The following is a 144,179-nucleotide window of genomic DNA, read 5'->3' as shown; positions in this document are numbered from 1 at the left end:
AACCTCCTGCTTCCAGCTGTTGTTGCAGCATGGGAAGGGGCGGTGTCCTGTACGGCTCGGCCCTTTGGGACAGAGTGTCCCTCTCCCATCTCTGCCTGCCTCCTTCCTGTCTGGAGCACTAGACTATGCCCTTATATGACACACTCTCACCCAGCAAATAAACCTTCCACCTCACGCCTCAAATCCTCCATGATCTCTCCATTTATCCATCCATCCCATCACTCCATCCATCCACTTCATTCATCCATTCATTCATTAACTGAGCTTAATCTATGTCTACTATCTTCCTCTCTCCTTCTCTCCCCAAATCGACCTCCATCCTGTCCAATTCCCTTCCTGTATCCGCCCTACATTTGCAATCGTATCCTGTCTGTGTGGGAGATTGAGAGTTTTTCTTTTTTAATGATGTAATGGTGTATAAACGCTGGGTAATCTCATTTTTCTCAGAGGGCCTAATCCCAACCAACCAAAGTCCACTCAGTCCCAGCTGTTGAGAGAGAAGTACTGCCCTGTCCCTTAGGAGGAAAAGAAAGGCCCCTACCTGCGACCCCTTGTGATTAGCAGGAGTGTTTCCTAAATGGCACCCTATTCCCTATAGAGCAAACTACTTTTGACCAGAGCCCTGGTTAAAAGTACTGAACTACTGCACTACTACAAGGGGAATAGGGTGTCATTTGGGCCAAATACTAGCATACTAACCAGCAATGATGGGTTGCAGACCACACATGGTTCAGGTCAACACTGAGCTCCATAGGGCCAGTGGTAAATCTCATGATGTTAGGCTACACAGGTATTTACTAGCTGCACAAGGTGACTACAACTCCCTGTAGCAGTAGTGGTACACCCTGTAACACATATCCACTGTGCTTTTGCATTAAATCATGGGTTGTTTCCACTTGTGGGCCTATTCATAACAATGGTGATGTTACTGTAGCATATCAAATTCAAGTTTTATTACACCCACATACTGAAATCCATGAGCAGACAAATTACATAGGCCTAAGATTAGGGCCTAATGAATTTATTTCAATTGACTGATTTCCTTTGAAATTGTTGCATGTTGCGCCATGGGTGGAACTGGGAGGGCATGGGCCCACCCACTTGGGAGCCAGGCCCAGCCAATCCCCCCACCCCACCATCCCCTCCTCAGACGATCCAGCAGGTGAAGAAGCCAGATGTGGAAGTCCTGGGCTGGCGTTGTTACACTTGGTCTGCGGGTTGTGAGGACGGTTGAATGTATGGCCAAATTCTCTAAAATGAATTTGGAGGTAGCTTATGGTAGAGAAATGAAGATGGTATTCTCTGGCAAAAGCTCTGGTGGACATTCCTGCAGTCAGCATGCCAATTGCACGCTCCCTCAAAACTTGAGACATCTGTGGCATTGTGTTGTGTGACTAAACTTATCGAGTGGCCTTTTATTGTCCCCAGCACAAGGTGCACCTGTGTATTCAAGAATCTATTTAATCACACCTAATATGTCACACCTGTCAGGTGGATACTGTATATTATATTGGCAAAGGAGAAATGGTCATTAACAGTGATGTTAACAAATTGGTGCACAAAATTTGAGAGAAATAAGCTTTTGTGATTTCAGCTCATGAAACATGGGACCAACACTTTACAAGTTGTGTTTATATTTTTGTTCAGTATATATGTGTACATGGTCAAGTGGTAAAATAAGGGAATGGGATAGAAAGTACATGGCATCCAATAACCATTTCCTTCCATTAGTGATGCAGTGAATTGTAATTTAGGAGGACTGTACGTACTGTATGTTCCTAACGGAATGGAAACAAAGGTTAAGGAAGTGGCTCTGTGTCTGCAAGGGCCATGTCTTGTTACATAACACAATACACTCAGTCTCTCTCATGGGATATGAGCATAATTCCACTCATGTGGTTCAAAACAGTTAAACAGTAAGAACATAAAGGAATGTGGAATGTGCTCGTTGAGTCGGTCACATGATAAGGGGTGTGTCTGCTTGTGCTTGTGGGGAAGTGGGGGTTGTGTGTATCTCTACCCTTTTGAGCGCATGCGTGTGGTGGGTGTGTTTGAGGGAGTGTGTGTGCGCCAGAGAGAGGGAGGATGAAGGAGAAATTAAGGAATGCTGGTGTGTGGAAAAAGGACATAACTTTACATGACAGAGCTCCTCACATGACAGGTCTGCGTTCCTGACTCTGAGCCCCAAATGGCACCTCATTCCCTACATATTGAACTACTTTTGACCAGGGCCCCATATGGCTCTGGTCAAAAGTAGTACACTATGTATGGGATAGTGTGCCATTTGGGCTGCGGTCAGAGATTAGGCAGCAGTGTGCCCGGTGTGCACTACTGATCTGATCAACCTCTAGTTCCCATGGTTCAGCTCACTGGATACCAGTGCTTTTATGATCACCACCTTGTAATGAGATTCCATAACACCATGTAGAGCTTAAAGCTAGTTCCTTAAGTTTTTAAATAGTTACATTTTCTGTACTACCACATGCACCATCATCATATTGGTACATTTAGAATCTATTTGAGCTAGGATTGGCTATAATAATGTGGTATGATATATGTATTTTCAGACTTGCAGACAGATAATGTCAACAACGTGAAAATGAGATGTCTTATCTCAAAGGTTTTACCTTCTAACAAACCACAACCTTTTTTTTATTTAACCTTTATTTAACTAAGTCAGTTAAGAACAAATTCTTATTTACAATGATGGCCTACCCCGACCAAACCCTCCCCTAACCTAGACAACGCTGAGCCAATTGTGTGTCGCCCTATGGGACTCCCAATCACGGCCGGTAGCGATATAGCCCGGGATCGAACCCGGGTCTGTAGTGCCACCTCTAGCACTGAAATACAGTACCTTAGCCCACTGAGCCACTCGGTTTGCTGGGCCACTCGGCATACGGTCAACCAATCCAAGCACTAGTGTAACCCACACCAGAACAGAACAACTCCAGCCAACAACATCCCACTCTGAAGCAGAGAGGCCTGTCGTCCTGGCAACTTCACCCACCCCACCAGACGAGAGGAGGAGGAGGAGAAAAAATGTCTCTGTCCTGACATGTTCACATAGATGTAGAATAAAGACTTTTTACCATGAACAGGACAGGCTCTTCAGATAACAATAAGACAGTCCTATAGGCCCTGAAGCCGCCTTCAAAATGACTAATATGACAGAGCAACAGGAGGTGACAACCCAGCTAACAACAAACGTTTCCACTCCGTTAGAGAATTTCCCCTTAAGAGTGTCATTAGGTCATCACCGAATGCTTTCATAAGAATATTCCAGTGGATTGTTTCCAAGAGACAATTCCCTTTAATGTCAAACAGAACTTACCAAGAACGTGTTCTCAGAATATCTTACAGTGGCAAGAAAAATTACCTGGATCTACGTCACAACAATAGACAAACATAGTGTGCTTAAACTAAAAACACACAAATGATTGTATTTTTCTTTTCTATATTGAATACATCATTTAAACATTTACAGTGTAGGTTGGAAAAGTATGTGAACCCCTAAGGTAATGACTTCTCCCAAAGCTAATTGGAGTCAGAAGTCAGCTAACCTGGAGTCCAATCAATGAGACAAGATTGAAGATATTGGTTAGAGATGCCTTGTTGTCTATAAATGTAGAAAGTTCAGCACTGTTGCTACAGGAGTCGCCGTTCTGCAAAGATGACAGCAAGAGCACAGCACAGAATGCTCAATGAGGTGTCAGCTAAAGACTTACAGAAATCTCTGGAACATGCTAACATCTCTGTTGATGAGTCTACGATACGTGAAACACTAAACAAGAATGGTGTTCATGGGAGGACACCACGGAAGAAGCCACTGCTGTCCAAAAAAAACAGCGCTACTGGCAAAATATTCTGTGGACAGATGAAACTACAGTTGAGTTGTTTGGAAGGAACACACAACACTATGTGTGGAGAAAAAGGGCACAGCACACCAACATCAAAACCTCATCCCAACTGTAAAGTATGGTGGAGGGAGCGTCATGGTTTGGGGCTGCTTTGCTGCCTCAGGGCCTGGACAGCTTGCTATCATCGACGGAAAAATGAATTGGGCTATCTGACCGCCAATTGAAGCTCAACAGAAGGTGGGTGATGCAACAGGACAACGACCCAAAACACAGAAGTAAATCAAAAGCAGAATGGCTTCAACAGAAGAAAATATGCCTTCTGGAGTGGCCCAGTCAGAGTCGTGACCTCAACCTGATTGAGATGCTGTGGCATGACCTCAAGAGAGCACTTCACACCAGACATCCCAAGAATATTGCTGAACTGAAACAGTTTTGTAAAGAGAAGTGGTCCAAAATTCCTCCTGACCGTTGTGCAGGTCTGATCCGCAACTACAGAAAACTCTTGGTTGAGGTTATTGCTGCCAAAGGAGGGTCAACCAGTTATTAAATCCAAGGGTTCACATATATAACCACCCTACACTGTGAATGTTTACACGGTGTGTTCAATAAAACATGAAAACGTGTAATTGTTTGTGTGTTATTAGTTTAAGCAGACTGTGTTTGTCTATTGCTGTGACCTAGATGAAGATCAGATCACATTTTATGACCAATTTATGCAGAAATCCAGGTATTTACAAAGGGTTCACATACTTTTTCTTGCCATTGTATATGAATGTTCTAGACATGTTTCATTGGAATGTTGCAATAATTCTCCGTTTTCTGACTGTTAGGAGAGTATTCCATCAACGTCACACCAAACATACACAGTACATGGTTGCCATGTTCTCAAAATATAAGATATTAATGTTTTGAACACGTTTAATGGGAAACGTGTATAGAACATTAATATTGGATATTCTGAGAACTGGTAACCACATTACCAGATAATAAATCAGTAACATAATTACTGCAATTTAATTGTCTACAATGGGAAATCATAGTAGTCACAAACCACAGTTGGGTCACCTGCTACTGTCCTCCCTTCCACTGTCATACTGTTATGTTCAGCTGTTCTCTTTCTGTTGTCTGTTGGTCAAAGCAAGTGTGAAAACAGTGTGGACAACCCCTCCCTCCACCTCTCTCCCTCTCTCCCTCCATCTCTCTCTCCATCTCTCTCTATTCTCACTCTGTCTCCAGTTAATATCATCTCTCCTGGCTCTTACTGACACCCCCCCTTACTGTCTCCTCATGAGACTGAAAAGATTTGGCATGGGTCCCAGATCCTCAAAGTTCTACAGCTGCACCATCGAGAGCATCCTGACCGGTTGTAGCACCGTCTGGTATGGAAACTGCTCGGCATCCGACCGTACCCCGCACATAACCTGTACCCCTCACATTGACTCGGTACCGGTACCCCCTGTATATAGCATCATTACTGGTATTTTATTTGTTACTTTCTATTTAATTTTTTACTTTAGTTTATTTAGTAAATATTTTCTTAACTCTATTTCTTGAGCTACATTGTTGGATAAGGGCTTGAAAGTACGCATTTCACGGTAAGGTCTACACTCGTTGTATTCGGTGCATATGACAAATAACATTTGATTTGATTTGAAGTGTATGTTCCCTCTGGCTCTGCACGTTGGTCAGAGATCAAAGAGCTGCTACAGGGTTCTGTTTCTATACTGGATAATGTCCCAGACCACAACAGGGTTCTGTTTCTACACTGGGTAATCTAATTGGTAGATAGAGATACAGACGCTTTGGATAAAAGAGTATCTTTCTGTTGTGGTCGTTGCTGTGTTACTAAAATATTTACTTTGTTTATGCCTCCTATAGCTGCCAAAAGTAGTTCCACTGCCTAGTATCCACCCCGGCCTGGCAGGACTCCCTGGCATCAACCTGACACCTTGGGAGAATTGGGCCTTTGGGCCTAGCGTGTGAAAGCAGAGGAGGTGTTGATGGTCTGATGTAACTGCCCTACATCCAAGGGTACTCTACAGACAGTCGGCTTTCAGGGGTTAGTATTAGCCTGGTTCCAGATCTGTTTCTGCTCTCTTGTCAAACCTTATGGAATTGTCATGCCATGTTTGGCATGACAATGACAATGGAGTAGGCAAAAGCAGAAACAGATCTGGGACCAGGCTAAGCTAGTATAGTAAAGTAGTGTTTCAGCGACAGATGATGGTGATGAATATCATAATATCCTCACGGTTGACAGTAAGCTGTAGTCCACTTTGTTCTGATTAGTGTACATGTATTGGATTGTTGTGATGTCAAGATAATATTACAGAACACCTACTGTATGAGACTGATAGCAGCAACTTAATCAGTAACGCAAAACAATCACCCAATTAAGGAACAAAACTGCACCCCTCTATGACAATACATTGCTGATCAAATCAGGTTCTGCCCTCTTATCTAAAATGTAGGCTATATTTCTGTTCCAGGGTCTTTTTTTCAGTAGCTGGTGAAACGTCACATAGCACAAAAGATGCCCTCAACACTTTCCCTTTCTCCGCTCCAATAACACGTCTCACTCCGAACATCAGACAGATGGGTGAGGCAGGAGATGCGTCAAACTAACAGCACTATGCTATTTATACAAACATAGGCTGGACTATTATCCCTGTTATTTGGAGTGGAGTGGAATGAGTTGTCATCATAAGCATGGTATGTTAATTTAGTATCCTCTCCTTTTTTTCAATTTTCGCCTAAAAAGACATACCCAAATCTAACTGGCTGTATCTCTGGTAATGAGGCAAGGATATGCATATTCTTGATACCATTTGAAAGGAAACACTTTGACGTTTGTGGAAATGTGAAATGAATGTAGGAGAATATAACACATTAGATATGGTCAAAGAAAATACAAAGAATTTCTTTTTTTGTACCATCATCTTTGAAATGCAAGAGAAAGGCCATAATGTATTTTTCCAGCCCAGGCACAATTTATATTTTGGCCACTAGATAGCAGCAGTGTATGTGCAAAGTTTTAGACTGATCCAATGACCCATTGCATTTCTGTTCAAAATGTTGTATCAAGACTGCCTAAATGTGCCTAATTGGTTTATTAATAACTTTTCAAGTTCATAATTGTGCACTCTCCTCAAACAATAGCATGGTATTCTTTCACTGTAATAGCTACTGTAAATTGGACAGTGCAGTTAGATTAACAAGAATTTAATCTTTCTGCCAATATCAGATATGTCTATGTCCTGGGAAATGTTCTTGTTATTTACAACCTCATGCTAATCCCATTAGCCTACGTTAGCTCAACCGTCCCATGGGGGACCCACCGATTCTGAAGAAGTTTGCTACCATGGTATTTTTATCCTATGTGTGTGTGTGTGTATGAACCGGTCCATCATGTGTCTGACAGCAGTGTTATGTAAAAGACAATAGGACAAGTCAGTATATAGAATAGCATTGTCACGCATACTGTGTCAATGTCAATAACGAGTTGACACTCATAAGATACTATATTTAGACAAACTCAATGCATCATCTCTCCATCTCCTCCCTTAAATTCATACTAGTTAGTTGATGGAAATGTTTTATTTTATCATTGTAGGTCATTAAGATGCAATACACAAATAATATTCCAGGCGCCATGCAATCTTTTTTATTTAATCTCTAAATCATCCCTGGATCTAATTGTATCAATACTCGCAAGTGTTATGTCTTACTTCATATAATAATAACAAGATGCAATATTAATATCACATCCAGTTGTATCAATACTTGGAATGAAAACAAAGTCCCATGCACTGAATTGACCCAGGTTCACCTGTAAAACAACAAGCCTGAGCCCGCTGGCTGTTCTCCCCAGGGAGAACACGAAGTGGAAAATTCCTCCTTGGGTACGTGGCCAAACAAACAGCGTGGTCCGGTCAGCTGAAGACTAAGACTATGTCTCAAATGACACCCTATTCTCTACATAGTCCTCTACTTTTGACCAGAGCCCTGTGGGACCCGGGTCAAAAGTACTGCACTATTTGGGAATAGGGTGGCATTTAGGACACAACCTAACGCTGGACAAACTGGGCATTGTTCTGAATAATAACCTCCTTATCTGTGGAATCCCTGGGCTGGATGATAGGGAAACGGGGAGTTGGTTGGGAAAGGAGCAGTGCTCAGCACAAAAACATTGGCATTCCAGAGAGCGAGAGAGAGGGGGTTGAGGAGAGATGGAGATAAATGGTGAGAGAGAGAGAGAGAGAGAGGCAAGAGAGAGAAAGGGAGAGCGCAAAAGAAAGATGGAGTGAGAGAGAGAAAGAGATGGAGGGAGAGAGAAAGAAAGAAAAAGGAGAGATATACCAAGCCCTGAATTGAGTCCCTGCTATCTCATTAGACCCAGTCAATGGACTGGAGAATGTGAAACTAGAGTGAAGGGCTTAGCCTACTGTACTGGAGTTGATGTCAATGGTGTAGAGACTCTAAAGTAAACGGTCAAATATAGGACCTTTATCTTACAAGGAAATAGTCCTAATTTACTTTATTTAATAAGTTACTGTTTTCCCAAATCATGAACATAGTCTACATTATGTTATAACACCACAAGTGTCAGTCCCAAGCTTGATTGTTGCAGAGTAAACACAGACGTCGATTTTTATCATATGATTTTTTTATTTCACAAGGATATTTTCTTAATTTAATAATTGACTGTTGACCCAAATCAGGAACATAGTCTACGTTATATTACTACCATGGTCGCGGGAAGTAGGGGTGCTGAAGCACCTCTGGATAACCTCCGTTGGCAGCACCCCCACCCAAAAACATATTCCCGCGGCCATGGTTACGACACCCAAACACTCACTTTGTACCACGTGTGCCCCTTCAGTTTAAGTGCATTTCATTTCTAGTAACTCTGGCACTGTCCATCCTTACCATGCCAACGTGTGAAGGAACATGGCATTAAACATTAGGTTGAGATTACTAGACCTCACACACAGTTGTACACATGGCCTGAAGCGTGGGTTTATATGGGTACATTTGTAATGATGGGGCGACGAGTCTGAAGCAGGTGAAACGTTTTAAGAAAACAACAAAACCAAGAACACGACACTAACATAAGGCGGTACACCGACGCACAAGAACAATATCAACTGGTGAGTGAACCTGGGAAAGTGACATATAAAGGGGAGGAAATGATGAAGGTAATGGAGTCCAGGTGTGAATCATAATGATTCAGGTGTGCGTAATGATGAGTGCCAGGTGAAAGTAATGAGGAATCCCAGGACCGGTGGTTAGTACTCTGGCGACATTGTACGCTGGAGGGGAGGAGAAGAAGCAGACGTGACAGTACCCCCCCCTTCTAACGTGCGGCTCCAGCCGCAGGACGACGCCAACCAGGGGGACGACCGCGAGGAGCGGGTTGGTCCGGGCGGCGAAGGTGGAAATCACGGATGATGTTGGGGTCCAGAATGTACTCCACCAGAACCCAACACCGTGCCTCTGGGCCATACCCATCCCAGTCCACCAGATACTGGAGCCGACCCCCACAACATCGGGAGTCCAGGAGGGATCTGACAGCATACGCTGGGCTCCTCTCGATGTTCAGGGGTGTGGAGGTGTGTCGTGGGGGACAGCATCAGCTAGGGGACCAGGAACCACCGGCCTTTGAGGAGACATGAAGAGGGTGAGATACGGTAGTGACTGGGTATTTGTAACCTGTATGTCACCTCATTGGTTCTCCGGAGAACCTTGAACGGCCCCAAAAACCGGGGGCTCAGTTTATTGCAGGGCAGGCGAAGTGGGAGGTTCCTGGTAGAGAGCCAGATGCGATCCCCAGGATGGAACACAGGGGTCTCACTGCGATGACGGTCTGCCTGCTCCCTCTGACGGTGGACGGTGTGCTGGAGTCTCACGTGCGCATTGTTCCACACCTCCTCCGCATGCCGGACCACTCATCTACCGCAGGAGCCACGGTCTGACCCAGGGTTCATGGGGTCAGGGCCAGCTGGAAACCCAACACACACACACACAGGGATCAAACCAGTGGAAGAGTGATGTAAAATGTAAAATGTTCTGGCTATACTCTGCCCAAGGAAGGAAAAGTGCCCACTCCCCCGCCGGTTCTGACAGTGACTCCTCAGGAACTTCCCGAGCTCCTGATTCATCCTCTCCACCTGCCCGTTAGACTGAGGCCGATACCCGGATGTGAGGCTAACCGTGACCTCGAGCTTCTCCAAGAAGACCCTCCATACTCGGGATGTGAATTGGGGGCCACGGTCTGAGACGATGTCCTCCAGAAGGCCGTAATGCCGTAAGACCTGCTGGAAGAGTGCCTCAGCGACCTGGAGAGCAGTGGGAAGACCAGGAAGAGGGATTAATCGACATGACTTGGATAATCTATCCTCTACCGCCAGAATGGTGGTGAAGCCATCAGAAGGGGGAAGCTCAGTAACAAAGTCAATGGATAGATGAAACCAAGGTCACTGAGGCACGGGAAGCGGCAGGAGCTTCCCTGCTGGAGCATTCCGGGGGGACTTGGTTTGAGCACACACGGAACAGGAGTTGACATATCATGTAACATCCTGCACCAAGGTGGGCCACCAGTATTTCTCAGTGATGGAATGGATGGTGCAAGAAATACCTGGATGTCCAGCGACAACAGCTATGTGTGCCCAGGTCAGCAGCCAATCCCTTATCTGTGTGGGAACGTAGATGCACGTGGGAGGACAATCCCGGGGTGCGGGCTCCCTCTCTAGAGCCTGACGGATGTCCACATCTACATACCAAACCACTGGACCCACGGCTCAGGAGGATGGGATTATGGTTGCCCTCTGGACAGGAGCCTCTCCCAAATCGTAGATACGGGACAGGGCATCGGCCTTGATGTTCTTAGAACCTGGGCGATAGGTCAGCGTGAAGTCGAACCTGGTGAAGAAGAGGGCCCACTTGGCGTATGCAGTCTCCTCGCTGTCCGTATGCTCTCAAGGTTCCGATGGTCAGTGAGGATGACGAATGGTTCCTTGGCACCCTCCAGCTAGTGTTTCCACTCCTCTAATGCCAACTTCACCGCCAAGAGCTCCCGATCGCCGACGTCGTAATTCCTCTCTGCGGTGGACAGTTTCTTGGAGAAGAAAGCACAAGGATACAATTTTAGAGGGTCTGTCATGACTTCCGCCGAAGTCGGTCCCTCTCCTTGTTCGGGCGGCGTTCGGCGGTCGACGTCACCGGCCTTCTAGCCACCGCCGATCCACTTTTCCTTTTCCTTTTGTTTTGTCTATGTCTTACACACCTGGTTTCCCTCACCCAATTACCTGTTTATTGTTTAACCCTTTGTCCCCCAGGTTGTGAGTGATTGTTTGTTGTATTGTGGTCCGTATTTGTGGGCTTGGTAATTCTCTTGTATTATGATGACTTTGAGTAAAGTTACTTTTATTTACTCATCTCTGTTGTCCTGCGCCTGACTCCTCTGCACCAGCTACACATAGATCCTTACAGGGTCCCTCTGTCTTTGTGACAAAACTGCCCCCACACCCACCTCCGATGCATCTACCTCAACCTCCCACACTACAAAAGGTAGTGTGGGATCTGGGTGTTTTAGCAAGGGGGTGGAGGTGAAACACCCCTTGCCAGGTGTAAGTAATGATGAATCCCAGGACCTTTGGTTAGTACTCTGGCGATGTCGTACGCCGGAGAGGTGGAGCAGGAGCAGACAGGACAAAATTAGAGTGCTCTTTGACTTAATTACTGTAAACAAACTGCCTCCCATCCCAAAATGCAAGGATCTCTTTCATCCCTTTTTGAGAATAAAATTATGCAATAGGAAATTATTTATTACTAATTTAATTTAATCACGTTATTGCTTGATTGAATGGATATGTTATGATGTCTTATTATTATACTTTTGTTTATATGTTTCAACTGTGACCAACCAAAATGGACTTTTAAAAAATAACATAACTTGTATTATTTCTTTGGTAAGGAGAAAGCAGCTACCTACACAGCAGGTGTCAGCAGGTCAGGGATCAGGGGAGTAGTGATGTGGTTTCCTGAGGTGGCATCGGGCTGGCATGGTAGGCAAGGTGGGAGGGGTTAGATGAATGACGGTGTGAGGTGGCATCAGCCTGGTCCTGGGATAGGGCCAGAACAGGGCAGAGCCCCGGTTGCCAGAGGAACAGATGTTCCCTGTTTCATAACACATCGCCTGTTCTGTTCTCAATCCCTACGCCCAAGGCAGGCTTCACCATCTCTGACCCATGCCAGTGTTGCCCCCCCCCCCCCCCCCCCCCCCCCCCCTCTCTCTCTCTCTCTCTCTCCCCACACTAGCCAGCAGGAGTCAAACAGACATTGTGGCAGACAGCCGTTATTAAACTCATCCTCCTAGTGATGTAATCTTTCTTTAATCAAAACAAAAAACACTCTTCCTCTCTCTGTTGTGGTACCTGACCTAGCAGGGAGAGATGGCACATCTCAATCACACAGCTTAATATGTCTGTTGATGGGACAACCATAGGTCAAGAGAGTTTTAGTTTATATAAAAGGAAGGGCCTGATTCAATCAAAACAGGAAATGAGGAAAAACTCACCTAGCAAGAGCTACAGTAAGTTTGAGTAATGTTCTTATTTGTTAACAATGTAAATTTTGAGTGAGGTCATGAATCCAAATGTGCATTCTTGCAGGACAAGAACTCACGGAATATAGGTCATTATGCCTATGAGATTTGAGTTATGTACAAAACTATAGGACTATAAAGTAAACTAGTGATGGGCACTGAACCAGTTTAGTAGTAGTAGTAAACTAGTGGTGGGGGCTTACCGAGGGCTTGGTGACACATTTATTTTCCAGTATTTGGATAGAGCTTGTGATGTCCCTGTTCCAGTAGTAAGACATGTTGATGTTCCTGTCTCCAGTTCTCACCTCAACCCTGCTGCAAGCATCACAACTCCCTGTGGAAGTGACTCCGATCTGGGAATTAGACCACATAGTCGTGGTGTGTGCGTGTGCATGCCTGCGTGGTGCGTGCGTGACTGTGTGCGTGCAGGTGTCGGGTGTGTGTATGCACATTCCTGTTTGTGTTTGGGTTTGAGAAGGGCACATCTTTTTTAAAAGTGGACATTTGGTGTTAAGTTGTACTTGGGCTGACAACCCTGGCAGCCAGGAGCATGGACATACTTGACTGACTTTGGGAGACTGCCCAAGTGACAGTAACCACAGGATGTTGTGTTCCGGTGCAGCAGAGCAGCAGTCATGCATGACATTCTCAGACTGGCTGTCCTGACCTCTCTGGTTGCATCCTAACTGGCACCCTATTCCCTTTATAGTGCACTACTTTTGACCAGGGCACTTTATTGGGACTAGGGTGCCATTTGGGACATAGCCTCTGAATGACGACGTGTTCCAGGTCGGGTGTCACTGTTCCTTCATGGTCTTTATTTTGATGCTCTACTTGAGACTGTTTTCTGTCACATCAGAAGAACGCTTCCTCTAGCTAATGGTCCTTTGAACACTTACATCACACCAACTGTGAACAAACGCTTAACTATTACATTTACATTTAAGTCATTTAGCAGACGCTCTTATCCAGAGCGACTTACAAATTGGTGCATTCACCTTATAATATCCAGTGGAACAACCACTTTACAATAGTGCATCTAAATCTTTTAAGGGGGGGGTTAGAAGGATTACTTTATCCTATCCCAGGTATTCCTTGAAGAGGTGGGGTTTCAGGTGTCTCCGGAAGGTGGTGATTGACTCCGCTGTCCTGGCGTCGTGAGGGAGCTTGTTCCACCATTGGGGTGCCAGAGCAGCGAACAGTTTTGACTGGGCTGAGCGGGAACTGTGCTTCCTCAGAGGTAGGGAGGCGAGCAGGCCAGAGGTGGATGAACGGAGTGCCCTTGTTTGGGTGTAGGGCCTGATCAGAGCCTGAAGGTACGGAGGTGCCGTTCCCCTCACAGCTCCGTAGGCAAGCACCATGGTCTTGTAGCGGATGCGAGCTTCGACTGGAAGCCAGTGGAGAGAGCGGAGGAGCGGGGTGATGTGAGAGAACTTGGGAAGGTTGAACACCAGACGGGCTGCGGCGTTCTGGATGAGTTGTAGGGGTTTAATGGCACAGGCAGGGAGCCCAGCCAGCAGCGAGTTGCAATAATCCAGACGGGAGATGACAAGTGCCTGGATTAGGACCTGCGCCGCTTCCTGTGTGAGGCAGGGTCGTACTCTGCGAATGTTGTAGAGCATGAACCTACAGGATCGGGTCACCGCCTTGATGTTAGTGGAGAACGACAGGGTGTTGTCCAGGGTCACGCCAAGGCTCTTAGCACTCTGGGAGGAGGACACAAGGGAGTTGTCAACCGTGATGGCGAGATCATGGAACGGGCAGTCCTTCCCCGGGAGGAAGAGCAGCTCCGTCTTGCCGAGGTTCAGCTTGAGGTGGTATTAGCCAGCATTTACACACATCAGATGAATGCTGCCATACAGTGCCTTCAGAAAATATTCACACCCCTTGACTTTTTCCACATTTTGATGTAAGCACAGCCTAAATTTAATATTTATTAAATTGAGATTTAGAATTATGTTTTCCAATGCCTCGCATAGAAGGGCACCTATTGGTATATAGGTAAAGGTAAAAATAAAAAAGCAGACATTGAATATCCATTTGATCGTGGTGAAGTTATTAATTAAACTTTGGATAGTGTATCAATAAACCCAGTCACTACAAAGATACAGGCGTCCTTCGGAGAGGAATGAAACCACTCAGGGATTTCAACATGAGGCCAATGGTGACCTTAAAACAGTTACAGAGTTTAATGGCTGTGATTGGAGAAAACTGAGAATGGATCAACAACGTTGTAGTTGCTCCACAATACTAACCTAAATGACAGAGTGAAAAGAAGGAATCCTGTACAGCACATGTCAAACTCATTCCACGGAGGGCCGAGTGTCTGCTGGTTTTTGCTCCTCCCTTGTACTTGATTATTGAATTAGGGTAACTAATTAGTAATGAATTGCCCACACCTGGTTGTCTAGGGCTTCATTGAAAGGAAAACCAAAAACCTGCAGACACTAGGAATGAGTTTGACACTCCTGCTATACAGAATTAAATATCCCAAAACATGCATCCTGTTTGCAATAAGGCACTAAAGTAAAAATGCAAAAAATGTCGCAAAGAAATGTATAACTTTATGTCCTGAATACAAAGCATTATGTTTGGGGCAAATCCTACACAACACATCACTGAGTACCACTCTTCATATTTTCAAACATGGTGTTGGCTGCATCATGTTATAGGTATGCTTGTCATCAGCAAGGACTAGAGTTATTAAAAATAAAAATAAACAGAATAGAGACAAGCACAGGCAAAATCCTAGGGGGAAACCTGGTTCAGTCTGCTTTCCAACAGACATTGGGAGACAAATTCTCCTTTCAGCAGGACAATAACGTAAAACATTAGGCCAAATATACACTGGAGTTGCTTACCATGAAGATATTCAATGTTTCTGAGTGGCTTAGTTTCCCGTTTTGACTTAAATCTTGAAAAACATTGTCTAGCAATGATCAACAACCAGTGGTGGAAAAAGTACAAAATGCTCATACTTGAGTAAAAGTAAAGATACCTTAATAGAAAATGACTCAAGTGGAAGTCACCTAGTAAAAGTCTAAAAGTATTTGGTCTTAAATATACTCAAGTATCAAAAGTAAATGTAGTTGCTAAAATATACTTAAGTATCAAAAGTAAAAGTATGATTAATGTAGAATTCCTTATATTAAGCAAATCGTCATTTTTTATTTATTTACGGATAGCCAGGGTCACACTCCAACACTCAGACATCATTTAAAAACAAAGCGTTTGTGTTTAGTGAGTCCGCCAGATCAGAGGCAGTAGGGATGACCAGGGAGGTTCTCTTGATAAGCGTGCGAATTGGCACATTTTCTGTCCTGCTAAGCATTCAAAATGTAACGAGTACTTTTGGGTGTCAGAGAAAATGTATGGAGCAAAAAGTACATAATTTTCCTTAGGAATGTAGTGAGTAAAAGTAATAGTTGTAAAAAATCTGAAATAGTAAAGTAACATACAGATACCCAGAAACACTACTTAAGTAGTACTTTAAAGTATTTTTCATAAGTACTTTACGTCACTGTCAACAACCAACTTGTAGAGCATGAAGAATTTGTCAAATAATAATATGCAAATATTGTACAATCCAGGTGTGCAAAGCTCTTAGACTTACCCAGAAACACTCACAGATTTATTCACTGTGAGGTTTTTCTAACGTATTGACTCAAGGGTGTGAATACTGTAAAGGATATATTTCTGTATTTAATTTTCAATAAATGTGCAAACATTTTGTCACAACCTTATCTGTTTCACCTGTTTTTGTGATTGTCTCCACATCTTCCCCATGTGTATTTCCCTGTGTATTTATACCTGTGTTCTCTGTTGGTCTGTTGCCAGTTCGTCTTGTTTGTCCAGACAACCAGCATTTTTGTGTCTCAGCTCCTGCTTTTCCCAGTCTCTCTTTTTCTCACCCTCCTGGTTTTGACCCTTGCCTGTCCTGACTCTGAGCCCACCTGCCTGACCACTCTGCCTGACCCTGTGCCTGCCTGCCGTCTGGTACCGTTGCCCCACCTCTGGTTTACTGATCCCTGCCTGCCTTGACCTGTCTATAGCCTGGCCCCTGTTGGATTATTAAACCATTGTTCATTTGACATTGTCTGCATCTGGGTCTTACCTTCATACCTGACACATTTCTAAAAACATGTTTTCAATTTGTCGTTATGAGATATTGTGTGTAGATGGGTGAGAGAAAAATCTATTTAATCAATTTTGAATTCAGGCTGTAACACAACAAAATGTGGAATAAATCAAGGGGTATGAATACTTTCTCAAGGCGCTGTATGTGAAAAAGAGTGGCATCAATTGCAACACTTCTAACAATACAATTCAATTGTTATTTTGTTATGTTGTGTAATCTACTGAAGAATTTACACACATCAGATGAATGCTGCCATAAGTGTCTTTTAGACACAAACTCTTTAAAGGATTCTACAAAGAATTACATCACTTGCAACACTTCTAACAATACAATTGTCTGTTACGGTATGTTTTGTAACCTACTGAAATAATGACAATTATATAATAATAATAATAATAATAATAATAGTCATAATAATGTATTCAACTTTTATGGTGCTGTTCATTAAATAATCTCAAAGAGCTTGAAAGCAACAAAAAAATCCATGCAATTTCGAAAAAACAACATCATTACATTTACATTTACATTTAAGTCATTTAGCAGACGCTCTTATCCAGAGCGACTTACAAATTGGTGCATTCACCTTATAATATCCAGTGGAACAACCACTTTACAATAGTGCATCTAAATCTTTAAGGGGGGGGGGTTAGAAGGATTACTTTATCCTATCCCAGGTATTCCTTGAAGAGGTGGGGTTTCAGGTGTCTCCGGAAGGTGGTGATTGACTCCGCTGTCCTGGCGTCGTGAGGGAGCTTGTTCCACCATTGGGGTGCCAGAGCAGCGAACAGTTTTGACTGGGCTGAGCGGGAACTGTGCTTCCTCAGAGGTAGGGAGGCGAGCAGGCCAGAGGTGGATGAACGGAGTGCCCTTGTTTGGGTGTAGGGCCTGATCAGAGCCTGACGGTACGGAGGTGCCGTTCCCCTCACAGCTCCGTAGGCAAGCACCATGGTCTTGTAGCGGATGCGAGCTTCGACTGGAAGCCAGTGGAGAGAGCGGAGGAGCGGGGTGACGTGAGAGAACTTGGGAAGGTTGAACACCAGACGGGCTGCGGCGTTCTGGATGAGTTGTAGGGGTTTAATGGCACAGGCAGGGAGCCCAGCCAACAGCGAGTTGCAATAATCCAGACGGGAGATGACAAGTGCCTGGATTAGGACCTGCGCCGCTTCCTGTGTGAGGCAGGGTCGTACTCTGCGAATGTTGTAGAGCATGAACCTACAGGATCGGGTCACCGCCTTGATGTTGGTGGAGAACGACAGGGTGTTGTCCAGGGTCACGCCAAGGCTCTTAGCACTCTGGGAGGAGGACACAAGGGAGTTGTCAACCGTGATGGCGAGATCATGGAACGGGCAGTCCTTCCCCGGGAGGAAGAGCAGCTCCGTCTTGCCGAGGTTCAGCTTGAGGTGGTGATCCGTCATCCACACTGATATGTCTGCCAGACATGCAGAGATGCGATTCATCACACAGCATCATGAGATGGACAGTCATTAGAAAAGGAATGGCTTGAGTGGTCATATGGACAAGAATGTGTCGATGATAGTCTAATACCATATGTTAGCTAAGTGCATGAATTCATCAAGCCTATCTACAGAGTCTATTCAGTTATTTTGCATCCTGTCACTTGACCTAGGTGGCTTTAGTGGTTTGTTTTCTAATCTGGATGAATATGCACAAAATAAAAGTCAAGATCCTACATTATCTATTGGACATTCTTTGGCACTAATCTCCCTGTCCAAAATAGCTCTAAAAAGGGTTTGTGTAGTGAAGAGAGAAGTATAGGTCTTTGCATTTCTGTGTTAAATAATGTACATACTGTACATTTCTGTGTACAGTATACGGTCATGTACATTACTTGGAAATGCACGAGACCCAATTGGCCTCGATCAAGCTGAAATGTATGTGATATTCTCGAGCCACTATGAGTATAATTTATAACTGCCATGTCTAAAAACACCAGTGGTGTGTATTAAACTGTGTGAGCTCAGCTGTGAATGGTCCTGGCACACCAAAAAAAAAGGAAAGAGAAGCCAGTTTGAATTTGGCGTCACACCTATCACATCACATTGAGAGCATACGTCATTGACAGAAAAGACTTGAATTGTTTCACCTTGTTGTGTCATTGTCCTCAAGTGGCTAGCTAGCTAAAATGGTCCCTTTCCTAAATTAGCCATGGATGGAGATAGGGATTTGGACTTGTGGTTATACTTAATTATCCGTACTGGCCAATAATTATAACGCCGATTCTGATCCAACCATTAATTCATAAATTGTGCCCCTGGCCTGAGAGGATGAAAGTTCAATATGTAGCTAGATGTAGAAGGCTAATGTTAACTAGCTAATGTTGCCCATGAATGGAAGTTAGGCTAGCGAGCAAGCATTTTAGCCAGGTAGCCTAAAACAACAAAAAATGTAAGCGTGTACTGTATGACAGAGTGAAAGACCGTTTTGTCAACAATAAAAGAGAGGATGGCATTGGCGTTTCTCTACAAGTATGGGTGGGTCAACATGTTTTTTCTACTTGCACGAACAAGCACGCACACACACACACACACACACACACACACACACACACACACACACACACACACACACACACACACACACACACACACACACTCACAGAAATCAGTACTATGGACAGCCACATCATATTTAGTTTACTTTGATTGGACTAAATTGTTTTTGGTATATTTTAGTTGTCACTGTATTAGACTAAGCATAGCTGATTCAATTATGTTGAGATGTTGGAGTTGAAATGGTGCTGGAATAGTGGAGGCAGCTCCTGTTTTCTTTGCGACTTGGTGGTTCTAAATCAATAGTTGTTTAGTGGTCCGAAAATGTCGGAAACATTAACTTGCTTGACCATACTGTAGGTCATGTAACTGTTTGTTACATGCAATATACTTTGTGGACTTCACCGGACAGAGGTTGATCACCAGTTTTGTGATGAAACAAAGGTGTGGTTGAATTTATTCTGCCACTGTGTCTTCTTATTGTCTCGACCTTGGGCCTATATATGACGGTGACAAGGCATATGAACTAAGAGGTTATAGAGCCAACAGCGCAATTATCACAACACAGGTTGTAATATGGCTTTTTTTTACCCACTCACCGCTACTGAAAAACACCACTGCTACTGTTACTAATACTGCTACTACTACTACTACTTGTATTACTACAACAAAATCAGCATATATCACAGTACACTACTAAATACAGAACTGACAATCAATGTAATATATAATAAGCTCTGAGAACTACGCCATTACCCATTGATGGGTCTGGTTATATTTTCCATTGCCGTGCCAGTGCTACTAGTTTCTGTTGTTCTTTTACTAGGTCTGTGTTATGTGGTCGACCTTGACACTCCCCATTGAGAGGGTTGGTTGGTACATCATGCGCCTCTGGCTGGCTCTACTCTGTAACCGTGCCAACAGAGCATTGTCACCTATGCATCAACAATCCTCTGCAATTGGCTATTTTGGGATATTCTCCAATACCGGTAAGAGCAGTAGTAATGGGACACACAGTGTTGACTTAGCCCCCAATCTGATTGATTACTTTGATTACTATAAAACATCCTGTCTGTGTCCCAAATGGCACTATGTTCACTATATAGTGCACTACTTTTGACTGGGCTCTGGTCAGGCTGTAAAGTCACCCAAATAGGGCCAGAGCACAAAACAATTCTCATGTCTACTGGGTTGGGGATTGGGTTTAGTGTGTGTGTGTGTTTTGGATTGATGATATGGACTGAATTGATGGCTGCGTGCTTGCGTGCGTGAGTGTCTGGGTGTGTCACCATTTGTGTGTCGCAATTTAATGGAGTTCTTCCCACTTACTGTGTGGTTGCAGTTTCCTAGCCACAGGCACAAGTTCCTCTTTGTTATCGCCATGGATTCAAGCCCTTCATGACATTCATTCACTGCGTCTCATTTATGTGTGTCTCTTACTATGATGCTTTCAATTTCCTTGTGGCTCTTCCATGAGGACGATTCAACCCCCTTTGGGACAAAAGAGATGTTGTTGTCTGTCTCTCACTGTGGGAAGATGTTGTAACATCCAATGGAGAAATGCAATGGATGGTGAATTCTCTTTCCTGAATACTATAATATTTTGGTCTTCGGTCATACTTTTTGTTGAGCTGTTTTGGGGAAACTTGACCTGGGAAGTATTTATAAATGTGATAGCTATGTATTTGTACTTGTTTCACCAGTATTCTTCCTTCCATTTAGCATATAGTGCCTTCAAATAGTTTTTACAAATTCATTCAAAATGAAAAGCTGAAATGTCTTCAGTCAATAAGTATTCAAAATCTGTGTTATGGCAAGTGTAAATAAGCTTAACAAGTCACCTAATAAGTTGCATGGATGCACTCTGTGTGAAATAATCATGTTTAACATGATTTTTGAATGACTACCTCATCTCAGTACCCCACACAATTATCTTTCAGGTCCCTCAGCCAAGTAGTCAATTTCAAACACAGATTCAACCACAAAGACCAGGGGGGTTTCCAATGCCTCGCAAAGAAGTGCACCTATAGGTACAGTAGATGGGTAAAAATGTAAAAAGCAGATATTGAATATCCCTTTGAGCATGGTGAAGTTATTAATTACACTTTAGATGGGGTATCAATACTCCCAGTCACTACAAAGATACTGGTTTCCTTCCTAACTGAGTTGCCAGAGAGGAAGGAAACCACTCAGGGATTTCACCATGAGGCCAAAGGTGACTTTAAAACAGTTACAGAGTTTAATGGACGTGATAGGAGAAAACTGAGGATGAATCAACAACATTGTAGTTACTCCACAATACTAACCTAATTGACAGAGTGAAAAGAAGGAATACAAATATTCCAAAACATGCATCCTGTTTGCATCAAGGCACTAAAGTAATACTGCAAAAAATGTGGCAAAGCAATAAACTTTTTGTTGTGAATACAAATAGTTATGTTTGGGGCAAATCCAATATAACACATTACTGAGTATAACTCTTCATATTTTCAAGCATAGTGGTGGCTGCATCATGTTATGGGTATGCTTGTAATCATTAAGGACTGAGGAGTTTTTCAGGGGGGAAAAGAAATGGAATGGCGCTAAGCACAGGCAAAATCCTAGAGGAAAAGCTGGTTCAGTCTGCTTTCCACAAGACACTGGGAGATGAATCAATCTTTCAGTAGGACAATAATTAAAACACAGGGTCAAATATACCCTGGAGTTGCTTAGCAAGAAGACAGTGAATTCCTGAGTGGCTGAGTTACAGTTTTGACTTAAATCTGCTTGAAAATCTATGGCAATAGATGAAAATTGTTGTCAAACATTCAGAGATCAACAAACAATTTGACAGAGCTTGAAGAATTTTGAAAATAATAATGAGCAAATGTTGCACAACCCAGGTGTGGAAAGCTCTTAGAGACTTAACCAGAAAGACATACAGCTGTAATTGCTGCCAAAAGGTGATTCTAACATGTATTGACTCAGGTGGTTGAATACCTACAGTTGAAGTTGGAAGTTTTACATACAGTTAGGTTGGAGTCATTAAAACTCGTTTTGAACCACTCCACAAATTTCTTGTTAACAAACTATAGTTTTGGCAAGTCGGTTAGGACATCTACTTTGTGCATGACACAAGTAATTTTTCCAACAATTGTTTACAGACAAATTTCACTTATAATTCACTGTATCACAATTCCAGTGGGTCAGAGGTGTACATACACTAAGTTGACTGTGCCTTTAAACAGCTTGGAAAAGTCCAGAAAATGATGTCATGGCTTTAGAAGCTTCTGATAGGCTAATTGACATAATTTGAGTCAATTGGAGGTGTACCTGTGGATGTATTTCAAGGTCTACCTTCAAACTCAGTGCCTCTTTGCTTGACATCATGGGAAAATCAAAAGAAATCAGCCAACACCAGTCTGGTTCATCCTTGGGAGCAATTTCCAAACGCCTGAAGGTACCACGTTCATCTGTACAAACAATAGTACGCAAGTATAAACACCATGAGACCACGCAGCCGTCGTACCGCTCAGGAAGGAGACGCGTTTTGTCTCCTAGAGATGAACGTACTTTGGTGCGGGAAGTACAAATCAATCCCAGAACAACAGCAAAGGACCTTGTGAAGATGCTGGAGGAAACAGGTACAAAATTATCTATATCCACAGTAAAACGAGTCCTATATTGACATTACCTGAAAGGCTGCTCAGCAAGGAAGAAGCCACTGCTCCAAAACCACCATATGGGGACAAAGATCGTACTTTTGGGAGAAATGTCCTCTAGCCTGATGAAAGAAAAATGTAAGTGTTTGGCTGTAATGACCATCGTTATGTTTGGAGGAAGAAGGGGGAGGCTTGCAAGCCAAAGAACACCATCCCAACCGTGAAGCACGGGGGTGGCAGCATCATGTTGTGGGGGTGCTTTGCTGCAGGAGGGACTGGTGCACTTCACAAAATAGATGGCATCATGAGGATGGAAAATTATGCGGATATATTGAAGCAACATTTCAAGACATCAGTCAGGAAGTTAAAGCTTGGTCGCAAATGGGTCTTCCAAATGGACAATGACCCCAAACATACTTCCAAAGTTGTGGCAAAATGGCTTAAGGACAACAAAGTCAACCCTATAGAAAATGTGTGGGCAGAACTGAAAAGGTGTGCGCGAGCAAGGAGGCCTACAAACTGACTCACTTACACCAGCTCTGTCAGGAGGAATGGGCCAAAATTCACCCAACTTATTGTGGCAAGCTTGTGGAAGGCTGCCCAAAACGTTTGACCCAAGTTAAACCATTTAAAGGCAATGCTACCAAATACTAATTGAGTGTATGTAAACTTCTGACCCACTGGGAATGTGATGAAAGAAATAAAAGCTGAAATAAATCATTCTCTCTACTATTATTCTGACATTTCACATTCTTAAAATAAAGTGGTGATCCTAACTGATCTAAGACAGGGAATTTTTACAAGGATTAAATGTCAGGAATTGTGAAAAACTGAGTTTAAAGGTGTATGTAAACTTCTGACTTCAACTGTATTTGGCTAAGGTGTATGTAAACTTCCGACTTCAACTGTATCTAATCAAGATATATTGGTGTTTAACTTTTTATAATTTGTTTTTACAAACATTCAAATTTTCTGGCCACTTTTACATTACAGAATATTTTGTGTAGATCGTTGACAAAAAAAGTACCATTAAATCCATTTTAATCCCACATTGTAAAACAAAATGTGGAAAAAGTAGAGGGGTGTGAATACTTTCTTAAGGCACTGTACATATTTTAGCGTTCTTTCTTTTTTGATTGCAGTCAGGGCTTTGTCCTCCCCTCCCACCTAAACCAAGTCAACGTCCCAAATGGCACCCTTTTCCCTATATAATGCACTACTTTTGACCAGAGCCCTATGGGTACTGGTCAGAAGAATTTAATTGCATAGGAAATAGGGTCTCCATTTTGGGACACACCCCAGGGCGCAGCTGTGCCCACTATGCTGTTTTAAACCCCCTACCAAGCCACAGCATTAACCTAGATATAGAGTACAGCAAACCAGGGGACATTTGGCAGAAAAAGCTAGCTCAGCAACTTACGCAATCCGCTCTGAATAGGACAGGGTCACCCCAGGGCCCACCCTACAAGGGTCAAAGACAGAAAATAGTGAGAGACTAAAAGACGAGTGAAAGACAATGAAAGAGAATACATCAATCACAAAGAAAAAAAGGCCAAGACTGCAGGGAATGAGGATCTAAGAGCGAAGGAGAAGCAAAGGCTTTTCAATGGTCATATTGCTGTCACAGTTAGTGCACGCAAATGTCTGAGGTTTTGCGCATGCATCCATACTTGAGTGGCATGGAAAGAGGCTAAAAGGCTTTTTCCCCCTTCTTTCATAATTCTTTGTGTTTTTCCGCGTCAGCCCCAAGGTTTACATGTAAGAGCAAGAGTTGCGATCAGGCAAAAAGACATCAGCGGCTGGGGAGGATTAGAAGTGAATTAAACAACATTCAGATTCAGAAAATGTTAATGTCCTCAAGAGGCAACTCATTTTGCTGCAGTCAAGATTACATTTCAAAATGTAAAACACAACAACAACAGAAAAAAGAAACATATATTTACAGAACAATTACAAAAAGTCAGCAGGATAGTTTAAAGGTCTTAAAATGTCTGAGTATGTGTGCCATTCAGCTGAGGGTAAAATGGGGTGCCACTCAATATTAGGAAGGTATTCCTAATGTTTTGTTCACTCAGTGTAGATCTACCTGGACCTACACTGAGTATACCAAACATTAAGAACACCTTCCTAATATTGAGTTGGTGCATGGACTCTACAAGGTGTCGAAATGCTGACCCATGTTGACTCCAAATCTATCATGGACCCGTTTTGGGACATCTACCTACCATCTCCTTATCCCTACTATATTCCCTCTTTCCCTCCCCTATGTGACCTCTACCTTGTTCCCTCCCACTCTATTCCTCCCTCTCTCCCTCTATCCATCCATCCATTATGTCATAATGGTATTAAACCTCATGTAGGCTAATATTCTCTGCTGTGCTTCTCTCCTGGAACAACTTTCCATGTATTCAAATGTCTCTGTCTCTTTCCAGGTTAGTGGAGGTGAATCATCCTAGTATGTACCTGTTTTGCATGCTACAGATGTGGGATCTTAATTTGAGCCAGTTTGAGCCAGTTACAGCAGGAAAAGAATCCTGCAGCAATAGGAAATGTGAATTATTATGTGGATTATAATTAATGGACTTTTTTGTTGGGGATAATAAAGTTTTCGTTAGAGAAAATCAAGTCTGAAATTTCAAAGTGGAAATTATAAACTTCAGAAGCCTTTTTAAACCTCAAATACACTACAAGTTTTAAATGTCCACAGGGTGATCAAATTAAGATCCTAAATCTGTACGCCTGCTTGTGCTTATGTCAACATGGCACACACTGCTTGAATCAACGTTGTTTCCGCGTCATTTCAATAAAATTAAGTTGAACCAAAGTGGAATAGACATTGAATTGACGTCTGTGCCCAGTGGTAACGCCACTACAGCCACGTCTTGTTGAAGTCACCCTCTCCCTCTCACCAGGGCTGATAGCAGCATGAGAACTTATCAGCATTGGCATTTTTCCATAATTTCTAATGATTTGCTTAATCTCTCCTGAGAGAGAAGGGATACTTCAACAGCTGGGAATGGACCCTCTTGGGAAAGGAGAAGGGAATAAACATTCCTTTGTGCATCTTGAAGTGCATTTCCATGTCTTTCGGTCCCTCAGGGAATGGCTGTCTTTGTGTGTCCTGAGTCCTGAGAGGAGAGGCCCTTGGTCTGTTTTCTTAAACCGGTGACTCCTGTATCCTGTCATGGTATTCAAATGATGAAACAAAACACCCATTCTCCTGCCCGGTTTAGGACAGCAAGTGTACGAAGTAGAAAGTATGTACAGTATAACTCCTTCCACACTCAGCCTATGCCAATCAACATTCTGCTTTCTATACGATGACCAATTCCCCGAACCCAACCTTTATTCATGCGTAGCATAACAGATAGGTATGGAATAGAAGGTATGTGGTCCACTGTACAACTCCGCAGAGCCACAGGCAATAGAATTCACAATGCCGCTTTCCCTATGATGACAAATTCCCCAAACCAAACTTTTACACCATGTGAGAGTGTGAGGTTTAACCCTAACTCAGGAGACGATAGAGGAAGATAACAAGTAAACAAAGTGTGTTTGTGTTTGTGAAAGGTCAATATAGAGGGAGAGAAAGTGGGATGGAAAGAGAGAGAGAGACAGAGAAAGAGAGAGAGATAATGATAGATAGCGAGATACTGTGATACTCATAGAGTTAGATCCAAGCTGGTTCGCATATCACTGTACAGTTGTTCCCTTGTGAATAATGAAGAGGTGCTCATGTCTAGCTGATCTTGTCAGATTGCTCTGACTCATTGTAAGTCCTCCTTCTCCTTCAGGTATCCTAGTGGCTTGAGGGTTGGGCCAGTAACCGAAAGGTTGCTAGCTCGAATCCCTGTGCCAGCAAGGTAAACAAATATATCAATGTGCTTTTGAGCAAGGCACTTAACCCTGAGTTAAACTCCAGGGTCACTGCTGATAATGGCTGAACCTGGCTGTGACCCCACTCTCCAAGGCTGTGACCCCACTCTCCAAGGCTGTGACCCCACTCTCCAAGGCTGTGACACCACTCTCCAAAGGTATCTCAAGGGGAGTTGGGATATGCAAAAAACACATATCCATTTCACACATGCATATAAAACACACTTGTGCGTGTGTGAAACAGCACAAATATAAGCACCTACCAAATTATTATTATTATTATTATTATTATTATTATTATTACAGCTGTGGGGTTTTCCCCAGTAGATAATGCAAATTAAGAGACATCACAGAGATTCTCTGTAATTTCCACAAACGTAGCAAGGATTACATTATATTCATCGTGATTCAAACCCACTTGCATTTCAGGCACTCAAACCCACTCATTCAGTTGTTAATATAGCACTTGAAACCTGTTTAAACCGACAACATTGTCTGTGTAATGTCAAGCACAAACACTGTCTTTTCTCTCTTTGATCCTCTTTCCAACAGGGGGAAGGATGTCACTGCTTAAACTCATCATGAGAAGATCCAGGCCAGACTTTCTCTTTGAATAGGACCGGATTGAGTTGGTCTCAGTCGGTTTGTGACTCGGCTCCCTGCTTTTCCCAGCAGCATGTTTTTTGATGTACATTGGGGGTGGGTGTGTATCCCAAATGTCACCATATTCCCTATAAACTGCAGAGCCCTCTTGTCAACAGTAGTACAGTATATAGGGAATAGGGTGCTATTTGGGATGCAACCATGGAGTCAACAGCAACTCCAAAAACAGGGCCACCCCCTGCTGTTATGGCACCTGCAGGCCAGACCTTCAGACCCCTCTCCCCCGTTGTGTTCTTTCTTTGGAGCTTCTCCTCTTGGGATATTGCATAACGACCCTGGGGAACGGGAGAGGGAAGAGCCAATCCACACACACAGGATTCACCCCCTCCCATCCCCTCCCATGTACTCCTTCCTCCCCTCCATCCCCATTGGAAGTGTTCTTTGCATGTTGATTTGCCTAGTGTCACAGAGCCAGCTATAGGATCCAATACAGACACAACACAGAGGAATCTGAGAAATAGAAAAGACAATCCAACCTCCCTTAAAGATGCAGACCAGGATCTTAAGCACAACAAATGTGTAACATATTGCACAAATTGGATTCCTAGCATATCACACAAATTACAAAATGTGTATGATACTGTATCATACAAATGGCAAACATTTGTAACATATTACACAAAATGAATGACATGGTACACATTTGGATGACGTAGTACACAAAAAACGCGGACCACTTTGGCTTGTGAGCACCACTTTCAAAACTACTGGCTGAAATTATACAAAAGTTTGAGAATGCATCTTTAATGATTCATGGATCAGCTATGAGCCAGGGTCAGGGTAAAAGAGAGGAAGCTTTTTGTCACCGTGGGCTGTAATATACAGTAGGTTGTGTCCCAAATGGCACCCTATTCCCCATGTAGTGCACTACTTTTGACCAGGGACTATATACACTATATTGGAAATAGTGTGCCATATGGGATGAAGCCATAGCCCTCTCTTGGCCATCAGACATAATTACATAATATTGAAGACATAATACCCAAAGCCAAGAAACAAGACCACTGCAGTGCACTGCACCAGCCTTTTTCAAAGAGACTCGAAATCTTTGACAAGACAATGCATTTTGGAGGGTGGAGCTATAATGAGGAATTAGATCTAGCAGGGTAGGAGAATCTACTGAAGGCTTTGCAGAGCTATTTAAAAGAGACCTTGGTTTTCTGTAAGTCAGTTTGATGACAATCTCTTTAAGAGACCTTGGTTTTCTGTTAGTCAGTTGGATGAAGATCTCTTTAGGAGGCCTGGATTTTCTGTTTGTTAGTTGGAGAAAGATCTCTTTAAGAGGCCTGGGTTTTCTGTTAGTCAGTTGGTTGAAGATCAAAAGTAAGAGGGGAGTGGATGAAAAGATCAAGAGGATGTCCCTGAAAGACTGACTGTGTCCCAAATGGCACCCTATTCCCTATGTCGTGACCTACTTTCGATCAGAGCCCTATAGGCCCTGGAAAAAGTAGCACTTAAAGGGAGTAGGTGTCACGACACCGACGGATGGTGGCGCCCCTCCTCGGCCGGGCGGAGCTCGGCGGTCGTCGTCGCCGGCCTACTAGCTGCCATCGATCCTTTTTTGTTTCACTTTCTGTTGGTTAGGTCTAGGTAGGCACGCACCTGTTTTGGGTTAGTTATTAGTAGGGGGGGTTATTTAGGTTAGCGTAGGATGTCTGTGTTTGTGCGTGATTATGTTTCTTGTCCGTTTTGTGTGCTTGAGGAACGTGTGCTGGTTTTCCTCTGCCTGTGGTTGGTTTCTTTGTGTTCACCACCACGGAAGTATTTAAGGGCTGCGTCCCTATTTTTTGGCGACCATATCTACTTTCTGGAATAAAGAAGTGTGGTCAAGAAATCTCTGTCTCCTGCGCCTGACTCTACCTCTCCTGCTTTCTTGAGCCAGCCCGTGACAGTAGGGTTCCATTTGGGACACATCCCGTGTCTGCAGCACAAACTTATTTAGACCTGCAAGGAAGTGAATGTTCTCCCTCTCTCTCGTTCTCTCTCTCTCTCATTATAAAGTCATTAGACATCCTATTGAGTTACATAACTCTGTCCTCCCTCTTTATAACTTCCTCTCTCTCCCTCTGTTGGTCTCTCCGTCTCTCTCTCTGACACACATGCACAGTACATCTAACACACACATGCACCTGCACACACACATCTCTCTTTAGGGAGATATGAATCAATCTATCATCTGTAACAGACGTGCTAGACCTGGCCCTGCACCTGCGACCAACACCTTTTATTCTCTCCAAGGTATCAAATTTGATCCCTAAAGATGGATCCTGTTTTTCAGCCCAATGCAGTCACATCATTTGGTCATTTCTCCGTATCCCTCCATCAGCCATCAATAAGAGGATTATAGCAGTAATGTAATCTACTTTATCAACTCTCACTCAAACAGATAATGATGATGATGTAATCTAAAATGCTAAAATGATGTAATCTAATCCCCTGCTGCCCTGTACTATAGGGTAGCGTCCTACATGGCACCCTATTCCCTATGTAGTGCACTAGGGTCCATAGGGCTCTGGTAAAAAGTAGTGCATTATGTAGCAAATAGGGTGCCATTTGGGATGCACACTAGGATCTAGATTCCACCAGATCAAGCGTTAAACAGCGATAGAAGACAGCCGCATAGCGGTTTTGGTGGTGTTGGAGGTGGAACTACGTTGGAACCGTCAAATCGGTGAGATTTGTGACAGCTGCTCTTGCGATCATTGTCACGAAGCCACACCCGCCCCACTCGGGTTAGAAGTGCAGAACAAGAAAGTGTAGGCTTTGTAGAAATAATTACTCTCAAATTTAAACTCATTAAACTAAATAATGAGGGTTTCTATCATCATAATGGAGGTGTAGATTACATCTCACATTCCAACTTGTAAACAAGGCTGCATGGGGTTTCTGTTCATGCGACTCCGTGCAGCCAATGGTAATGTGGTCCCACTCTCACTCCCACTTCTCTTAACCACTGGTACTTGGCATAGTTCCCTTTTCTTTGTTGAACGTTTGTTGAACATCATTCAAACTAAGATTGCAGCGAACAACTCTCATAAATAGCACCCTATTTGCTATATAGTGCAGTACTTTAGACCAGAGCCCATTAAGGTAAAAGGGTTCCATTTGGAATGCAGAATTACTGTATACACTGTTAGATAATGTAACAAGACAGCCGCCAGCCTAACTACAGAAAAGGAAGCTGTGCCCATACCACAAGGAGACAAAGTTCTATTTAAAACACTAATTATTAAGACCACTCAGTCATCTGCTTGCAGGCAGGGGTTTTATTCTGTTCTGGAATAAGCCCATGTGGGGACATAAACATCTTACTGTACATTTGGATTCATTTCAAATAAGCAAACCGCCACTATGTTACTCTGACAACATGAAATTCAGGCCTAAAGAACATTGCCTGATACCAATTAGTTTCCAGATGCAGCTAAGTACAGTGAGTTCTCTCTCTAATGTTAATGATGGTTTATGGTGGCCCTCCAATAGAGTTTGTATCATCCCTGAGCATTCCCTGTGCTCAGTAAGCGAGTACACACACACACACATCCATGTACATGCATGCACCACAAACACACACACACACACACCAATCTAGAGGATCAGCAGCAGTCCTTGTGAAGTAAGGACTAGATAAGACAGACGTATATCTGACTGCCACCTCATTTATGCAAGACAAGCTGGTATCCCTACGATGGGTGTGTAATGTGGGATAGGAAATGCATATGAATTCAATAACCCATGCATAAAAACACTTGTAAAGCTGATAGCAGTTGGTTCTCTTATTACTTCACACATATTCATTCTATCCAGCCTGGTCTCTATAGACCACTCCACTGGCTGTGTCCCAAATGGCACTATATACCCTATACAGATGCACTATCATAATTTGATCACACTGTTGTCGCACTCTGTTCCTACGCTGCAGGAAATCTAAATGATCCTTGTGATTTATATAAATTCACTCAATCCCCTCAGTTCTCTTTCTCTCAATAGATCTCACACCTACACTATAGCCTACTGTAGCCTATCAAAACTAATTTTCCGTTAGAAATTATCACTTTTTGTTAAACAATCAAATCCTCCTGCTGCAGGATCATTTTACTCCTGCGACAAAACTGGTCAAATTAAGATCCCACACCTCTATATTGTACTACTTCTGGTCAAAAGTAGTGCGCTACTGTATATAGGGAATAGAGTGCAATTTGGGGCGTAGCCCATCCTTTTTTATCATGCTACTGCAACCATGATAGCGGGATTGGGTAAGAGAGCAGAGCGCAGGAGGACTGTAACCTTGCATTCCTCAAAATCATTATGCTCCACATTACAACTCATGCCATGCTGCCCACTGGTCTGCATCGATACACACACAAACACACGATTACCAAACACACACATACACACACACACTCAGACACACACACACACACACACACACACACACACACACACACACACACACACACACACACACACACAGACACACACACACACACACACACACACACACACACACACACACACACACTGAACATGCACACATACACACCCTTTCCCGGGACCAGCCATCAAGGAAAAGTCAGAGATAGATTATATCTGACAAATCATGTAAATCTGAGATAGCTGTGCAAATAATATCATCGTCATGGCCATCAGTCCTGACAGTGATAGAATGTTAAACGCTAGTGTTGGGTGTGATTAATCTTCTCTATCTAAAAAGTTATTGGACTTCTGAGATGCTGTAGGGGGTCTATTTTTAAACCCATATTTTCTATCCAGCTCTGTTATGTCCTTTAGGTGGCCTGATCAGTGCCTGAGAATGTGTTGACTCCCTGAAACCTGATTTTATATCAAGATGTGTGATATTGATGCATTTCATTGTATTATAATTCTACACAGTGACATTTTGTCACGTCCTGACCCTTGTAAGAGGTCATTTGCCATAGTAGAGCGGTCAGGGTCGTGACAGGTGGTTGTGTTGGGTATTTTTGGGTTTTCTGTTTATATGTGGGGTTTTTCTAGTATTCTATTTCTATGTTTTGTTTTCCAGGTTTTGGCCGGGTATGGATTCCAATCAGAGGCAGGTGTCTTTCGTTGTCTCTGATTGGAAGCCATACTTAGGCAGCCTGTTTTCCTTTGGGGTTTGTGGGTAGTTGTTTTCCGTTTTGTATACGTACCTGACGGAACTGTTGGCTGTCGTGTTGTTATTTTGTTGAAGTGTTATCATTAATAAAATAAATATGAGCACTTTACACGCTGCGCCTTGGTCCCCTTTCAACGACCCCTGTGACACATTTGTGTCAATGAATCTCAAAAAACCTGAAATGTAATTACTATGCAACAATTAGTAACTACTGCTTTAATAGAACACACAGAGACAGCCATTTGATGGAAGTGTTGCGCACAGTATTTCTTATATGTCCTCAGCTGCTTTGATCCATATGTTTAGTCTGGAGACTTGGCCTAAATCCCTGACAGACCTAAATAGAAATGGGCTGACACACCTCTACTGTTTTCTTAGAAAGGCTCTAGGCAGCAGTGCATGTAACCATTTAATACATTGGGTCACTGAGTAGTTCAGCTATATTGAGAAGGTCTCAACCTTGGCTGTGTTGACCTGACAATAATCCAGCGAGCTGACACACCTGTCCTGCGTTTTCTTAGACAGGCCATAGGCTGCGGTGCATGTGACCACACAGTCCCACAAAGACGTGGGTCACTAAGCAGTTCAGCTGTATTGAGAGGAGAGAGGTGTTGGTTGGTGTCTTTGCATTGTGGACATTGGAAAGCTCAGATTATCACAGGAGGTTATAAATAGGTCTGAGGTCTTAAGAACCTATGATCCTAAAGGTGAGGTGTAGGAGTGCACGAGACTTGCTCAACAGGGGAAGATTGTAAATAGCCTTGCAGGCATTTTGGTCCAAGGTCAGCAGCAGTCAGGGAGTGAGTCAGCCCACATGATTTAAATAGATCCCACGATACTACCTCAGATGACCAGTTAATCAGTCCAAAGTTAGGGTTATTTAGAGGGTGTACTATTGTACAGCATCCGTAAACAATCCATCACATCTCCCCACCCTCCCTCCTCCCATGATCTGGCCGAACATAGTTCCCCTTCCTCATTCTCTACAGTCAAGACAAGAGGGCAATGACTTTGCATTTTCATGTTTCTCTTTGTCATCCCCACCCACATTTTAGTCTGAAGCTAGAGACAATGGGACTGAACACCCTTCTCTGCAGCTGGATCCTGGGCTTCCTGCCTGGCCACCCCCAGGTGGTTAGAGTAAACAACAACACCTCTATCACACAGGCCCCTTAACACGGGACCTCCCCAGGGGTGTGTGCTTAGCCCCCTCCTGTAATGCCTGTTCACCCACGACTGTGTGGCCACGCATGATTCCAACTCCATCATCAAGTTTGCTGACGACATGACGGTGGTCAGCCTGATCACCAACGGCGATAAGACAGCCTACAGGGAAGAGGTCAGAGACCTGGCAGTGTGGTGCCAGGACAACAACCTCTCCCTCAACGTCAGAAAGACCAAGGAGCTGATCGTGGACTTCAGGAAACAGGAGTGGGTGCACACCCCCATCCACGGGGGTCGCAGTTGAGAGGGCCAAGAGCTTCAAGTTCCTCTGTCTCCACATCACTGGGGACTTAACATGGTCCTCTTACATCAGCACAATCGTGATGAAGACACGGCAGTACCTCTTCTCCCTCAGGAGGCTAAAACTATTTGGCATGACCCCTTTCACAGCTGCTCCATGGAGAGCATCCTGAAAATTCCCAAAGACTGCAGCCACCCGAGACATGGACTGTTCTCCTTGCTTCCATCAGGCAGAGGATACCGATGCAGACCAGCTCAGACCAACAGACTCCTAACAGGTTCTAGCCCCTGGCCATGAGACTGTTAAATGGCTAACAACTACTGCTCCCCCTCACACCTACACTGGATGTATTACTACCACTACGCTGCTGTTCATTGATTACCATTAGTATCTATCTATTTATCCTGCTACTGGTCACTATTACTCCTGTTTACATGTATATATTACCATTAGTATCTACCTATTTATCCTGTTACTGGTCACTATTACTCCTGTTTACATGTATATATTACCATGAGTATCTATCTATTTATCCTGCTACTGGGCACTATTACTCCTGTTCACATGTATATATTACCATTAGTATCTATCTATTTTATCTCGCTACTGGTCACTATTACTGCTGTTTACATGTATATATTACCATTAGTATCTATCTATTTTATCCTGCTACTGGGCACTATTACTCCTGTTTACATGTATATATTACCATTAGTATCTATCTATTTTATCCTGCTACTGGGCACTATTACTCCTGTTCACATGTATATATTTGTCACGATCGTCGTAATAATTGGACCAAGGCGCAGCGTGAGTAGCATTCCACATCTTTATTATAATGTGAAACTTAGCAAAATACAAAAACAATAAATGAACAAATGAAACGTGAAGACAGTGAAGTGCAAATAGGCACCTACACAAAAACAAGATCCCACAAACACAGGTGGGAAAAATAACTACATAAATATGATCCCCAATTAGAGACAACGATTACCAGCTGCCTTTAATTGGGAATCATACAAATCACCAACATAGAAATAATAGCCTCGAACCCCACATAGAAATAATAAACTAGAATATCCCCCAGTCACGCCCTGACCTACTTCACCATAGAGAAACAATGGCTCTCTATGGTCAGGCCGTGACAGTACCCCCCTCCAAAGGTGCGGACTCTGGCCGCAAAACCTGAAACCAAATAGGGAGGGTAGGGGGGGTGATTAGTGTCAGTGGTGGCTCTGGTGCGGGACGAAGAAACCGCTCATCCCGCGGATCCAGCCATGCACCCAGGCTGAACACTGTGCCTGGACTGGATCTCGATGGCGAGGAAGGCTCTTGCCATGGAGCGGGACTGGACACCGGCCCTGGCCTGGACATCGGTGCAGAGGAAGACTCCTGCCATGGAACGGGACTGGACGCCGTGTCTGGACTGGGCATCGGCGCAGAGGAAGACTCCGGCCATGGAGCAGGACTGGACGCCGTGCTTGGACTGGGCATCGGCACAGGGGAAGGCTCCGGCCTTGGAGCTGGACTGGAGGCCGTGCCTGGACTGGGCATCGGTGCAGAAGCTTCTAAAGCTATGACATCATTTTCTGGAATTTTCCAAGCTGTTTAAAGGCACAGTCAACTTAGTGTATGTAAACTTCTGACCCACTGGAATTGTGATACAGTGAATTATAAGTGAAATAATGTCTGTAAACAATTGTTGGAAAAATGACTTGTGTCATGCACAAAGTAGATGTCCTAACCGACTTGCCAAAACTATAGTTTGTTAACAAGCTAACCTAAGTGTATGTAAACTTCCGACTTCAACTGTATATATTGCCATTAATATATTACCATAAGTACTTATACAGTATATTCCTGCTACCAGTCACTTTTCAGCCCTGTTTACATGTATTGTATATCCGCCGATCACTTCTACATTGACACTCTTGTACACACACACCCTGCTGCAATACTGTTAACTTTTATTATTATTATTTACCCTGATATCAGTCATTTTATCCTAATCCCTACCTACATGTTACATAGCTACCTCAAATTACTCCAGTATCCCTGCACATTGTAAAATTGGTATTGGCACTGACCCTGTCTATAGCTTCCTCTCTTATTTATTGTGTTTTTTATTATATACTTTGTTATTAGTTAAACCATTTTAGATATTGATTACTGCACTATTGGGTAGAGCTCACAAGTTAAACATTGCACTGTACTTGTGCATGTGACAATAAAACTTGAACATGAACTTGAATGCAATGTTTTTCTTTTTACCTCATAAATTGTACTTCAGCTCATTTCTAAACCCAGAACCAAATCGGAACTATTTGATTAATGTTTAACATTTTAACTTAAAGGCTGTCATGAGAGACTGTCTACATCTCAATCGCACACTATTCCCTATGTACAGTAGTGCACATAGTCCCATAGGGATCTGGTCAAAAGTAGTGCACTATGTAGCGTGTAGGGTGCCATTTGGGACGGACCCTATACTTCCAAAAATAAAACAATTACAAGATCCCTAATCCCTTTGATCAGGTGCCATGATTTCTTGGGGTTTATGACTAATTTCGTTTTGTGGGTGGACGTTCTGGCCGTTTACAAATATGATCACTTTCAAAATCATGCTGTGATCTGGCCAACTTATCAGTCACGTGCACTACTCCTCTTGAGATCATGTGCACTTGAGATAAGAAATACTCTCACTGTTGCCATCTCTGCACTAACACTTGTCTTTTCTTACTAGAAATATCCAATGTTGGACTTTGCTTATAGCTGCTTTATTGAGAAATAATGCATTTACCATAACTGATGTGTGATTTTTCACCTAGCTACCTTAAGATAGATGCACTAACTGTAAGTTGCTCTGAATAACAGCATCTGCTAAATGACTCAAATGTAAACATAACAACATGACAGATGAGACCAGCTGTGACCATGCAGCTGAAGCAGTTTGATTGATCTCAGGCCAGATTCTTGACAGAATGTGCAAGGCAAGTGTCAACATTTGAACACATCTTGGCTAGTCTTGTTCATGATTTCCCAATGCTGGATGGTGACTGGGATTCCCGATGCTGGATGATGACTGGGATTCCCAATGCTGGATGGTGACTGGGATACCCAATGCTGGATGGTGACTGGGATATCGCAGAGTCAGGCAAACATAATGACAGATGAGGCCAGCTATGACCAGCTGAGGCCATCTCTTGCCAAAAATCACATTTGATTCAATCTGTGGAGGAAGTGTCAACACTTGAAAGAATAGCCATCTTCCATTCTTAATGATTTTCCAATGGCTGGATGGTGACTGTAAAAGTATTGTTATATGAGTGAATCAAACCCTACTCCTCTCATTTGTCCCTCCTCTCAAACCCTACTCCTCTCTGCTCTAAATAACATCACAATGTGTTCAAATCCATTCAAAGATGACATGTGACACACTTTTCCCCTTGTTGTACATAACACTCTAATCTGTTTATTCAAAATCTTTCAAAAGATGCTGCTTGACACACTTTCCAACCTTTGCCAAATTTCTGTTTGTTTTGTTTCTCTATTGACCTTTTCTCACAACACACCAGGGCCCATATTCATCAAGAGTATCTGAGTAGGAGTGCTGATAAAATATCAGTTTAGCCTTTTAAATCATAATAAGTAATATTATATGGACAGGGGGACCTCTGATTCTAGATCGGTACTCCTACTCTGAGATGCTTTGTGAAAACAGGCCCAGTTATCAAGTTCCATGGAATCAGCCAGCCAATATCTAGTATGTTTGCTTTCCCTGTGAAATGTTAGCTTTGGATTGTACAGAGTAATGAAAAGAACCCACAAGATGTGTTTGCTACATGAAACATATTAGTTCCCTCAAGATATAAGATGACTAACTCGTCAAACATTGAAATGTTTCAATAAAAAACACATTTTTATTTCGATGCAATTCCATGGAATGAACAAGACTGAGGTAAAAGATACACCAATGTAACAAGTCTTACTAACCTCCAAGTATCTGCATGCTTTAATGATTACAATTACAAATGGCCTGTGAGCGATACTGTTTGTTCAAATCCATGGTTTCAACACCAGGGCAGGGAAGCTGTATTGCGTCAATGTTCGTCCCAAATTGCACCCTATTCCATATTTAGTGCACTAGGGCCCTTGGTCTAAAGTAGTGCATTAAATTGTGAATAGGGTACCATTTTGGACATAACCACTATTATTATTTTTTTTTGTTTTTTTTTTTCTTATTTATTTTACCCCCTTTTTCACCCCAATTTCTATGTTGAGTGATGATCCATGGCACAAAGCCTCCAGTGATGATCCATGGCGCGGAACCTGTAGTGATGATCCATGGCACGGAGCCTGCAGCGACGGTCCCCAGTCCGGAACCTACAGCGACGGTCCCCTGTCCGGAGCCTCCAGCAACGCTCCCCAGTCCGGAGCCTCAAGCGACGGTCCCCAGTCCGGAGCCTCCAGCGACGGTCCCCAGTCCGGAGCCTGCAGCGATGGTCCCCAGTCCAGAGCCTTCAGCGACACTGTCCAGTCCGGAGCCTCCAGTGATGCTCCCCAGTCCAGAGCCTCCAGCGACGCTCCCTAGTACGGAACCTCCTGAGACGGCCTGCAGCCCGGAACCTCCTGAGACGGCCTGCAGCCCGGAACCTCCTGAGACGGCCTGCAGCCCGGAACCTTCAGTGACGGCCTGCAGCCCAGAACCTTCAGCGACGGCCTGCAGCCCAGAACCTCCAGCGGCGGTCTGCAGCCCAGAACCTCCAGCGGTGGTCTGCAGCCCAAAACCTCCAGCGGTGGTCTGCAGCCCAGAACCTCCAGCGGCGGTCTGCGGCACAGAGCCTCCAGTGATGATCTACTGTCCGGTTCCTCCGATGACGATCCACGGTCCGGTGGTACTGAAGCAGAGGGATCAGCGGGTGGAGCGGGGGTTACGCCCTGAACCGGAGCCACCTCCTCTGCTGGAGGATCCGCTGGAGGATAAGGTTATGTGGACTGCACTAGAGCTGCCATAGACAGGAGTTACCCACCCTACCCTCCCTTTTGTGTTTTTTTTTTGGGGGGGGGGGGTTTGTTGTTTTGTTTAGGTACGGTCGGAGTCCGCACCTTTGGGGTCAGGACGTACTGTCACGTCCTGACCATAGTAAGATGTTATTTTTTATGGTAGAGTAGGTCAGGGCGTGACAGGGGGTGTTTTGTGTTTTTCTATGTTTTGTATTTCTATGTTTGGGTTCAAGTTTTCTATTTCTATGTTGTTGTTTTTTGGGATGATCTCCAATTAGAGGCAGCTGGTCCTTGTTGTCTCTAATTGGAGATCATACTTAAGTAGGGTTTTTTTCCACCTGTGTTTGGTGGGTAGTTGTCTTCTGTTTAGTTTTCTGTACCTGACAGAACTGTGCGCTTTCGTTTTCTCTTTGTTATTTTTTCTTTAGTGTTCTGAGTTAAAATAAATATTTATCATGAGCAATCAACACGCTGCGCTTTGGTCCCCTCTCTACGACAGCCGTTACACCTCAAAACATGACCTGCCAAACTGCGCTTCTTAACTCCCGCCCGCTTAAACCGGAAGCCAGCCGCATCAATGTGTCAGAGGAAACACAGTTCAACTGACGACCGTTGTCAGCCTGCAGGCGCCCGGCCCGCCACAAGGAGTCACTATAGCGCAATGAGCCAAGTAAAGCCCCCTCCAGCCAAACCCTCCCCTAACCTGGACGACGCTGGACCAATTGTGTGCCGCCCTACGGGACTCCCGATCACGGCCGGTTGTGACACAGTCCAGGAATGAACCTGGGTCTGTAGTGACACCTCACACACTGAGATGCAGTGCCTTAGACCGCTGCACCACTCGGGACATAACCACCATTGCCTCGATATCAATACAGCAGAAATGAATGAATGGGTTGTAGAATGCGTCAAGGCATAGAACAGAAGCATCAGATAATGTGGATTGAACAGCCATGGAGTCCATTGTACTACATGACCTGTTTAATCACCAAAAAGGCAGCCATGATTGTTTTCTGAATGGCACGGAACGGCACATCTTATTTCCATATAGGCTGAGAATGGGTTTGTGTCCCAAATGCTACCCTATAAAGTGCACACATTTTGACCAGAGGGTCAAAAGTAGTGCATAGGGTGCCATTTGGGATGTAAAATGGACCTCTATTACAGCAAGGACATAAAATAAAACAATTGCTATCCCTGGGATATAAATGCTTTCTCTTTCCAGGGTTATAGTAGTAATATGCATTTCGATTTTCTTTCACAAAGTGGATGAGAAATCTATTCGGTTATCAGCGGTGGGGCAGCTTTGCCATTCTCATTTGCAAAGTGGAAGGCAAATCAATTGCGCAGAAAAGTCCAAAAGGGACAGACAGATAGTGGTTTAAAGTAGGGGAAACAGTGCCACCGTCTGCCCCATGGCCATTGTTATTGTTTTGTTGATGAAGCAGAGTTGGGGAGCGTTGCGCATTCAAGGGAGAAAAAAATTGCAGTACTTATACTGTTCTTCTATCGCGCGTGCAATGATGACTGAGACAGTGTTCGCTGTTCGCAGTAACTTCTTTGTTGCTGTAATGTCGCAAACTGACCTGGCAGTTTAACCATTAAGGACTCCAACTTTAACAGAGGATTTGGTGAACAGAAAGACTAAAAGTCAGCAACATCCATGTGTGAACTCAACTTTTTAAATGATTCTCTAATGGCCAGTTTCCCGGACACAGATTAAGCCTAATCTTAGACTAAGAAGAACTTTCAATGGTGACTCTCCTTTGAACATGATTTTTAGGCTTAATATATGTGTCCGGGAAACTGGACCTAATAGTTTTAGCCAGGACTTGTATTGGACACAGTGTTACATTCTGTTACAAGAGCCCACTCAACGAAGCTATTTTATCCACCATGGTCAAATACTATGTACTATATTCAGTACATTAAATAATGCAAACATTTACATTTCATATTTTTGTCATGTTCTTAACCGCAGGGCTACCTACCGCCTGCATACGCTTGTATATCACATTTCACAACACGTTTACAATGATTTCACATATTCAGTGTCTTAGATCAGCACTAACAAAGAAACATAATTATTTACCAATGAGGTTTTCCTCATTGAATAGGGCCTTACCGCATCAATGACCCAGTTGCATAGAACTCACCATAGAACTACAGTGAATGGCAGCCAGGTGTGCCCACAGACCTAAGTCTGTGTCCCAAAAGGCACTCTATTCCCTACATAGTGCACTACTTTTGACCAGTGCATGGTCCAAAAGTAGTGTCGTATGAAGGGAATAGGCTGCCATTTGGGAAGCAGACCTCGTTTCCTGACCAACATTCATTGTCCTACTATATCTATTCACGTACGACCTCAGGCAGTAAAATATATCAGAACTGTAACAGTGTTCTTAAATAGATCACTTTACTTCCTGGATTACTTCAGAAACTTTAAATAGAAAGACTATACTATACTATAGGGGGATGGAGACACCATCATCATCACCATCATTAGAGTAATATCCCCCAATTAAAGGTGGACTTAAAATCCTGGTGTTGTACTGCTCAGGTGACTCAGGTGCGCTCTAGTGTCATAGAGACCAGGCCTGAGTCCCAAATGGCCCCCTATTTCCTATATAGTGCACTACTTTTGACCTGGGCCCTGGTAAAAAAAAAAGTAGTGCACTGTGATGGGAATAGGGTGCATTTAGGATGCAGACTAGGTTCCCTCAGGCAGGACTCCCATACTCACGGGAACCGTATCCTGACACCTGCTATTGTTTTGTTTGTGGCTCTCTGGTAGATAAAGGAACAGGTGAAGGGGGGTTGAGAGGGGGACAGGTGCGTCACACTTCTCTGGTTTCGCCTCTTTGGTTTCATCAGTTCAGCCAATACTGCCTGGGAGAGAGGGAGACACAGAGAGAGAGAGAGAGAGAGAGAGAGAGAGAGAGAAAGATAGGGAAGTGCGATGAAGGAAAGGATTTGCTGGTCTTGTGAATTGCAGAGTCGAATTCTTTCAAACGGTGCTGCAGAGACATAGAGAGGGGGATATTACTGAGGGAGAGGAGCTGGAGACAAGATTACATCATTCATACGCACACAGAGACATACACTGGAATATTACTGCTTCAGACACACACACACAGAGAGACAGACACAAATACACAAAAAACACTGCACCTAAATAGAAGAGGACATGAAGACTGGCAAGAAATCTTTCATAGGTAGGAACCTTTTTCATTTATTGTGTGATAATAAGCTTTATCTGGCAACGCCTATCCCAGGGGTGACATGTTTGAGGCCATTGTTGTAGGTCTAGAACAAGTGGAGTTTAAATTTGGTTAAATATAACTTTTCATGCTTATTGTCTTCATTCAACTGTTTGTTTCTCTCTTTCAGTCTGTTCCATCATCTCTTTCAGATTCTCTTTCCTTCCCTTTTTTTTTACGTGACTTACTTCTTATGGTGTCTCTCTAAATAATTTAGTCAGGGAGAGAGGCAGGATTTCATATCACCTCCTGCTCCATCTATCTATCAATCACACCTCTATCTGTCCCATCACAGGTGACATAATCCATTTTACTCTGTAAAATCACTTATAATCATCACTCACCTGGATGGTAGGGAGCAGCCAATAATCACTAAACAAGCTGAGATTATGTACGAGGGAAAAGAATGTGACAGGAAATATCAGACAGACAGAACACTTTGTTTAAACACACTCTGTTCTTTGAATGTAAGTGCATTCCAGCCAGCTACCCAGTCATTCATTGCTTCATTCACATTTACACATCTTTAATCATGATCCATCCCATGTATGGATTAGTGAGCGAGAAACAGGGTCGTTCCACAAAAAGAGTGCCTTTTGCATCTCTTTGATATTTTAAGTAGAAATTGTCCACCAATATTGCATTTTAAAAGACTGTTATATTAAATGACGTGCCTTTTAATATAGACCGCATGGATTATTCAGTAAATCAGATTTTTATGAAGGCTTGCTAAAGTGCGAAGATTCAGCATTTTGACATGTCCATGCGTCAACCCTGTGTCACTTCTAGGAATATTTCAATTCCTTTAACCCCAAAATGTCTCCAAGTTTCAACATCATTGTAAAGCCCAAGTTATTTCGTTTTTCTTGACAAAGTAATTTCTGAAGATTATTATTTATTTCATGTGATTAGTCTGTCCCTCATTGTAAGGTCAACACTGTTATGTGAACTGAACTCTCGTTATAATATGGTAAAACTATTTTTTATTATTTTTTTAATTCAAAAGAAACAATGAACATCTAATAGTCAAATCATTTTGTAAAGCAGATTAGCTGGTTCTACTCTTTTTGGCCATTTTCTGGTGTTTTTTGGAATACTTTTCGGGTCGAGTATAATACGCCAACGCTGTTACCCATAGATATACAGGTTAGAAATGCTTTAGGAATTTGATTATTTTTTGTGAAGCCTGCATTCAATTGCACCTCCCTGTTGCACAAAACGAGATTCCATTCCCCCTGTCATGAGGGGATTTATGGCTGCTACTGTTACAGTCAACCCTGTTACTTTCTTTGGCACTTAATATAGTATTGTTTTTATTTTACATCTTACGATGGGAAAACATATTTTTTTATTAAGTTGAACATGTGCTCTTTATGCCAACATTTTTAAATTAGGTGAAATCACAAGGTTTTTTGACCAAGTTACATTTCTCAAAAGTCACCAAAATTGGTGGAACGACCCAACAAAGGAAGGGGGAAGCAGCATCTTGAAGAGAGAACTTGTCACAACACTCCCCATTGATTCATTTATTGATGCTTGTAAACATGAGTTGTGTTGTCATTTTGAATAAATGTGAGTGGTTGTTCTGTGGTATAATCCCTAGCCGCTCCCCTGTACCATCCACTGAACTGTATTGAGCTAGGTAATGCTGTGGAAGTCAGTAGAGCGTGACAGGCCTATTGTAGAGTAGTCACCTGGCTCTGGCTGCACCAGCGGGGTTGTATCTATTTCCCTTTTTAGTGCACTCCTTTTGACCAGGGCCCATGGGGCTCTGGTCAAAAGTAGTGCACTATGTATGAAATAGGGTGCCATTTGGAACAGCCTAAGAGAACAGACTCAGGGGGGAATTTGGCTTTGCCCATAATACAATGGCTATTGGCATTGGTCAAATTAAATATTAATTTAGAACGAATAGTAGTAGCAGTAGCTAGTGAAAAGTACTAGTAATTATACTAGCAGGAGGAATATTAGAAGGTGCAGTTGTGGTAGGCCTGGTACAGTAGGTTAAGTTTAAGTAAAAGTTAAGTAACAGTTGGCTTAGACATCAATGTAGAAGCTTGAAGGATGTTGCTAGTAGAGTACTTGGTGATAGCGCCAGAATCGTTACATAAACTCTCACCTAAAGTGAGCTTCCGTGGCTCTTAGCCATTGAGTTGATGTTGAGTCATTGGGACTCAAAGGCACATATCCGTATCCCAGCTGACTGTGATTTGAATATCAGTCATCTCTGTTTCTGGGAATTGTAGAAGGAAATGGAGTTGTGTGTAATGCTGCCGTACAGATTGTGCTGGGATGATGAGTTAACCCTCCTACTGACTCGGACCTGAAGCTGCACTGCAGTGTTCATTGTTCAAGGACCCCAACACCTCCAGTACTCTAGTCTCTGTGGGTCGACGTTGAGTAATGCCAAAGTGCCCTGAGCATAGACAGAATGGACAGCACAGACGTAGATAGGTACAGAGACAGAGCAATAGAAGGGAAAAGGGAGGGGTGGGATGATTCTCTCGAGGAAATTGAGAAAAAGGGCAATCGAGAAGCAGTAGAAAAGGCAAAAATGACAGACGTGGAGAGAGATGGGATGTAGCAGGTGAGAAATTCTAGGGAATTACACTGGAGGTTCATTACTCAACCGGGTGACTCACACCAGGTGGAGGGGGGGAAATCAATGGAGCTGCTGGCTGCATAACTGTGGAGGCAGGACGTCAAAGCCCTGGGCTGCATCCCAAATGGAACCCTACTCCCTATATAGGGTAGTGCACTACGTAAAGAATAGAGTGCAATTTGGGATACAGTCCTGGACACTACCTCCCTCTCTTAGACAGTCAGAGTGAGAGGGAGAGGCTGGCTCCCCCACCCACTACCCACTCCTCCCCGGAGCCACGACCCACCTAGAGTGAGCTGTGCGGGGGAGGCCTGGATGTGCGCCCCCTCCCCTGGTGGTTCCTTCAGCCCAGCAATAGCAGCAGGTTAACCAGCCAGGTGGGGGTCTAGCTGATTGTGTGAGTCATCACTGCACAGCAGGCCCTGCCTTCCCACCAGATCCATCCAAAACAGATGCAAATGGAACCCTACTCCCTTTGTGCACTGGGGGCCCTGGTCAAAAGTAGTGCACTACAAAGGGAATAGGGTGCCATTTGGGATGCATCCATTGGGACCTGAACCAGCAACACACTGCCTCGGATGTAAATACTAAACTCAAACATCCGTAGGAGCAGAACATAGAGAGGTAGCCAAGACAACGCGAAGTAGTGACGTAAAAGAAGACAGTCAGGCTGGGGACTGGGTTTTATTACAGATAGTACTAACAGAGGCATTTATCAGCCGCTGCTGGCGAGGACAGGGGTCCTTGGTGAGTAGTGACTCATCATGGGTAGTATTCACCAGTGGAAATGTTGCCTATACTACCACCTGTCTGCTTGGCATGAATCAGACAAAGAGATGGTGGCAAATTAAGGGGCTTTTTTTTAGGATTGGGAGGATGCTAAATATAAGCGTTAAAGCAGTTATGTGGCAATGCTGGCACTGAAGTGTTGTTTAATGAAATAGAGAAAGGTCATTTTCGACTGTTAAACATGCAAAGCTTTTAAACTGTAGATTCAGCACCTCTGATTCACCACACGTTGCCTTAAAGCATCTCCAAAAGCAGACTGAACACAAGACGCAGGCTTTGAATGACTAATTTGTCAGAAGGAGAAGGAACAGGATCGGATTGCAGCCAAACCTGGATGGAAGGGAGTTCCCCCATCTACACATTGTAATCCAGATACTCTCTTTTGGTCATTGTAATGATGTGCATACACACTAGGAAACCTCGTGCTGGCATTATAGTAGATGACAGATGGGCAGGGTCTAAGCATTATTTGATTTTGGAAAATACATGGACATCAGAACTTTTGTGACACAACACAGTGGAAAAATATATGGCAATTAGAAATCCAAAATATACTGTGTCCGTAAAATGTATATGTAAACTGGAAGTAGAAGTCTAGGTGTTTTTGTCCATTAGTTTACTCTAATTAGGGGAGGGGTGGTAGGGTTAGGGAAAATAATAAAGGAAAATATATTTCAAATAATAAATATATATGTTGTATACATATAGTACAAGTCAAAGGTTTGGACACACCTACTCATTCCAGGTTCTTTATTTTTTACTATTTTCTACATTGTAGAATAATAGTGAAGACATCAAAACTATGAAATAACAAATATTGAATCATGTAGGAACCAAAAAAATGTTACAAAAATCTAAATACAGTATATTTTATAATTGAGAGATTCTTCAAAGTAGCCACCCTTTGCCTTGATGACAGCTTTGCACACTCTTGGCATTCTCTCAACCAGCTTCTGGAATGCTTTTACAACAGTCTTCAAGAGTTCCCACTCATGCTGAGCACTTGTTGGCTGCTGTTCCTTCACTCTGCGGTCCAACTCATCCCAAACCATCTCAATTGGGTTGAGGTCGGGTGATTGTGGAGGCCAGGTCATCTGATGCAGCACTCCATCACTCTCTTTCTTGGTCAAATAGCCCTTACACAGCCTGGAGGTGTGTTGGGTCATTGTCCTGTTGATAAACAAATGACAAATGATCCCACTAAGTGCAAACCAGATGGGATGGCATGTTGCTGCAGAATGCTGTGGTAGCCATGCTGGTTAAGTGTGCCTTGAATTCTAAATAAAATCACTGACAGTGTCACTATCACACCTCCTCCTCCATGCTTTACAGTGGGAACCACACATGCGGAGATCATCCGTTCACCTACACTGCGTCTCACAAAGATACAGCAGTTGGAACCATAAATCTTAAATTTGAACTCATCAAACCAAAGGACAGATTTCCACCGGTCTAATGTCCATTGTTCGTGTTTCTTGGCCCAAGCAAGTCTCTTCTTATTATTGGTGTCCTTTAGTAGTGGTTTCTTTGCAGCAATTTGACCATGAAGGCCTGATTTACGCAGTCTTCTCTGAACAGTTGATGTTGAGATGTGTCTGTTACTTGAACTCGGTGAGGTGCAATCTGAGGTGCAGTTAATTGCCAAATTCTGAGGCTGGTAACTCGAATAAATGTATCCTCTGCAGCAGAGGTAACTCTGGGTCTTCCTTTCCTGTGGCGTTCCTCATGAGAGACAGTTTCATCATAGCGCTTGATGGTTTTTGCGACTTTCAAAGTTCTTGAAATTTTCCGGATTGACTAACCTTTGTGTCTTAACTTACATCTAGACGTTCCGCTAGCGGAACACCTGCTCCAATATCCAATGATAGGCGTGGCGCGAATTACAAATTCCTCAAAAATACAAAAACTTCAATTTTTCAAACATATGACTATTTTACAGCATTTTAAAGACAAGACTCTCCTTTATCTAACCACACTGTCCGATTTCAAAAAGGCTTTACAGCGAAAGCAAAACATTAGATTATGTCAGCAGAGTACCCAGCCAGAAATAATCAGACACACATTTTTCAAGCTAGCATATAATGTCACAAAAAACAAAACCACAGCTAAATGCAGCACTAACCTTTGATGATCTTCATCAGATGACAACCCTAGGACATTATGTTATACAATACATGCATGTTTTGTTCAATCAAGTTCATATTTATATCAAAAACCAGCTTTTTACATTAGCATGTGACGTTCAGAACTAGCATTCCCACCGAACACTTCCGGTGAATTTACTAAATTACTCATGATAAACGTTCACAAAAAACATAACAATTATTTTAAGAATTATAGATACAGAAATCCTTTGTGCAATCGAGGTGTCCGATTTTAAAATAGCTTTTCGGTGAAAGCACATTTTGCAATATTCTGAGTACATAGCCCGGCATCACAGGGCTAGCTATTTAGACACCCAGCAAGTTTAGCCTTCACCAAACTCCGATTTACTATTAGAAAAGTTTGATTACCTTTGGTGTTCTTCGTCAGAATGCACTCCCAGGACTGCTACTTCAATAACAAATGTTGGTTTGGTTCAAAATAATCCATTGTTATATCCAAATAGCGGCATTTTGTTCGTGCGTTCAAGACACTATCCAAGGGTGACGAAGGGTCACGCGCACGACGCATTTCGTGACAAAACATTTCTAAATATTCCATTACCGTACTTCGAAGCATGTCAACCGCTGTTTAAAATCAATTTTTATGCAATTTTTCTCATAAAAAAGCGATAATATTCCGACCGGGAGTGGTGGTTTTCGTTCAAAGATAAAACATGGAGTCAACTCGTGCACGAGCCTGAGTCTCACAGTACTGTGACCAGCCACTATCCAAACGCGCTAATGTTTTTCAGCCAGAGCCTGCAAAGCCACGATTCAGCTTTTTGCCGCCTTCTGAGAGCCCATGGGAGGCGTAGGAAGTGTCACGTGACAGCAGAGATCCCCTGTATTGGATAGAGATAATCAAGAAGGGCAAGAAATTGTCAGACAGGGCACTTCCTGCATGGAATCTTCTCAGGTTTTGGCCTGCCAAATGAGTTCTGTTATACTCACAGACACCATTCAAACAGTTTTAGAAACTTTGGAGTGTTTTCTATCCAAATCAAATGAAATCAAATGTATTTATATAGCCCTTCGTACATCAGCTGATATCTCAAAGTGCTGTACAGAAACCCAGCCTAAAACCCCAAACAGCAAGCAATGCATGTGAAAGAAGCACGGTGGCTAGGAAAAACTCCCTAGGAAAAACTCCCTAGAAAGGCCAAAAACCTAGGAAGAAACCTAGAGAGGAACCAGGCCATGAGGGGTGGCCAGTCCTCTTCTGGCTGTGCAGGGTGGATATTTTAACAGAACATGGTCAAGATGTTAAAATGTTCATAAATGACCAGCATGGTCAGATAATAATAATCATAGTAGTTGTCGAGGGTGCAACAAGCACGTCCGGTGAACAGGTCAGGGTTCCATAGCCACAGGCAGAACAGTTGAAACTGGAGCAGCAGCACGGCCAGGTGGACTGGGGACAGCAAGGAGTCATCATGCCAGGTAGTCCTGAGGCATGGTCCTAGGGCTCAGGTCCTCCGAGAGAAAGACAGAAAGAGAGAAAGAGAGAATTAGAGAGAGCATATTTAAATTCACACAGGACACCGGATAAGACAAGAGAAATACTCCAGATGAAACAGACTGACCCTAGCCCCCCGACACATAAACTACTGCAGCATAAATACTGGAGGCTGAGACAGGAGGGATCAGAAGACACTGTGGCCCCATCCGATGATACCCCCAGACAGGGCCAAACAAGCAGGATATAACCAAAGCTAATATATCCAAAGCTAATAATTATATGCATATTCTAGTTTCTGGGCAGGAGTAATAATCAGATTAAATCGGGTACGTTTTTTATCCGGCCGTGAAAATACTGCCCCCTAGCCATAACAGGTTAAAGTAATGATGGACTTTCATTTCTCTTTGCTTATTTGAGCTGTTCTTGCCATAATATGGACTTAGTCTTTTATCTTCTGTATACCAGGTGTGCCCAAACCTTTGACTGGTACTGTATATATAAAATGCAACATGTAAAGTGTTGGTCCCACTTTCTATACGCACAAAAATCTTATTTCTCTCAAATTCTATGCACAACTTTGTTTACATCCCTGTTAGTGAGCAATTCTCCTTTGCCAAGATAATCCATCCACCTGACAGGTGTGGCATATCAAGAAGCTTATTAAACAGCATGATTATTACACAGGTGCATCTTGTGCGGGGGACAATAAAAGGCCACTAAAATGTGCAGTTGTCACAACACAATGCCACAGATATCTCAATTGGCATACTGGCGTACTGCAATTGACATATTCACTACAGGAATGTCCACCAGCGCTATTTCCAGAGAATTGAATGTTCATTTCTCTACCATAAGCCACCTCCAATGTACGTCCAACCGGCCTCACAACCACAGATCATGTGTATGGCGTTTGTGTGGGCGAGCGGTTTGCTGATGTCAACGTTGTGAAATGAGTGCCCCATTGTGGCAGTGGTGTTATGGTATGGGCTGGTATAAGCTATGGAGAACAAACACAACTGCATTTTATTGATGGCAATTTGAATGCACAAAAATACTGTGACGAGATCCTGAGGATATTTTTTTTATGGTATCTGTGATCAACAGATTCATATATGTATTCCCAGTCATGTGAAATCCATAGATTAATTTTATATTTAACCTTTATTTAACTAGGCAAGTCAGTTAACAACAAATACTTATTTACAATGACAACCTACTGGGGAACAGTGGGTTAACTGCCTTGTTCACGGGCAGAACAACATATTTTTATCTTGTCAGCTCAGAGATTCAATCCAGGAACCTTTCAGTTACAGGCCCAAAGCTCTAACCACCCAGCTACCTGTCTAGATTAGGCCCTAATGAATTTATTTCAATTGACTGATTTCCTCATATGAACCATAACTCAGTAAAATCAATGAAATTGTTGCATGTTGTATTTATATTTTTGTTCAGTATATATTACAACAACAAAAAATGAAAAATACAACACGTGCACATGACAAAAGCGAGGTGTCTTTACTGCAGTACAAACACACAACCAGTTCTGCAGAGCCGGCATTTGTGCACAAAATAACTTGTGTTAAATTGTTTTAAAGTCAAGCAAACTGAAATAGATTCAACTGTGCGTGGGAACTTGAATTTCCCTAGCTGTTTTCAATCGTTTGTGGTTACAAATGTTCCCTTTAAAGTGTTGATATCACACTAGCATGACAGAGATGAGGTTATGTGTGTGAATAAGGGCTTGATGAGGTCAGGAAATAGCCTCTACCTAAGCTCCTAACAAGGGTTATGTCCAAAATGAAACAGCATTTGAAAAGTATAACCTCCATAGGCAGTTTAAAGTTCTCACTGAAAAAACGGCTAAATAGTGGAATGTCTCAGAAGTGAGTCATAAGACTATTACAAGGGTGAGAAGAAAATGCCCGGGATAACATATGGTCTGCCTTTTGGTGCCTATTGTGATTGTCTTGTGTATATATATATATTAGGGATTGATTGTTTTATATGTTAGGAATTGATTTATATATTAGGGGTATGTGAGACAAGGGAGATATACCTGTTCGTCGTTGTTTATTAGGAAATGGAACTGTACTAATTAGCTCATTTTATGAAACAAACAACAATTGTCTGTCAAAAAGGACTACAATGGAAATAGGCTTTTGAGCTTGGTGTTATCCATGATGATTTTCTTAAATTACATGTGGAGTCTTCACCAGCTGGAGCGCCCTTATGTATGTATTTTTTACAATTACATTAATGGCACCCTATTCCCTGTAGTGCACTACTTTTTACCAGTTGTGCACAATATAATGTAGGTAATAGGGCCCCATTTTGGACACAACCCAGGTGTCAATGTCGTGCCATCTGATCCTGACAGTGTGTAAATAGATCTTTGCTGGGAATGTATACTACCATAACCTGACATGACACAATTAGCTGTTGTCTTCACACCATTTTGCTTCTTCATGTACTTAGCTTGGCAACATGCTTCCTCTTATATAGTAGGAACTATCGGTCAAATTCAGTCCCGAGATGGGACATCCTTCGAAGTATGCATGACTATCACATGCCATTGAGCAAGCAAAACATCCCAAATGGCACCCTATTCCTTACATAGTTCACTACATTTGACGAGAGCTCTATGGGCCCTGCTCAAAAGTAGTCTCCTCTGTGGGGAATAGGGTGTCATTTGGGACATAGCCTAGGAGTTACCCCTGACAGTTCTCTGTTTTGATCCTGCGGTTTGTTTTAATGTTTTGATCTGCACTGTCACTGTATGCATAGGTCCATAACTGGGCCTTATGTCAGGGAAATGGAGAGAAGCCATTTTGTAAACACCAGGGTTAGGATTTGATGGTGTATTGTAGAATATAATGTCTTGCAGAATATAAAAGAAAATCACTTTTTTGTTGGCATATTTTCACCTGCATTTGAATGTTCCTTGCATTGACTTGCTTCCATCCTTTCATAAGAACATATTGGATATTTGCTGATGATGCAAACAGGGAATTGGCTACAGAAGTTTAAAAAGTTTAATCTTGAAATGCCTTTCACCAAAAATGGGCCTCAGGATCTCGTCACGGTATTTTTGTGCATTCAAATTGCCATCAATAAAATGCAATTGTGTTTGTTGTCCATAGTTTATACCAGCCCATACCATAACACCACCGCCACAATGGGGCACTCGTTTCACAACGTTGACATCAGCAAACCGCTCGCCCACACGACGCCATACACATGGTCTGCGGTTGTGAGGCCGGTTGGACGTACTGCCAAATACTCGAAAACTACGTTGGAGGCGGCTTATGGTAGAAAATTAACATTCAATTATTTGGCAATAGCTCTGGTGGACATTCCTGCAGTCAGCCTACCAATTTCAGTGGTGTAAAGTACTTAAGTAGTACTTTAAAGTATTTTTACTTAAGTCATTTTTGGGGGAATCTGTACTTTACTATTTATATTTTTGCCAACTTTTACTTTACTACATTCCTAAAGAAAATAATGTACTTTTTACACCATACATTTTCTCTGACACCCAAAAGTACTCGTTACATTTTGAATGCTTAGCAGGACAGAAAATGCGCCAATTTGCACGCTTATCAAGAGAACCTCCCTGGTCATCCCTACTGCCTCGTATCTGGCGGACTCACTAAACACAAATGCTTTGTTTGTAAATGATGTGTTGGAGTGTGCCCCTGGCTATCCTTCAATAAAAATCAAACAAATACAATTGTGCTGTCTGGTTTGCTTCATATAATGAATTTGCAATGGCATATTTGAGCAATTCCATTTACTTTTGATACTTAAGTATATTTAAAATCAAATACTTCTAGAGACTTTTACTCAAGTAATATTTTACTGGGCGACTTTCACTTTTACTTGAGTCATTTTCTATTAAGGTATCTTTACTTTTACTCAAGTATGACAATTGAGTACTTTTTCCACCACTGGCCAATTGCACATTGTGTTGTGTGACAAAACTGCACATTTTAGAGTGGCCTTTTATTGTCCCCAGCACAAGGTGCACCTGTGTAATGATCATGCCGTTTATTCAGCTTCTTGATACACCACACCTGTCAGGTGGATGGATTATCTTGGCAAAGGAGAAATGCTCGCTAACAGGGATGTAAACAAATTTGTGCTCAACATATTTTGAGAAATAAACTTTTTGTGTGTGTGGAACATTTATGGGATCATTTATTTCAGTTCATGAAACATGGTGTGTTTATATTTTTGTTCTGTGTGTTTATATTTTTGTTCTGTGTATTTATATTTTTGTTCAGTGTATTTTTGAGGCTGGTGACAGAAATCTGTGTAGGATCAATGCACCTGTTATTCAATTTTTCATTGGAAATTATCCAGACTGCCTTTATTGCTTTCGGTTCTAGCGAGATTACAGCCATCCGTATCTTTCCATTGGTAGAAAAGGGGGTTGGAGGAGCGATTTTCAATCTAGCGTGCTCCGCCTATACACTGCTGCGCGCCTCCTGTCATTCCCCGCCTCCTGCAGGCAAAAGATTGAGCTGCGGAATCCCGTGACATCACTGCCTCTGACAGTTGCTTAGTAACCAAGTGCAGTCAGTATGCCGCTCCTCCTAAAATCACGTGCTCTGTATATAACGCCTTGCAGCCCAGCGCCCTGGTTAGGTATTTTGAACTGATCGTGTTCGCAGGCAGGACTCTGTAGCTAGTGCGCATGAAGTGGAGAAATTGGTACTAGAGCAAACAGCGTGTCTTCTCCATAAAGGAGCTTTCTACTGGCGCTGTTTTACAAGTGGATACATATTTTTATTCACCATGGCTGTTACCAAGGCTCCATGTGACTTGTCTTATTGCAAAATGAGAGGAATTGTGTCAGTGCTCACTGGTAGGCATATTAATCAGTTATTTGTGTTAATCTAAATTCAATTATTTTATTTTGAATTTAGCTTCTACATTGTGTTGTTTAATAGTATGCATCAATATTCTTTGGATTATGATTTGTAGATGGACTGTAGTCTATTGATGTGTGGCTTCTTTATCCATGTCCATGTTTGTGATATAGGCTTTGAGTGTTATTTTTCACTATGCGACGCGGCGGTTCGCCAAAGCAATAGTAATATTTTGTTGCATAACGACTAAATTTGGCACATAATGCATTATAACGGGAATCCATTCCAAATCATTTTTGAACGTCTGGAACATTTTAAAATGAAAGTTTTGAACAGATTTAGTATAGGCATACGGCTATAATTTCTAGACTGTTCACCGCACTGTGATGAAATGTAAGCTGTTATCCCAGGTAGATAGAGGCCTATCCATGGCCCTAGTTCTGCAATGGTGTAGTTTAGGTCTGATGAAGGGCTGTTAAATCTGTGACGTTGTGTTCTCTGGGTGCCCGCTGACATAAATGCTTATTTTTGATTTGCAGCTTTCATCAAGGAGAGGAAAATTGGACTTAACGACTTCATATCGAGGCTGGTGTCAAACCCACATATGTGTCAACAGTAAGTATTATATGGAGCACTTGTATGGCCAAATGAGATATTTAGATACTATATATGAGCTACCAACTGCCAATGAAATATGATAATATTATGACAAATTACCTTTTCTGAAAGTATAGATATTTATCAAATAGTCGAGATATATGATAGGTGCGTACACAATAGGCCTCTGCGACATTTCATCTGCTTCCCATGGCATTAGATTAGGTCTATGTTTTTATTTATAATTGTATAGGTCTACCTAGGTCAGTGTAAGCTACTGTACGTTTCCAATCCAATCATCTGCACGTCACTATTCACATTCTGAGTCAAAGCAGTAATCTGGGGCCAAGCAGGCAAAGCCAGCACAAGAATAGTTATGTCATGTCAAGTGTGTTCCCGCCATGGTCTCTCCAGTTCTTAAGCACCTTTTCTGCAAATCCCCTGTGTCCCCTTGACTGGGATAACCGGGTAATTCAATTAAGCGCGCACCACACAATATGGTTTGTACTCAACAGCCTAAAAAGGGGCCAGGTGGGGGTCTAGCTCAGTGGAAAATTCCCAAACACCTTGGGCTCCCGAGTGGCACAGCGGTCTAAGGCACTGCATCTCAGTGCAAGAGGTGTCACTATAGTACCTGGTTTGAATCCAGGCTGTATCACATCCGGCCGTGATAGGGTGGCGCACAATTGGCCCAGCGTCATCCAGATTTGGCCGGAGTAGGCTGCCATTGTAAATAACAATTTGTTCTTAACTGATTTGCCTAGTTAAATAAAGGTTCAATAAAATATACAAAAATGAAATACCCTCTTCAGGTGCTAGGTTGTTACAGCAGTCAAATTCTGGGCTGTTTGTGCTAGTCATGTCTGATCCCCTGGCTTAGAACTGCTTTTCAGATGGTGCTGCAGGCTACATGGTGTATAGGTCAACAACAACTGAATAGTCTCTCAGGAGTTAGAGGAGACCCTTATTTAAAGTCTTGGCCGGTTTGTATCTCATTTGGGTCAGTTATGACAAATGGAACCTTCTCTATCTAATTACTCAATTAAATCACTGTAAAACTCACCATTTTACTGCAATGTCCAACTTTGAAAAATAGTATGAATCGTAATACTGGCCTTTGATGGCAATCTAAGTATTAGACTACTGTTATAATTTAAGCACTCTATAAAATACACTGTCAACTTAGAGAGGTCACTCATCCCTATAAAATCACAGTGGCAATGAGTGTATCATAAGTGAAGGAGGATTCCATTCTAACATTCTCTGTTCATTCCTCAGCTCTGAAGTTGACTTCCTCAAGATCGATGAGAACCAGAATGAGAAGCTGGACAATGCTGAGCTCTTAAATCCGGTGAGCATCAGCATAACACATGCCTTGGCCACTGGGACAGACTGAGCCAAAAGGAACCCTATTCCTTATATAGTGCACCAGTTTTTAAAAGAGCCCTATGGTAGTGCACTATATAGGGAATAGGGTGCCATTTGATTTACCAGTGTGAACGGAAAATAGATAATTTTATCCAGAGCCAAGATGGTCATTCTTAGCTCCTTCTCTCCTCCTCTGTTCTTAGATGTTACTGACCTCCCCCAGAAGCTCACTAGCTGAAGAGCTGGCGATCAAACCATGTGATTTCGACTACCTGAAAATCATTGGCAAAGGGAGCTTTGGGAAGGTGCTGCTGGCTCGACACAGGGAGAGCAACGAGTATTACGCCGTCAAGGTTCTACAGAAGAAAATCATCTTGAAGAAGAAAGAAGTGAGTCTTACTCTACTGATCTTCACCATAAAAACACACAGTCAATACTCCAAGCAAGCTGCAATAGCCACAAACACATACAACCACTCAGTTGCTCGCTCAGTTGCTCTAATTTAAGTATTGCACTGATGTCATTGTGAGTGGTATGCTCATCTTTCTCTTACTCCCTCATCTAGCAAAAGCATATAATGGCGGAGCGAAGTGTCCTGATGAAGAATATCAAACATCCTTTCCTGGTGGGGCTGCACTATTCCTTCCAGACTACTGACAAGCTGTACTTTGTGCTTGACTACGTGAACGGAGGAGAGCTGTTTTATCATCTTCAGAGAGAGAGGGTGTTCCTAGAACCCAGAGCCAGGTTCTACGCTGCAGAGATCGCCAGTGCTCTGGGATACCTCCACTCCCTGCATATTGTTTACAGGTATGAACTAAGATCCTATCATACACCACCATCTGGTGGTGACTATATGTCATAGCACATGACAGAAAAAATACCACTCATAAAAATGTGTAGTCTGGTCCAGTGAATAAGGGCCAGTGGTTTAGAGGAAGGTAAACGCACGTAAACACTGTTTATCCACCTTTTGCGTAAAAATGCATTAAGTATAGGGAGAGTTGCACTTTCCTAACCCTCTCCCTTTCTCTTCTCTTCACAGAGATCTGAAGCCTGAGAATATCCTGCTAGACTCTGCGGGCCACATCGTCCTGACAGACTTTGGCCTTTGCAAAGAGGGCCTGGCGCCCACTGGGACCACCACCACCTTCTGTGGAACCCCAGAGTACCTGGCCCCCGAGGTGCTGCAGAAGCAGGCGTACGACCGAACCGTGGATTGGTGGTGCCTGGGATCCGTGCTTTACGAGATGCTCTATGGACTGGTGAGGCATTACTGATCACTGCTCTTTTCAGCATCTCTTTCATGGTTCAGTTTTCACAATGCATTTACAATAGTTATGATATCCACTATCAATGCATCCCCAATGGCACCCTATTCCCTATATAGTGCACTTCATTTGACCAGAGCTCTATAGACTCTGGTGGGACACCGTATGTCACCATGTCAGTTATATATAAGGAATGTCAGTATGAATCACACAAGTACACTGACAATCATGGTGCGTGGTGTGTATGGAGTTTGGCCAAGTAGCATGTACTGATTTTTGCTGTCTCTCTCCATAGCCCCCCTTCTACAGCCGCAACACAGCTGAGATGTACAACAATATCCTGAACAAGCCTCTCGTACTGAAGCCCAACGTGTCCAACGCAGGCAGAGAACTGTTGGAGGGGCTCCTGCAAAAGGACCGCACTAAGAGGCTGGGAGTGAAAGACGATTTTGTAAGTACCCACACACACAGACATAGACAGACAGAGCAATCCATGTTCAACAAACAAATACATTATATGAATAACACACGAAAAAAATACTACTAAGGTGTCAGTATTGTTCTGTACCAGTGGATTGATGTAGTGTTTTTATCTGCCTCTAGATGGAACTGAAGTTCCACACCTTCTTTTCACCTATCAACTGGGATGACCTGATGGCAAGGAACATCACACCACCCTACATTCCCTCAGTGGTAAGTACATCTACCAACAATGTATACATGTAGTCTTCCAGGTTAACATGTGAGAGAAGTACAAATGTACCTTTTCTTGTTCACTTCAAGTAGAATTTTTGTTTTACTGAAATGGTCACAAACTGGATCCCAAGGACAACAATGTATATATTTAGAGGCTGTATGGGTGTGAAATGTGAATTTGATGGTTGTGTTTTAGAGCACGTCTCTAATATACTGCTTTGGTTGGCTTTCACAGAGCGGGCCTACGGACCTCAGGCACTTTGACCCAGAGTTCACCCACCTCCCTGTGACCTCATCTCTGTGCAACACGGACGGCCTGCTGGTGACTAGCAGCATCAAGGAGGCAGCTGGAGCCTTCCCAGGCTTCTCCTATGGACCTGCTGACAGCTTCATGTGAAGGACTCCTCTATCCACCTCGATCCTCATCCCCTCCACAGTCGAGAGGGGGAATAGGAACAGACAGACACTGCCTGGGACAATGACCACGCACTGTTAGAGCAGCTTAGGAGGTTTGCATGGCCTGCTAATGGAAATCCTGAGTGACATGCCTAAGAGGCATGAAAAGGGGGTCCAGAAACTCCAGATCTTGTTGGATTGTTGCATGAGGGGTGTAGATTGCATGGGACTCTAATCTTCAACACCAATGGCCCTACCTACTCACCCACCCCAAAACGGACCCAAAGTGTGCCAAGGTGGGAAACAGAGATTATGTTTTGTACTACAGGGAGAAAGGACATTTCTCTCAAATCGATGTGGACTACGACCACTGTCGGAGATAAGAGTGAAGTGCCTGAAGTTTCAAGGCAGCGAGAACAGTACTGTACCCACAGAGCTAGGCAAGAAGAGCCGGCTGCATCAAACCCACAGACTTTCCAGTCTGTTTGGACTTATGACCCTGGCGCTAGCTGTAGAGAGGTCCATGCCTTCCTAATCTTTCTGCATATATTGAAGATTTACATGTCTGTCCGAGTCACAATGCATTTATCGGTTTGTTATGTGAATGGTCGATTGCACTTGAGGAAACAAGGGTAAAGAAAATATTTGCGTTTCCTAAGCATCCACTCTCTCTTGGTCAGCTGCAAATCTTTTCACCCACAAAATAATCTCAAACAAGTAGGAAAACACCAGAATGGATAATGAAATTTAAACAATTTTGTTTGGACCAAATAGGGTACTATGGTACCATCTGAACCAAATTCTACTGGTGGATAATTATCGTCCACATACTGATAACAGAGCAAATGAATGCCACTGCATAGAAAGCAGACACGGAATATGTTATTTTACAAGAAATCTGCATATCATGTCATGGCATAGTAATTTAATTCAAATCTTACCAAATAATGCATTGGTTTACTATTTTAATGGTACCGTTCATTTTACTACAGTATTTCAGTTTGAGAAATTAGAAAGTACTCCTTTTAAAAACACATTTTCCACTTGAATCTTTAACATAAACCATAGTAATATATTAGGAAGCTCTAAATGTTTAACTATTTATACTCCCTATGTGAACAAAATGTTCTTGCCTTTGTTCTTCTAATACCTGCACTTTTACCCCCCTGAGACTGTGTTGACAAATTGTGTTGACATAAATGTTTGTAGACTCATTAATATATTTTTTATCATAAATACAGCAAATGGAGTATACAGTTTTACCAGCAATAATAGGTCTTCTGCAGTAATAACACATATCAATCATTGTTATTCTTGCGAGTGAAAGTGATTGCTGTTTTGCTGGCAAAACACTCAAGAGAATCCATTATATTGTTATGTATATCCATTTGCATTGTGTACAGAACTCCTGCTAGATTGATATAGAAAGGAACTGTACATGTATTTCGTTTTGTAAAGTGTGCCTGTCTGTTCCAGCCATGTTACAGTAGGATAGGTAGGCCTGATCCATTTGTATCTATTTCTTCTCTGTTATCCTCATGGTCTGAAGACCACGACCTGAAAAGCTGTGCTGCTGCAATGACGAGAGCTTAGACTGAAATGACTCTTTGTAAACAGCGCTAGCGCCGTTCATTTACTGATGGCCCTAAATAGCGCAATAACATCGCAGGCTTGGCAAGAATCACCTTTAATTGACCAGAGATATATTTTTCCATTAGTCATCATGCCTTAAAAAATCATCCTCTAAAATGACTGAGATTATGGAAGATCAGTGTTTACCCGATGTCAGTAGTCAAAATAAAAAAGGGCATGAACTGATTTATTTTATTTAGCCTTAACAGATATGATAACCTTGTAATGGCTGACAGAACAAATATCTATTCATGATGAAAATCACGTACGTTGTTTTTTTATATAGTGTAAATTGATAAAGGACTGACACTTAATTTGATATGTCACTTAAACTTCCTTGATCCTGCCAAGTCTGGAAATGTTGGTCTGCAAAGAAGTGTTGACTCTGCAGTGAATATCTACAGACCATTCTGTGGTACTGCTTCCTTGTAGAAAATTACAAACAACGCAATACAGTTATAGGTGATTTTCTAACATATTTGGAAGCTTTACATATGTTATTTGTTTTTGTATTTTATTTCTCCATATATATTTATTTACGTCATGACACATAATGTACTGTATGTATAAAGACCAGAGGACAAATTCCTAGTATTGAAAAATTAAAATATTGAATTGTAATCTATCAGTTCAAAATGGTAAATAAAATGTATTGACCAAATTCAAATGGAAGTGTGAACCAAGTGATTTTCTGGAGGCCAGTTTGATACTGAATTGAGGAGTTTTAAGAAAATATATGGTAAGTCTTGGTAAGTAGTATGCTAAAATAGTAAGTAGTCAGTTTTAGCTGACTACATTCTATTCCAAGGAACACGTTCCCATACATTTTGATATCAATTTAAAAAAATCACCACACACCTGGTACATTTTGATTATTGGTGCTGGTCTCCTGGAAATATAGGCTACATTCAATTTTATGCACTGAGTGTACAAAACATTAAGAAAACCTGCTCTTTCCATGACAGACTGACCAGGTGAATCCAGGTGAAAGCTATGATCCCTTATTGATATCACTTGTTAAATCCACTTCAATCAGTGTAAATGAAGGGAGGAGACAGGTTAGGATTGTTAAGCCTTGAGACAATTGAGACATGGATTGTGTATGTGCGCCATTCAGAGGTTGAATGGGCAAGACAAACTATTTATGTGCCTTTTAACGGTATGGTAGTAGGTGCCAGGCACACTGGTTTGTGCCAAGAACTGCAAAGCTGCTGGGTTTTTCATGCTCAATAATTTACCATGTGTATTAAGAATGGTCCACCACCCAAAGGACATCCAGCCAACTTTACTCAACTGTGGAAAGCACTGGAGCCAACATGGGCCAGCATTCCTGTGGAACGCTTTCGACACCTTATAGAGTCCATGCCCCGACAAAATGAGGCTGTTCTGAGGACAAAAGGGGAGGGGCTTTTATATTTTTTTCCACACTATTGGTCTGAACATTTTCTGATTTGAAACGATCTGATGTGATTGGTCAAAATACCAATTATTGGGGAAGGGGGATACGAATTCCGCTGCACGACACGCGTAGTTAGTGGAATCCGGGTTCCTTAGGACGTCCCTACCCTAACCACAAACCTTTCCTAACCCTATAGGGGTATTTTGGGATTTTGGCAATGATGCCCTTTTCCCCCAGAGTCAGATTAAGTTATGGATACCATTTTTATGTATCGGTGTCCAGTATGAAAGAAACTGAAATTCTCGGTGGAAATGATGTGCATATATATATATATATATATATATTGATATAATAACCATCATATCAAAAATAAATGTAGAGTCATGCGATGATGTGTGGTCTTCCCACTATGACTCGTTGGGAAAGCATGCAGTTTATTAGGCTACAGATTAAATCAATTATGATGACGTTCACAGGGTGGTGAAAGTGTAAAATGATGATACAGGTGCTTCTACACCTGCATTGCTTGCTGTTTGGGGTTTTAGGCTGGGTTTCTGTACAGCACTTTGTGACATCAGCTGATGTAAGGAGGGCTTTATAAATACATCTGAATGATTGATTGATGAGTTTGACGCTCCTTTCCAATAAATATCAAGGGTCTTATTCTGATGACATGATCATTGACGCTTGGCTGCAGTTTGACAAATAACAATATAATCTCGCTCTTTTATCCATAATAATCTCATTTTGTAGGTTATATGTGCGCTCTAGCCGCACTGTTGGCTAGAGCGCACATGCCAATACCAGAGTGGGCAAACTTGCTATATAAAGCAACAACAAAGTGAGAAAACCATTAGAGTTGAAAATGCGATGGAAACCCATTTAACTTGTCTTTTTTATTCGGTACATGGGAATTTAACCGCAAAAGGTATGTTTATGTGCCATACATCATCATCATGCACAGCCTTTTATCTGCGACAAGTCAGTCAATTTGATGGAAACATATCTAAAGTATCCCTTAACCAACATTTCAGCTTCAATGGTGGGTAGTGACGTCCCAAAGATCCCGGATTCCAAGGACCGTGCACACCGCTTACCATGAATAATCAAAACTTCCTGCTAAATAGTGGTCTAACAACAGACAAAGCGGTGTGGATTCAGTACGAAGACATTCGACTAAAGCAAAAATACATTACACCAATGGTAAGGTTAAGTTTGACTAACTCATATAGACCTATGGTCTACGGCGGTAACGATTTCAAACTTTGGAAGGGAAGTTCCAACACGTTGCGGTAATACTCCGTTAGCTAACATAGCATCTCGAGAGTTGGCTAGCTAAAAACAATGCAGTTTGCTATGCGCTAGCTAACACGTTCTAGTAAGCAAGGTTCCCGGTACTCAGCTAATTGCAATATATAAAACCATATCTATAGCTTTCCAATGCCTCTTAGTTTGCTAAAATGAGAAGTCCGTTGGCTAAGTAACGTAGTAATTTGGCTAACTTAGCGGATTAGCTAGATATCTTATTTGCTAGCAATAACTGGACTTCACCTTCACAAACTGTCCTTGACTCTACACATGTAGAATGTTCTAGTAAGCGTGCCATCGCTAGCAACACTTAATCGTGTATACAGTTCCTGGATAAAGATGAATAACAATTTGGAACCAGTGTTGGATTCAGTGTTGTGCGTGTAGTAGTTAACATTAGCACACCTGTTTTGGGCATGCTAATTACTTATTAGTCCCCCCACTCACTTGTATAGGATTTAACTTGGATTTGCCTAGGAGGCAAAATTGGCTAGCTATTTTACTATCTGCACGCTTATCATTCAACATGTATTGAAATGAGAGTCTAAAGTCAGCCTCAGACACCCACCACCATAGCTGCTTTTACAAGGCTAGTATTTACACACTAAAAACAGCTACCACCAGATGTCATAATTATCTTGTAAAAAAAACGGAATAGTCAAAGTTAATTACGTTTAAATTTACTCTGCCGGTTGTCCGTAGTGTTGGTCCTTATGCAGGGGGATTGAGAAACGAATTAACTGGACATTCCAAACGTGGGTCTATTGTAGACCCACTTCCTCTCTGTTTACCTAGCTATATCTTAATATCTGTACGTTTTATGTGGATCTGGGGAAGAGTAGCTGCTGCATGTGCATTAGCTAATGGGGATTCTAATATACTAAACCTCATGTCAAAATCCTACACGTGCGCCATACCTGCACACGTAAAAGCAAGAACTTGTGTGGTACTTTTTTATTTTGACATGTCCATGAGGTAAGCGAAGAGAAACTGCATGGGTCTACAACAGACTCACGTTTGTTCCATTTAGATGTTTTTTCTCAAATTCCCTCTACAGAGTACGTTGAAATTTAATTTTCCGGCGGACTGTTTTTTTTGCAAGCTAATTCCCAGCAACCCTAGTAGTAACGTTAGTGTGTCAATACTAGCGTTGTTAAAATCAGATAGCTACCACCACCACAGATAATGGCATGCTGCCAGCTTGTCATTGGTTTTTACCTGCGTTAGCTAGCTACTACTATGAAGGTCAAAGCTTATAATTGAGTAGCTTTTAATTAAAATAATTTTATTGAAACCATAGCAGGATGTTATCGCAATCCAGCTAGACATTAGGTTATTTGTTACCAATAGTCCACGAGTCACAAAGAAGCAAGAACAGAATCCAAAGGTACATCAGTTCTCAATGGGCTGGTTTCCTTGACACAGATTTAGCCTGGCCTTGAACTAAAAGCATGCTGAGCTTGCTTTTTTTGTTGTCCAGGACTCGTTTTAGGTTCAGGCCTAATGTGTGTCTGGGAAACGGGACCTGTATGCTATCTTTAATATGAATCAAATCGAGCTCAATGAGCTACGTTATTCAGAAAAAACGCGGACAGTTCCTTCAGAAAGTATTCATAAGCCTTGACATATTCAAAAATGTGTTGTTACAGCCTGAATTCAACATGGGTTGAATATTTTTTTCTCTCGCCCATTTACACACAATGTGTCTTTAGAAATGTTTGTAAATGTATTGATAATGAAACACAGAAATATCTAATTTACATAAATATTCACACCCCTGCATCAATACATGTTAGAATCACGTTTGGCAGTGATTACAGCTGTAAGTCTTTCTAGGTAAACTTCTGAGCTTTGCATTCTTGGATTGTACAATATTTGCACATTATTCTTTAACAAATTCTTCAAACTCTCAAGTTGGTTGTTGATTATCGCTAGACGGCAGATATATATATTTTTAAAGTCTTGCCATAGATTTCAAGACTATTTAATTAAAAATTCTAACTAAGCCACTCAGGAACATTCAACGTTGTCTTGGTAAGCAACTCCATTGTAGATTTCGCCTTGTGTTTTAGGTTATTGTCCTGCTGAAAGGTGAATTTGTCTCCCAGTGTCTGGTGGAAAGCAGACTGAACCAGGTTTTCCTCTAGGATTTTGCCTGTGCTTAGCTCTAATCAGCTTATTTTTTTTAAGTCTTAAACTCCCTAGTTCTTGCCAATGACAAGCATACCCATAACAGGATGCAGCCACCACCATGCTTGAAAATATGAAGTGGTTCTCGTGCTGTGTTGAATTTACCCCAAACATAACACTTTGTATTCAGGACGTAAATGTAATTTCTTTGCCACTTTTTTTTTTTCATTTTTTTTTTTTCATTTTTACTTTGGTTCCTTATTGCGAACAGAATGCATTTTTTTTTTTCTTTTTTTTTTTCTGTACAGGCTTCCATTTCACTTTGTAATTTAAGTTTGTATTGTGGAGTAACTACAATATTGTTGATCCATCCTCAGTTTTTTCCTATCACAGCAATTTAAACTCTGTTTTAAAGTCACCATTGGCCTCATGGTGAAATCCTTGTGGCTTCCTTCCTCTGGCAACTGAGAGGAAAGACCATTGTATTTTTGTAGTGACTGGGTGGATTGATACACCATCCAACGTGTAATTATTAACTTCACCATGCTCAAAGGGTTATTCAATGTTCAACTCCCTGGTCTTTGTGGTTGCATCAGTTTGAAATTCACAGCTCCACTGAGGGACCTTACAGAGATGAGTTAAACACTATTACACACAGTGAGTCCATGGAACTTATGTGACTTGTTAAGCATATTTTTACTCCTGAACTTATTTAGGCTTGCCATAACAAAGGGGATGAATACTTATTGACTCTAGACATTTCAGCTTTTTATTTCTAATTAATTTGTAAAAATTCCTAATCATAATTCCACATTGACATTATGGGTTATTGTGTGTAGGCCAATGACACAAAATGTGAAATGTACATTGTAACACAACAAAATGTGGAACAAGTCAAGGGGTGTGAATACTTTCTGAAAGCACTGTAGGGCTGGTTTTCCTGGACAAAGATTAAGTCAAATCAGCACAGTGCTCCTGTAAATGTCACAATGTCTTATTAGAGGAGGCAATAATAGCAGTAAGATCATCATACACACAATGTTTGCTTCTCAAGACAATACTCATAGGCAGCACAGAGACATCCCAATTTTAATAAAATAATAAACTTACATTTTCATTGTTGGATATAAGCCTGTAAAAACACCAAGAAAAAATTTATTTTAATTTAAGAAATCTGTTCCCAAGTATCGTATACAAATGTAAGCAAAGCTTGAAATTATTTTATTTTAGCCCAACATTTGTATTTGTAATTATGTTCTTGCCCCGTGACCATCTGCTCAACAAAAAAATCCACCCACAGCTGAATCTAGTTAATGATCCCTGAAGTAGACCACAGTATAGCCTATTTAAAAATAATTATAAATAAAAAAGATTCATACCTCCGTGTCTGTGGAGCAGGTAGGCTTGCTTCATTGTTTTGCATAAAGCGTACTACAGCGCCTGTGTGTGTTGTGATTCAGATGGCTAGAAGTTTAGTGACGGTTCTGAGAACTGGAAACACCATAGGGTAACATCAGCTAATCACTGTGTACAGCACAGGTACAGCAGGTTACCCGTGTCGACAGCAGGTGCAGTGAGTAGTTTGAGCTTTTGTATGGTTGTCAGGACAACCGAGATTGCATTGGGGTCACAATAGTCTCACAAGCCAGATCTTAACACTATTAGTTTATAGAGGCCAGATTCATAATATGCCTAAATTCAATAGAAAATGCCAGGGCTGTTTGCAAATCTTTAAACCATCAGATTAAATTCATATTTAAAATTTTAAAAAGTTTACACTGCACATGTGAATGACAGGAATATTTTAGACTTTTTATTTAGTCAAAGGTGCCCTCATTTGAATTCTTCAGCTTTGCCTTTTGGTCTTAGTACTACTGGGCAATTTTAGCATTATGGATGTTACATTTGCATGCAATATCACAACTTTACTGTCTCAGAGAATGCACAAAATATAAAATTAAACTTTTAATGTGTGTCTATAGTACCCCTTGGGGGGAGTGTACAGTGCATTCAGCAAGTATTCAGACCCCTTGACTTCTACATTTTATGTTACAGCCTTATTTAGGGTTGCAAAGTGTCTGAAACTTTACGGTAAATTTCCAGAATTTCTCCATGGGAAGTTAAGCCTGGGAATTTTGCTTAAATTCATCCAAAAAGTTAGCTTAACAGTGAACCTTTTTTTGTGGGATACACAAGGCAATTCTAGGTCTTGTGGCATATTTTGGTTAAACTATCCCCAATTCAATGGAATTGCAACCCTATGCATGCACAGTGCATTCTTCCATCACGTGTACAACTGATTCTCAAGATTTTTCACACTAATGAGATTCTATTGAACCCACACTACTACAATGTCTGAGCCAAGGACTACATGCTTTCTGGTAAGTTTTGATTACAATACTGGGTGGGGTGAATATATTTTGTATAACATACATGATTTTTTGTTAACTAGGAAATAGTAGCCTACAGCAAAGTGTGTTTAAATCATTTCTAACTTGTTTACAATTTCTGCTAGTTAGTTTTTGCTACCATGTGGGTTTTAGCTTGCTTGAGCCTGCTCACTGAGTGTTAATTCACCTGTTTCCATGTTTCATTTTAAAACATTTATCTTACAAAAGTTGTTTAATCTAACTATTTATCTGTACATGGAATTGTATATATTTTTTTTTACCTGTTGGGGATAGGGGGCAGTATTTGCACGGCTGGATAAAAAACGTACCCGATTTAATCTGGTTACTACACCTGCCCAGTAACTAGAATATGCATATAATTATTGGCTTTGGATAGAAAACACCCTAAAGTTTCTAAAACTGTTTGAATGGTGTCTGTGTATAACAGAACTCCTATGGCAGGCCAAAACCTGAGAAGATTTCAAGCAGGAAGTGGCCTGTCTGAGAAGTAGTGTTTCATCTTGGCTCTTTTTATTGAAGACTCAGGATCTGTGCAATAACGTGACACTTCCTACGTCTTCCATAGGGTCTCAGAGCCCGGGAAAACGTTGAACGATATCGAGGCAGGCTCTGGCTGAAACACTTTATCGCTTTTGGCAAGTGGCCGATCAGAGTACTATGGGCTTAGGCGCGTGCCCGCTTCGACCAAATGGTTTCTTTTCCTTTGTCTGTTTATCTAAACGCAGATTCCCGGTCGGAATATTATCGCTTTTTTTATGAGAAAAATGGCATAAAAATTGATTTTTAAACAGCGGTTGACATGCTTCGAAGTACGGTAATGGAATATTTAGAATTCTTTTGTCACGAATTGCGCCATGCTCGTCACCCTTATTTAGCCTTTAGGATAGTGTCTAGAACGCACGAACAAAACGCTGCTGTTTGGATATAACGATGGATTATTTTGGACCAAACCAACATTTGTTATTGAAGTAGAAGTCCTGGGAGTGCATTCTGACGAAGAACAGCAAAGGTAATAAAAATTTTCTTATAGTAAATCTGACTTTGATGAGTGCTAAACCTGCTGGGTGTCTAAATAGCTAGCCCTGTGATGCCGGGCTATCTACTGAGAATATTGCAAAATGTGCTTTCACCGAAAAGCTATTTTAAAATCGGACATATCGAGTGCATAGAGGAGTTCTGTATCTATAATTCTTAAAATAATTGTTCTGCTTTTTGTGAAAGTTTATCGTGAGTAATTTAGTAAATTCACCGGCAGTGTTCGGTGGGAATGCTAGTCACATGCTAATGTAAAAAGCTGGTTTTTGATATAAATATGAACTTGATTGAACAAAACATGCATGTATTGTATAACATAATGTCCTAGGGTTGTCATCTGATGAAGATCATCAAAGGTTAGTGCTACATTTAGCTGTGGTTTGGGTTTATGTGACATTATATGCTAGCTTGAAAAATGGGTGTCTGATTATTTCTGGCTGGGTAGTCTGCTGACATAATCTAATGTTTTGCTTTCGTTGTAAAGCCTTTTTGAAATCGGACAGTGTGGTTAGATTAACGAGAGTCTTATCTTTAAAATGGTGTAAAATAGTCATATTTTTGAAAAATTGAAGTAATAGCATATCTAAGGATTTGAATAAAGCGCCACAGGATTCAACTGGCTGTTGAGTAGGTGGGACGCAAGCGTCCCACCTAGCCCATAGAGGTTAAACTTTCTCTCTTTTTTTCTAATCTTTACAGGAAAATGCCACGGGCACTATCTGATGTATGGAGACATTTCACTGCAGCTAATGTAGATGGAAAAGCTATATAAATGTGGAAATACTGTGCCAAATCCTATGTGAATAATGCAACAAAAGTGCAGAATCCTCTGGCCAAGTGCATAAAGTTCCCTCAGCGCTCACAACAAGCAACCTCTGACAAAAGTCCCTCTACTTCTATTCAAGGTGAAAATGATTAATCAGACACCTTATCGATAGCAACAGCTCATGGTCCTCCTGGAATCAGAAGTTTTTTTTGACTCGCTGGAGGAACGTAGTCAGAGAAATGCTGATGAATGTCTTGCTCGAGCTGTATATGCAACTGGTTCACCTCTGATGCTCACAGGCTGTGTATTGGAAGAGATTTCTGAATGTTGTTCAACCAGCATGCACCCTCCAACCAGACGTGCTCTATCTACTCATTTGCTGGATGTTCAAGTGAAGGTCAAGCAAATCATAGAGAAAGCAGACTGTATTGCAATCTTCTCTGATGGGTGGTCGAATGATCGTGGGCAAGGAACAATTAACTACATCTCCACCCCTCAACCAGTATTCTACAAGAGCACAGACACAAGGGACCACAGACACACCGGTCTCTACATTGCAGATGAGCTGAAGGCAGTCATCAATGACCTTGGACCATAGAAGGTATTTGCACTGGTGACAGACAATGCTGCGAACATGAAGGCTGCTTGGTCTGAAGTGGAGGAGACCTACCCTCATGTCACACCCATTGGCTGTGCTGCTCATGCATTGAATCTGCTCCTCAAGGACATCATGTTACTGAAAACAATAGAAACACTACAAGAGAGACAAGGAAATGGTTAGGTATGTGAAGGGTCATCAAGTTATAGCAGCAACCTACCTCACCAAGCAAAGTGAGAAGAATAAGGGCATCACATTGGAGCTGCCCAGCAACACCCGTTGGGGTGGTGTTGTCATGTTTGACAGTCTCCTGTATGGGAAGGAGTCTCTCCAAGAAATGGCCATATCACAGTCTGCCAATATATGGACAGCCCCATCAAGAGGATCCTCCTGGATGTTGTATTTTGGGAGAGAGTGGTAAGCAGCCTGAAACTCCTGAAACCTATAGCAGTAGCCATTGCACGGATTGAGGGAGACTGTCTGATGTTCAGACTCTGCTTGCAGATGTAAAAGAAGAAATCCGTACTGCCCTGCCCACTTCACTAACTGCAGTTCTGAAATAAATCGAAAAGCATGAAGACTTCTGCCTGAAGCCCATACACGCTGCAGCGTACATGTTGGACCCCAAGTATGCTGGTAAGTGCATCCTGTCTGGTGCAGAGATCAACAAGGCCTATGGTGTCATCACTACTGTGTCTCGCCACCTTGGCCTGGATGAGGGCAAGGTTCTTGGCAGTCTGGCGAGGTACACTTCCAAGCAAGGGCTTTGGGATGGAGATGCAATATGGCACCTGGTGGAAGGGACTTTGTGGATCAGAGGCTCTTTCCCCTGTTGCCTCCCTCATCCTCCAAATCTCACTGACATCAGCCGCCTCAGAGCGCAACTGGTCCTTGTTTGGGAACACACACACCAAAGCACGCAACAGGCTGACCAATACAAGGGTTGAAAAATTGGTGGCCATCCAGGGAGATTTGAGGCTTTTTGAGCCTGACAACGAGCCATCCTCAACAAGGTTGGACAGTGAAGATGAGGCCTCAGAATCTGATGTTCAAGAGTTGGACATTGAGGAGGTATAAGGAGAAGACATGGAAGCCTGAGAGGAAGACAACCAAAGCTTTAGTTTCTAGACTATTAGTTTACAGATGTATGTTGAAAACAGTTTTGGGAGATGCGATGAATCATTGGGGATTGTTCAATATTCCCTTTCTTTTGTTGTTCAGTGAAATCATCCCATGTGAAGAGTCAACTCATGTAAGGTTCAATTTGTAACTAAATAGATTTTTGTTGGTCTATTGGAAGGATTTAATAATTTACAATTGTCTACTTAGAAACATAAACCTGTCTCCATATGATATGGTAAATATAAAAAAAGTATTTACATGGTATTAATATTAATTTGCATATATTCCCATGGAAAGTTTCCACCTCTGAATATCCCCAAAAATGTGCAATCCTAGCCTTATTAAATTGCACCCCCCCCTCCTCAATTTGCACACACTACCCCATAAGGACAAAGTAAAAACAATTTTTTTTAGAAACGTTTCCAATTGTTGCATTTTTTTACCCCCATTTTCTCCCCAATTTGATCTTCTCATCGCTGCAAAATGGGCTCAGGAGGCAAATGTCGAGTCATGCGTCCTCCGAAATATGACCTGCCAAACCGTCCAGAATGCATGTCAGTTACGGCAGCGTGTCCCCTGAATGATACCAAAGAGCGAACGTTAGCTGAGAAGCCTGACCACGGAGACGGGGATGAAGCGTACTTCATGAGCTGTAACTGAAACACAACTGGCATTTGGAAAGTTTGTGGGAGAAAGTGTGGTGGAACAAGTATTAGCAATGTTAAGTATCTTGCTAGCTGGATCGAATTCTCCGTTAGCTAGCCAAAGAAATTGTTAGCAACATTAGTCAACTCTGATCAAATAATTGAGTTTATGGTGTGAGAATTAGCTTGATAATATAGTCAGACAGCTAACGTTACATCAGATGATGTCACTTTTGCCAGAATTTCCCCCCCCCCTTCACGTTCTTCATTGCTGCAATTTGCTTGCTAGTTGAGATTTCTGCTCTTCACTCCGTTGTCAGTTTAGCCTACATTTCACTGATCTTAGTAGCAGAAAGCATTTTTGTCTGCAGTTTTCGATTTGGCTATTTGTTTCAAGTGTATGTGGCAGTTCTAGCTTGTATGGCGCCCTGAGCGAACTGCCCATGTCACTCGTATCTAAATCCGCTACTGATTTGAATTAGTCTATAAATAAATCTCTTTGCCAAAATTCATCATCTTGCCCATGTCTTATTCGACTAGTATTTTTGAAAGTGTAAGGATAATAATTCAGCCATAGTTGTTCTGAAATGTTTATTTCTTGCAAACATTTAACTCCCTCTGTGTTTAATGTAACACACATACATGAATTATTCATTTTGGTTGCCTATCCTGACGTGAGTTTGTTCTTTAGAAAGTATTTGACTCTGTGTGCCACAGAAAGTAATTGACTCTAGTCACAAAATGTAAGGAAATTAGAAGGGGGCGATAATTCTGGCAGGGGGGAGATTTTCAGCAAAACACCGTTCCTCAAAGTTGTAATGTGTTAGTTGCTTACTGGACCCTGGCAATCTGTGAAATGTTAACTAGCTATCAAACTAACCACTATCTGTTAACTAATGTTTTCCCTCTACAGTATGTGGTTAATTTTCAGAATTAGTTGAAAATGAGCCGATGCTTGTTAAAACTTCTTAGGGATATGGGGTGGGTATTTTCACATCCCGATGAAAAGCGTGCCCAAAGTAAACTGCCTGTTACTCAGGCCCAGAAGCTAGCATATGCATATAATTGGTAGATATGGATAGAAAACACTCTAAAGTTTCTAAAACTGTTAAAATAATGTCTGTGAGTATAACAGAACTGATTTGGCAGGCGAAACCCCGAGGACAAACCACCCAGGGGAAAAGAAAATTGAGGTCATAGTATTTCCCATTGGTTTTCTATTGAAAGCCCTATTTAATTGGAACCTGGTTGCAGTTCCTATGGCTTCCACTAGATGTCAACAGTCTTTAGAAATTGGTTGATTTTCTTTTGAGAAATGAAGTAGTCCTATTCTTTGTGTCACTCAGATGGTCTCTAGTCTTTTGGTGCGCGTGAATTGGAACTCGCATCACGTTTTTATCCGGTATTGAACACAGTATATCCCGTCTTAAATTGTATAGATTATTTACGTTTTAGGATACCTTAGGTTGGATTAGGAAAGTTGTTTGAAATGTTTGGACCAAGTTTACAGGTAACTTACTAGATACTTTGTAGTCATGTTGGGCGAGTTGGAACTGGTGTATTTCTGAATCAAATGCGCCAAATAAATTGACATTTTGGGGATATAAAGAAGGACATTATCAAACAAAAGAACCATTTGGGATGTTTCTGGGACATTTTGGAGTGCCAACAGAAGAAGATCATGAATTATATCGTTATTTCTGACTTTTGTGTCGCCACCTGCCTGGGTGAAAATGATTTTCATGTGTCTGTATGCGGGGTGCTGTTCTCAGATAATCGCATGGTCTGCTTTCGCCGTAAAGCCTTTTTGAAATCTGACACTGCGGCTGGATTAGCAAGAAGTTAACCTCTTACATCTGGACGTTCTGCTAGCGGAACACCTGCTCCAATATCCAATGATAGGCGTGGCGCGAATTACAAATTCCTCAAAAATACAAAAACTTCAATTTTTCAAACATATGACTATTTTACAGCATTTTAAAGACAAGACTGTCCTTTAACCACACTGTCCGATTTCAAAAAGGCTTTACAGCGAAAGCAAAACATTAGATTATGTCAGTAGAGTACCCAGCCAGAAATAATCAGACACACATTTTTCAAGCTAGCATATAATGTCACAAAAAAACAAAACCACAGCTAAATGCAGCACTAACCTTTGATCTTCATCAGATGACACATCTAGGACATTATGTTATACAATACATGCATGTTTTGTTCAATCAAGTTCATATTTATATCAAAAACCAGCTTTTTACATTAGCATGTGACGTTCAGAACTAGCATACCCCCCGCAAACCTCCGGTGAATTTACTAAATTACTCACGATAAACGTTCACAAAAAACAATTATTTTAAGAATTATAGATACAGAACTCCTTTGTGCAATCGAGGTGTCCGATTTTTAAAATAGCTTTTCGGTGAAAGCACATTTTGCAATATTCTGAGTAGATAGCCCAGCCATCACGGCTAGCTATTTAGACACCCACCAAGTTTAGTCCTGACCAAACTCCGATTTACTATTAGAAAAGTTTGATTACCTTTGGTGTCCTTCGTCAGAATGCATTCCCAGGACTGCTACTTCAATAACAAATGTTGGTTTGGTTCAAAATAATCCATTGTTATATCCAAATAGCGGCGTTTTGTTAGTGTCTTGAACGCACAATCCGAAGTGTAAATAAGGGTCACGAGCATGGCGCATTTCGTGACAAAAGATTTCTAAATATTCCATTACCGTACTTTGAAGCATGTCAACCGCTGTTTAAAATCAATTCTTATGCCATTTTTCTCGTAAAAAAGCTATAATATTCCGACCGGGAATCTGCGTTTAGGTAAAAAGACGAATGAAAATAAAGCATGGGGTCGACTCTGGCACGAGCCTGAGTCTCACAGTACTGTGACCAGCCACTATCCAAACGCGCTACTTTTTTTCAGCCAGAGCCTGCAAAGCCACGATTCAGCTTTTTGCCGCCTTCTGAGAGCCCATGGGAGCCGTAGGAAGTGTCACGTGACAGCAGAGATCCCCTGTATTGGATAGAGATAATCAAGAAGGGCAAGAAATTGTCAGACAGGGCACTTCCTGCATGGAATCTTCTCAGGTTTTGGCCTGCCAAATGAGTTCTGTTATACTCACAGACACCATTCAAACAGTTCTAGAAACTTTGGAGTGTTTTCTATCCAAAGCTAATAATTATATGATATTCTAGTTTCTGGGCAGGAGAAATAATCAGATTAAATCGGGTACGTTTTTTATCCGGCCGTGAAAATACTGCCCCCTAGCCATAACAGGTTAAGCTTTATTTTGATGTATTACACTTATATTTTTGGTTATCTTGAATATTGATATTTCTGTAGTTTGAATTTGGCGCTTTGCAATTTCACTGGATGTTGTCAAATCGATCCCGCTAAAGGGATTGGCGCGCGAAGGGATCACTAACAGGTTAAACAAGTGGATTCAGGGATCAAGTGTAGCTGGGCCTGGCTTAAGCTGGATGCCACTATAGAGGTGAAAGGAACACCACACACTTTCCCTCTTTCTCACTTTTGCTGGCACATTGTAGAACAGATGTCCACAGGCAGAAATTGTACAATGTAATAGTGTGCAGTGTAGCCCAAAGATATTACTTTTGTTGTGTTGAACTTGACAGTAACATGTGAGTGAGAGGGGGGGGGGATTTTCTTCTCTCTTTTTTTATTCAGTGAATGTTATTTTTGCACACATGTAGCCTTGTGCACTTAATTGATGTCTATAGTGGCCACTATAATAGAGCAAAAATAGAATGCCTGTTTCATTCTATTTCTACATAAGATTATTTTTTTTTTTCCCCCAAGTGCAATATTTGTGTGGTCACAAGCGTTCTATTATAAAGGCTGTCATGGCTAACTACAATATTAGTGTATTGTTTTCTTTCTCAAGACTTGAGTGTCATTTGCAGTAAAGTCTAGGCAACAAAACATTGGATTGTTTTCTTTACATTTTTTTTAGCTGTGAGTTAGGTTCACTTCAACCACTATTTTACACCCAAGCTGATCATGTAGATAATATTCTTTGTTTTAATTAGTTAAAACCTGCATTTCCTCCTAAGCAGGGATTTTTTTTGCATGTTTCAGTGGGGGGAAATTAGTGTCACATTTTTGGACCCTCACCAGTTTGCATCCCTGATGCAAGGCACCACAACCTAATAGGGTTTTTCTTCTCGTTTTGATATATCCAAATTAACCTTAACCAATTGAAGGTAAACACCAGTGTTCCCCAACTGGCAGGCTGAATTTGGCTGTGGTTTTATTTCGAACCCTTAGTTTTCTGAGCAAAAAATGTTTAGAAATACATTTAAATGTTGGACACAAGACTGTAAAAACATACATTCAGTGCAGTGTCCACTTACACCCTTAGCTCTCGCCCCATCCTTTCCACAAATATGCACTTCAGTACTCTTCCATCACCCAGGATTTCTCTGCATATCACATAACTTCTTATCAGTCAGGAGAGGCCTTGAGTTATAGGGAGTACACATTACTGCAGGCCACTAAATAATTACTTCTCATACACAAAGAGCTTGAACTTATCATTGAAATTAATCTCTAAGGATATATCAAATAATTGAAATCTCTAAGGATATATAAAACGGATTTATAATCTAACACACTTTTTTTTTTGTATTTTTCTGATACTGTTTGCGTACAAAATATGCAAATGATACATGTACTAATCCACTTTTCAGGACACTGGATGAAGTCAGTATGTTTTGGGTCACTTTAATTAGAAAAATACACTCCCAGGACTATTTTAAAAGATCGTTGATAGAAATATGTGTTTATCTGAAATAAAGAACAGTACTGCTACATATGAGAAATACATTTTAGTGTGTATTTTCTAAGGGAATCTTAGCTAAAACACATTTTCAATATATTAACAATTGCTTCAGTAAAAGTCTGAAAAATAAATCTCAGAACAAGCGCACACAATGTGGTGAATGCACAAGCTTCTGAAGCTATGAGCCATAAATGTCAAGACTTAGATGTTATGGATATCAACGCTGAAAATGGATGGGCCTACTGACAATGAAAAGAGAAACCAATTGTAGAATATATGAAACCTTGACAAAAGTTAGCTTTACAGAGAAAGTTGCAAGATGATCTGACGTAAGCTGCATGGTGTACAAAAACGGTTCCTAAAAAATATGTAGTGGTCCATTTTACTAGGAAGAATGGCATAAGTGTTTTTGGGACACGTGCCTCGATTATGCCTATAATTCAGGTGGCTGACATCCTGTTCATGTGCACGGTTTTCTTTAACAAGTGCCTGATAAATTAGGTCAGGTGGGAAATACTATTTTCTCCCTTCTCTTCCCGCAAATGCCAGTTAGATCAGGGCTCTATGGCCAGGGCACACAGAGAGGAGGCTAAAGGGGGCGGCCGGTGGCTGAAAATGAGGTTAGATCTTATCCAGTGGACCACCTGTTGATACGACAGCTTGCATCTGAACACCTAATGCCGCTCATGTAATCCGCAGAGAATACATTTCCTCAAATGTAGGCTAGGTCATGTAAGGAGGCACGCTCCCCTTAATCCAACTGTAAACACCGGAGTGGTGGGGCCACGCTGCACGTGCCTCGCCTGCCGCTCCCCTGCAGTAGATTAGGCCGACCGTGCATCACTTCTTCCCCAGTAGGCGACATCACGCCTCACTGTTGATAAACACCTACGATAGTATGGTGGGCGGGGGGCACCGGAGATGCGTCAGGGGGGAGGGGATCATAGCTGGCTACTTAAACCAGTGGTCCTGTCCACTCACCCTGGGCATACCGTGTTTGTGTGAAGCAGGGTCCGGACAGCCTCCCCAGACGAAGAGAGTGAAGATATGTCAGGAGGACGTGGCTCATTAGACATGGATGACTTGCAGGACCTGCCTGAACTGCCGGTGAGTTGAGACTCAAGACATTCACCTTAAAGGAATGGCTCACCGATTTTGAATGTTACATTTGTTTATTTTACATCTCTGCGGGATTTTCTATTGATTCCCTGGGTCATTTCATGTTTTTTCATGGGTATCTGAGTTATTGGCGTTCAAGCAGGCAGAAATCCTGCCGGTATGACGTAGCACCGTGATAAAGTCTCTCACTACACTGGAAGATAATAGGAATATGACTTTTAGATCACGAAAACGTCTATCATGTCAGATTTCAGTACAGGCCAATGTCATAACTCAGGAGGATATCTCCTCTCGAATCAGCCATTGTTCATATTTTTACTATATTACTACCTCAAGAAAGGTGTAATTTAACGGAGGGTCTAGCACATTTTTCCAATTAGTCTGCCTCTTAAGTCCAGTGCGCATTGCATGGTGCCGTTGCCAGAGATATTATAGAAAAGAGATAGGAATCCAATGACTGAAGGAATATGTCAAAACGTGCCAATTTTCCTCAAGTACGTAATGTCCAGATTCCAAATCTATATACGATACTAAGATTTGTAATATACATCTTGTTGACAGAATTATTGCCAATGTTGGGTTTTTGAGTGGATTTTCCTTTAACATCACTTCACAACTTGCCAAACACTAAAGTTGACACTACCTGATTGACTGTCATAATTTAAGTGTTTTGAGACTTAAAGAACGGTTAACATGTCATTCATGTGTGTTTTACTTTCACAGATCAAGAAGGCAAGGCATGAGCTCAACGTTGGACTGGATAAAGAGCCACGGTCAGTTTGTTTATTTCTAACATGCTTTTTAACATGGCCCATTTTGTCTCTAGAAAGCCACTTCGGATGAATGAGATCTATGTTCTGATAATAGGTGACTGAAAGAGCAGACATTTGAGGGGGTCTGTCAGCTTTTTCAGCATTCTCACATACACTAGAAGATAATTTTGTGATTGTTTCCTGTTGTGGGTCGTACAGTGGTGTTTGCTCTTATTAAAGACCTTTCAAAGATTCTATATGGTGGTTAGACTGAAATGTATTACTGAGTAGTTTGATGGTTCAGTTTTACTTGGCTCATTAGCACAGGTAGTGCTGTCAGTGGGTAGTAAATAGGCCTGTGATATTTGGTAAATTGATCTTTTTTTTTAGGGGATTGGGTGGTGATGACCAAAGCCCCCCTACTCTCTTGGGCTCAGGAGATCAGGATGACTCCTTCTCCTCCTTGTCTAATGCCCAGCTTGATGGAGGTGAGTTGAATAAAAGAAAGCCTGAGAAATAAATGGCTCTAAAAAAAAAAAAATATGCTCATCCATATCTTGCAGGGCCTAAAATGTACACTGCTCAAAAAAATAAAGGGAACACTTAAACAACACAATGTAACTCCAAGTCAATCACACTTCTGTGAAATCAAAACTGTCCACTTAGGAAGCAACACTGATTGACAATACATTTCACATGCTGTTGTGCAAATGGAATAGACAACAGGTGGAAATTGTAGGCAATTAGCAAGACACCCCCAATAAAGGAGTGGTTCTGCAGGTGGTGACCACAGACCACTTCTCAGTTCCTATGCTTCCTGGCTGATGTTTTGGTCACTTTTGAATGCTGGCGGTGCTTTCACTCTAGTGGTAGCATGAGACGGAGTCTACAACCCACACAAGTGGCTCAGGTAGTGCAGCACATCCAAGGTTGGTACATCAATGCGAGCTGTGGCAAGAAGGTTTGCTGTGTCTGTCAGCGTAGTGTCCAGAGCATGGAGGCGCTACCAGGAGACAGGCCAGTACATCAGAAGACGTGGAAGAGGCCGTAGGAGGGAAACAACCCAGCAGCAGGACCGCTACCTCCGCCTTTGCGCAAGGAGGAGCAGGAGGAGCACTGCCAGAGCCCTGCAAAATGACCTCCAGCAGGCCACAAATGTGCATGTGTCTGCTCAAACGGTCAGAAACAGACTCCATGAGGGTGGTATGAGGGCCCGACGTCCACAGGAGGGGGTTGTGCTTACAGCCCAACACCGTGCAGGACATTTGGCATTTGCCAGAGAACACCAAGATTGGCAAATTCGCCACTGGCACTCTGTGCTCTTCACAGATGAAAGCAGGTTCACACTGAGCACATGTGACAGAGTCTGGAGACGCTGTGGAGAACGTTCTGCCTGCAAAATCCTCCAGAATGACCGGTTTGGCAGTGGGTCAGTCATGGTGTGGGGTGGCATTTCTTTGGGGGGGCCGCACAGCCCTCCATGTGCTCGCCAGAGGTAGCCTGACTGCCATTAGGTACAGAGATGAGATCCTCAGACCCCTTGTGAGACCATATGCTGGTGCGGTTGGCCCTGGGTTCCTCCTAATGCAAGACAATGCTAGACCTCATGTGGCTGGAGTGTGTCAGCAGTTTCTGCAAGAGGAAGGCATTGATGCTATGGACTGGCCCGCCCGTTCCCCAGACCTGAATCCAATTGAGCACATCTGGGACATCATGTCTCGCCCCATCCACTAACGCCACGTTGCACCGCTGACTGTCCAGGAGTTGGCGGATGCTTTAGTCCAGGTCTGGGAGGAGATCCCTCAGGAGACCATCCGCCACCTCATCAGGAGCATGCCCAGGCGTTGTAGGGAGGTCATACAGGCACGTGGAGGCCACACACACTACTGAGCCTCATTTTGACTTGTTTTAAGGACATTACATCAAAGTTGGATCAGCCTGTAGTGTGGTTTTCCACTTTAATTTTGAGTGTGACTCCAAATCCAGACCTCCATGGGTTGATAAATTGGATTTCCATTGATTATTTTTGTGTGATTTTGTTGTCAGCACATTCAACTATGTAAAGAAAAAAAGTATTTAATAAGATTATTTCATTCATTCAGATCTAGGATGTGTTATTTTAGTGTTCCCTTTATTTTTTTGAGCAGTGTACTTTTTTTTATCCACCAGCCCCTGTGGCATGTAGATTACGAAGTCTACCAGCAACTCACAAAATGGATGACCGTGCTTTGCTAAATTTCACTTCGTGTTTGGTGACCTGAGTCTTTTAACCAAAATATCAGAGACAAAATGTTCAGCTACCCCTATAAGAGTCCTGAGTGCGAGTGACTTGGGATCTGACTCTTCGCTATTGGTTGAAGCAGCAGACAAACTAACGTTGAAAAACAACCGACCTTGTGAAAAAGTGTAAATAGCCAAGAAACATTAGGACAAAGTCTCACTTTGTAGACTAGAGTAAATTAGACCAACTTTTATTGCTGTGCGCAGTGCCTTAAAATGAATCTATCAGCACTGCACTTCACTGGCAGGCAGTGGTGTAGCTGCGTGAGGTGGGATATAGGATTCCTATTTCTTTGTGCAATTAGCTATGAGACAAAACAGCAGACATACTTAGAAAAATTCTGCAGTAGTTGTTTTCAAACTCACACGTGCTCATTAGAGGTCGACCGCTTATGATTTTTCGATGCCGATACCGATTATTAGCAGACCAAAAAATGCCGATGCCAATTTTTATATATATATATTTGTAATGATGACAATTACAACAATACTGAATGAACAATGAACACTTTTATTTGAACTTAATATAATACATAAAGAAAATCTATTTAGTCTCAAATAAATAATGAAACGTGTTCAATTTGGTTTAAATAATGCAGAAACAGTGTTGGAGAAGAAAGTAAAAGTGCAGTATGTTCCATGTAAAAAAGCTAACGTTTAAGTTCCTTGCTCAGAACATGAGAACATATGAAAGCTGGTGGTTCCTTTTAACACAGTTAAGAAGTTTTAGGTTGTCGTTATTATTGGAATTATAGGACTATTTTTCTATACCATTTTGTATTTCATATACCTTTTGACTTGGATGTTCTTATAGGTACTTGAGTATTGCCAGCCTAATCTCGGGAGTTGATTTACTTGAAGTCATAAACAGCGCTGTGCTCAATCATTTCTAAGAGCTGCTGGCAAACACAGTAAAGTGCTGTTTGAATGAATGCTAACGAGTCTGCTGCTGCCTACCACCGCTCAGTCAGACTGCTCTATCAAATATCAAATCATAGACTGAATTATAATATAATAAGCACACAGAAATACGTGCCTTAGGTCATTAATATGGTCAAATCCAGAAACTATAATTTAGAAAACAAAACGTTTATTCTTTCAGTGAAATACGGAACCGTTCCGTATTTTATTGAACGGGTGGCAACCCTAAGTCTAAATATTGCAGTTACATTGCACAACCTTCAAGTTATGTCATAATTATGTCAAATTCGGGCAAATTAATTACGGTCTTTGTTAGGAAGGAATTGTCTTCACACAGTTCGCAACGAGCCAGGCAGCCCAACTGTTGCATATACCCTGACTCTGCTTGCACTGAACACAAGAGAAGTGACACAACTTCCCTAGTTAATATTGCCTGCTAACATGAATTTATTTTAATTACATATGCAGGTTTAAAAAAATATGCTTGTGTATTGAGTTTAAGAAAGGCATTGATGTTTATGGTTAGGTACATTTGTGCAACGATTGTGCTTTTTTTCGTGAATCCGCTTTTGTTAAATCATCACCCGTTGGGCGAAGTTGAAGTAGGCTGTGGCTGTGATTCGATGATAAATTAACAGGCACCGCATTTATTATATGCAACGCAGAACAAGCTAGTTAACTACACATGGTTGATGATATTACTAGGTTAACCTCTTACATCTAGACGTTCCACTAGCGGAACACCTGCTCCAATAGCCAATGATGGGCGTGGCGCGAATTACAAATTCCTCAAAAATACAAAAACTTCAATTTTTCAAACATATGACTATTTTACACCATTTTAAATACAAGACTCTCCTTTATCTAACCACACTGTCCGATTTCAAAAAGGCTTTACAACGAAAACAAAACATTAGATTATGTCAGCAGAGTACCCAGCCAGAAATAATCAGACACCCATTTTTCAAGCTAGCATATAATGTCACATAAATCCAAACCACAGCTAAATGCAGCACTAACCTTTGATGATCTTCATCAGATGACACCCCTAGGACATTATGTTATACAATACATGCATGTTTTGTTCAATCAAGTTCATATTTATATCAAAAACCAGCTTTTACATTAGCATGTGATGTTCAGAACTAGCATACCCCCTGCAAACTTCCGGTGAATTTACTAAATTACTCACGATAAACGTTCACAAAAAACATAATTATTTTAAGAATTATAGATACAGAACTCCTCTATGCACTCGCTATGTCCGATTTTAAAATAGCTTTTCGGTGAAAGCACATTTTGCAATATTCTAAGTAGATAGCCCGGCATCACAGGGCTAGCTATTTAGACACCCACCAAGTTTAGCCCTCACCAAAGTCAGATTTACTATAAGAAAAATGTTATTACCTTTGCTGTTCTTCGTCAGAATGCACTCCCAGGACTTCTACTTCAATAACAAATGTTGGTTTGGTCCCAAATAATCCATAGTTATATCCAAATAGCGGCGTTTTGTTCGTGCGTTCAAGACACTATCCGAAAGGGTAAATAAGGGTTACGCGCCCGACGCGTTTCGTGACAAAAAAATTATAAATATTCCATTACCGTACTTCGAAGCATGTCAACCGCTGTTTAAAATCAATTTTTATGCAATTTTTCTCGTAAAAAAGCGATAATATTCCGACCGGGAAAGCGTGTTTACGTTCAAAGAGAGAGAAAGTAAAAACATGGACCCCCTCGTGCACGAGCCTCAGTCTGATGGTCCTTTGACCGGCCACTATCCAAACGCGCTAAAGTTTTTCAGCCTGGGGCTGGAATTACATCATTCAGCTTTTTCCCGGGTTCTGAGAACCTATGGGAGCCGTAGGAAGTGTCACGTTACAGCAAAGATCCTAAATTTTCTTTAAACAGAGCCAAGAAGCCCAAGGAATGGTCAGAGAGGGTACTTCCTGTTTGGAATCTTCTCAGGTTTTTGCCTGTCATATGAGTTCTGTTATACTCAGACACCATTCAAACAGTTTTAGAAACTTTAGGGTGTTTTCTATCCAAAGCCAATAATTATATGCATATTCAAGTTTCTGGGCAGGAGTAATAATCAGATTAAATCGGGTACGTTTTTTTATCCGGCCGTGAAAATACTGCCCCCTAGCCATAACAGGTTAACTAGTGATTATGTGAAGATTGTTTTTTTTTTATAAGCTAAGTTTAATGCTAGCTAACAACTTACCTTGGCTTCTTGCAGCCACAAGGTCCTTTTGATGCTGCACACGCGTAACAGGTGGTCAGCCTGCCACGCAGTCTCCTCGTAGATTACAATGTAATCGGCGTCCAAAAAGGCCGATTACCGATTATGAAAACTTGAAATCGGCCCTAATTAATCGGTTGACCTCTAGTGGTCATACTTTTGAATATTTTCACAATTGCGAATGTACTGCTCTCACTGTAGAGCCCTGCAAATTGACCACCCGCCAAAGTAGCTGGTGAAATAGACATTCTTACCCGCAAATATCTAAATCTACCCACATTTGGTAGGTGTTCATTTTATGCCCTGATCTATTGTGTGTGGGCATATAAGGAATAGATGAAACTTGTAGATGGCGTCAGTGAACATAAGTGGTAGTTCACTCATTGGTGTAGATGGTTGACTGTTGTCTTTTTGATTTCAGGGAGCAGGGACCAGTCTGGTTCAGACAGAGGAGGAGCAGGGCCTCAGGCTTGTAACGAGTCCATGAACCCCTACACACACACTGGTATGAGCACAACATTTTACACAGGGTTTCCCAAACTCTGTCCTGAGGACCCCAAGGGGTGCACCTTTTGGGTTTGATTATTTGAATCAGCTGTGTAGTGCTAGGGCAAAACCCAAAAGGTGCACCCCTTGGGGTCCCCAGGACAGAGTTTGGAAAATGCTGCCCTGCACACGCCGGTACGAGCACAACTCTCCTTGGGTCTACACAAGCTTTTAATTTGTCATAGTGAGGCCATGTTTTGTAAAACGTGTTTAAGCTGAGGCTTGGCTACCATTGTTCATGTTTTTCCAGCGGTGACCTGTAAAGAGCTCACCATGACAACAGCCTCTGAATATAACTCCCACATCTACCATGGAAGCAGGTGAGTATTGTCTGCTGTCATAGGTTATTCAGTGTTTTCTGGTCCTGGAGACCCAAACGGGTGCATTTTTTTTATTTTTTTTAATTCCTAGCACTAACACACCTGATTTCAAAAAATAAATAAATATATATATATATATATAAGGCTTGATGAGGAGTTGATTTGTTAAGTCAAGTGTGTTAGGGATAGGACAAAAATGTGTATATCTTTGGGTTCCCAGGACCAGGATTGGGAAACACTGGGTTACATGTATGTTGGGACTTGCATGACAGTTCAATTCATACTTTATCGTTCCCGCAGGGAAATGCTTTGTGCAGACAGATCTGTGGAAACTCTAGATATTAAAAAGTTCTGGTCAGGACCCATATTTATCAAGTGTCTCAAAGTAGAAGTGCTGATCTAGGATCCGGTCCGCCCTGTCCATAATAATCTGAACTATTATGATCAAAAATGTCAAACTGATCCTAGATCAGCACTATTTATCTGAGACACTTGATAAATGGGGGCCCAGGGACCATATTCACAATGCGTCTCAGGGTATGAGTTCTGCTCTAGGATGAGTTTGGCCTTTTAAATCATCATGCATCAGATTACATGGACAGGGCGGACCTGATCCTAGATCAGCACTTCTACTCTGAAACAATTGATCAATGCGGGCCCAGCTCTCCACAGCATGCTATTGGGAAGATAGTTTTCCTCCAGTAGGTCTCACAGTCCCGTCTTTCCCACAGCCCAGCCGTCACCTCGTACAGCAGCCAGGTGGCCTTCCCTCCTCTGACCCAGTCCACTGTGTACACCGCCTTCCCCCAGGCAGGACAGACCTACGGCCTCCCACCATTCGGTCAGTCCTTGATCTCGCTTTCTCACACACACACACACACACACACTTCACCTCCCTGGTCTTCTCCTAACGTCACCTGCACAATAACCCAACACTACGCTTCTGTTCGTTCATTATTACGCTTGTTACGCTACGTCAAGCTTTTGCACTGATTCAAATGCCCTAAAATTTCCAATAAGTTTCACCCCTTTGACTGAAAGGTCTTTCTAACACTTCCTTCTCTAAATCTTTTTTTAATTTCCTTTTACACCTCCCTCTCCTACCTTTTGCTCCCTCTCTCCCCCTCCCTCTCCCCCTCTCTCTCTCTGTCCATCCCTCCCTCAGGTGCTATGTGGCCAGGTGTTAAGACAGAGACAGGGCTGCCTGATGCAGTGCCTTCTGTTGGCCAGCCTGGGTTTCTCAGCTTCAGCTCTGCATATACCTCAACCCAGCCAGGCCAGGTGCACTATTCATACCCCAGCCAAGGCAAGCCATCGCCATCTATCAATCTCACCACCTTGACTCACATCATATAACCTAACGTAGCAGATGTAGGCAGACGCCTGAGAGGATTCCCTACTTCTGTTATTCAGGGCAAACGGAAGTTAGGTTGAAAATACTGTGTTCCTGAAAACCAGAAACATCTGCTTTCTGTCAACGCCAATAAGTGCACCTCATATAATAATATTTCCAACCAATGCTTGATTCACACTACAGGGCCAAACTGAGCCAAGCTGTGCTGGGCTGGCCTGGCCTGGTTTCGCATCCACAATAGTTGCTCTAACTGTTCTGGAAAAGGCAATGTGGAAGGACAATATCCAAGCCAGCACATTATGGTTCTGAACAGTCCCATAGTGCAAGTCAGGCACAAGCTTACTGGACAAGAAAATCGGTGCTACGATTTATGCAGATGTGTTTTTGCACTTTTCACTACTACGGTTACTGTGCTCACTAGCGTGAATGATCTATTCATTGAAATGGATTGAGATGAAGTATTAATTCTTGTCTGCGTTTTTCCAATGTTTTGAGGTGTCTGTTTTCTCTCCGCCAGGCTCCAGTTTCACTACATCCAGTGTGTACACTAACATCCCCTCAGCTACCACGGCTACACCTACAGTGACTCACCAGGTAAGGACTGGCTAGCTTTGACCAGGGAAATTAGGGCCTCGAAAAGCAAAAAAATCCATCAGAACGGTCTCTGTTAGGGCTGTCGGGGTCATGAAATTTTGGCAGCTGGTTATTGTCATGCAAAAGTCTGCTGGTCTCACAGTAATTTACCATTAATTAACATAAACATGGTTAGCATTTCCAGGTTCCACTCATACAAGCAGCATACAAGCCACTGATATGAGCCTTTTGGGAACATCTACATTTAAAGTCTAATAAATCAATTTAATATACACCATCACAATACATTCATTATTTATTTTAGGTGGTCTAAAGAAAAAAAAATGTTTTTTTTCAGAACAGAATATTTTATTTCGCCTTTATTTAACTAGGCAAATCAGTTGAGAACAAATTGTTATTTACAATGACGGCCTAGGAACAGTGGGTTAACTACCTTGTTCAGGGGCAGAACGACAGATTTTTACCTTGTCAGCTCGGGGATTCGATCTAGCAACCTTTCGGCTACTAGTCCAACGCTCTAACCACTAGGCTACCTTTATAGTATGAATAATATAATTGAACTTAGCTAAATAAAATGGAACGGATATTTTTCCGGAGCGAGAGTGCTGAGTGTAAAAGTGAGAATTTGAAACAGGTCCTATATGCTAGATGTAGAGTTTATTTTTTGGGGCAACTTGAGTCATAAATGATACAAACATTAGAAGGCCTTAGCAATCCAAATATATTTGGGCTGCATGATGCAGCTATAGGCTATTGATCATTTTGAGAAAATGACAAAAAAAGTTTGCGCTCTGTTCCTTGCCTCAGGTTGCACGTACTGTTCTCTCATCAAGTGATCATATTTTCACCCATCAGACTATTCTCGATTTAATCTTGTTTTTACCAATATGTAAAATATATTTAGATTTAGAATGGCCCATTTATCAAATGGGCAGGAACAGGGTCAAGACAAAAAAGACATGTCATCCTTATGCACTGGAATAGCGAATGGAGGCCACTTTCCCCGACGGTACGTTTTTCACTCATGTTGGGTAGGCTACTCCAGTAATTTCGTTGCGCCACAGGTGATATTCTGCCCAAACTCTGTATGCCATGGGCTCTCCAACCCTGTTCTAGCAGCTACCCAGTGCTTAATTTGAGAAACCAAGTGAAATCTGTTCGGGAACATCGATAGTAACATGTTTTCACAAAACATTTTTCATTAAACTGTTGACAGCCCCTCTCTGTGCGCTGGAGAAAGGAATGAAGGAGATGGCAACTCAGTGGTGAGATATTCTGTAGCTAAAGGTAATCTGTCAATCTATTAATTATTAAAATAAAAATCCCTATTACTAAATTATTCAAAATCTTAAATTTACTATAAGTGTAGGCTAAATCAGAATTGGTTTAATGTAGGCTAGACCATGTACCAAAGATATCTTGAATCAGTATTTTTTTTAAATGTTTTTCTGCCATGTGTATTATTCGTTGGTTATGTATTGTATAACGGCCCAATCGTTTTTTGGGGGGGGCTTGGGCTCATATAGGCCTATGCTTATTAATAAGCTCTAATATGCGTATGGGTATTTTTGAATGAATCGTCTCCTTAGAAAGCGCTGTCCATTTTTTTTTTTTTTTTGTTAGGCTTTGAAACAACATCCAGAATGGCCATGTGTTCTACTCTGTTTCAACCTATTGTTGAACTTCTTTCTTTGAATTTATCAATCATAATGAGGTGAGTTTTTGATGTGATTTTTCCATTGTCAGTGGTTAGAGGGACAATAGAGCCCCGAGTAGCAGGCCATTAGGACCTGATGGTCGTTAGCCAGTTGGATAGGCTACTACTGAGGCATGTCCAGAGTGCATAAAAGGAGATTACCGTGACTCAACTTTCATGTAGAATTTTACTGCGGTCATGACTGCCAGTGTGGCGCTAATATGGTCACTGCAACAGCCCTAGTCTCTGTAGCAAAACGTCACTGGAGCATATGTAAAGTTACAACCTACGGCAAGACAAATCTCTACAGAGCCTTCAGTGCGGTGCAGGGTCAAGGCGCAATGCATTTACGGAGTATGTCTAATGGAGTATGGCTGCCTCACAACTGCCATACTTTTGACCAGAGCCCTGTGGGACACAGCCTGTAAATCCATCCTTGATTGTTTCATGTCCCTTCTCTGTATGTGTCTCTCGTGCTGCAGGAGTTCAGCAGCTATAACTCTCTGGGCCAGGCCCAGTTCCCTCAGTACTACGCCCCACCTCCTAGCTACGTGCTCGCCGGCCAGCCCAATAGCGAAGGGAATGGATCCAGTGTGGGTGTGGCTGGCTATCCAGCCATCAAGACGGAGGGCAGTGCCTCCGCTGGACTGCCCAGCACTACAGGTACTTCAGCTTTACCTCATAACAATAGCTAGTACCGTCTTACCTAGGGTTACAAAGCTACCGGTAGTTAACGTCATTTTGGTAATTAACAGAATCAATAGCAATCTATGGTAACTTTGGTAATTTATACTTGAATAACTTTTAACAAATGTATTCTTGTATAGTATTCATTGTTTATCAGTGTCCATGAGTTTTTCTAGTAGATAGGCCAATATGATTCAAGAGAAAATATCCTAATTAATGGAGAAAAAACCCCCATCTAATCAACAATTTCATTATTTTCAATTAACTCTGCAACTCTTCCATTGATTGACGTTTTTCACTACTGCCACCAGTTTGACACCAAAACATTGACGACTAATACATATTAAAATAAATATAAATAAAAAATATAAAGGATATTAAACACCAATGGTTTATATTTAGGATAATGTTTACAGCTTTGTCATTATATTTTATGTTAAAATCATCTTGTTTAATTAAAGTAGTTTACATGTGATAAGGCCACAGAGGGCCAGAGATCATTAGACACCTGTAAAAACCTGAAGAACCCAAAAGGGCCATTAGATTTCTTGTGATAGATTACATAAAATCCTTGAAAGATGCCAACATTCTGGTAGTTTACTGGTAAACCTCGAAAGTTTCCAGTAATATACCCTCCCTTTGCAACCCTAGTCTTACCTTAGGACCATGCAGGTATCTATAGGTACTTCTGATAACTCTCGTTATCGGTGTCACACTGCCTTACCGGATGAATGTCAGTTCCATGTTTAGAATATAGCTGGATGGATAACACTGGGATCCAGTAGTTAATGTGTTATCAACATTGCTTTGATTACGGGCTTATTAGGCCATTTAGGCTGAGGTGTTCAACATTCAGAAACATGGGAGATTATGTCAGTGCTCAACTGAATTGTCAACTATCAATCCACAGCCTGTCTGCCCTCTCCCTCAGACGCGTCTCCACGTGAGAACCTCCCGACTGGAGTGGCCCTCCCGGCAGGCGTGGCTCTCCCCACGGGGGCCCGGGACCAGGATGAGGCAGGGAGGAGGAACCCTGCTGGCAAGGCCAAGGGGAAGACCAAGAAATCAGACAGCAACCAGCCCACTGACAACGACCTTGAGGTAACTATAGGACCCACATGAACAGAGATGCACAACCACTTACTCAGTCATATACAAATTTACCAGCTACTCAGATGAGGTTATTTTTAAAGTAACTTTCCAGTGAAAATCTCACTTTTTAAAAGTTGTCTGTTGATTCGTACCCAAATAATGTTGTTGACTCATCCTATCCTTATATTTGTGGCCAAAGCATACATTTAAAAAAAACACTTTAAAAAACCCCACCTCAGACTGTTTAAAAAAATGCAGTCATTCATATACAGACTTACAAATTAACCAGCTACTCAGGTGACTGGTTCTTTAATTGTCTTTGTTATTTATGTATCTGCTCTACAACATTTTATTTTGTTTTTACATGTTCATGTAATTTTATAAATTGAATAATTTCTGATTCATCCCACTCTTTAGTTACTGACTCATTCCTCTCCTGTCTCTTTCAGAGAATCTTTCTCTGGGATCTGGATGAGACCATCATAATTTTCCACTCTCTGCTCACCGGCTCCTTCGCTCAGAAGTTTGGCAAGGTGTGTCTTTAGGAATGAAGATACATTGGGAAATCACAAGCGCTGTAATCTATTATTTTACACATCTGTATAATAGAGAGAATTTCTCTGTTGATATGTGGTAAGATTTCTATTGATATGAATATAACCTCTGTCCTGTTGGGGTTGTGTAGGACCCTGCCACAGTACTGAACCTGGGCCTTCAGATGGAGGAGCTGATCTTTGAGCTGGCAGATACACACCTGTTCTTCAATGACCTGGAGGAGTGTGACCAGGTCCATGTTGAAGACATGGCTTCTGATGACAATGGACAGGATCTGAGGTATGGACATGTCTTCAGTTATGATGCTGCTGGAAACAACCAGTAAATGCAAAAGGCCATACTATTTAGCTAAATAATGATAATTTGTGATGCTTATATCAGGAAACGGTAGAGACTCAGTAACCCTAATTTCCTCGCTCGCCACATACAATCCTCTCATCCTCCTCCTCTCAGCACCTATAACTTCCTGGCGGACGGCTTCAATGGCCCCAGTGGTGGAGGGGCCCCAGGGGCCACCACTGGAGTCCAGGGTGGGGTGGAGTGGATGAGGAAACTGGCCTTCCGCTACCGCCGTCTAAAGGACCTCTACAATGGATACAAATGCAACGTGGGAGGTGAGATGTGTTTGTCTTCAAATTCGGACTAATCACCGGACTGTGACTTACTGGGAAACCCTTAAGGCACGGCATCCAAACACTGATGACATCTGAATATTAATATCCACAATATTACTTTGAGACGTTAAAGTTGATGCATTGTTCAAATAAAAACTGTATGCTTTTGTGTACTCTTGCCCTGTCATAGTATTGCCTGGGAGGAATATTCCTGTTTGTGCACAGTAATTTTGTGTGCAGCATCCTGGAATCTAGAATTTAACCAGACATTGATATAACAGCCAGATCAAAAGCCAGATATCAACAGATGGAGAAAAAAAAATAGGGCGATGGGTAGGTTGTAAATGTGTTCCTGCGCCATCTCCTGGTTGCTGTGGTAATAACCTTTAAACGCCCTGCTCTGATGGTATTGTTTTTATATACGGAATCAATGCAAGAAATTAGTGATGCTAGAATTGTGTTCTTGGGCCTTTCCTGGTAATAACACATCTAACTCCTTTGCTCTCCTCCAGGCCTGCTGAGTCCCATTAAGAGGGAGCTGCTCCTTCGACTGCAGTCCGAGATGGAAAATGTGACGGATGCCTGGCTCAGTACGGCACTCAAATCCTTGCTGCTCATCCAGTCCAGGTCAGCACAGTGAGTTTGACATTTTAGACAATCTATGTTGTTATTTTACAGTGTTTATTATTATTTTTCTTTTTTTACTGAAATTTGGAAGTGTATAGTAGTGGAGTTTGTGGCCTTACTCACTGTGTGTGCATCCGTGGCAACAGGGGTAAGTGTATGAATGTCCTGGTGACGACCACCCAGCTGGTGCCTGCTCTGGCCAAGGTGCTGCTCTATGGCCTGGGGGACGTCTTCCCCATAGAGAACATCTACAGTGCCACCAAGATAGGTAAACTAAACCACTAACACACAGACCTTAACCCATGTTCTCCATAGCCGTGGGGTTTAAAGGATTTGTATTTGATCCAAGGTGGATGAAATTGATTAAATCCAGCATTTGAGTATCTCAGCTGAAAGTCAATCTACTAGTGTGTGTCCTTGTGACTATTTGCTTTTGCTGTGGTCTTTCTGTAGGGAAAGAGAGCTGCTTTGAGCGCATCGTCTCTCGCTTTGGGAAGAAGGTGACCTATGTGGTGGTAGGAGATGGCCGTGATGAGGAATTTGCCGCAAAACGGGTAGGCCTATGTGCATTTGGGTATCGGCTGCATATTACAAGGTATTAAGACTGAACAAACAGCCGGCAGTAATTCTTATGTGTTGCATACAGTATGTCAAGTACTTCTGGTATTCACCATTTACACTCAACACTGCAGTAAATTAGTCTTGGTGTATTGATTTGATTGTTGGTATCTCTGCTCTGTTTTTGCAGCACAACATGCCTTTCTGGCGCATCTCCACCCACGGGGACCTTGTATCCCTCCACCAAGCTCTGGAGCTAGACTTCTTGTAGAGCGGAAGGGATAGAGGTCTGACACAGAGGGAAACAGTCAGTCACACCACTGTTCGCTTGTGGAGTGACTTCTTCTTCTTTTCTTTATTATTATTATTATTATTATTCTGTACTCGGCTCCACCCCAGCCCTCTGAAATACACACCTGCTGGCCCTAGTGAGTTACTCTTGCCCCAGTATGATGGCCATGGACTGAACTGAGGTGGACTTGGGGATGGCAGTGGTTGGGAAGCAGACTGGACAGACATACTCTCTGATGCAGGGCTCCTGCCCAGCAGCACTCTCCCTATGGCAGCTATCCTGGCACTGGGGCACAGCAGTCAGAGAGGACACAACTAAAGGGAAGAAGACAAACCTCTGGCTCCACAACCCACAGGCTGTTGTTCCTCTGGGTTCATCCCAAATTACACCCTATTCCCTATGCAGTGCACTACTTTTGACTAAGTAGTGTTCAAAAGTAGTGACTATATATGGGAAAGGGTGCCATTTGGGATTCACTCTCTCATTCGTGGATCGACCAAAGCAAAGGTCTGCAGCACTGTCGGGCATCACGGATGGACGCTTTGGATTGTTTTAGAGCCCTCAGTAGCTATACATGAAAGGATAATGTCACAAAATGAATTATTTTTATAATTTTTGGGTTATTTTGCACTCATTCCAAAGCTTAAAAAACAGAATTCAATGTTACTGAGGCAGCATTGATGGGGGTTGGTAATTGTTTTAGTTTTTCTAAGCATATGATGAGATGGCTACTTAGTAATGACCTTCAATTGCCTTCTGGATGTAACCTTTCTACAAGTTATACTCTAGTACTGACTATGTCCTCCATGGAGATAGAATGTTGTGCTCATTATAAAAACCACCCTTCTCTCAGCTGTCCTGACCTCTCCACTGTGTCAGACTTCAACAGCCTAACAGTCTTCTGTGGTCTTTTTACATAAACTGATGTGTGGCAATGATTCAATGAAGAACCTAGCCTGTATTTCACTGCATGATATCTATGGACTCCAGGTTGCTGTATATTATTACCTAAGATAAGCCAAACCTGGCCTTTCTGTAAATTAACTTTAAAAGTCCAAGGATGGGCCTTTGAAACAATGTGTAATTTCTTCAGCATTGTGCTGAAGTTCAATGTGTGTACATGTATACATAACCTTTAGAAGCTGTCCCCACTGGGCTAATTGTTCCTCAGAGCACAGCCCTAAGTGTCCTTGAATTCCTGCAAAGGGACTTAAACTTGACAAATAGCATTTAAAAGCAGTTTGCTGAAAGGAATGGCAAATCGCACAATCCAATCACATGTTTAAGATGCAGTGCAATTGTTATGTTATTGTTCAATACTGGAAATGTTAGACCAAGTCACAGGAGGTTTGTCTGGTCAATATGGTCCTGATTACCTCACATGACATATTTTCCATCACAAAGATCAACTGCTTGAGTCATTGATAAATGGAAATGTGTGTAGGTCGCAATTGTAAAATCAATCTATAGTTGATTTGCATGTGTGTTTTGTTTTTGCACACAACCCCAGATACCATTATTTCAATGTGGTGGGTAACTTACCAAAAATATGTGTTGATTTATTTCCCAGGAGTGACATCAGTTTCCAAATACCACAGATTTTCCTATAGTCACATTTTGAATAGAGAAACAGCAGCATACAAAGATATGTCCCCAAGTTGGTAATTCATCAGTGAACTAGCTGGGGTGCCCAAGAAATATACAGCCGCTGTCTGTTTGCAGTGTAGTCAGTCGATCTACCCTCGTCATTATACATATTGGGGGGGAAAACAGGGATGACCGTGCAATACAGTTCTGGTCAGTGGTAATGGTATGCCTGTTATTAACTGGTCTATATTTCAAGGGACATTTTGTTGCCGCATGTAGCTAGCTGGTCAAGAGAGTTGATTAGAGGGTTGATATTATTAAACCCTGGTCTGTGTGAGATTATGACTAAACAATACTGAGCCTGAAGAAGATTTGGCAATTTTACACACCCCTGCAGCTTGACCGTTAAGAATGTGTTCTTTGTGTATTTGTTTGCATCTTTCTAGAGTGTCTTGTACATATTTATATTGTGCCTTTTTAGCCATCTATATTGTATATGAATATATCATCTTTAAGGGAAATACTTAAGTTGTGTTAAATGCATTATCAAACATGGTTGTTGTTACACACGTTATTTTACTATCAGTAGCACTGAAAAGCTTACTGTATGTGAAATGTATTTTTTCCTTTTGAATAAGTTTTATTTTCTTGTTTTGATTGTCCTGCCGATGACAAATGTTACAGCGGAAATTCTCTCCTTTTAAAGACGATTCGCAGCTTTGTTCACCAAGTCATAGCATCCTTCCCTTTGTTGAAAACTGAATGCCAATGCTGTCACCTAGCATTTCTGAGTCGCTGTGACTGGCTTTTACTGCTTAGACAATCAAATCTGTATCACATGGTACTTTGAATGGTGCCCAGATCCACCTCCTATGGTGAAGCATGTATATAGACTTGCAGTATGTTTGTATGTTCTCCTGAAACAGTACATGTTACTACCTAATGGAGTTAAGAGGAAATGGATGCATTGTAAAATTATGAATTAGATCCTTTAGAATGGAAGGGTGTCCTGGACATGGCATTTTGTGAAGTTGACACACATTTGGAAGTCAGCATACCCAAACCAAAATCCCTTGTTTTGTTTTTTATTGTTGAACTGATCATTAGATCATCTTTAGTTTTGTTTGCCTTTCACCCTTTTGGTTGGTATGATTTAGTTTGTTAGGTGTTTACGGTGCATGTAGTTCTATCAGTGATAGTTTGATTTAAAGTACTCTGTTGCTAACAAATTATGATTGTTAAAAAAAAAGCTGGATATGCTTTTTGCATTTCCCTTGGATTTGTGTTAAAGGCTAAGAACTATGTACAATTTTATAAGTGCATTTTGACCAGTCTCTGTTGGCTGTCATGTAGTGTTTTACATTTCAACTGTCAAATGCAAGGAGCTATGAAGGCACAGCTTTGTAGGGACATATCTGGCTCAACTTGATCATGTTATTTCTTGAATACTCAGCTAGTGTGACTATCTTCTGTAGAAAAAAAGCCTTGACGATAAAACATTTAAGGGACTTGTTTTCCCACCCCACTTTTTTGTCTGGGACCGGAACACTGTTGAAGGCCCAATAAGGTTGTCCTGTGTATAATAACACTCAAGGCAATTGTAAATACAAATAAAATTACTTTCAAAGTGCCTGGTTCACATTGTCTTTGTACATTTTATAGTCATGTTCGCATACAAAGAACAAAAAATGCAAATGTACACCATAAAGGGTTTCTGAACCTCTCGCGAGCAGCTGTATGAAAATGATTGTGTGAGAGATGACACTTATTAAATCCCCTGAGGTTATTACCATCTAATCATAAAAATGTCCACGCAGGAGGCCCTACTAACATTTCAGTATGTAACCCTGATCAGCCGTGGTCATGAAACTACAGTAGTAAGAACTTCATGACAATGATATGTAGCGGGTCTGTTATGCACCACGGGAGAACCAAGAAATGAAGTGCGACACTACGGCTGTCTTTTAGGCTTTTATGTTGATCTGCAATAGTATTGTGAAAAGACAGGACAGGAACACATCAGTCTCCAATGCACCAGCTGACAAGTTGTTCTTTCTCTCTGTTTTCTCAGACTCACACAATCACACTCATACATAAAGCCATAATGTATAGTATAAAATAATAATCAGTCCTTAATACGAAGAATGTATAATCTTAATTCTTAGACCTTAGAGGGCCAAAACTACATCTCCCATAATGCAACACCATCACCAGTCGGCAGCTCAGCTAACCGTCTGCATCACAGAAAGGCATGCTAGCTAGCAACACTTTTAGCACTCTGTAAACTATATTAATAACGACAAAACTCTGAAAGTTACGTGTTTCAATAGTCTCACGCTCCCTTATAACAATATCTACAGCATTAACCTGTTTTATTTATTTCACTTTATGGACTTCTACAAAAGGAGTAATCTGCAACACATACCTTTCTTTCTCAGTGTTTTCTCGGACTGAGGAGAACTGGAGCTACGGGTAGTTCCAGGGTGTTAGTAGGTGACGTAAGCACCCAGATTAAATAAAATACATTTAATGAAACAAAACCCGAAGATGTTAACATCATTCAGCTACTGTAGCTGCCTACCTAACATCAACAGGCATCACCAGTAGCGCAACAATTAAAATTAGAGACCAAAAGTAAAGTTCCTGGCGATCATAGTGATCTAACAGCAGTTCAATTCTTTATGATGGCAGCCATGTTTGTCTGACAAGTAAATACTCCCTAATCCCAGAATGCCATTCACTATAAAACGCAAATAAACAAAGTCAAAGATGGCTGCGCCCATTGCCTGAAAAATATGAACTTAGTTTGGCCACTTTTCAGCATATTACAAATCTTCACTGTACTAGTTATAGTGTATACAAGAACTGGAGAACATGACTTGACAAGTCATTTACAGTTTTTGACAAATCACAAAGCAAATAAAATGTTATCACCTCACAGATCATCACTCCAAATAGAAGCCTACTGCCTAACCATACGCTAAAGTTTATCAGGGTTGTCAAGTTTGGATGAAACCACTATGATGGGGGATTTATCAATAAATAGGGGACAAGCACAGGAAAAGTTTATAAGTTAAATAAAAATAAAACCCCTGGAGGGGGGGGGGGGGGGGGGGGGGGTATGCGCTGGCAACCCTGAGGTACCATAGTTACAATCTGATGCCACGTTCAAACAACTGGGAACTCAGATAGACAACTTTGAACTCTGAAAAAAAATGACCTCCGACTGGGATTATTTTTTTTGAACGGTCATCCAACTCGGGCCTCTTTCTAGAGCTCCAACTTTCCGACCTGAAGATCACTGACATCATGATTTGCCCCCGAGGAGGTGCGGTATATAGCCAATATACCACGGCTAAGGGCTGTTCCTTAGTACGACGCAACACGGAGTGCCTGGACACAGCCCTTAGCCGTGGTACATTGGCCATTTATCACAAACCCCCGAGGTGCCTTATTGCTATTATTAACTGGTTACCAACATAATTAGAGCAGTAAAAATAAATGTATATGGTATATGGTCTGATATACCATGGCTGTCAGCCAGTCAGCATTCAGGGCTGAACCAACCAGTTTATAATAACCTAATATCCAACGTTTCGACAGTCATCAGGGTATAATGACAAACACTACGGGGCACTAGTTTAGTGTCTAAGGACACACACAGGTGTCTAATCATGGCCGGGTGTGACCTCATATCATTAGTTAATTCCCAGATATAAAAATAACATACAAAAAACATGAATGGATAGCATAGCGTAGATACAATTTGGCTACACACATTTACAATGAGTAGCAAAATCACAATGGCTTCAGATCAAAGTCTACATTGAGACCAAAGGGAGCAAGGGTCTTTAAATGAAAGATCCAGGCAGCCTCTCATTTTAATAATAAATTGTCGAGGTCACCCCATCTCCTACGGAGGGTGACATGTTCAATGCCGATATAACGTTGGGCGAAATTGAGTGGTTCACTTCCAAAAAGTGGGCCGCAACTGGGTAAATCAAGTTTTTGCACCTAATGGTGCTACGATGCTCCGTGATTTGTACTTTTAATTTGCGCTTTGATTTACCCATATACTTTTTACCACAAGGAGAAGTTACAAGATAAATAACTGCCTTAGTGGAGCACGTGATAACACCTTTGATAGGGATCTGTTTGAATGATCTACATTTTTAAGTGCCATTGCATTGGGAGCAGCCATTACACTTGTAGTTTCCATCCGGTAGAGGCGCAAATAGACGTGCAGGGATATTTTAGGCTGGTAAATCAGAGTTTACCAATTTATCAGAGATTTCTGCCCCGTGAGAATACGACCAAGTGAGAGTCCGAAAACACATTACCGATACTGTCATCGGATCTTAGAATGTGCCAATGTTTGTGAAAGATTCCCGTAATTTGTTCAGAACACTTTGAATAGCGGGTAGCTAGAATGCAAGAATGCTTCTTTTTGCGAGACTTGTCCTTGAAAGAGATCATGTCTCGATTAGTTTTGAATTTTCTCAATGGCAGTATTAATCTGACCATTTTTGTACCCCCCTCCTTGAATTTGCTTTGCGTCTCAGCCATATTTCTGTCGAAATCTGATTGTTTTTTGTACAATTCTTTTGATTCGACAGAATTGGCTATAGGGCAAACTGTTTTTCAACAAACTGTTACGATCAGTAGGTTTCCTGTAAAGATCAGTGTATAGAACATTATCCTCAAACAAAATCAGAAGATCAAGGAAACTGATTTGACGTGTGTCAGATTTCATAGTAAATCTCAGGTGCTCAGAACAAGAGTTAAGAAAAGCATGAAATGCCTGGAGCGGTTTTGCTTCACCCCTCAATAGAACAAAAATATCATCAATGTACCGTTTCCAAATAATGTTAGACAAAATTTTTGTTGTTGAGAGGATTGAAAATGGACTGTTTCTCCATGTAACCCACATACAAATGATCATAGTTAGGAGCCATGGGGATCCCATAGCAGTACCCTTCGTATGAATAAAGAAATCATTTACAAACATGAAATAGTTATGTGTGAGTACTATTTCAGCCAATGTTATAATGCAGGCACTGGAAGGTAATTAATTCATTAGGGTCACGTTGCAGAAGAAAATGTTCCATGGCTTCAATACCGCCCTCGTGTGGAATATTTGTGTATAACGACTCAACATCAAAAGTAACTAACAAAGTATTTTCAGGGAGAGGATCAAGAGATTCACTAATAGAGATACTGCTGGTGTCCTTTACAAAGGAGGGGAGCTGTTCTGCGAGTGGTCTAATAAAAAGTCAACAAAAGTCGATAAAAGGGGCCGTTACTGCGTCAATGCCCGCTACAATAGGGCGCCCTGCAGGTTTTGTAACATTCTTGTGTAATTTCAGCAAAGTATAGAAAGTGACACTTTTAGGGTGTTGAATAACCAAAAAGTTGTGTTTTTTTTGGTGATCTGACCAGAATTTAAATACCCATCTAGGACAGTAAAGATAGTGTTCTGAAATGAGGAAGTGGGGTCACTTCTGAGTTTCTTGTAAGAGGTGTTGTCAAGCAGTTGTCTATGACACTCCTTTAGATAAACTGTACTATCCATGAGTATAACTGACCCACCCTTATCAGCAGGACGGGTAAGGACTGATATATTGGATTGTAAATCAAGCAAATCTTGTTTTTCATTCTCTGTTAAATTATGGAAGGATGTGTACTCCTGTTTTGTTCTGAAGGAGATTACCAACATATTTTTCAACGAGTCTGCAATATGTCTCAATAGAGTGATTGCGATTAGCTGGAGGTACAAAATAACTCTTACTTCTAAAATGAGTCGGGGTATGTGCAGGTGAGCAACCTACATGTTCAGTTGAAATATCACGATTAGGGGAGCTGAAGTATTCCATTAAACAGATGTTCCAACAACAAACAAACACTCATAGCCAGTACCTCGCCTAAACAGGTGTGTGTTTCTTTCGCCTCCAGATTCATCTGTAAAAGAGCCCTTGGTCTCAGCATGACTCCCTGTCAAAATAAAGATTAAATATTTTTTTTTAAAGGAACTTGGTATTTTCACCAGTGTGGGAAGCACTCACACAGCCATCTGTCATGTGGATTCCATCTCCACATGTGACAGACCATTTAGTCATTGTGGGTAAATTGTGACTGAATGACTCATTGAGACTGACTGCAATGTTGGCTGCAATGTCAAACAAGCCCATACAGCCTTCTCCATGTGTAGGAGGTCTCTGATGATCCATTCAGGAGTAAAAGTTATCAGCTAAGTTCCTCATCCTCTTATTGACTCTGATGACCGGGTCTGGAGGGTCTGATAAGGTTTTGACTGGTTCTGTAGGACCCATTCTATGGCTCATAAGCCTACAGTCCACTTCGTCATGGGAATCTGAGGTGAGATCCTCTGGCTCAGACCTTGGCTCCGGTTCGAGGCAACGCTCGTCTTCTCTCAGCTGTGTGATCTTTGGGTGACTGTACTTGTAGTATATCACCTTAAGACCGAGCCCAACAATGTAGAATGAGATCATAATGCCAAGGATAACATAGGGATCTAGTGGCAGTTCAAAATATGGAGGGTTCTTCTTCATCTGCCACACCCAAACACCACAAAGCATACCAATATCCACTCCTATCCAGGTGTGGTAGAGGGTGCTCTGGCACCTGGTGTCCCCCTTTATAACATTGAACCAGCTGAAATACCAGATGAGTCCTATAGTGGCCCGGTAGAGCCATTCTCCACCGGCGCTGTCCATGAAGTCTGTCTTGAGTCGCCAGGCAAAGAAAAAGAGAACCATCCAGGAAGACAGGAAGTGGGCAGTGATAAAGCAGGGGAAGGCTGAGGCAAAGAGGGCGACTGCTGCCACACGTGGACCAATAAGGAGCAGGTTCCACAGGAAGTAGACCACAGAGGAGAACCAGCCCTGCTTGGCCTTGTCAGGGAGGAAGGAGCGCAGGGAACGGTGATACATGGTCACACTGACGGCGATGGCAGATGCTGAACCAAGTGCCTTCAAGACTGAGGGAGAGAGAACACCAACACAGGAAGTTAAATAACAGAGACTAATCAACTAACTGACAATGGATGAAATGATAAAAATGTATCATAATGTTTGGAGTCAACTCTTAGATTATGAGTAGGGTCAGGAGAAAACTCTGAAGCCTAGTTACAGGGCAATACCAGCCACAATGCGTCATACCTCTAGGACTGTGCCACATTTGGCACCCTATTCCCTATTTTATCCACTACTTTTGACGAGGGCACATAGGGCTCTGGTCAATGTTGTGTATGATATAGGGTGTCATTTGGGACACAGTCTCTGTCTATACATGTATGTACTTGTGATGGGCTCAACCTCTCCCCTCTGGACAATGATAGTGATCATGAGGACAAGCTGTGGGGTGCTCTCAGAGAAAGCCTCGATGAGGCGCAGCAGGCTCAGGTCATGGGTCAGATACACAGCATCGCCATCCATGTAACGCTTTCCACAGCAGAAGCCACATATCGAGATCCTCACCACACCAGCATATCTAGAATGACAGCCAAGCAGTATGTGTAACTTGAGACTTTAGATTTTATACACGACATTCACCATCTTAATTCTATAATACAAAGAAGTGTGGTTACAAAGGTGTTTCTGCCTTGAGTATGAGTGGGAAACTCTTTCAGAGAACTGACTACTCATTTACTTCAATGATGTACTACTCCATGAATGTAAAACTCTGACAATGTACTCTGGAATGTTTATGTATCATTTCAAACATAGTATTAGGCAATTGTATTTGCTGTACTTTTCCTGTCAGCCGGGACTATTCCTTTTAACTGCAACACAATCAGTGGAGCAGAAAGGGAAACAGAAAAGCAGGAGAATTCTTAAAGGAGCCTTGCTTGCCAGAATAACAAGGACTCTGAAAACAACCTTTTTAGATTATAAACACAGCCTGTGCTGTTTCCATTTCAACACCAAGTAAACACAGTTGAACTCCACCTGAGGTAGACTCCCATCTGGAAAAAATGGAGGATCTTGAGAGAGCAGAGGTTCTTCACAAGGCTCTCAGTCCTGGTCTCAGTCCCGTCCTTGTCATAGTGGTACCACAGCCAGCTGAAAGCCTGGACCAGGGCCGAGGAACCTAGGAGTAGGAACACCAGCAGTCCCATGAACACATAGTCCTCTTCCTGATAAAAAGACACCACCGCCCACGCGTCCAGTCCCACGTCCAGGAGAAAGAACACCAGACCACCGACTGTCAACAGGAAGTCAGATACTGGATACTTGAAAAGAGGGCTTCCCCTGTCCTCCTCCATGATGACTGAGTAAACCTCAATTCCACACGTTTGCGGTTGCTCTAGCATTTAACCACCAAATGGAAAAGAGAAGAAAAAGCCGCAGCCGCTACTTGTGACTCCTGCTCACTGAGTGACCCATCGACTGTGAAACTGAAGGTATGCAAACAGCAAAGTCCAGACAGTTTAAGTACACACACTTCCAAACAAATCACCACACCTCCAACATGTTTTGTGGAGGGAGAAGAGAAATATGTAAAGCACATTGACATACAACAGAGAGTATTTCAAGTTGTACACAACCTGAGCAGATGATAAAAGACAAGCAAAGTAACAAAGTTACTGAAGTCCCTATGGATTCTCATGTAACACAGTTAAAGTACAAAAGTTCCATACTTGCTACTACACTTCAATTGACATGTTTGAAGACCGAGACGTGTGAGCATTACTCATATGCCCACACACAGCCTGGTCTCATAGACTAGACGTAACAGATTTAGTTTACTAAGACACTCAAAATAGTATGAGATATTATATTTGGTATGGTTACATAAAAAAAGGCAAAATGTAACATTTTACTAAATTGAGTGTCTCAGATATATATACAGAATAATGCAAAATGCTCTGAGACCAGGTTGCCAAACAATATGAGATTATAGTATAACGGGCCCTAACGTCAGGTTCAGCAATTTACCCATCTAACATCAGCTCGCTTGTCCTGAGGTGGTGGAGGGGTGACAATATTTGAGGTGCGTCCTTAAAAAAATGGACACAAAATATGTATCATAAAGTTGTGGGTGAGTTTCCCATTTTCACTTGGTTAAATGGGCAGTGAATTCGCTGTACCAGACAGACTTTCTCTCTAGATATTATTTTGAAGACACCTGTAAGTAAACACGAGTCTTATTTAGTTGATAGTCATCTGTTTGTATTTTGCATGTCATGTTTTCCATGTACATTGTTATTGTATGAGTGTTTATTCTTTCGTGACTAATACATCTTATTAGTCGATTTGAGTAAATGCATTCCTCGTTTATAGAGTACTCTTTGATTGACTATACCTTCATAATTTAGTAGGTCTTTTGGTAAATGTTTGTAGAAAAAGCCCATGGAGTTGGTGGAATAGCCTTTAATTCATTGCCACTTACTCAGCTGGGCCAGGGGCGCTTTAATTAGGTCAGGTGGAAATGTCCGACAGATCTCCACTCCATAAAAGGAGGAAATCACCATCGCCTGATCGCGCTGCTTTCTCATCCTTCACTCTGTCAAATGCAGAAGTTCTGTGCGTCCATGAATCCACCGACTCTGTTACCTTTCATCTGAACTTTCATCTGAACTATCTGTTGCGATCGGGAGAGTGGGCGGAGCGCGGCTTGGAGCGCACGCTTCAAACATTTTGTGTAATGTGAATGGTCAATGGTAGGCCAATTATGCAATTGGTATGGTTAATATGTAATGAAATTACGTGTACACATGAAGACACTTGAAGGGGTGAAATAAGAAAGTCATTGTTTGTTGAACTGATCGACTCTGATCCAACTAATGGCGATTATAGATTGAATAACCGATCACTGTTTGTATTATTCTTTCATGATTTATGATAAATAGTTACGAGCCTAAATTACTCACCGATGATTCCTATTGACTTATTAATGAACTGGATTGTTGAATTCGCTAAATGATGTTAATAATGAATGATTGTTATGGTTAGATCTTTATGATGATGGATTTGATTGGATACACGTTATTCTGTTTCCTTTGTTATGCAGCACAGACTACTCAGTAAATATACCACTTTATGGTTAAAGGAATTCCTGCCTGTCTCATCCATTCCTCTGTCACCTGACCCGTGACCACCTGTTCACCCTCACTGTCAGTCATCCTACCTGTCCAGCTACCCACCCAGATTCCACGAATCTTTCAATGTTATTTACACTATAGGCTACACACAGCATTATGCATAGGCTCCAACTTTACATCTCTGGCTAGGATAGATTTGATCAATTAAAGAATGGACTGTGGTCACTATAAACAGTTCATACAGTGGCTTATGAAAGTATTCACCCCCTTGGCATTTTTCCTATTTTGTTGCCTTACAATCTGGAATGAAAATTGATTTTCAGAACTTGAGCGTGCATAACTATTCACCCCCCAAAGTCAATACTTTATAGAGCCACCTTTTTGCAGCCAACAAATTTTCTATAGGATTGAGGTCAGGGCTTTGTGATAGCCACTCCAATGCCTTGACTTTGTTGTCCTTAAGCCATTTTGCCACAACTTTGGAAGTATGCTTGGGGTCATTGTTCATTTGGAAGACCCATTTGTGACCAAGCTTTAACTTCCTGACTGATGTCTTGAAATGTTGCTTCAATATATCCGCATAATTTCCCTTCCTCATGAAGCCATCTATTTTGTGAAGTGCACCAGTCCCTCCTGCAGCAAAGCACCCCCACAACATGATGCTGCCACCCCCGTGCTTCACGGTTGGGATGGTGTTCTTTGGCTTGCAAGCCACACCCTTCTTCCTCCAAACATAACGATTGTCATTACAGCCAAACAGTTACATTTTTCTTTCTTCAGGCTAGAGGACATTTCTCCCAAAAGTACGATCTTTGTCCCCATATGGTGGTTTTGGAGCAGTGGCTTCTTCCTTGCTGAGCAGCCTTTCAGGTTATGTCAATATAGGACTTGTTTTACTGTGGATATAGATCATTTTGTACCTGTTTCCTCCAGCATCTTCACAAGGTCCTTTGCTGTTGTTCTGGGATTGATTTGTACTTCCCGCACCAAAGTACGTTCATCTCTAGGAGACAGAACGCATCTCCTTCCTGAGCGGTATGGCGGCTGCGTGGTCTCATGGTGTTTATACTTGCGTACTATTGTTTGTACAGATGTACGTGGTACCTTCAGGCGTTTGGAAATTGCTCCCAAGGATGAACCAGACTACAATTTATTTCGGAGGTCTTGGCTGATTTCTTTTGATTTTCCCATGATGTCAAGCAAAGAGGCACTGAGTTTGAAGGTAGGCCTTGAAATACATCCACAGGTACACCTCCAATTGACTCAAATGATGTCAATTAACCTATCAGAAGCTTCTAAAGCCATGACATCATTTTCTGGAATTGTCCAAGCTGTTTAAAGGCACAGTCAACTTAGTGTGTGTAAACTTCTGACCCACTGGAATTGTGATACAGTGAATTATAAGTGAAATAATCTGCCTGTAAACAATTGTTGGAAAAATTATTTGTGTCATGCACAAAGTAGATGTCCTAACCGACTTGCCAAAGCTATATTTTGTTAACAAGACATTTGTGGAGTGGTTGAAAAATGAGTTTTAATAACTCCAACATAAGTGTATGTAAACTTCCTACTTCAACTGTATATTATTTTATACTAACACAAATGCTAAGAGAAAGAAATGTTGTTTAACAAGTAATCTTTTTTATCTTAAAGATAGGGGTAAAAAATTATTGGCACCCCCGTTTTCAATACTATCCCTCCACTTGTGAGGAAAACGGCACTGAGCCTTTTTCTAAAATGTTTTATGAGATTGGAGAACAGCTTTAGAAGGATCTTAGACCATTCGTCCATACAGAATTTTTCCAGATTCTTGATATGCTTCATCTCCGCTTATGGACTGCCCTCTCCAATTCAAACCACACGTTTTCAATGGGGTTCAAGTCCAGGGACTGAGATGGCCATTGCAAAATGTTGATTCTTGTGGTCAATTATCCATTTCTTTGTGGATTTTGTTGTGTGTTTGGGGTTATTGTCTTGCTGGAAGATACACCATGTTTCAGCTTCCTGGCAGAGGCAGACAGGTTTTCGGCTCAAATGTCCTGGTACTGAATAAAGTTCAAGATGCCGTCAATCTTAACAAGGGCCCCAGGACCAGTGGAAGCAAAATAGCCCCTTAAATTTTACATGACATTTTAGTCATTCAGCAGACGCTCTTATCCAGAGCGACTTACAGTTAATGCATTCATCAAAGATCCACTATATTTTACAATAGGTATGAGGTACTTTTCTGCATGTGCATATTTTTTCACGCAGAAACCACCACTGGTGTGCGTGGCCAAATAGCTATATTTTCATGTCATCTGATCATAGCACCAGTTCCAATGCCGTTTATCAAACTCTAGGTGTTTACATTTGTTAGAAAAAGCTCTTTGGCCACACACACCAGTGGTGGGTTTTGCATCAAGTGAAACATTTGATCTCTTATTTAAGTCAGTTAAGAACATATTCTTATTGTCCATGACGGCCTAGGAACAGCGGGTTAACTGCCTTGCTCAGGGGCAGAATGACAGTTTTTTTACCTTGTCAGCTCGGGGATTTGATCTTGCAATCTTTCGGTTACTAGTCCAACACTCCAACCACTAGGCTACCTGCCACCCCATGCAGGAAATAACCCCATACCTACTGTAAAATATGGTGGTGGATCTTTGAGGTTATAGGGAAATTTTGCTTCCACTGGTCCTTGAGCTTTCGGACAAGTAAAAAAAATTGGCCTACTTGTCCGAAGGACTTGTGGCTAAAAAAGCTAATCTCAATTCCGGCTGAGTCAGTGTCTCTGTTACACTGACACCATGGTTGTGTCCCAAATGGCACCATATTTCCTATTTAGTGCACTACTTTTGATCAGGGCCCATAGACCCATAACTACTATGGGGCCTGGTAGTGCACTATATTGGGAATAGGCTGACATTTGAGCCCATATAAAAAAAAATATTTCATCTTTATTTAACCAGGTAGGCAAGTTGAGAACAAGTTCTCATTTACAATTGCGACCTGGCCAAGATAAAGCAAGCAGTTTGACACATACAACAACACAGAGTTACACATGGAGTAAAACAAACATACAGTCAATAATATAGTAGAAAAATAAGCCTATAAACAAAGTGAGCAAATGAGGTGCGATAAGGGAGGTAAAGGCAAAAAAGGCCATGGTGGCGAAGTAAATACAATATAGCAAGTAAAACACTGGAATGGTAGATTTGCAGTGCAAGAAAGTGCAAAGTAAAAATAGAAATAATGGGGTGCAATGGAGCTAAATAAATAAATACAGTAGGGGAAGAGGTAGTTGTTTGGGCTAAATTATAGATGGGCTATATACAGGTGCAGTAATCTGTGAGCTGCTCTGACAGCTGGTGCTTAAAGCTAGTGAGGGAGATAAGTGTTTCCAGTTTTAGAGATTTTTGTAGTTTGTTCCAGTCATTGGCAGCAGAAAACTGGAAGGAGAGGCGGCTGAAGGAGGAATTGGCTTTGGGGGTAACCAGAGAGATATGCCTGCTGGAGCGTGTGCTACAGGTGGGTGCTGCTATGGTGACCAGCGAGCTGAGATAAGGGGGAACTTTACCTAGCAGGGTCTTGTAGATGACCTGGAGCCAGTGGGTTTGGCGACGAGTATGAAGCGAGGGCCAGCCAACGAGAGCGTACAGGTCGCAGTGGTGGGTAGTATATGGGGCCTTGGTGACAAAACGGATGGCACTGTGATAGACTGCATCCAATTTATTGAGTAGGGTATTGGAGGCTATTTTGTAAATGACATCGCTGAAGTCGAGGATCGGTAGGATGGTCAGTTTTACGAGGGTATGTTTGGCAACATGAGTGAAGGATGCTTTGTTGCGAGATAGGAAGCCAATTCTAGATTTAACTTTGGATTGGAGATGTTTGCTGTGAGACTGGAAGGAGAGTTTACAGTTTAACCAGACACCTAGATATTTGTAGTTGTCCACATATTCTAAGTCAGAACCGTCCAGAGTAGTGATGCTGGACGGACGGGCAGGTGCAGGCAGCGATCGGTTAAAGAGCATGCATTTAGTTTGACTTGTATTTAAGAGCAGTTGGAGGCCACGGAAGGAGAGTTGTATGGCATTGAAGCTCGTCTGGAGGGTAGTTAACAGTGTCCAAAGAAGGGCCAGAAGTATAGAGAATGGTGTCGTCTGCGTAGAGGTGGATCAGAGACTCACTAGCAGCAAGAGCGACATCATTGATGTATACAGAGAAAAGAGTCGGCCCAAGAATTGAACCCTGTGGCACCCCCATAAAGACTGCCAGAGGCCCGGACAACAGGCCCTCCGATTTGACACACTGAACTCTATCAGAGAAGTAGTTGGTGAACCAGGCGAGGCAATCATTTGAGAAACCAAGGCTGTTGAGTCTGCCAATAAGAATGTGGTGATTGACAGAGTCGAAAGCCTTGGCCAGGTCAATGAATACGGCTGCACAGAATTGTTTCTTATCAATGGCGGTTAAGATATCGTTTAGGACCTTGAGCGTGGCTGAGGTGCACCCATGACCAGCTCTGAAACCAGATTGCATAGCGGAGAAGGTGCGGTGGGATTCGAAATGGTCGGTAATCTGTTTGTTGACTTGGCTTTCAAAGACTTTAGAGAGGCAGGGTAGGATATATATAGGTCTGTAGCAGTTTGGGTCAAGAGCGTCCCCCCCTTTGAAGAGGGGGATGACCGCAGCTGCTTTCCAATCTTTGGGAATCTCAGACGATATGAAAGAGAGGTTGAACAGGCTAGTAATAGGGGTTCCAACAATTTCGGCAGATAATTTTAGAAAGAAAGGGTCCAGATTGTCAAGCCTGGCTGATTTGTTGGGGTCCAGATTTTGCAGCTCTTTCAGAACATCAGCTGACTGGATTTGGGAGAAGGAGAAATGGGGAAGGCTTGGGCGAGTAGCTGTGGGGGGTGCAGTGCTGTTGACCGCGGTAGGGGTAGCCAGGTGGAAAGCATGGCCAGCCGTAGAAAAATGCTTATTGAAATTCTCAATTATAGTGGATTTATCGGTGGTGACAGAGTTTCCTATCCTCAGTGCAGTGGGCAGCTGGGAGGAGGTGTTCTTATTCTCCATGGACTTTACAGTGTCCAAGAACTTTTTTGAATTTGTATTGCAGGAAGCAAATTTCTGCTTCAGTAAGCTAGCCTTGGCTTTTCTAACTGCCTGTGTATATTGGTTTCTGACTTCCCTGAAAAGTTGCATATCACAGGGGCTGTTCGATGCTAATGCTGAACGCCACAGGATGTTTTTGTGTTGGTTAAGGGCAGTCAGGTCTGGAGAGAACCAAGGGCTATATCTGTTCCTGGTCTACATTTCTTGAATGGGGCATGCTTATTTAAGATGGTGAGGAAGGCATTTAAAAAAAATAATCAGGCATCCTCTACTGACGGGATGAGGTCAATATCCTTCCAGGATACCCGGGCCAGGTAGATTAAAAAGGCTTGCTCGCTGAAGTGTTTCAGGGAGCGTTTGAAAGTGATGAGTGGAGGTCGTTTGACCACTGACCCATTACGGATGCAGGCAATGATCACTGAGATCTTGGTTGAAAACAGCAGAGGTGTATTTAGAGGGCAAGTTGGTTAGGATGATATCTATGAGGGTGCCCGTGTTTACGGCTTTGGGGTGGTACCTGGTAGGTTCATTGATAATTTGAGTGAGATTGAGGGCATCAATCTTAGATTGTAGGATGGCTGGGGTGTTAAGCATGTCCCAATTTATGTCACCTAGCAGCACGAGCTCTGAAGATAGATGGGGGCAATCAGTTCACATATGGTGTCCAGAGCACAGCTGGGGGCAGAGGGTGGTCTATAGCAGGCGGCAATGGTGAGGGACTTGTTTTTAGAGAGGTGGATTTTTAAAAGTAGCAGTTCATATTGTTTGGGTACAGACATGGATAGCCTGCAGAGTTCTGTCCTACTATCTCTGCAGTAGATTGCAACACCGCCCCCTTTGGCCATTCTATCTTGTCTGAAAATGTTGTAGTTAGGGATGGAGATTTCAGAGATTTTGGTGGTCTTCCTAAGCCAGGATTAAGACACGGCTAGGACATCCGGGTTGGCAGAGTGTGCTAAAGCAGTGAATAAAACAAACTTAGGGAGGAGGCTTCTAATGTTAACATGCATGAAACCAAGGCTCTACCGGTTACAGAAGTCATCAAAAGAGAGCGCCTGGGGAATAGGAGTGGAGCTAGGCACTGCAGGGCCTGGATTCACCTCTACATCACCAGAGGAACAGAGGAGGAGTAGGATAAGGGTACGGATAAAAGCTATGAGAATTGGTCGTCTATGACGTCCGGAACAGAGAGTAAAAGGAGCAGGTTTCTGTGGGCGATAAAATAGCTTCAAGGTATAATGTACAGACAAAGGTCTGGTTGGATGTGAATTCCGTGGAGGTAAACCTAGGCATTGAGTGATGATGAGAGAGATATTGTCTCTAGAAACATCATTGAAACCAGGTGATGTCATCGCATGTGTGGGTGGTGGAACTGAAAGGTTGGATAAGGTATAATGAGCAGGGCTAGAGGCTCTACAGTGAAATAAGCCAATAAACACTAACCAGAACAGCAATGGACAAGGCATATTGACATTAAAGAGAGGCATGCTTAGCCAAGTGATCAAAAGGGTCCAGTGAGTAGTGAGGTTGGTTGCGGTCACGGCGATTCAGACAGCTATTCGGGCCATGGGTAGCAAGTTGGCAGAGGATGGTCTGTTATTAGCCACCTCGTGCGTTTCAGTCGGTAGATTAGTGGGGTTCCATGTGGTAGAGGGGACCAATCCAATTGGCAAAATAGGTATAGTTATAGTGGCCCAAGAAAATTGGGCGATAGACCTATTCAGATAGCAGCCGATAAGACAGCTAACGATTAGCTGGCCGCAGATGGGCGTTCAGGTTACGTCGCGATGGAGGGGCCAGTTGGATAACTCACTCGGGCAGATAACATCGGTAGTCCAGTCGTGAAGGCCCGATGGGGCTCCGCATCGGCAGTAAAACGGGTCCGGATAGATGATTGTAGCCCATGAGTGGCTGATGGAACTCTTCAGCTGGCTAGCTCCGGAATAATTGATGTTAGCTCCGGGACCGACGTTAGCCAATAGTCACTCGGTTATCAGCTAGCTAGCTGCAAGATCGAGGTGTAAATGTCCAGAGCTTGCGGTAGAAATCCGGGGATATGGAGAGAAAATGGGTCCGTTATGCTCTGGTCAGAGTCGCGTTGTACAAAACTGGCGATTGCTTTTCGAGTTAAGGGATAGCTGATGACCGCCAATCGTGGTTAGCTGAATTCTAACATTAGCTAGTGAGCTGGCTAACTTCTGGCTAACTTCTGTTGTGGATTTCAGATTTGAGGTAAATAATATTTAAAAAAGGTTTTTAATTGATGAGGCGGGTTGCAGGAGAGTGTTTTGAAGTTGAATTTTTTGAAAGAATATATATAACATATGCGAAGAAAATATGTACAAAAAATATATATATATACACACACAAACACGGGACACGACAAGATGAGGACAAAGGACGTCTGACTGCTATGCCATCTTGGAAAAAAAGATGACTGGAACAGAGCAGTCTGCAGCATCCAGAACAGCATCACTCCAGGGCTGAACTGACTGTGGACCTTTCAACATCAGCATGTCAGGAAAACACAGCAGACGTTTTGTCTTTTCATAACAAAGATAAACATTAATACAAATGTGGTCTCTAATTTGTCTAAATAGGCTTGCTGATTATAGCTGGTTTATCTCTTTACTAGGCTACAACTACAATCAGGTTTTTATGATCAACATACTGTACAGTATCACAATGAAGTTTGCTCTGAGTATAAAAAGGCTAGAAAAATACAGCAACTTTCAGTATAAACATATAATGTGAAAAATGTAAAACCTTTTGGATTGACTTTGGTCTGATGCACATATTTACATCTGTTTTGTCACAGCGGTCGATGAAAGGGGACCAAGGCGCAGCGTGTAGAGTGCTCATTCTTACTTTAATTTAAGAGAGCACTTAAACAAAAGAACAACACGACAGCTGACAGTTCCGTAAGGTACTCAGACAAAACGGAAAACAACTACCCACAAACCCCAAAGGAAAACAGGCTGCCTAAGTATGGCTTCCAGTCAGAGACAACGAAAGACACCTGCCTCTGACTGGAAACCATACCCGGCCAAATGTGGAAAAACAACACATAGAAATAGAAAACTAGAACACTCCCACATAGAAACAGAAAACCCAAAACCCCACACAAAACAACCCCCTGCCACGCCCTGACCATTTTACTATGGCAAATGACTGCTTTACCTGGTCAGGACATGACATGTTTACACATTCATGTCCTCATTTTGTACATTACTTATATTCTATATTTACATTTTGCACATAACTTACACATATTCCATATTAACATTATGTACATTACTTGGCTGTTTACCTAGACTAGAACAACCATAATATTGTAATAAATTACACTTAACTTGATAGTTATCTAGAATGAGAAGTTCTTCACAATGTGGGAAACTGGTGGAGGAATATACTGTATAATACCTAAAGAATTCCATGTAGGAAAATACAAATGAAAACTGGAGGGAAAGGGTAGACCACTAGTTGGAATGACATCCCTGAATGTAATGAATCTACCCCATGTTTCTGGTCCCCACTAGTCTCTCAGTGTTCCTGGTAGTTGTTGCATGACTCCCTGGTCCTCCTCCTGTTTAACCAGACAGCAGCCAGGAGGACCGCAAAAGTAGCAGCAGCTTCCACACTCCCAATGATGAAACCTGCATTGTCATCCTCTGGAACTGAACAGAATTTTTTTTTAAATAAATGATGGGTACTTGTTTAGGCATTGGTCTTAGTATGACATGACATAAGTTAGGGACACTCCTCCACAGCTTCTCAGTGCTTACAAAGATCGTATTACAGTTCTTATCGTAAATGTTCATGAGAAGACGGTAATTGGCTATGCAATTTGAAGTCAATAGTGGAGACATTAATTGCAAGTTGTGTAATTATGATCTGTGGCATTCCAACTAGTTTTGGATTAAAACTCAACTGTGAAATGTTTTCCAACATTTGGCCATTAATGAGTAAAAAACGGTCCCCAAAATTGGACTTCATTGGCCAGGAAAGAGGACACCTCTCCACACAGTAAATGCTTTATCATTGAGGTAATTCGTTTTTATTGTGCACGTTTGGTATGCTAAATTTGAGAATTTGTGGTTTATGAGGTAACAATAAATTAATAGCCTATGACTATATGCATAGAATTAAATGTTTTACCAATATTCAAAGGCAAAAATGATCAATTAACATGACGGAGGTCCTTTTTGTGGACTGAAAATGTTAGCCTCTCTACATAGTATGCCGTAACATTCACAGTTTCTCTGTATGATCATAATTACTAACTCCAGTTGGTCTTGACCACCTGAGTGTTCCAGTCTGATGGTGACTTCATCCTCAGGGTATAACGACACAGGGCGAGCCCCAGATGTAGACATAGGAGGCAGATGGTTCGAGTCTCTGATATTTATTGAACAACCAAGGGGCAGGCTAGAGGCAGGTCGAGGACAGGCAAAAGTTCATAAACCAGGTCAGAATCCAAACGGTACAGGGCGGCAGACAGGCTCGAGGTCAGGGCAGGCTGAACAGTCAGGAAGGCGGGCTCAGTGTCAGGGCAGGCAAGAGATCAGAGTCTAGTAAAAAACAGGAACTCAGAAAACACGCTGGTATGCTTGACAAGACGAATTGGCAACAGATAAACAGAGAACGCAAGTATAAATACACTGGGGATAAAGGGGAAGATGGGCAACACCTGGATGGGGGTGGAGACGAGCACAAAGACCGGTGGAACAGATCAGGGTGTGATACAGGGTTCTTGTTGGACCATACAGCTTTAGGTGTTGTTGTTGTCCCACTCCTTAGGGTCCACCGTCAGACGAGACCTCATCTGGAAGGTCCCGACATGGTTGGGGAGGGTCTCTCCATACTTCACATCCTCATAGATATCCTGTTCTCCTCTCGTCCACATCACCATGACTCCTCTGGGGTAGAAACCTGTAGCATGACATGTCACTACTGAAGAGGAGGGGGTCTTCTGGAGGATAGACACTGGGGGAGAGAAATGGGTGTGGAAAGAAAGGATGGAAGAGAGAAGGATGGGACGAGAGAGAGTGGAGTAAAGAGACAGATAGAGATGGTAGAGAAAGAATGACAGGGAAAAGATGTAGAGCAGAATAAGGAAGTTGTTATTAACAATGCAGTGTTAACAGTATTGTGACTTATGTACAATTCAAATCACACATTTAAAAACTCAACAGTATTAAATAAGAATTGTGTATGTAGAAGAAATTGTCCCAGTGTTTCTGTACCTATCCTCTGCAGAGTACTCTTCCCATTCTGCAGATACTTCTTGAGAAAGGTTATACACCTCTGGGTGGGGTAATGCTTTGGAGCGACCAATGTCATTGTCTTCAGGTCAAATGAGATGAAATCCTCTCTATCATGACCATACTGGAACAGCACATCAGTGATGCCAGTCTCTTCATCCCACTCAGAACCATACTACATTACCTGGGATATGTGCACACCTGAGAGCAAGAGTAAGGCAACGAGAGAGACCGAGTGAGGTTCAGAGTAAGAGTTGTCGAGATATCGTCACAGCGCACTGCTTTCTGTGTTCGTTGTTTTCTTTGATTAAGACCTTAAGGGGGACATGAGCTACTATCTGGAATACTGTGCACATGTAAATGTGGTCAAGCTAATATCAATAAATGAGAAATTGAATAATGATTTGATTATTAAAATGTTGTTTTAAATTGTAGGTTCTGGTTCAACCCTTGCACCTTATGTTTTGGCCAATTAATAGCTGTGGCTTGCTGACAACACGGAAAATTATAAACGGGTTGTTCTTCATGTTTTTGATCTGCTTAAGTAATCAAAATAACAGATAAACATTATTTAACATGGGCAGGCAGCCACTTAGACAACATAACCACATGGGCAGGCCGCACTCCAGTGAAATTCACACATCATGACCAATGATCTATATAGCAGTCATGACCGATGGACAATAGTTTCTAGTTTTGCCTATGCCAGGATCTGCCCATTTGTCATAAAACTATAAGCTAAATCAATAATTAGTTATAATTAAAAAAACTGAGATCTGTCCACGAACCTATAGCACATGACACATCCTTTGAAACTCTGATATGCAACCGTGCACTCTTAGAAAAAAGGGTTCCAAAAGGGTTATTTAGCTGTCCCCATAGGAGAACCCTTTTTGGTTCCAGGTAGAACCCTTTTTGGTTCCAGGTAGAACCCTTTTTGGTTCCAGGTAGAACTCTCTGTGGAAAGGGTTCTACCTGGAAACAAAAAGGGTTCTTCATAGGTGTCACGATTGTCGTAAGGAGTGGACCAAAACGCAGCGGAAAAATGTATACTCATCTTCTTTCTTTATTTGAAGAAGGAAAAACAAAATAAACACGTATACAAAACAAACGACTCCAAACAGTCCCGTCAGGTGCAACAAACACTAAACCAGGAAATAACTACCCACAAACCCCCATAGAACAAACACCCCTATAAATAGAACCTTCAATCAGAGGCAACGAAATGCAGCTGCCTCCAATTGAACGTCAACCCAATAAACACCACATAGAAATGGACCAACTAGAAATAACATAGAACATAACCCAAACAACCCCGAAACACCCTAAACAAACACCCCCTGCCACGCCCTGACCAAACTACAATAACAAACAGCCCCTTTACTGGTCAGGACGTGACAATAGGGCTCGCCTATGGGGACAGCCAAAGAACTCTTTTAGGTTCTAGATAACACTTTTTATTCTAAGAGTGTGCGTAAAGACCAGAGCCCGGTTTCCCAAAATCAGGGATTCTATGGTTCTAACGATGAACTAAGCCTTAAGATGCTTTTGGGAACCCGGGCCCTTAGCCAAGTTTTCCAGAGCCTTCGTAAGCGTTAAGATCATGTCGTGTAAATTCTTACACAGGGACACTCAAAGTCAATCTTAAGTGAATCATTGTTTATTGTCAGCATGCTGGAGAGGTTCCAAACAACTCAATGCACCATAGTACACATGTCAATCAGGAGCTCTCCCTGGGCAGTCCCAGCAGTTGTCTTATATACGGCTATACACAGACAAGTTATATTTGCAGGATTTATCATAATTCATTAATCATTACCCTTTTGTTTCATTCATGTGACCGACCAATACTGTTTCATAACATGTGACAGACCAACTCCTCACGAGGCTTCTTTCCCTCTAAGCTGAGACCTTGAAACTGAGATATCTTTCGTTCATTCTCAAAACAACGTCTGGGCGTACCGCCAGACGGTTGGTGTATATAAAAGTGCAATAATTGTGACCCATTTTAGCAAACTAGGCGTATGTTGCATGTCAGTACTTCACAGGAGGCTTTGAACTGACTTTTTCTTATCAATATGCGTTTTTTTGGCAGAAATGCCTTTTGGAATATGCCAACTTTCATGTGCCTTAATAACAAAATTGTATGCCATCTGTAAATACGAATAAAATGGTTAAATTAAATTGGTTGAGCCACGGAAAAAGACAGGAACATTCCCGCTAGCCATGATTAGCTGAGATAATGGATGGGCTGGGCATGCCGAGAGATGAGTTCGGATTGGTCTGCCATGTAGCATGCTTCTGTTTATAATGTGAGCTGCTCAGTATGTGTAGATAATCCTTGCCACCGCGGCTTTTTTGAAAGATATAACGTTAACCTTGGAGAACTTCAAAAGTGTTGCTACTGCTCTCAACAACATTGCTGCCCCGAATTTAGCATGAGCTATCGAGCAGCAGAATAACAATAATAATAACAATAACGGTTCTAATTTTGTCAGAAAGTAATTTTCATTGCAAGTTAAAGCGTACTGTGCGCTAGCTAGCGAACATTAGCTTGCTGGCTTGCTAGCTAACGTTATGTGTATAATCTGTAGTACCTAATATTATTTGTATCTCAGAAATCCATATGCATTGCTAGTTATAGCCTAATGTTAGCTAGGTAGCTAACATTGAACCTAGTTGTTTACCTTTACCTACCTGCAGATTCATACTACAGCATTTCATAGTGGCTAGCTATGACCTTTACATATACAATCTATGGCTATGACAATCGGTTTGTATTGCTAGTAGAATGGGTTGGGATTATGGTTCATTGTTTAGCTAGCGAGCTTGCTACATGTCTAAACAAAAGACTCCACCTCGTCAGATGATTACATGACCCATCAAGTTAGCCAGGTGTATCTTTGGTGATTATGGCCATCTATTGTATTTCATGAACATGTGTACATGTTTAGACAACAATGTAAGTGGCTGGGGAGTGGTTATAGCATTTCTTTCACAGGACCCATTCATTTAGACCCTGGTAGGTGTGTGTCAACATGGCCATACTCGTAATCGTATCCATAAATTGACAGTTGATAGTCAGATTGGATGATTTTAATATGCCTTATATATGCCACCAGATTTAGCTAACAGCTCATTTCCATCTGTAGGCCCTAAAACATCTAGACGTAGGTGAACATATAGACATGGAAGCATTAAATGCAAAACAGAACAACATAAATACATCATACAGTTAAAAAAAAAAACAGATCAGGGCCTGGTTTCCCAAAACCATCTTAAGGCTAAGTTCATCATTAGAACCTTCTTAGGAGCGTTGTTAAATCTCAGAGATGTTTCCCAAAACCATTGTTATTAACTTTTCACTTGAAAAAGCTTGTAATCTAAAGCCTGCCTCAGACCACTTGTAGAACAGCTAAGTAGTTAATGCATTTTTGCCCTCCCGCACCACTTTATACACAGAAGATCTCAGCTAAACATAGAATCACATGGGTTATCCATCTCTCTGTGACTGCCGATAACTTCCTAACAAAGTTGACTACAAATACAAAGTTGTCATTGTCTTTGCATTTGATACAAACAAGCAACGTATAAAAATATGCTTCAAATGAAAACCGAGATGACTGCATTAAAATATAAACAGTAGGCTAGTGTCTTGATGCTGTATTGTTTGTCCTTCATGTTCTAATACTTTAATGTTACCCCTTCCTTGTGTTTTTTGTAATAAATAATAATTACAAATTTAATTTTAATTTAAAAAACAGTAGGCTATGCATGCCTCTTTCAATCATATTGAAATACATTTAATGTTCAATCAATTGAGTGTTCAATCAATTGAGTGTTGCTAGGCTACTGTCTGCAATTTGTCTCAATATACTTCATTATGTGTAGCTAACATTTTCATTGGGTAAGCAATCAATATTTACAGCCATAGGTTGTCATATCTCTTTTGGAGCTGATCCGTAGTCAGTATTGTGAGATAACTCTAAAGTTAATGAAAGATTTGAATGGAGGACGCTGATCCAAGAGCAGCACTCCCTTTCTTTTGATCCTATCAGTATGGACACATGCTTCAACGACGCACTAAACAACCGTTTTATCTGCATTGTGTTTTTGGAAATGCATGTTACATCTTCGGCCATTGTAGAAAAGATGCATCATTAAAGCAATTGTAAGCCTCCAAAGTTCCAACGCTATCGGAAAACTGGGCCCAAGTCAAAACAAGAAGAAGACCAGATTTCAAATCTTGAAATCAATTAACATTACATGACGAAAATGGTTAGTTTGTAGATTATGGAGTTATTTATTTTCATTAATAAAATGTAGTCTTCTAAATGTATAGGCCTAGCCTACGTTTCATATGAAATGTAGGCTATTAGTGCCCCCCCCCCTGAACTGGATTATGTACAAAACAGAACATGCCCCCAACTGCCTCTTACAACTTAATGCTCTGTGCTTGTTTGGGAAACACTTTAAAAAAGTTGGATAGTAAATAACTATGCATCTGGTACATTATGACCATCATAATGCTTAAGTTACATCACAACTGGGAAACCAGGTCCTGATCCGTCGGTCTCTTCTGGACTATGTCACCTTTAATGTTCTCCAGACAGTCCCAGGGAAAAGGGCCTCGCACTTAGAAAAACAAATTGGCAGTTGGCTAGGCTATGGTTTACAATGTTTATTTGTCCAATTGTGTAAGCGACTATGCAGGGGCACAGAGCAGAGGCACAGAGCAGCTTGACATATAAGACCTACAAATCCACGCTTCCCGAATTTTCAGTGACGTTATGAATAGGCCTAATAGTAGGTCACTCACGCCAAAGTTTGAGGTAGGCCAAATTGGAAGGTCGTCCCTTCAGGCCAAAATGTATGGTGCACAGTTTGAACCAGAACTGATCATTTTGTTTCAGTCAAAGCATATATACTGCCTAGTGGCACACTGTTGAGTTTTGGCCACATAAAAAAAAATATTTGACTATTCAGCTTCAGCTAACCATCCTAAAATCTCATTACAAATGAGGTGTTTTTGGTGTAACAGTAAAGTTATAGGCCTACTGTGCTACAGTATGCTGTTATATTCGGTTCTGTTACGTAAAATATATAATTCATCATTATGTGATCTTGCAGTAATTGATTCAGCTTCAGAAATGATTTTCCAGAAATATTTTAACCTGCTCTGTGTATTCTCAAATTGAAAAAAATGAGGGCGCACTGCTCCCTCGTGCTCCTACATCACTAAACCCCTGAACGTAATGTAACATATCATACTAAATGTGTGAGTGTTGCTGATTTAAGTACATGATAATACGAATTGCCCTGACACCATGTTGCCCTAGAGTCTAGACCAACGAGCCAGATTAACTCCCTTTCAAAAATCTCATAAGAGCATCACTTTTAACTCAAGTGCCACATACGTTGGTGTAGGATTCAAGCTCTGATGTCCCTCAAGTAACAGCAGCAGTACTTCACAGCACCACCTGATGGTAGAGTGCTACCAGTAAAGAATCTAAGTTGACATTACGTTGTATTTATCTTGATTTCAAAGCCTGTTTTCATGTGTCAAGGACTCACTCGTTGGTCTAGGTGTATGATTCTTGCTTAGAGGTCCCGGGTTCAAATCCCGGACGAGCCCTGGTTTTAGGGTAGGCCATCCAGTTTTGAAATAAAGTGAGGTGTAAAGCCTGTTCCGTGGGCCTTTTCCCTAGTAGCCTGTCGCCACTAGATGTTGTCATATTGCTGGTGGAAGAAATATTTGGGATTTATTTATCCTTTATTCATAATGGTGATCCATCCCTCTGAAATGATCACACTGAAATGAAAAAAAATATACTGTATATATTTCAGAGGAGAGATCTTTCCCAGGAGAAAGCAATCAAACATATGTTTTGAACTATGAACAATACAGAACACATTCAATCAAACCCAGTAACATGATATACAGGATAAGTAAAAAACAACAACCACAGCATTCTTCCACTGCTGTCTACATTTTTATTCCTGCTCTCAGAACCATATTTACAGTCATGAAACAAAAAGAAACTTGGAATTCAGGCAAACTTTGCTTGTGTAGGTAAAGGGAGTTGTTTTTGACTCCTCCAGGAAATCCGGAAGGTGGTTTTGATTGAATTGCACCCTGGTGGTATGGAGGAGGAGCTGTGGTGTTCAATCAACAGGACACTGGCAGCCACAGACAGAGATGTCTGGCTTTGTTTCAGTATCCGCACTCCATTGAAAATGCCTTTTGGCCCTGGATTAGGTTCATCTGTATCTGAGAGTAGTTATGGGGGCAGGCCGATAGATGTGGGTTTCAGTCTGAATTTGTGTCATAAAAAATGGCTTACCAAAGATATTTATAACTAACCCAAGTCAGTTAATATGTGTTGTTTATAGTGGGAACAAATGAAGCATAGTGGGCAGAAATAGCCAAACTGGAGCTAGCTAGATCCTATTAGCGTGTTGTAGCATGTATTTGCATTTCCATTAGGGAACGCCGCCTCTGTGAAATGCGCATCGGCACAAACTCAATTCGGCCTTGCGCTCCTTCTAAACAACGCAGTTTTTAAAAACTTTGGCAAAGAGTAGTCTATCAAATTTAGCAGAGTGTTCGTAACAGATTCTAGTTTTGGGAACAGACAAATGTATTGAGATCAGATGTTTCATCGATAACAACATTAGCAGAATGTAGGACCAGTTTCACCTAGCTCCATCCTCCCCCACTACCTGTGACTGGATTTCCTCTCACTACCATACAGTGAGGGAAAAAAGTATTTGATCCCCTGCTGATTTTGTACGTTTGCCCACTTACAAAGAAATGATCAGTCTATAATTTTAATGGTAGGTTTATATGAACAGTGAGAGACAGAATAACAACAACAAAAAAATCCTGAAAAACGCATGTCAAAAATGTTATAAAATGATTTGCATTTTAATGAGGGAAATAAATATTTGACCCCTCTGCAAAACATGACTTAGTACTTGGTGGCAAAACTCCTGTTGGCAATCACAGAGGTCAGACGTTTCTTGTAGTTGGCCACCAGGTTTGCACACATCTCAGGAGGGATTTTGTCCCACTCCTCTTTCCAGATCTTCTCCAAGTCATTAAGGTTTCGAGGCTGACGTTTGGCAACTCAAACCTTCAGCTCCCTCCACAGATTTTCTATGGGATTAAGGTCTGGAGACTGGCTAGGCCACTCCAGGACCTTAATGTGCTTCTTCTTGAGCTACTCCTTTGTTGCCTTGGCCATGTGTTTTGGGTCATTGTCATGATGGAATACCCATCCACGACCCATTTTCAATGCTCTGGCTGAGGGAAGGAGGTTCTCACCCAAGATTTGACAGTACATGGCACCGTCAAATGATGCGGTGAAGTTGTCCTGTCCCCTTAGTAGAAAAACACCCCCAAAGCATAATGTTTCCACCTCCATGTTTGACGGTGGAGATGGTGTTCTTGGGGTCATAGGCAGCATTCCTCCTCCTCCAAACACGGCAAGTTGAGTTGATGCCAAAGCGCTCCATTTTGGTCTCATCTGACCACAACACTTTCACCAGTTGTCCTCTGAGTCATTCAGATGTTCATTGGCAAACTTCAGACGGGCATGCATATGTATTCTTGAGCAGGGGGACCTTGCGGGCGCTGCAGGATTTCAGTCCTTCACGGCGTAGTGTGTTACCAATTGTTTTCTTGGTGACTATGGTCCCAGCTGCCTTGAGATCATTGACAAGATCCTTTCATGTAGTTCTGGGCTGATTCCTCACCGTTCTCATGATCATTGCAACTCCACGAGGTGAGATCTTGCATGGAGTCCCAGGCCGAGGGATATAGACAGTTCTTTTGTGTTTCTTCGATTTGCGAATAATCGCACCAAATGTTATCACCTTCTCACCAAACTGCTTGGCGATGGTCTTGTAGCCCATGTGTAGGTCTACAATCTTGTCCCTGACATCCTTGGAGAGCTCTTTGGTCTTGGCCATGGTGGAGATTTTGGAATCTGATTGATTGATTGCTTCTGTGGACAGGTGTCTTTTATACAGGTAACAAGCTGCGGTTAGGAGCACTCCCTTTAAGAGTCTGCTCCTAATCTCAGCTCGTTACCTGTATAAAAGACACCTGGGAGCTAGAAATCTTTCTGATTGAGAGGGGGTCTAATACTTATTTCCCTCATTAAAATGCTAATCAGTTTATAACATTTTTAACATGTGTTTTTCTCTATATTTTTGTTGTTATTCTGTCTCTCACTGTTCAAATAAACCTAACATTAAAATTATAGACTGATCTTTTCTTTGTCAGTGGGCAAACATACAAAATCAGCAGGGGATCAAATACTTTTTCCCCCCCACTGTATTTGGTAGTAGTAAACAGTTCTAAACGGATGTGTCACGTCCTGGCCAGTATAAGGGTTAATTAGTATTGTAGTTTGGTCAGGACGTGGCAGAGGGTATTCGTTTTATGTGGTTCGGGGTGGTGTGTTTGTTAAAAGGGTGTTTGATTTAGTATTTCCGGGTTTTGGTTTATGTATTTCTATGTTTAGTCTAGTGTGTCTGGTTCTATGTTGAGTTAATTGGGGGTTGGACTTCCAATTGAAGGCAGCTGTTTGGTGTTGCCTTTGATTGGAAGTCCTATATTAGTTGGGTGTGTTTGTCTTGTATTTTGTGGGAGATTGTTCTGTGTTTTGCCTTGTGCCTGACCAGACTGTTTTTGTTGATCGTTCGTGGTTTGTTATTTTTGTACGTTCATTTTGAAAGCAAATAAACATCAAGATGAGCCTGCACATACCTGCTGCGTTTTGGTCCTCCTTCACCGACGACAACCGTGACAGGATGTTTCAGCTTTATAGCCCCTGTGACGTGTCTGGGTTACGCCCTCTGTCTGTGCCCTTTCCGTATGATGCAAACACAATCCATTTACTCATTATAAGTGGTATGTTAATGTGGCTATTGGAACACACTACAGGTAGAACTGTGTCGGAAAGAACCTGCCAGGAGGAAGAAATCACATCAGCCACTCCTGCCTTTACCACATGCTCTGTACCTTCCTACAGTATAGCCACAGATTCAGACAGAGGACAAGATGAGTTTGAGTGATTTTGAGATTCGCCTTGCCAGGGAGGTTAGGAAATACCCAAACATTTACAATTCAAAAGATACAAGTAAAAATGATAATGATTGGATTCAAATCGCTCGTATTGTCAGCAAAGGCAAAAAAGAATTAGACTTCTGTTTTTGCAGAACAACATGGAAAAGGCTGAGAGAGAACTATGCCAGGGAGCATAAGATCAAGATCACGAGCAGGAATTCAAGTGTTGGACCAGAAGATCCTGAGATATTACAGAAGTTGGCCTGGCTCTCCTCCTTCATAAAACACAAAACCCAACCGACCCAAGTTCCAGGAGGCAAGGTGAGCTGTGTAGCCTATTTGATTCAAGTAAGACAATTTAGAATCACCCAGAACATTCAGAGGACTTTATTGTGACTTTATCGTATTTTCTTCTGATTTGACATAATATAATCTCACAGATAGGCGGGACCTAGTGGTTAGATGAGATGCTAGGCCTAGGTTGACATGTAACTTCACAACGTTAATCTGTTCAACTCTCCTTGAGTTAGAATTTCACTAAGGGGGGTGAAACATTGCAGTGAAAACACACCAACTCATTTATTGATGTTTTGAAAGAATAATAAATATAATATTTAGTTAGAAATTCATTTGTGTATGTTTTATCATTTCAGGAAATGTCCTTTGAACATACAACTAAGCTTTATAGACCCTCCTTGACAAGCTATTAACATGAAGGAGTTTTCTCCTTCTCACATTGATGTCACGGTGTGTGTTTGCGTCTATTAATGTAAACCATTGGTTTCTTATTATGCCACCAAGATTCTGTCAGGGAGAAGACAAGGAGAGACTGGAGGCAGTCGAGGCTGCCGTTTCACCCCCTTGTCCACCCCTGCAGCAGACAGCACCTTTACCTCTCTTGTGACCACACACCCCAGATCCTACAGACCCACATCTACCCTGACACAGTCTGGGGACAGCCCCTCTTCATCTAAACCAAGCTCCAGCTCTACCAGTGGACCAACCAAGGAAGAGGTCACATGACAGAGTAGATCAAGGCTCCAGTAAGAACCCTAAAAAGGCTGATAATACCAGAGAGCATAGGGTCAGTAGTATGGGAGGTAGTGATGATGATGCCTTACTTGGCCAAATGATAACTTCAACGATCCACAAATTGCCACCTCAACTGAAGTCCCAAGCGAAATCAGAAATACATAAACTGCTTTCTGTAATGGAGGAAAAGCTCTCCCAGACCCAGCATCATAGTCCAAGTAAAGAAGAGTACCATCAGTCTATTAACAAAAACTATATTTAAAACCTCTTGAGGATACAATCCCGATAACGGGATTGGTTGGACAACAGCCAGTGAGATAGCACGGCGCGATATTCAAAACAAAATAATCTCAAAATTAAAATTCAAGTATTCTACCGCATTTTAAAGATACTCTACTCGTTAATCCAATCACATTGTCCGATTTCAAAAAGGCTTTACGGTGAAAGAAAAACATTAGATTATTTTAGCATAGCACCTCAGGAAAAAAAAGCAATTTTCCAAGCACGATAGCCATCACAAAACCAGATATACAGCTAAAATTAAGCACTAACCTTTGACAATCTTCATCAGATGACACTCCTAGGATATCATGTTAGACAATACATGCATTTTTTGTTCGATCAAGTTTATATTTATATCCAAAAACCCAATTTTTACATTGACGCGTGACGTTCAGAAAATGTTTTCTCCCTATAACTTTCGGTGAATAGGCACATTTAATTTACGGAATAACTCATAAACGTTGAAAAAATGTATAACAATTATTTAAAGAATTAGAGATAATCTACTCCTTTATGCAACCACTTTGTCAGATTTCAAAATAACGTTACGGAAAAAGCACATTGTTCAATATTCTGAGTACAGAACTTAGCCTTCAATGCTAAGCTATACAGTTAGCCTACAACCACGGCGTCGACAAATCTCTAACAATATGTTCGAAATATTTACTTACCTTTGCTGATCTTCGGCGGAATGCACTCGGATGGGCACCCACTTCCACAAGAAATGTTCATTTGTTCTGCAAAGTCCATCATTTATGTCCAAATACGTCCGTTTTGTTGACCCATCCAGAACACTTTACAATGCCATGTGGCGTGGACGCAAATCCATAGCCGAAATGTTCAATACCTTTAGGGTATTTTTTAACGTAGAATTGCGATAATTTTACAACCGGGCAATAGCTATTCATCCCAGAAGAAAAATGTAAAAACGATGACGTCACGTATACGCGCATCATAAGACACCTCTCCTCAGACTGGCCAATGATTGACTGAGCCAAAATGATGTGCCCGGTAACAGATGACGGTTGAAACCAGTTCATAAAGATTGTTGACAGCCAATGGAAGAGTTAGGAGGTGTAACGTAAATCCTATGTCACTGTAGTTTTCCAAGGGATTCAAAACAAAAACTACATTTCTAAATTCTCCCACTTCCTGATTCAATTTTTCTCTGGTTTTTTTGCCTGCCATATGATTTCTGTTATACTCACAGACACCATTCAAACAGTTTTAGAAACTTCAGCGTGTTTTCTATTCAAAACTATTAATAATATGCATATTCTATTTTCTGGGCCAGAAGAGTAACCTGTTTAAATTGGGTACGTTTTTCATCCAGCCGTGAAAATACTGCCCCCTAGCCCCTAGAGGTTATTAACACAAATATATATATATTTTTGAAAACTGTAGCATAGGTGTTTATATTAGCATGCATGATAGGCTAGAGTAAGTAAAGCATGTTTGCCAGTGTCACATCCTGACCATAGTAAGATGTTATTTTCTATGGTAGAGTAGGTCAGGGCATGACGTGTTTTTCTATGTTTTCTATTTTTCTATTTCTATGTTTTAGTTCTAGTTTTCTATTTCTGTTGTTTTTTGGGACGATCCCCAATTAGAGGCAGCTGGTCCTCGTTGTCTCTAATTGGAGATCATACTTAAGTAGGTTTTTTTCCACCTGTGTTTGTGGGTAGTTATTTTCTGTTTAGTCTCTGTACCTGACAGAACTGTGCACTGTCGGTTTTTCTCTTTGTTATTTTGCTTCAGTATTTTGAGTTATAATAAATTATTATCATGAGCACTCAACACGCTGCGCTTTGGTCCCCTCTCTACGACAGTCGTTACATCCCGCGTTATTTCAGATGTACACTATGTGCAACGTCTTTTACAATTGAACATGTACTGTAACTCACAGCCAATGATGCTCTCCGAGCTAATGCCTAAGCTTTAGCATATAGAGAAAACACCATCTTGTTTTGAATAGGTGGTTATAACCCCAATCAGTCATATAAGAACATATGTTTGGGGTTTCAATTGGGAAATGAAATTCAAATCAAACTGAAATTAGTATGTAAAAGGGTATTGAATATGTTTACTTGGTACATTTATCAAAGTCATCTTGAACCACCAATACTGTGTAAATAAAACCATACCGATTTGCACCTCTACCTGCCTGCCTACTGCTGAATCTTTGTCCATACAACTACTACAAGCTCCCTATTTTACATTTGGTATGCAAAAGGGTGACTATGCAAAAAAGTGTTGTGCCGAATACAGCAGGTGAAACGCTTAGTTGCAAGCCCTTAACCAAAATGCAGTTTTAAGAAAAATAAGTGTTAAAGTATTTACTAAAATAAACTGAAGTAAAAAATAAATAAAGGAAAAAGAAGAAAATAGAAAAATAACAAATAATTAAAGAGCAACAATAAAATAACAGTAAAGAGACTATATACAGGGGGTACCGGTACAGAGTCAATGTGTACATTGTAGTGTTCGGTTCTAATTTTTCACAGTAAATAACTCAGACACTAGAGAAGCTTAACCAAGTTTAATTCTTCCCAAAGGGTTGTTACAGCTGTAATTCAGACAAAAACATGTTCTCACCATCACAAGTATATATACACTCCACTTTGGACACTCCTCCTTCTCTCCAATCCTTACATCTTATGGTTCGACTGGAAGAGGGTAATAGGATAATAAATCCTTATTACTCCCTTCAGGGGTTCTGACCTGACCTCAACCCCTCCTTCGCCTAATCCACAGATGTCCATCTGCTTCCTCTATAGCAATCCTGTGATCTCCTCCCGTCCACCCAAAACATTCCAAAGCCATCGGTCTTTCTACAGAGACCCATTACCTCCTGACATAAAACCCAGTCTCTTTCACTCCTTATACACTATGCGTCTGATCTATCATGTCTTTAATATCTCAATGTTCAAAGTTTACCCGAATCCAACAGTAGATATCCTGGTCCCATAGACTACTTTCAGGGAAGTGGTAAATTAGTGACGATATCTGTAATTGCTGGGCTGTAGTGCTCTTCAGTGGCTAAATTGCAGAAATGCATGACCTCTTTAGTATGCTACTGTATTATTATATTACAGAGTGAGACCATCAGGTCATATGTGATGTTTTACAAAAACACACACTCAATAAGTTAAAGTAGTAACTACTTTATTTCAGGAAATCAACAATATTTACACATTATAAATGTACAAAACAATTCCTGAGTGTATTACATCAGTCTCAAACTGCCTACAAATAAAAAATGTTTGACATCACACAGAAGATAAAATAACTCCTTCCCATATGTTATAAAATGGTTATTATTAGCAGCAATGTAATAATTCAAAATCACATCAAAACAGATGTGGTATTTTTAATGATTCAGATGTGCATTTGGATGAACATCAGATTCCTTAAGAAAACAGAGGAGATGGTGTTTAACCCCTGTGGTTGTTCACAATACCATCATAGCACAGATCAGTTTGTACAAGTACCTGGGTGTACATATGGACAATGTACTAAGCTGGAAGGTCCAAGAAGAGAGTGTCTGCTCCAGAGTCCAGAAACGCCTCTATTTCCAATAGACTTAAGGTGTTCGGAGTTGACCAGAAAATAATGCTGCTGTTCTACCAAGGCAGTCATAGAGAGTATCCAGAGATATGGCATCACAGTCTGGTTTGACAATTTCTCAGTCCAACTAAAATCTCAAATTGCCCGCCTGACACAAACTGTCATGAAGGTCATGGGTGTGAAGCAACATTCCTCCCTGCAGACCATTTGTGAACAGCCGTTATCAGACAAGTGCAAATAAAAAAATCTGACTCCTCCCCTCAGACAGACACTATAGGGTCCCTACGTGTAAGCTGAACAGTTTTAAGCACTCCTTCATTCCCATGTCCATCAAATACCTAAACAGCAATAATGAAAGCTGAACTGTCTTAGTACGCCACTGACTGAAAGGGAAATGTGCAATATGTATGTGGCTATACAAGACCTGCACAATGTCAATGACATGGGCAATGTTAATGTATTGTTATGTTGAGCGTGTAATGTACAGTGTCTATATTGTAAACAGCAGTACTGTGTTTCAGACAATTTCCCCCTCTGGGACATTCAAGGTCATCCTATTACAGAACTAATTCATGATTTGTATTACAGTACGTTTTGGCGATCCCCGATCCCCACAGTGCTGCCGGTACAGAGATCTGTCTTAGTGGATGACTTTGACTAGGAGACTTTTGACTGCCTTCCATCTTCACCTGGTCTCTGACTCTCTCCTGGGAAGAAAAACAGAAGTACAACATGCTACAACCAACACTAAAAACCTCCAACTTTCTCGAAAATCACCATGTATTCGTGTCAATGGGGGACTAGTGAGGGAGTTGGTGATATGTACCAGAGATACTGTAGACATGGTGAGAGACTCCCCTGTTTGGTTCAGACAGAGAAACCTCATGTGTTGATGCTGGACTAGTCAGAGGCATCATCAGAAGCATCTTCAGAGGCTACCAAGACAAAAGACAAACTACGTAGTTTCACTGTTGTTATCAACCAATGAATGAATGAAATAATCAATCAAATAGTCCTGAATGCCAGACCTGAGTCAAATATACTTTGAGAGGTGTGCTTTTTTGTAGCTTGGAGTTTGCATTTTTGGAACAATTCCATTGGCTCCATTGTACCAGGAAAACAAAAAATATTTGACAAGTTGACGTGTATTTGACCCAGGTCAGGTGAATACCACATTCTGTAGTGATGGACACAGTGAAACAAAATACTGTATATGTCACGGCTGTCGTAGGAAGGAGCGGACCAAAGTGCAGCGTGTGTGTCGTTCCACATTTTATTTTCACTGTGAAACTATGCAATACATACACATAAACCAAAGAACACAAAACAACAAACCGTGACGCAGAGGTGAAACAGACTCACTCAAAAACAACCTCCCACAAACCCAGGTGGGAAAAACACCAACTTAAGTATGATCTCCAATTAGAGACAACGGTGACCAGCTGCCTCTAATTGGAGATCATCCCAAACAAAACCCAACATAGAAATACAAAACTAGAACATAACATAGAAAAACGAAACTAAAAAAAAAAACCCTGTCACGCCCTGACCTACTCTATCATAGAAAATAACAGCTTTCTATGGTCAGGATGTGACAGTATATCCCAAAAAGACACATTTCCTCCAGTTTCAGTGTTCCTTTGATCATTTGTGAATTATTACATGTACTTACTATTGGTCAAAGTAAACTCTGAAATACAAAGATGAACATGAAGTTGTTAATGGTTTTGCTAGATTGGTTTGGTGGAGAGTATCACCAGAGCAATATTGTACTGAAACAATATCTAGCATCATCCTTCTATCCACCACTCCAGCAATGAGGCTAATGGGGAAAGGCTCTGGCCCTGTCATGATCAACACAGAACAATCAGACTGGAACTGGTTGTCACATTAGCAATCAGTCAATCAATCAGTCAGTTAGTCTGTCAGTCAATTGATCGACCAATCGATCGATCGACCAACCAACCAACCAACCAACCAACCGTATTTTTTTTATCTTATTTTTACAAATACATTAGCCGCAAAGTGCTTTCACATACAGCCAGGTCCAAAATTGTCACCCTTGATAAAGATGAACAAAAAAATACTGTATACAATAAATAATACAAATAACAGGCTATATTGCATGCTACAAAAAATGAAATACTAATACAATTGCTCAGAGAAAGAGATTTTGTTCAACAAGTAAGACAAAAAAATCTAAAAAAGATAGGGCTCAGAATTATTGGCACCCCTGTTTTCAGTGCTCCCTACCCTCTCAAGTATAACAACACAGACTTAAAAAAAATGTTTTATGAGATTGGAAAACACATCCGGAGTAGGGCCAGCGCCAGAATGAATCAGTTGTTCTGGCATTTGATTTCTATAGGCAGACCCGTTTTTTTTTTACACGAGACCTCCCGTGCTTGCAGGAATTGTGTTAATGGGTGTTATAACAAAGAGTAAGACCATAGGCAGCTCATGAGTTTCATGTTCGGGGAAGGTTACAATTTATCCTACCATTTCTATCTATCTGCGTGACAGTTATGATTATTTTTATATGCGCATTTTCATGGAACAGTTTAATTTCAATAATAATGTTTTTGTTTCTCAAAATTATTGCCACGTGGTTAATACAAAAACAGATTTAAAATTATACAAATGTAAAATTTAAATTCAACTAATGCAAGAGCACCAGCCTTTGCCATATGGATACACTGCTACATGGTTATCGATTGGCGGTTAAAGAAATTAGCGTATGGAACTCAGATATAGCCTATAGGCCAATGCAGCCGTATGCCTATGCATTACATACGCCTGAAGCAGACAAATAAAAACAGTCGAAAATATCCTGATGAAAATTCAGGTTCTTTCAATGCATTAATCTCTACTCTGCCTGTCTGCCTCCATTTATATCTGTTGTGATTTAAGCTACTGCTAGTGAAGTGAAACATTGTCAACTCAGGAGGTTAGCATGCTCAGACGCGTGCTACCTCAACTTTTTCACGGCAGAGAAACCATACACATGCTCATTGCTAACATGGAGCACTCCAAACAAAATAATGACACATTTGACAAAATTCTTAAATGATGGTTATGAAATAAACTAAAACTTGTTTCTCACAAGTGTAACAGGTTGTGAACTCTGCAAACAAGATTTCCACTCCGGTAAATGACTGAAATGCATGCATTACCAGTAATTAATGCCACCAAATGAGGGGGATTAATGATACATTTACTAGGCCTGCTGGGGAATTGATACAAAATAAAAGGGCAAACATTTCACATAATGAAACAATGAATGTGCAAGAATTGGCGGGAGATAGCGGAGCACATTCTAGAGAGCTGAGTGCATGCATTCTGGAGAAAGACGCCCATATCTCAATAATGACAGCCGCAACTCAATAATCAGCTAGGCCTATTGCCATGTGCACTGCCAAATTGCTGACTTCCCAAATAGGCATAGGCCTACGCATTTGTGATTTGAAACAATCCACAGCTATGAAGAAAAAAGAAAAGAAAAAAGCTAATGTCACATGCGTCAGAAGGAGCGGACCAAAACGCAGCATGTTGAGTGCGCATCTTCTTTTATTTACGTATAAAGTGAACACTTAAACAAAACGACAATCGACAGTTCCGTAAGGTGCACGGACTATACGAAAAACAACCACCCACAACCCACAGGAAAAAACAGGCTGCCTAAGTATGGCTTCCAATCAGAGACAACTAACGACACCTGCCTCTGATTGGAAACCATACTCGGCCACACAAAGAAAAACGAACATAGAAAATAACTAGAACATATCCCCAGGAAACAAACAAACCCCAAAACACACAAAACAACACCCCTTGCCACGCCCTGACCAACTACAATGACAAATGACCCTTTTTACTGGTCAGGACGTGACAGCTAATGATTCTCAGTGTCTAAATCAAGCTCTCTGCTAAAGTATTTTGATTGATTTTATTTAGACAGGAGTAATTACATAATTTTGGCAAAACATAAATGTACTTTAGGGGAAGCCAGCATCCGAACAGTGCACTGTGCACCTGCCAATTTTCCATTCTAATTCGCAAGTGCTGAAACCAGAGATCTGTAAAAATGATGAGATGCTCATGTCTCTGCCATAACAATGCGAGTCATTGTCCCAAAGGCAGGAATGCAGGAGACAAGTTTAGGTCTGCATAATATGCCCATAGAAACGCATTGGGTTTCATTCAAGACAGATTGTGGCGAGAGTGAGCCCTGTCGCTTCGTAACTTCCTCTCTGCTGAAACTGGCAAGCAAAACAGCACCCCTCTATCTTACTATATGTAGCCCATGTATCTGATGCTGTCTGGACAGAAAAAGTATGACATGCCATACTCCTTTTGTCCACACAGTATCAGATAGATGGTATACACATACGGAGACAGAAGAGTGCTTTTGACCTCGCTCGGACGATTTATCTGAGATTGATGGGTCTTTCTGTGTGCGCACGTTTCGGCAAATAAATGATCAATGTTTCAATATTTAATTTAGTCGGGCAAGGAGGTATGGTAGGGTGGGCCAGGCCTACTAGGCCCCGCCCATAATGCCAGCCCTGATTGGGAGGGATCTTACACCATTCCTCCATACAGTGCCTTCAAGAAACTATTCATACCCCTTGATTTATTCCACATTTGTTGTGTTACAACCTGAATTCAAAATGGATTAAATAGATTTTTTCCCCATCCATCTACACACAATACCCCATAATACAAAACTTTGTATCAGGACAAAAAGTGCATTTCTTTCCCCAATTCTTTTGCAGTATTACTTTAGTGCCTTGTTGCAAACAGGATTAATGTTTTGGAATACAGGATTCATGTTTTGGAATATTTCTATTCTGTACAGGCTTCCTTCTTTTCACTCTGTCACCTAGTTTGTATTGTGGAGTAACTACAATGTTATTGATCCATCCGCAGTTCTCAGCATTGGCACTCGGATTGAAACCTGTGCTAATTTTGTATTAGTATAAAATAATACAATTTGCCCTTTTGGGGGGGGGGGTGCGCTAATTTTGTATTTTTTTTGCATACAATATAGCTCAGTATTTGTATTATTTATTTAATACAGTCTTTTTTGTTCATCTTTATCAAGAGTGCCAATAATTATGGATCTGACTGTAGTTGTAGATGCTATATCTCAATCAACCCTAATAGAATCTCTGTAATTTTCAATGAGATCATATTGCCTGTGGTCACTTTGAATAAGCTACACTACACAGATCATTTGATAGTACGTATATACTCTGATTTTACATACACTATATATACACAAAAGTATGTGGGCACCCCTTCAAATTAGTGGATGTGTGATCTCGTGCAATCTCCATACACAAACATTGGTAGTAGGATGGCCTTACTGAAGAACTCAGTGACTTTCAACGTGGCACCGTCATAGGAGGCCAACTTTCCAACAAGTCAGTTCGTCAACTTTCTGCCCTGCTAGAGCTGCCCCGGTCAACTGTAAGTGCTGTTATTGTGAAGTGGAAACTGAAGCAAGTGCTTAAAAATCGTCTGTCCTCGGTGGCAACACTCACTACCGAGATCCAAACAGCCTCTGGAAGCGACGTCAGCACAATAACTATTAGTCGGGAGCTTCATGAAATGGGTTTCCATGGCCGAGCAGCTGCACCATGCCTAAGATCACCATGTGCAATGCCATATGTCGGCTGGAGTGGTGTAAAGCTCACCGCCACTGGACTCTGCAGCAGTGGAAATGCCTTCTCTGGAGTGATGAATCACGCTTCACCATCTGGCAGTCTGACAGACGAATCTGGGTTTGGCAGATGCCAGGAGAACGCTACCTGCCCCAATGCCTAGTGCACACTGTAAAGCTTGGTGGAGGAGGTATAATGGTCTGGGGCTGTTTTTCATGGTTCAGGCTAGGCCCCTTAGTTCCAGTAAAGGGAAATCTTAAAGCTACAGATTACAATGACATTCTAGATGATTCTGTGCTTCCAACTTTGTGGAAACAGTTTGGGGGAGGCCCTGTACTGTTTCAGCATGACAATGCCCCCGTGCACAAAGCGAGATCCATACAGAAATGGTTTGTTGAGATCGGTGTGGAAGAACTTGACTGGCCTGCACAGAGCCCTGACCTCAACCTCATCGAACACCTTTGGGATATCCCCGCCTTATGGCGGGGATAGCCGTGCTGCAAGCCCAGCTTCAGACGCAATCGTTAGGCAAGTACAATTTAAGGTTAGGAAAGGATGAAACGGTGTCTGTGCCACCAATAAGTACAGATAGTAGTATGAATCTCCTCGCACAATCCCCACAGCCGGACAATTTTCTCATGGTTTCTGAAAGGAAATGCTGTAGGAATGCTCAACCGGTGTCGCTCATTCAGCTGACAGAAACTTTCAACTGGTTCTCCCCATTAAGCAACGGGTCGGAGTCAGAGGCCGAGCCTTCTCTGGTCTCTCCTCTTCCCGTTACGGGGTCTGAGACGCTGAAGCCTCTCACCATTAGCTCTGACAAATTGAAAACCCTAGTCATTGGCGACTCCATTACCTGTAGTATTAGACTTAAAACAAATCATCCAGCGATCATACACCGTTTACCAGGGGGCAGAGCTACTGACGTTAAAGCTAATCTGAAGATGGTGCTGGCTAAGGCTGAAACTGGCGAGTGTAGAGAATATGGGGATATTGTTATCCACGTTGGCACCAATGATGTTAGGATGAAACAGTCAGAGGTCACCAAGCACAACATAGCTCCAGCGTGTAAATCAGCTAGAAAGATGTGGCCCCCTCCCAGTTAGGGGGAGTGATGAGCTCTACAGCAGAGTCTCACAACTCAATAGCTGATTGAAAACAGTTTTCTACCCCTCCCAAAATATAGAATTTGTAGATAATAGGCCCTCTTTCTGGGACTCACCCACAAACAGGACCAAGCCTGGCCAGCTGAGGAGTGACGGACTCCATCCTAGCTGAATGGGTGCTCTCATCTTATCTATGAACATAGACAGGGCTGTAACTCCCCTAGCTTCACAATGAGATAGGGTGCAGGCCAGGCAGCAGGCTGTTAGCCAGCCTGCCAGCTTAGTGGAGTCTGCCACTAGCACAGTCAGTGTAGTCAGCTCAGCTATCCCCATTGAGACCGTGTCTGTGCCTCGACCTAGGTTGGGCAAAACTAAACATGGAGGTGTTCCCCTTAGCAATCTCACTGGAATAAAGACCTCCTCCATTCCTGTCGTAATTGAAAGAGATTGTGATATCTCACATTTCAAAATAGGGCTGCTTAATGTTAGATCCCTCACTTCCAAGGCAGTTATAGTCAATGAACTCATCACTGATCATAATCTTGATGTGACTGGCCTGACTGAAACATGGCTTAAGCCTGATGAATTGACTGTGTTAAATGAGGCCTCTCCTCCTGGTTACACTAGTGACCATATCCCTCGCGCATATCCTGCAAAGGCGGAGGTGTTGCTAACATTTACGATAGCACATTTCAATTTACAAAGAAAAATGACTGCGTTTTCGTCTTGAGCTTCTAGCCATGAAATCTATGCAGCCTACTCAATCACTTTTTATAGCTACTGTTTACAGGGCTCCTGGGCCGTATACAGCATTCCTCACTGAGTTCCCTGAAATCCTAATCGGATCTTGTAGTCATGGCAGATAATATTTACATTTTTGGTGACTAATATTCACGTGGAAAAGTCCACAGACCCACTCCAAAAGGCTTTCGGAGCCATCATCGACTCAGTGGGTTTTGTCCAACATGTCTCCAGAGCTACTCACTGCAGTAGTCATACTCTGGACGTAGTTTTGTCCCGTGGAATAAATATTGTGGATCTTACATTTTAGTCATTTAGCAGACGTTCTTATCCAGAGCGACTTACAGTAGTGAATACATACATTTCATTTCATGCATTTTTTTTTTTTTGTACTGGCCCCCCGTGGGAATCGAACCCACAACCCCGGCATTGCAACACCATGCTGGCGTTGCAAACACCATGCTCTACCAACTGAACCACAGGGAAGGCATCTTAATGTTTTTCCTCATAATCCTGGACTATCGGACCACCATTTTATTACGTTTGCAATTGCAACAAATAATCTGCTCAGACCCCAACCAAGGATCATCAAAAGCCGTGCTATAAATTCTCGGACAACCCAAAGGTTCCTAGATGCCCTTCCAGACTCTCTCCACCTACACAAGGGCATCAGAGTACAAAAATCAGTTAACCACCTAACTGAGGAACTCAATTTAACCTTGCGTAATACCCTAGATGCAGTCGCAGCCCTAAAAACAAAAAACATTTGTCATAAGAAACTAGCTCCCTGGTATACAGGAAATACCAGAGCCCTGAAGCAAGCTACCAGAAAATTGGAACGGAAATGGCGCTACACCAAACTGGAAGTCTGACTAGCTTGGAAAGACAGTACCGTGCAGTATCGAAGAGCCCTCAATGCTGCTCGATCATCCTATTTTTCCAACTTAATTGAGGAAAATAAGAACGATCCAACATTTATTTTTGATACTGTCACAAAGCTAACTAAAAAGCAGCATTCCCCAAGAGAGGATGGCTTTCACTTCAGCAGTGATAAATTCATGAATTTCTTTGACAAAAAGATCATGATCATTAGAAAGCAAATTACGGACTCCTCTTTAAATCTGCGTATTTCTCCAAAGCTCAGTTGTCCTGAGTCTGCACAACACTGCCAGGACCTAGGCTCAAGGGAGACACTCAAGTTTTTTAGGCGTTTCTAGGCTAGGCGGGACGAATTCGTCCCACCTACGTAACAGCCACTTGCAGCCTGTGGCGCGATTTTCAAAACGTTAAAAATCCTATTACTTCAATTTCTCAAACATATGACTATTTTACAGCCATTTAAAGATAAGACTCTCGTTAATCTAACCACACTGTCCGATTTCAAAAAGGCTTTACAACGAAAGCAAAACATTAGATTATGTCAGCAGAGTACCAAGCCAGAAATAATCAGACACCCATTTTTCAAGCCAGCATATAATGTCACCAAAACCCAGAAGACAGCTAAATGCAGCACTCACCTTTGATGATCTTCATCAGATGACAACCCTAGGACATTATGTTATACAATACATGCATGTTTTGTTCAATCAAGTTCATATTTATATCAAAAACCAGCTTTTTACATTAGCATGTGACGTTCAGAACTAGCATACCCCCCGCAAACTTCCGGGGAATTCGCTAACATTTTACTAAATTACTCACGATAAACGTTCACAAAAAGCATAACAATTATTTTAAGAATTATAGATACAGACCTCCTCTATGCACTCGATATGTCCGATTTTAAAATAGCTTTTTGGTGAAAGCACATTTTGCAATATTCTAAGTACATAGCCCAGGCATCACGGGCTCGCTATTTAGACACCCGGCAAGTTTAGCACTCACCATAATCATATTTACTATTATAAAAATGTCATTACCTTTTGTTGTCTTCGTCAGAATGCACACCCAGGACAGCTACTTCAATAACAAATGTTGGTTTGGTCCAAAATAATCCATCGTTATATCCGAATCGTGTTCGTGCGTTCCAGACACTATCCGAAATAGTAAAGAAGTGTCACGCGCTTGGCGCAATTCCTGACAATAAAATTCAAAGTATTCCATTACCGTACGTCGAAGCATGTCAACCGCTGTTTAAAATCAATTTTTACGTCATTTTTCTCGTAGAAAAGCGATAATATTCCGACAGGGAATCTCCTTTTCGGCAAACAGAGGAAAAAATCCCAAAGGCGGGGGCGGTCGGGGTCACGCGCATAAGCTAGTGTCTCTTGATGGGCCACTTGAGAAAGGCGATAATGTGTTTCAGCCTGGGGCTGGAATGACGACATTCTGTTTTTTCCCGGGCTCTGAGAGCCTATGGAAGACGTGGGAAGTGTCACGTTAGAGCAGAGATCCTTAGTAAATGATAGAGATGGAAAAGAAGTTCAACAAATGGTCAGACAGGCCACTTCCTGTAAAGGAATCTCTCAGGTTTTGACCTGCCATTTGAGTTCTGTTATACTCACAGACACCATTCAAACAGTTTTAGAAAATGTAGGGTGTTTTCTATCCATATGTAATAAGTATATGCATATTCTAGTTACTGAGTAGGAGTGGTAACCAGATTAAATCGGGTATGTTTTTTATCCAGCCGTGTCAATGCTGCCCCCTAGCCCTAACAGGTTAATACTATATCTCTTGACACATTGATGAAAATAGTCATGGCCTCTAAACCTTAAAGCTGCATACTGGACCCTATTCTAACTAAACTACTTAGAGAGCTGCTTCCTGTGCTTGGCCCTCCTATGTTGAACATAATAAACGGCTCCCTATCCACCGGATGTGTACCAAACTCACTAAAAGTGGCAGTAATAAAGCCTTTCTTGAAAAAGCCAAACCTTGACCCAGAAAATATAAAAAACTATTGGCTTATATCGAATCTCCCATTCCTCTCAAACATTTTTGAAAAAGCTGTTGCGCAGCAACTCACTGCCTTCCTGAAGACAAACAATGTATACGGAACCCTTCAATCTATTTACGCTCAGTGTGTGGTCGGGATCCTTGTTGGAGAGTTTGGTTCTGTTGGAGAGTTTCGTCCTCTCTCTCTCTCTCTCTTGGTTAGAATGGGTCTTTCAAAGCGACATTCATTAATGTCGTTATAGAATGGATGTTTCGTCGGTCTTCGCGTTCAATGATACAGAATTCCTAGCTGCAGACTAGTAATTAATATCAAAGACTTGTTATTATTCTGTCGGTATCAATAGTCAGAGTTTAACCATGTGGTGTGGTTAAAGTTCAGAACGAGGAATGCATGGTCAAACCTTGGCCCTCTCTTCTCGAGGTAAGCTGGTCTAAAGAAAGAAACCCTGGGTGGGGGTTCATATACTGAACGTAGAAAAGGCTGTCACATGACACCTTGTCCTGTCTGTGTCCCTGGGGGCGTGCCGGTGACTTGGTAAAACTTTAAGTAGAAAATACAATTCTCTCACATTAACATCTTACAAGCATCCCAACATATTCCAAATAGGTTTATCCTTATTCATTAATTTTGTACAACCATTTAGATGTAAGTCTCATAGCTGAGGCTATCATATAAACATTATTATGGTAATATGGCCATATTGTCTCTCATGAGTTTCACAACATTGTACCAAACGGACCAGTTCGTAGCTGGATTCTTCACCGATCTTTTATAACTTCTCCAGAACATAAATGTCGTTCGGTTCCCCCGTCCTGTGAGGTGGAAGAATTCCTTTGTCTCTCCATGAAACCACTCTGTCTCAAAACTGTGGCCATGAGGCAGGACATTCCCTTTGGAATTTACGACCGCCTTCTGACCACAGCAGCCTGGGTGTAGGAGACAGAGGGAGATGGTGCAGAAGGAGGGGGTCAACTGTGCTCGCTGTACTCAAAGAGGGCAACGTCATGACAAGATCTTATCTGTTGGAACGATATCAGTTTGTCTCTGTAGATGGTTTGTCCTCTGACAAATCAACAGTACATTTCGGTGTTCCTCAAGGCTCAGTTTTAGGACCACTATTGTTTTCACTATATATTTTACCTCTTGGTCATTCGGAAACATAATGTTAACTTTCACTGCTATGCGGACGACACACAGCTGTACATTTCGATGAAACATGGTGAAGCCCCAAAGTTGCCCTCCCTGGAAGCCTGTGTTTCAGGCATAAGGAAGTGGATGATGGCAAATTGTCTACTTTTAAACTCGGACAAAACAGAGGTGCTAGTTCTAGGTCCAAAGAAGCAAAGAGATCTTCTGTTGAATCTGACAATCTTGATGGTTGTACAGTCGTCTCAAATAAAACAGTGAAGGACCTCGGCGTTACTCTTGACCCTGAGCTCTCTTTTCACAAACATATCAAGACTTTTTCAAGGACAGCTTTTTTCCATCTATGTAACATTGCAAAAATCTGAAACGTTCTGTCCAAAAATGATGCAGAAAAATGTATCCATGCTTTTGCCACTTCTAAATTAGACTACTGCAATGCTCTACTATCCGGCTACCCGGATAAAGCACTAAATACACTTCAGTTAGTGCTAAACACGGCTGCTAGAATCTTGACTAGAACCAAAAAATGTGATCATATTACTCCAGTGCTAGGCTCTCTACACTAGCTTCCTGTTAAGGCTAGGGCTGATTTCAAGGTTTTACTGCTAACCTACAAAAGCATTACATGGGCTTGCACCTACACCATCTTTCTGATTTGGTCCTGCCGTACATACCTATGCTACGATCACAAGACGCAGGCCTCCTTACTGTCCCTAGAATTTCTAAGCAAACAGCTGGAGGCAGGGCTATCTATAGAGCTCCATTTTTATGGAATGGTCTGCCTATCCATGTGAGAGGCGCAGACTCGGTCTCAACCTTTATGTCTTTACTGAAGACTCATCTCTTCAGTAGGTCCTATGATTTATACTTGCGTACTATTGTTTGTACAGATGAACTTGGTACCTTCAGGCGTTTGGAAATTGCTCCCAAGGATGAACCCGGCTTGTGGAGCTCTACAATTTTATTTCTGAGGTCTTAGCCGATTTTCTTTTGATTTTCCCATGATGTCAAGCAAAGAGTCACTGGGTTTGAAGGTAGGCCTTGAAATACATCCACAGGTACACCTCCAATTGACTCAAATGATCAAAAGCTTATAAAGCCATGACATCATTTTCTGGAATTTTCCAAGCTGTTTAAAGGCACAGTCAACTTAGTGTATGTAAACTTCTGACCCACTGGAATTGTGATACATTGAATTATAAGTGAAATAATCTGTCTGTAAACAATTGTTGGAAAAATGTCTTGTGTCATGCACAAAGTAGATGTCCTAACCGACTTGCCAAAACTATAGTTTGTTAATAAGAAATTTGTAGAGTGGTTGAAAAACAAGTTTTAATGGCTCCAACCTAAGTGTATGTAAACTTGCGACTTCAACTGTAGCTCTGTAGCTCGATATGGCAGAGGTTAAAACGCCATAACACATACGTTTTCTCAACAACAGGTTATGGCCAATAATGTCAAAGGCTTCACTGAAATATAGCAGTACAGCTCCCACAATACTTATCATTAATTTCTTTCAACCAATCATCAGACATTTGTGTCAGTGCAGTACATGTTGAGTGCCCTTCTCTGTAAGCATGCTGAAAGTCTGTTGTTAATTAGTTTACAAAGAAATAGCATTGTATTTGGTCAAACACCATTTTTTCTAACAGTTTGCTAAGAGCTGGCAGCAAGCTGATAGGTCTGCTGTTAGAACCAGTAAAGGCCACTTTATCACCCTTTTTTTGTTGTTTATGTTGTTCATAGTTTGTTTGATAGCTGCAATATTGCTACCTACATTTAATATAATATAGCATCATTCATTTCGGACTCGGGCCGGATCCGGCTGCCAGACCAGGGCCCGCAATTTTAGGTCCGGCATGCCGGAATCAGGCCAGAAGTGGGCCAGACGTTTGTGCTACCTGGGGAGTAGTTAGTATCAAGCATCAAACACTACGTCTCCATCTAATCACTAGAATTGTTTTACTTACACCAGTCAGGGTCTATAAAGCTTCTCATCACTGAGTCTGTGTCTCTGTTACACTGATAGTTATATCTGTTACACTGATGGTTGCGTCCCAAATGACACCCTATTTCCTATACAGTGTATTCAGAAAGTATTCAGACCCCTTGACTTTTTCCATATTTTGTTACGATTTAATTACTTTTTTCCCTTATCAATCTACACACAATAACCCATAATTACAAAGCGACAACAGGTTTTCAGAATGTTGTGTAAATTTATTAAATATATTTTTTAAAGTATTTCCATAAGTATTCAGACCCTTTGCTAGGAGACTCAAAATTGAGCTCAGGTTCATCCTGTTTCCATTGGTCATCCTTGAGATGTTTCTACAACTTAATTGGATGTCCACCTGTGGTTAATTCATTTGATTGGATATGATTTGGAAAAGCACACACCTGTCTACATAAGGTCCCACAGTTGACAGTGCATGTCAGAGCAAAAACCAAGCCATTAGGTCGAAGGAATTGTCTTAAAGCTCCGAGACAGGATTGTGTCAAAGCACAGATCTGGGGAAGTGTACCAAAAGATTTCTGCAGCATTGAAAGTCCCCAAGAACACAGTGGCCTCCATCATTCTTAAATGGAAGAAGTTTGGAACCACCAAGACTCTTCCTAGAGCTTGCCACCTGGCCAAACTGAGCAATCAGGGGAGAAGGGCCTTGGTCAGGGAGGTGACCAAGAACCTGATGGTTACTCTGACAGAGCTCCCGATTTCTGCTGTGGAGATGGGAGAACCTTCCAGAAGGACAACTGGTAGAGTGACCAGACGGAAGCCACTCCTCAGGAACAGGCACATGACAGCCTGCTTGGAGTTTGCCGAAAGGCACCTAAAGGACTCAGACCATGATAAACAAGACTCTCTGGTCTGATAAAACCAAGATTGAACTCTTTGGCCTAAATCTCGGCCTAAATCTGCAAAGAAGAATGGGAGAAACTTTCAAATACAGGTGTGACAAGCTTGTAGCATCATACCCAAGAAGACTCAAGGCTGTAATTGCTGCCAAAGGTGCTTCAAAAAGGTATTGAGTAAAAGGTCTGAATACTTATGTAAATGTGGTGTTTCCGTTTTTTACTTTTTAAACATTGGAAAAAAAATCTAAAACTGTTTTTGCTTTGTCATGGGATATTGTGTGTAGCTTGAGGAAACAATTTAGTCCATTCTAGAATAAGGCTGTAACTTAACAAAATGTGGAAAAAGTCTAGCGGTCTGAATACTTTCTGAATGCACTAATAAACAAATATACAAAAATGTATTATTGTGGCACATATTCAGTCTATGTGCTTTTTAATAGTCTGAAGTGTTTTCTTGTCTGCTTATCAGTGATGAGAAGCATTATACACCCAAGCCTTTACCTCATCTGCTCTTATCTGAGAAAACAGGACACTGACAGGTAGAAACAAAATGGGGGATATCTTCAGGGGACTTGCTCTCACGAGCTGTTCTTTCATGTCAGTGCAGATGAAGGAAAGGTGATGAGGAGAGAAAGCATGAAGCTACTGTAGACTATTGAGGTGCATCCTAGCAGCTCTGAGAATTAGCCTGAATTAACTAGAAAAAAAAATCATTGTTGTTCTCCTGTTTGAAGTCTTCGCTGTTGCATTAAGATCATCCACTGCATTTCACACAACTGTATATATTTATTAATTCATGTATTTAGCTACTTTATTACCTGTACAACCTCTTGAAGCGCTCGTCCCGCATGCGGGATCAACATCCAGCGAAAAATCATATCGCCATATTCATAACCGAACCATAACAACATTTAATACTTTTTTTCCCTCAAATATAGGACTATTTTATATTGTTTTATAGATACACCTCTCCTGAATCGAACCACGTTGTCCGATTTCAAAAAGCCTTTACAGCAAAAGCAAAACATTAGATTATGTTAGAGGAGTACATCGTCAAAGTAGCCACATCGCCATTTTCCGACCAACCACATGCATCACAAATAACCAAAACACAGCTAAATGCAGCACTAACCTGTGACAATCTTCATCAGATGGTCACTCCTAGGACATCATGTTACACAATACATGCATTCTTTTGTTCGATAAAGTTCATATTTATATATAAAAACAGCATTTTACATCGGCGCGTGACGTTGAGAAAATATTTTCCCTCAAATGCATCCGGTGAATTAGCACTACAATTTACTAAATTACTATTCGAAAACATTTTTAAAATGTAATA

At 41.8% G+C, this 144,179-nt stretch overlaps 4 protein-coding genes across 12 annotated transcripts; 2 read left to right on the top strand and 2 right to left on the bottom strand.

Moving 5' to 3' along the window:
- Positions 1-41,888: 41,888 nt before the first annotated feature.
- On the top strand, positions 41,889-58,938 carry LOC106570356 (serine/threonine-protein kinase Sgk1). 2 transcript variants are annotated; one of them, XM_045694833.2, is made up of 9 exons: positions 41,889-42,111; positions 54,561-54,636; positions 55,897-55,969; positions 56,190-56,375; positions 56,552-56,796; positions 57,032-57,251; positions 57,553-57,708; positions 57,861-57,950; positions 58,189-58,938. In XM_045694833.2, exons 1-9 carry the CDS (start codon positions 42,084-42,086, stop codon positions 58,348-58,350), a joined length of 1,236 nt encoding a protein of 411 aa, XP_045550789.1. In that variant the 5' UTR covers positions 41,889-42,083; the 3' UTR covers positions 58,351-58,938. The 2 variants fall into 2 exon arrangements, with proteins under 2 accessions (XP_045550789.1, XP_013998047.1); XM_014142572.3 differs by lacking the exon at positions 41,889-42,111 and adding an exon at positions 53,797-54,017.
- Positions 58,939-62,452: 3,514 nt separating this feature from the next.
- LOC106570353 (protein phosphatase EYA3) lies at positions 62,453-95,669 on the top strand. Of its 8 annotated transcripts, none has more exons than XM_014142565.3 (18): positions 62,453-62,583; positions 77,211-77,310; positions 78,046-78,095; positions 78,465-78,562; positions 83,939-84,022; positions 84,314-84,383; positions 85,115-85,224; positions 85,549-85,689; positions 86,255-86,331; positions 88,510-88,690; positions 89,625-89,815; positions 90,256-90,339; positions 90,492-90,640; positions 90,815-90,975; positions 91,488-91,611; positions 91,749-91,870; positions 92,056-92,197; positions 92,351-95,669. In XM_014142565.3, the coding sequence occupies exons 2-18, from the start codon at positions 77,251-77,253 to the stop codon at positions 92,418-92,420; spliced, it is 1,914 nt and encodes a 637-aa protein (XP_013998040.1). In that variant the 5' UTR covers positions 62,453-62,583; positions 77,211-77,250; the 3' UTR covers positions 92,421-95,669. The 8 variants fall into 8 exon arrangements, with proteins under 8 accessions (XP_013998040.1, XP_013998045.1, XP_013998042.1 ...); XM_014142570.2 differs by having other exon boundaries at positions 62,459-62,583; positions 77,214-77,310; positions 89,646-89,815; positions 91,488-91,602; positions 92,056-92,156; XM_014142567.2 differs by having other exon boundaries at positions 62,459-62,583; positions 77,214-77,310; positions 89,646-89,815.
- A 328-nt stretch (positions 95,670-95,997) lies between these two features.
- On the bottom strand, positions 95,998-102,692 carry LOC106570352 (XK-related protein 8). The gene is made up of 3 exons (XM_014142563.3): positions 102,007-102,692; positions 101,358-101,548; positions 95,998-101,036 (listed from the first exon to the last, which is right to left on the bottom strand). The coding sequence occupies exons 1-3, from the start codon at positions 102,369-102,371 to the stop codon at positions 100,267-100,269; spliced, it is 1,326 nt and encodes a 441-aa protein (XP_013998038.1). The 5' UTR covers positions 102,372-102,692; the 3' UTR covers positions 95,998-100,266.
- Positions 102,693-113,976: 11,284 nt separating this feature from the next.
- LOC106570384 (major histocompatibility complex class I-related protein 1-like) lies at positions 113,977-117,178 on the bottom strand. The gene is made up of 3 exons (XM_045693702.1): positions 117,167-117,178; positions 114,452-114,644; positions 113,977-114,203 (listed from the first exon to the last, which is right to left on the bottom strand). The coding sequence occupies exons 1-3, from the start codon at positions 117,176-117,178 to the stop codon at positions 113,977-113,979; spliced, it is 432 nt and encodes a 143-aa protein (XP_045549658.1).
- Positions 117,179-144,179: the final 27,001 nt, after the last annotated feature.

The sequence above is a fragment of the Salmo salar genome, chromosome 14 (genome assembly GCF_965601325.2).
Source record: "Salmo salar chromosome 14, fSalSal1, whole genome shotgun sequence".
Taxonomy (NCBI): Eukaryota; Metazoa; Chordata; class Actinopteri; order Salmoniformes; family Salmonidae; genus Salmo; species Salmo salar.
Note: the sequence above shows the minus strand (reverse complement) of the source record. Positions and strands in the feature narration are given on the sequence as shown.

Coding starts and splice junctions, on each gene's coding strand:
- LOC106570356 (XM_014142572.3), top strand. CDS start 53,948: ATGGCTGTTACCAAGGCTCCATGTGACTTGTCTTATTGCAAAATGAGA. Junction 55,970..56,189: donor ATGCTGAGCTCTTAAATCCG/GTGAGCATCAGC, acceptor CTCTGTTCTTAG/ATGTTACTGACCTCCCCCAG. Junction 57,951..58,188: donor CACCCTACATTCCCTCAGTG/GTAAGTACATCT, acceptor TGGCTTTCACAG/AGCGGGCCTACGGACCTCAG.
- LOC106570353 (XM_014142565.3), top strand. CDS start 77,251: ATGTCAGGAGGACGTGGCTCATTAGACATGGATGACTTGCAGGACCTG. Junction 90,340..90,491: donor TCGCTCAGAAGTTTGGCAAG/GTGTGTCTTTAG, acceptor GGGGTTGTGTAG/GACCCTGCCACAGTACTGAA. Junction 91,612..91,748: donor ATCCAGTCCAGGTCAGCACA/GTGAGTTTGACA, acceptor CCGTGGCAACAG/GGGTAAGTGTATGAATGTCC.
- LOC106570352 (XM_014142563.3), bottom strand. CDS start 102,371: ATGCTAGAGCAACCGCAAACGTGTGGAATTGAGGTTTACTCAGTCATC. Junction 101,549..102,006: donor CAGATGGGAGTCTACCTCAG/GTGGAGTTCAAC, acceptor CTGTCATTCTAG/ATATGCTGGTGTGGTGAGGA. Junction 101,037..101,357: donor AGAGGTTGAGCCCATCACAA/GTACATACATGT, acceptor TCTCTCCCTCAG/TCTTGAAGGCACTTGGTTCA.
- LOC106570384 (XM_045693702.1), bottom strand. Junction 114,204..114,451: donor GAGTACTCTGCAGAGGATAG/GTACAGAAACAC, acceptor TCCACACCCATT/TCTCTCCCCCAGTGTCTATC.